The sequence below is a fragment of the Prunus avium genome, chromosome 5 (genome assembly GCF_965620075.1).
Source record: "Prunus avium chromosome 5, drPruAviu1.hap1.1, whole genome shotgun sequence".
Lineage (NCBI taxonomy): Eukaryota > Viridiplantae > Streptophyta > Magnoliopsida > Rosales > Rosaceae > Prunus > Prunus avium.
Window position 1 is genome coordinate 11,133,187 of NC_142288.1, and position 144,179 is coordinate 11,277,365.

General features: G+C 37.6%; 7 protein-coding genes and 2 pseudogenes across 11 annotated transcripts; 5 read left to right on the forward strand and 4 right to left on the reverse strand.

Annotated features, from left to right (window-relative positions):
* The first annotated feature begins 17,671 nt into the window (after positions 1-17,671).
* Positions 17,672-22,668, forward strand: LOC110752334 (plant viral-response family protein). The gene is made up of 2 exons (XM_021952957.2): positions 17,672-18,497; positions 21,903-22,668. Exons 1-2 carry the CDS (start codon positions 18,151-18,153, stop codon positions 22,369-22,371), a joined length of 816 nt encoding a protein of 271 aa, XP_021808649.2. The 5' UTR covers positions 17,672-18,150; the 3' UTR covers positions 22,372-22,668.
* Positions 22,669-25,014: 2,346 nt separating this feature from the next.
* On the reverse strand, positions 25,015-35,339 carry LOC110752335 (Mob1/phocein family protein). The gene is made up of 7 exons (XM_021952962.2): positions 35,168-35,339; positions 33,094-33,142; positions 30,911-31,019; positions 30,666-30,759; positions 29,697-29,830; positions 29,432-29,595; positions 25,015-25,473 (listed from the first exon to the last, which is right to left on the reverse strand). Exons 1-7 carry the CDS (start codon positions 35,188-35,190, stop codon positions 25,399-25,401), a joined length of 648 nt encoding a protein of 215 aa, XP_021808654.1. The 5' UTR covers positions 35,191-35,339; the 3' UTR covers positions 25,015-25,398.
* A 7,560-nt stretch (positions 35,340-42,899) lies between these two features.
* On the forward strand, positions 42,900-44,950 carry LOC110752332 (uncharacterized). The gene is made up of 2 exons (XM_088253683.1): positions 42,900-43,726; positions 44,446-44,950. Exons 1-2 carry the CDS (start codon positions 42,900-42,902, stop codon positions 44,948-44,950), a joined length of 1,332 nt encoding a protein of 443 aa, XP_088109809.1.
* Positions 44,951-45,036: 86 nt separating this feature from the next.
* Positions 45,037-45,661, reverse strand: LOC148294285 (uncharacterized). Its single transcript, XM_088253684.1, has 2 exons — positions 45,498-45,661; positions 45,037-45,373 (listed from the first exon to the last, which is right to left on the reverse strand). The coding sequence occupies exons 1-2, from the start codon at positions 45,659-45,661 to the stop codon at positions 45,037-45,039; spliced, it is 501 nt and encodes a 166-aa protein (XP_088109810.1).
* Positions 45,662-56,480: 10,819 nt separating this feature from the next.
* On the forward strand, positions 56,481-76,846 carry SAR1 (SUPPRESSOR OF AUXIN RESISTANCE1). Its single transcript, XM_021952954.2, has 27 exons — positions 56,481-56,862; positions 56,957-57,089; positions 57,171-57,432; positions 57,658-57,718; positions 58,703-58,860; positions 60,758-60,843; positions 62,328-62,432; positions 62,524-62,618; positions 63,945-64,065; positions 65,382-65,564; positions 65,672-65,864; positions 65,996-66,570; positions 66,957-67,119; positions 67,206-67,480; positions 67,594-67,781; positions 68,664-68,740; positions 68,837-69,183; positions 69,849-69,917; positions 70,013-70,331; positions 70,688-70,816; positions 71,054-71,162; positions 71,243-71,317; positions 71,437-71,563; positions 74,636-74,743; positions 75,123-75,263; positions 76,138-76,311; positions 76,412-76,846. Exons 1-27 carry the CDS (start codon positions 56,654-56,656, stop codon positions 76,451-76,453), a joined length of 4,524 nt encoding a protein of 1,507 aa, XP_021808646.2. The 5' UTR covers positions 56,481-56,653; the 3' UTR covers positions 76,454-76,846.
* A 3,882-nt stretch (positions 76,847-80,728) lies between these two features.
* Positions 80,729-82,494, forward strand: LOC148294286 (25S ribosomal RNA; annotated as a pseudogene).
* Positions 82,495-111,775: 29,281 nt separating this feature from the next.
* BRX (DZC (Disease resistance/zinc finger/chromosome condensation-like region) domain containing protein) lies at positions 111,776-117,732 on the reverse strand. 4 transcript variants are annotated; one of them, XM_021952966.2, is made up of 7 exons: positions 117,377-117,732; positions 116,905-117,104; positions 115,805-115,952; positions 113,619-114,013; positions 113,236-113,365; positions 112,613-113,001; positions 111,776-112,261 (listed from the first exon to the last, which is right to left on the reverse strand). In XM_021952966.2, the coding sequence occupies exons 3-7, from the start codon at positions 115,916-115,918 to the stop codon at positions 112,183-112,185; spliced, it is 1,107 nt and encodes a 368-aa protein (XP_021808658.2). In that variant the 5' UTR covers positions 115,919-115,952; positions 116,905-117,104; positions 117,377-117,732; the 3' UTR covers positions 111,776-112,182. The 4 variants fall into 4 exon arrangements, with proteins under 4 accessions (XP_021808658.2, XP_021808655.2, XP_021808656.2 ...); XM_021952963.2 differs by having other exon boundaries at positions 112,613-113,004; XM_021952964.2 differs by lacking the exon at positions 116,905-117,104 and having other exon boundaries at positions 112,613-113,004.
* Positions 117,733-124,140: 6,408 nt separating this feature from the next.
* On the forward strand, positions 124,141-126,294 carry LOC110752333 (F-box protein At4g09920-like; annotated as a pseudogene). The gene is made up of 5 exons (XR_015836067.1): positions 124,141-124,312; positions 124,516-125,246; positions 125,365-125,499; positions 125,719-125,791; positions 125,891-126,294. The product of XR_015836067.1 is annotated as an F-box protein At4g09920-like (transcript).
* A 175-nt stretch (positions 126,295-126,469) lies between these two features.
* On the reverse strand, positions 126,470-127,675 carry PAM68 (PAM68-like protein (DUF3464)). Its single transcript, XM_021952969.2, has 2 exons — positions 127,416-127,675; positions 126,470-127,141 (listed from the first exon to the last, which is right to left on the reverse strand). The coding sequence occupies exons 1-2, from the start codon at positions 127,497-127,499 to the stop codon at positions 126,563-126,565; spliced, it is 663 nt and encodes a 220-aa protein (XP_021808661.1). The 5' UTR covers positions 127,500-127,675; the 3' UTR covers positions 126,470-126,562.
* Between the last annotated feature and the right edge of the window lie 16,504 nt (positions 127,676-144,179).

Consider the following 144,179-nt stretch of genomic DNA (forward strand, 5'->3'; position numbering starts at 1 on the left):
TCTCAAGGAGTTTACCAATTAAGTTCCCCTGGTGGTTAACAATGACACAAAAGTTCAAAACTCTTTTGTGCAAATTCCATTCACCATCTAGAAAGTGTGTCGGGATCACTATGTAATTTATATTTTGAACACTTGTCCAAGGGTCAGTTGTGAGGCACACTCTATGAAATGCTAATTCTTCTTTTAACCTTTGTTTCATCTCATCATATATAATCATAAAATGTCTTACAAGTGTCCTACGAGATGGCACTCGGAAATGAGGGTTCAATGACTCACAAAATCATCTAAACCTTTTACCTTCAACCATGCTAAAAGCCAACTCATCCATCACTACCATTTCAACACAAGACCTTAACCAATCTTCTTTAGCCAAAACAAAAACAAAAACTAAACCGGTGAGTTGCAAAATCAACATCTCAACCGAAAAATAACTAGAAAATTTAACTAAGAATCTAATCCATAAAGCACATACCTCACTAAGGGTGGGCGCGGTGCTGTTTCCACTTGGAACCTGGACCAAAATAGAAATTTTTTACCGGTGCGGTGCAGTGCGGTTTTGGCCAAAATGGCTAGAGAAATCACCGATGTGGTTCCTGTTGTGTAGATACAGCTGCACCAAAATGGATTCAGCTGCATCCTCAACTTGTGATACTCGCAAGTGCACGAACCGTTGGTAGTTTAGCGTATGTAAGTGCGAGGTCGATTCCACAGGGATTGGTGATTGAATGATCCAATTCAGTTTTCCTACACAAAACAGAAACAAAAACAAAGAACATGAAAGAAGGAAGAAAATAAGAAAGTAACTCAAGCAAATAAGTTCCCAAGTTCAATTTAGATTAATGGATTGATTCTAGCTAAAGTATGATTAAACCATGGTGTGTGGTCATAACCTTGTGTTCCTAATTCCCTAATTTGATCATTTGTTGTCTAACCTAAAATTAAGCATTAGGAACCCATTAAGCATAGAAGAATATTTTAAACAACCAAGTATGTATCTAATCCCTGTTGTCGAATGTCCATACATACTCTTCCTATTCATAGTTCAATTCGAATTAAAGCATGGTGTATACTCTTAATTCAAACCAAGATAGCTAACATGCAAGCCTAAATGGTGATCAATCATTCAAACTAGCATATTAACTTATAAGCATAATGAATAAGAACAAAAACCATAATTGAAACTTGGAAACTAATTCAACTTGAAAACTTAAGAAAAGAATTTACATAATGAAAAGTAAAGTGGAACTAAGAAAAACTTAAGGAGAATTTCAGCACAAATATTTCATTACAACAATTGAAAACTAGAAAATGAAACTAAGAGAATTTGAGGGAGAGAAGGGAAGGGAGCTCTAGAGAAGTGTTTGAGAGCTCCCCCCCTTGGGGTGTGTTTACAAGCTTAGAGAACTTCCCTATTTATAGGCCTAGGGGAAGTGAAAATTTGAATTATACAATTGAATTTTCTAAACACACTAACTTCACCTAACATACAACACTTAATTCACCAACTTAACCTAACACACAATTGCATTTGAAAACAATTCTTCTTGTCATTAAGCTTAGTGTTGCATTATCCACTTCAACTTCAATTAATTCATTTGGCTGCTGCAAAATTCCACTCAAAAATAGGTATTGAATATGCTTCACCAAACTTTCCCACAATCAACAACACTTCATCATGCATATGTCATGCATGACAATGCATTGCAGCCAGCTTGTGGGCTCGTTTTGGGCTTGTGGCTCCAATCTGAAAAATCTGGACAAATATGGATCTTGAAGCTCTTTGAATTATCTTTCCAAGCATATGCAGCCCAACTCAAGGAAAAATCGGGAAGGCCTTCAAATGTGATATTTGGCCCAGTAACGCAGATGCTGCCGAATTTGACCTTAAGTTGCCAAAACATGTATAACTTTCTCTAGAAGACTCGGAATCATGAACCGTAAAATTATACAGAAACTAGACTTCCGTATCTTTCCAATGATATATGGCTCATCATCTGGTTCTTCTTGAGCAAGTACAGTCCAATCCGTGAAGTTGACTGATCTGCAGACACCGTTTTGAGCTAACTTGTCTCCAAAATGCAATTAGTGAGTCCTTAAGTTTATTACACTGAAACAAACACAAAACTTATTAAAAGCACAAGTTTAACTCAAAAACATAACCAAATCATAAATTAGAAGGGTACAAAATGATATGTAAATATGCACCGATCAGTTCCGTTACAACATTGGTACGCTTTCACCAAGTTCTGGGTTTGAACCGATTTATTTTTATTTTTTTTTCAAGTTTCAACCTTCGGACATGGAGATTCAAATCAATATACCCTTGGGTTCTACATCAATCTCCAAGCCATTGGTCTGAACCATATGGGATCCCTTGTGAGCTTTTAAAGCAAAAGAAGCTCGAAGAGCTGCGGTGGTTTCTTTGCCAAATAAAGAGGTCTCAGATTCACAAGCGAGAGATGTAGTTTCCTTGAGGCCATTGAAAGAACTCTTAAGAGGGTTTTGAGAGTTGAACCGCAAAGCACAAGGCTTTGAGCCTTGGACTGTTGAAGAAGAAGAAGAAAGAAGAAAGAAAGAAGAAAAAAAATATATATAAAAAAAGAGGGAGAAAAAGAAAAGAAAAATTGGGAGAGAAAAGCATCATAAAAAGGGCCTAAAAAACTAGGCTTTATATTTGGGATATTGATAAGGCTTGGGATTGGGATATTAAGCTTTTTAAAGCAAATTAGAGCATGAAATATTTAAAAAAATTATAAATAAATTAAGTTGGTCCTGTTCAATGACACATTTTGAGTAGTAGATTAATGTATTTCGTTTTGGAAAAGTTTGAGCACATTTTGCTTGAGTATTGATTCAAGGGATTTCTTATAGTTATGAATTTTGTTGATGCCAAATGTAAATTGAGCCCACCCAAAAGAGCCCGAGGAGTCAAGGCCCTGACTACTTGAGGAAGTGACTGGACCTGGTCAACATGTCCAAAACCAACTTTTTCCAAGACCGCCCTGACCTAAATAAAACGAGGAAAATGTCACAACCCGATTCGAAAACAAAGAATATTCTCGAATCATGGTGTAAGTCATACCATAGTCATAAGAGTAAAATCCTACAACCATGATATGATGAGAAAAAGAGCCACAATTACTACAAATTTACTTAACATTACAAAATCAGAGTCGCAGTAGCTTGTAGTTTTCTACACACTAGGTGCTTTAACAAACGGTTGACTACTTACAAATATTAATTACACAAATCAACAACAAAAACCTAGCAGCTTAGTTGAAACCCGCTTCCTCAAACTTCGTCTTGAATCCTTTGAATCCTGCACAATCTATTAGGGTATGAGCATTCTAATGCCCAGTAGAGTACCGTCAAACCCCTCAAAGTCAGCTATCACAGTTAATCAAAGTGTCATGCATCAAACAACACAAGATATACCAATTATGCAATCAAACTAGATAAATAAATTTGCATATGCGGTGATGTCATGAACTCACTCCCTTTTAATCCCACTAATTCATATCCTAGGGCAACAAACCTGCATGTCCCATACCATGCGTTTTACCACTGTGGCTCCGAATACCCTAAAATATGAACTAGCGCCCATCCGTCCCTTAACCCATTTTTCTTTTGTTTACGAATTTCTCAACTTTCACTTATCATTAGAGGGCATGCTCCCATCACCTGAATATATTCTACATTTTATTCAGATATATCTAAAGCCTTCTCCCACCCCTTAGATATATCTCAAACGACACACACACACACTCCAAACACCACTGTCTTTATGATGCATATGTAATGCAGCGCAAACATCATTTATCTCTGCAGAATAATAATATAGATAATAACAAATAATATTCCAGGCTTGATCACATGCATAATAATATTCACTCAACGTCAAATAATATCCACGGATAAACATCAACAATAATATTCACATAACATCAAATAGTATTCACCGAGCAACGCAACAATAATATTCATATTTATAGTACTATATATAAGCACCAAGATTAAAAGTGATATAGCCCAATCATCGGGAAATCAGGAAACCCTACCTCAAGTCCAGCTAGCTAAAATACCAAATTTACCCTTCGGAAGTTCTCAGAGTTGTCGAATCTACACTTTTGATCCAATTCCTGAACAAATTCAAATCCAAATTAATATTGAGAAATCTTCACGCTATTTCACCTAAGACCAAACTCAACCTTGTGCAATTCAAAGATTATGCGCGAAAATGACGAAAATGGCCCTAGGACCAACCCAGGCTCCAAAGCGGCCAAATCTCGTCCAAAATAATCTAAAACTTTGTCCTATGCCCTGTCAACACCGAAACAAGGCCAACGACAGCCGTTAACCAAAAGTTACTATTTGGATCCCATGGGCCCCACGACAACCGATACTTTGCACCACCTCGGATTGACTCAAGACATATACCATCGGACTCGGATCGAAAAAATCAAGTCGAATGGACTAAAAATATGGCGTCGGAGGCTGCCGGAACAGCCGCCACTCGCCGCCACTTGCCGGAGCTGCGAGTGGGCTTGCTCCGGTTACTGTTCATCGTCTTCAAAAAATCCTGCAACTTCCCTTGTTTTTTTAGTTTTAAATCCCAGATTTTGTGAGCCATTTTGACCAACCAAACGTCAGTGAAAATGGCCAAAATTATAGTGGTTTTGAAGGCTATTCTCTCTAGTTTCCAACCCAACAAACCACACTTAAAACGGAGCTAAAACGAAGGAGAAAACCAGCTCCAAAGTTGGGCTCGTGGCTGGTTTTTTTTTCAAAAAATAGAATTTTTTCCAAACATTGCACAAGTGTTCAACCTATCAAAACTCAACCATATTCGACGAAACCAATTGTGTTTTGTTCCTTGATAAGTCTAGTTTAAAACCCAACAAATGGATTCCTCAAACACTCAAAGGATTAGGAGAAACATAGAGCCAAAGTGAGGCTCGCGGACTGCAAATTTCCAGAAAATGACATTTTCCAGATTTTGTTCAAAGTTGTTTTCAACCATTCTAACACCCCAAGTGGTTCCTAAGGCTTCTAAAACTTTTCTAAAATTCATACCTATCCTTAGAACTCATCAAACACTCAAAATGAAACCAAAATCAACAACACCCTCACTTGAAAAATTACTCTATCCACCCAACCCGAAAATAGAGATTCAAAATCTTCCAATTCAATCTTCCCAACACTCATATGACTCAAATCATTCTTTAAGAGATTAAAATCATACAACCACAAGGTTAAAACCAAAATTCTCGAAATTGACTCACCTTAGAAACTCTCTTATTTTCTTCCTCCTATTTTCTCCTTTCTTCCTCACCCAAATTCCATTTCTTTCCTCCCAAAACTTATCTTAGCTTATGCAATTAATTTTCTTAGCCTAGACTAGGTGAGTCATCCATTCTAGATCTACAACTCATCCAAATTGAGATCAAAATCAGATTTTGAAGAGAAAGAAAGAGGGAATGGGGGAAGAATGAAGGAAAGGATGAATGTTTGGCTTCCACGTTGCTTTTTTTTTTTTTTTTTGGTGTGGTTATTTTCTACAAGGGTATTTTGGTAATCTTTCACACATAGGGGTATTTTTTTGGTCATTTTTGTCCAACTTCAAATTAAACATACTTAATTTAATAATCTCAATCCAAAATCTTTTGATAAAATACCCATAATCTTCTCTACCATTATATTATTTTCACTAAAATATGAAAATACACCTTAAATTTTTCGGGGTATTACAGAAAAGCTGAAAAGAAAGCTTGTCCAGGCCCAAATTAGGTACCATAGGCGGTGACCTAGCGCGCCACACCAAGCATAAGAGATCCAAAAGCGCCAGAAGTAGGGCACACATCATATCGTAAACACGCACAATGTTCCCAAGAGAGAGAGATTATGTGCCAGACTCCCACCATCCATCCAATCCAAAATGCCATGTCATTAGTGACCCAAGAGTCCTACATCAAAAAAGGACAGAAAGAAGGCCCATTTTCCCCAACATAAAAAAGGTACTTTCTACCCGAAAGAGGTAACTAAGATCCCTTGTAGACTTGTACAACACTTTTTCAATCATACTTTCAGAGAAATAGCTGACTTAGGTGTTAGAGGGTGTTTGTTGAACTCCACCACCACCTCTTCAGTGACTACCTTTTGCCTTCCTTTCATGTGGTTCGATTAACCATTTGATAAACAATTTTTTGGTATATTTTGGTAACCCAAATTTGAAGCTATTTTTTTTCCTCGGTTTAAACCGAGAATGGCACAAAAGAGCAGTGAGTTAATGTCTTTCATTTTTCCAAATTTCTACTTTGTATACAGATATGTGCTTCAAAATATAAGCAGTGCAAGGACAGCTTCCATTCATTTTTTAAAAACCACCATGAAATACAATGAAAGTCATAATCTAAATACTACCACCATGCATCCGTAAATACAGTCACCTTTAACCCCTAAATATGTCCCCAAAATGCTAAACCAACTTACCCCAACTTACAATTCATAACCTCAAAATACAATTATCCATTCTACACATTTTCTTCCATAAAAAACAAATTTGCAAATTGTGATGAACAAAAACCTATGTTAGAACCAACACAATCCACAACGTTTTTGATACAATTGCATGTATTTGTTATTCTGTCTATATCTTATGTAATATGCATGTATTGATGATGAGATATTACTAGTGTAAGCTTAGAAGGGTATCAATTCGTGACGATTGCGTATGATATTTTTACTTGACCCTCTTAATTAAGTAAAATTCCTAGGGACAATACATGAACTTTAAGATTGATATGCTCTGTTACCTTTGGTTGTATTCCATTTTTATTGGCATTGCTCAAGAATTGCAATTGACTAATGCAATTGGGTTTAAGGTATGCAATTACTCAATCACTGTATTTTTGCAAGTACAATTATTGCATAAGGCATCTAGTCAGTTGACAGAGCATAGAAAGAAGGATGCCATTGAGCATTAATGCTCCAATTATGCATATAAAATGCTAAGGTTGTTCCTTAAATTGGCAATTGCATATTGGGATTCTAAACGCAACCTCACTATTCGGTAATTGCATACAAAAAGTAGTGAGCATGATATATGTCTAACTTATCATCTATCAAATCCATGTATGCAACAATATGGTGTATTCAAGTCCTCAAGATTTGTCCATATCATCTTGTCTTAATTTAAGGGTTTATGTCCTTTCGAGATTGTAGAATTTTCCATAATTATTGAAAATTGACACATGACTTAAATAATAAAAATCCTTTGTACATTTGAATTCCATATCTAAGCTTCCCCTTTAGTGCCCGCTAAGACTTATTTCCTTCAATTTTATTTTACTATGTGAATAGAAATCTCCTTTCCTAATATCTAATATAAAAAGTGGACGCTATTTTTCCGTAATGCATAAAGTTTTGCAATTTCTCACACTAGCTACAAGTGTGGACACAACCCTAATAATCATATTTCTGCTAATTTTTGCATATTTAGTGCATTTCTCTAATGTATCATCCATCAAAATCCTCATGTATTCAGCGATATGGTGTATACAAGTGAAAATCATTAGTACATTCTTTCATTATTGAAAAGTAACACATGACTTAACACAAAAAAAGTTTTAAGAAGAAAAAAAAAGCTTAACATGTGTAAAATATAATGCTTTGTAACTTTATTTATGTTAATCCATTATAGCTTGTAATTGCGTGATTGGAATGTAAATGGGACTGCTTTGTTTGTCAATTGCAAGACTAGGATGCAAATGACATTACATGTTTATCACATTGAAAAAAAAAAACAAATTTGTAAAAAAAATAAAATTTTGTGCTTTTAACCATTCTAATCACACAAAACATAAGGGAAATATTATTAAAAACATATATAAATATTAACATGTCAATTAACTTCTACTTTCATTGCAAGTGTTAATAACTTAGTCACAAGTAAATAACAAACATTGATGGACACGAGGTAATTGAAATGCAATTGGATTTACAAGGAACAACAAATAAAATGATTTTACTTCGGGTGCTATGCGCAAATAAAAAAGGTAGTTTGCATTATAAAATGACATATCTCCATAACAAAAATTTTGATTAGATATTTAATATCATGAAAGAAATTGAAATTAGTGATGAATTTGCCAATGCAAATTGAAATTAGTAAAATCAAATTAATAAATTGCAATCATGATTTGGTGGCATGGTTAAGTAGTTCGATCATGTTGAACTGGATTATGAGCAATATCGATAGCTGACTTGTTATCACAATGTAACTTCATTGGCTTCTCTGGTTTAAAACTCAATTCTATCAAGAGTCCTCTGATCCATAATAATTCACATATTCCTTGAGTCATTCCTCTATACTTTGCTTCTGCACTAGATCGGGAAACCGCATTTTATTTTTTACTCTGCCAAGTGACTAGGTTACCTCCAACGAATGTAAAGTAACCCAATGTAGAGCGTCTATCTGTAATGGAACCACCTCAATCAGCATATGTATATCCAACAACATCAAGATTTCCAGTCTTTGAGAACATTAATCCCTTTCCAGGGGCTAACTTTAAGATTTGTATTTGAGGAATTTGATTTAGGATTTGGGTTTCAATTTGAGGGTAAGATTTGAGGGTTTAGAGACAACCTAGGATCGATTGCTCTAATATCATGCTTAAATATGAATATGGTTTGAATACATTAGGTTAATTGTATTCTTCTCCACAATGAGATATATAGGAGTTTACAAGAGTGTTTTGCAAGGAAATATATACAGTAATCAATTAGGAGAATATTTCCTAATTATACAAGGATATGTCAACTATATAAAATAATGAAGGATATGTCAACTATATAAAATTGGACCAATCTTCCATGTACATATATATATGATTCATGAACACAATGAGTTCTGAAAGAAGGATGGTCGGGTGCTAGATTTTTAGTGCAAAGTAAGAAAACGATGTGCATTTGTGTTGCATGTGACATGTAGGAAGAAAGTTGCCCAATTTCAACTAGAAATCAATGGAGTTAAATAAGATGTAAGTTAATGTTATGCTAGTTTTGTTCAATTTATAGAAACGACTCATTCTGAGCAAACAGTCAGAATTTAAAGGGCACTTGAAAGAACCAATTTAAAGAGCAAACAGTCAGAATGCTTGTTTGTCACTAGGCTCCTTTAACCATGTGAAATGCTTGCTTGATTGTCAAATGCAAAAAAGAATCAGAGATTAGAAAAGCATGGGAGAAGCATAAAAATATAAATATTTTCATGTGCAAAGCAACGATTGCCCGAAGCAGGTTTTTTGTGAACTGGGGTGAGTACTGCCTGGGGCAATATTAAGTTCCAAGTATAACTATATCACTCTTTTCCCTTCTAATACTTTAGCTATAAATGTAACTATTTTGTTGAAATATAATTGTCTTAATTTAGGGTTTCTTCATTTGGATTTGTATGGTCTTAATAAATATGCCCATTTGCCAATCTGCCAAACAATTCAGACTGGCAAATTACCAAATTTGCTAACTCACCAAATTTGACGAGGCTATTTAATAGGATTCAGTAAAAGATGCACTGGCAATTTGGTAGTGCGTGAAATCTTGCTTCAACTCTACCTTAACTTTGTAAGGTGGATCTTTTCTATTGTATGTATTTGTAATTAAACATGGATGCAATTATATATTCCTCATTTTTGTGGTCGAATTATATTTTCCTCGTGAACGTGGTCATATCATACTCACTACTTTTTCGAACAGTGAGACAATGTTTGGAATCCTAATATGTAATTGCCAATTTACGGAACAACTTTTGCATTGTTAGTATGCGAATACCAAAATTCATAATCAATCAATAATATCAAATCATTCAAACTTAATTATATTTTTAGACATGTTTGTAAATGCAATTAATATGTTAATCAATAACATACACACGAGTTTTACAAATCCATGCTTTATATTGTTGTTATCATGACACAAAAATAAAAAATAATAATCCATGCTTTATATTGACAAATATTTGAATGAAAATACGGATTGACATAAATAAAGATACAAAACATTATATTTTCGAGTTTTTATCAAAATTTTGCCTATAAATTGATAAATGTCAGTTTAAAAAACTTTCAAATATAACCAAAAATTGACTTAAATTGACCCAAATGCCCTCTATATTAAAACTCAGTTATACCAAAAATCCAAAATAGCACGAGCACCAATTTTGGCTTCGTCAACTCAATGATGCTTATATTTTCACATGTTAAGTATTATGCAATTGTGAAATTCATAAGCATGCCATCGTAAGTCACTTCAAGTTGCCTATTTTGCTTTCACTCAACCACGTCAAGTTAACGATCAACAAATAGGCACCATGTCATTGCCATTCCAATTTGTGAAAATAGACTGCCTGATTGGTAATTGCTAAACCACCTATGCCAAAGGAAACTACAGAGATCATTTGGTAGTTGTCAATCAGTCGGTCAGTTTTTGCAAAATGGAATGGCAATTACATATGGTTTGTTTGGCGATTACACTTCTTCTCAAGAGGTGGATGTGCAGTAGCAAATTAAGGAAATTTGTATGAGATTGCAAGTTGGCATGATGGATTGCAATTGCCTATTTTGCTTTCGCTCAGCCCCGTCAAGTGGTAATCTACAAACAAACAACACATAATTGCCATTCCAATTTGTGAAAACCGATTGCTTGATTGGCAATTTCAAGATTAGGGATAAACTTTACAAGGTTTGGGAATGTTTATGTCCCAACCGATGTAACATGGGTCTGTAATGTTGTAAACTCTTGTTTTTACAAGAATAAGGATCAATTTTACTTGTTCAAGGTCCAACAATTCCATAATATTGTAATTGAGATCATTTTTATTGTAAATCAGGATATTACAATATTATCAATCAAAGTAAACATATGTTGTAAAGTGGATGCATATCTTTGTGAAAAATAAATTTACAACATTATACGTTGTAAAGTGGATGCATATCTTTGTAAAAAAATAAATTTACAACATTATATATTCGGTGAACCAAAACGTTGTAATTCAGGCACAAAAACTTATAAAACGATACCAAATTCTTGTAAATTACAATTGTATGGATCCTATTTACGACGGTATGGTACCATAATATATAAAACCTTGTAACCTCCATCATTAATCTTGTGAACTCTTTGTTTACAAGAATAAGGACCTTATTTTACATTCCCAAGGTCAACACTTACCAATTCTTTGTAATGTAGATCCATATCCATGTAATAAGGTGATTTGCAACATTATGGATTGAGTGAACCCTAAGGTTATAATCCGAGTCCAAAAACATGTAAATCGTTATCTTAACCTTGTAACTTACGTGTTTATGAACCCTCTTTACAACGTTGTGGCACCCTCATATCCAAGACATTGTAATATCGGTCCTTAATCTTCTAAAACTCATGTTTACTGGAATAAGGACCCCATTTTACATCCTCAAGGTCAACACTTACCAATTCCTTGTAATATTGATACATATCCTTCTAATAAGGTGATTTGCAATATTATGGATTAGGTGAACCCTAAGGTTGTAATCCTGGTCCAAAAACATGTAACGCGTTACCTTAACTGTGTAACTTACGTTTTTTTGGATCCTCTTTACAACATTGTGGCACCCTTATATTTAAAACATTGTAATATCGGTCTTTAATATTGTAAACATCATGTTTATTAGAATAAGGACATCATTTTACATCCTCAAGGTCAACACTTACCAATTTATTGTAATGTTGATACATATCCTTGTAATAAGGTAATTTGCAACATTACGGATTGGGTGAACCATAAGGTTGTAATCCTGGTCCAAAAACATGTAAATCGTTACCTTAATCGTGTAACTTATGTTTTTATGGATCCTCTTTACAACGTTGTGGTACCATCGTATCCAAAATATTGTAATATGGGTCCTGTATCTTGTAAACCTCATGTTTACTAGAAGAAGGACCCCATTTTACATCGTCAAGGTCAACACTTACCAATTTCTTGTAATGTGGATTCATATTCTTGTAATAAGGTGATTTGCAACATTATGAATTAGGTGAACCCTAAGGTTGTAATCCCGGTCCAAAAACGTGTAAATTGTTACCTTAACCAGGGGCGGACGCACGTTGGGACAAGAGGGGTCGGACGACCCCTTGGAAGGCTGGAAATTTGGCTAGGGACTCCATGGACGACCCCTTGTATGCACACCAAGTGCTCGACGAAAGTCCTAGGTAATCTGCTGCGCTGCCTTCTTTTTTTAAAAAACTAGCCTTGCCAAATGACATTGTTTGGTCCAAGGCTCAGTCAATTTTTTTTTAATTGACCTGGCCTCAAAACGACATCATTTTGAGCCAGGTTTTTGAGGGAAAAAAAAAAAAAAAAAAAAAGCTCCAGCACTTACCCACCCGACTCTGCACAGCAGCTCTCCAAACCATTTTCCTTCCCAATTTCACTTCTTCTCTTCCCAGCCTCTCAAACCCTAACCTCCCAACCTCCATCACAACTCTTCGTCGGTGACTTAGTGCCGACACCACCACCTTGCCGCCGTCCACTGCCCTTATTTTCAACAACAAGTAAGCAAAATTTATATTAATAAATTTATAATGATAATATATATTGTTGATATATATTTTTTTTTAATGTAATGAAATTTATGGATATGAATATGATAATGTAGATTGATTGAGTTTATGCTTGATTGATAATGTAGATTGATTGAGTATATATTGAATATTGATTGATATTTGATATGATAATTTGGTATATGGAATATAGATTGATATGGGTTTAGGGGTATATTGAATATTGATAGAAATTAATGATTGATTGAATTAATTGGTTTGGGTTTAGGGTATATTGAATTTGTATAAAAATCAATGATTGATTGAATTAATTGATTTGTAGATTTATGGAACGATTCTTTAAAAGAAAATTATCTACCGATAGTCCTTCTCCGTCTAATCCGGGTAGTTCAAATGCAAAACCAATTGAAGTAGATGAGATATTGGCTAATCTTCAGGCAGACCCTGGACTAAGAACTCGAATGATGGATTATAGTCCTAGTATTTGGGTTGAGATCCAAAGAGCATATCTACAAAAGGGACCTTGTCAACCTAAAAGTTATAAATTCCCACAAACTAATCAGTTGGGAATTAATAGACGCTTCATTGCTCAATGATTTAATGAGTATGATTGGTTGGAATATAATATAGCTAAAGATGTTGCGTTTTGTCTTCATTGTTATCTCTTCAAGCCTAATTTTGATCAAGTGGTGGTGATGCATTCACTGGGATAGGCTTTCATAATTGAAAGAAGGGGAAAGAAATATTTAACCTTCATGTTGGACCGGTTGGTAGTGTTCACAACCAAGCTAGAGAAGTTGCTTACAATTTGATGCATCAAACTACACACATTGAAACAATTGTGATCAAGCAAACAAACCAAGCTCGCACGGCTTATCGTTCTTGCTTGAATGCATCACTCAAGTGCACTAGGTATTTGTTGCGACACGGTCTTTCTTTTCATGGTCATGATGAAAGTGCACAATCAAGTAATAAGGGGAATTATTTAGAGCTTTTGCAATTTCTTGCGGATTATGATGAAAAAGTTAAGGCCGTTGTGTTGGAACATAATATTATTAAAAATCCACTTCGCAACAAAATGAGAGATCAATGGTTGAATGATAGCTTGATTGTTTACATTGAGAGAGATGTTTTTGCTTGTATTGATAACGAAACTATAATGCAACGTTTTCAAAATATGAAAACTCATTGTGGACAATTGTAACTTGTATTATTGGTTTTGTTATGAATTATGAATGGAAGTACTATCTTTCTATCTTTTTAGTATTATTTCCTTTGTAAAAAAATTTCGGAACTTTTACACTATGACCCCTTGGCCACATAATCCTGGATCCGCCACTAACCTTAACCTTATAACTTGCGTGTTTATGGATCCTTTTTACAAAGTTGTGGTACTCTTATATTTAAACTAGAATAAAGACGTCATTTTACATCCTCAAGGTCAACACTTACCAATTCCTTATAATGTTGATACATATCCTTGTGATTTGCAACATTATAGATTGGGTGAACCATAAGGTTGTAATCTTGGTCCAAAAACATGTAAATTATTACCTTAATCGTGTAACTTACGTTTTTATGGATTCTCTTTACAACGTTGTGGTACCATCGTATCCAAAACATTGTAATATGGGTCCTTAATCTTGTAAACCTCATGTTTACTAGAAGAAGGACCCTATTTTACATCCTCAAGGTCAAAACTTACCAATTTCTTGTAATGTGGATCCATATCCTTGTAATAAGGTGATTTGCAACATTATGAATTAGGTGAACCCTAAGGTTGTAATCCCAGTCCAAAAACGTGTAAATTGTTATCTTAACCTTATAACTTGCGTGTTTATGGATCCTTTTTACAACGCTGTGGCCCTTTGTATCCAAAACATTGTAATATTGATCCTTAATCTTGGTATCCTCGTGTTTATAAGAATAAGGATTCCATTTTACATCCTCAAGGTTTACACTTACCAATTCCTTGTAATGTGGATCCATATCATTATAAAATGTGTATTTACAACATTGTGGATTGGGTGAACCATAACATTGTAATCATGATGCAAAACCTTGTAAATTGCTACCTAATTATTGGAATTTACAAGTTTATTTACCTTACGAAGTTATGTTACCCTATGGCATCCAAAACATTGTAATACTAGGCCTTAATATTGTAAACCTTCATGTTTACTAGCATAAGGACCCTTTTTTACACCCCCAATGTCCACCCTTATCAATGTAAATAGGGGATTATAACATTATGGATGGGGACCTTAACGTTGTAATCTGATAGACCTTAACGTTGTAATTCGAGGAAAAAGAGTTGTAAATTGCTACCCTAATAAGATTCACAATTTCCAATCCATGGTAATAGTGTAGACACCAACTAAGAGACGCAATAGAGGAGTTTGATTTGTTTTAGGACCTGTATTGCTCAAATCAGACTATGTCAAAGCTTACATTCAAGAGCATAATGTCACATCCCGGATAGACTCCGCCGTAGCACGATATTGTCCGCTTTGGGCCCCCCCTCTCTGGCCCTCACGGTTTTGTTTTTGGGAGCTCACGACTAACTTCCCAGTGGGTCACCCATCCTGGGATTGCTCTGGCCCCCAACTCGCTTAACTTCGGAGTTCCTACGACTCCGAAGCCAGTGAGCTCCCAAAAGGCCTCGTGCTAGAAAGAGAAGTGCCCACACATTTAAGCACTTCACATTTCCCTCCCCGAGCGATGTGGGATTGCTCACCGTTCTTGTTTCCCCAAGACACGGGTCTTACACATAGAATGTACATGGGAAGCAAAGAGATTGGTAACTCAATTACTTTCTTCCCCTTCATTACCTCATTTAGTATTTTTTAATGTTACATACTTATATAAAATTTCAAATATTTTAGTTGAAATTATATATATTATATGTAAATACCATAAATGTGTATTATATAGTGATTATAAAGTGCAATATCTATTATCGGATATTCTTATTTAACAATTTTGTATTGATGTGAACATGAACAAGGATATTTGTATTTATTGGATATTCTTCTTGTTAGTACCATATCTGATCCTCCACTCATCCATTGACACGTGGATCACTTAAACTCCCCAAGTGCCCAAGGCTCCGAACAATCAGCATCGCCAACAGATGATATTGTCTCAAAGCAGCAAAAGGTCGCTACAGGCCTAACACAGTCTACAATCGGTATCCCCTATCGATTCTGCAGAATCAACCTCGAAGCACCCGCCCGAAATATCCAGGGACTCGTGTCAACCTCATAGGGCCCTCTCACGAGTCCCACATCGAAATTAAGTACCAAGAGCATACAAAATGCCCTCTATAAATAGGCCCTTTCACTACAATATAGGGGTAAGACTTTTCAGCTTGACTTTTATACTAATATATTGTCAACAGCAAAAGCTCTCAGAAAACAAACTTACTTCGGCATCGGAGGGTCTTAGGCTGGTTCCACACCGTTTCCATAGACCTTACGAATCCTGTCTTCCTTCTATTCAGGATCAGCATCCAAGGACAGGAAGAATCGGCGTCTAGTACTCAATCGATCTCTAAGATCGTCCGTATCACTTGTAAGTTGCACTTATCTCTATCTGTTCAGTTTTAGTGCCAACACTTCTTTTAAACCAATTATATAGACAAAACTCGAGGTGAAGAAATTTGATGGATAAAGACTTCCAAGCTCTCAAATAAATATTAATGTGCATTCACCAATTCTATGAAACACAAGAAACAAAAATTAAAACTATCAGCCTCAATTGATTTTTAAAAACTAAACATAAAATACAGAGGAATTAACCACAACTAGACATTAGAATTTATATAAATAAAGCCACCAACTATCATAATGAAATTGAGTAAAGCTACAATGAGGTGAAGGATTGAAATTAGGAAGAAAAAAAAGAGAGTCTAAAACGGTTCTCATAAAAAAAGATAGTCTAAAACGGTAACTTTAGATTTATAAAAGTAAACAAATGTCATTGCGAAATTCATAAGCATGCCATCATGAGTCAAATAGAATAAATTCAATTGAAAAATAACATGTCAAAGCATATGTCAATTGCCAAATAGGGAGGTCGTAATTGCATGACCCTTATGCAATTGCATTTGCATTAAATATTAACCAAAGGTGGAAACTTGATAACTTGTATAATTAGTACCCATGATTTTAAAAAAAACTGGGTGTATCGGTACACCTGGTGCACTATAGACATTGCCCTAAATCATGGGTTAGATCTAAAGAGACGAATTTGGACAAAAATGACCCTTGAAAATGGCATGTGACCACTTGTTACTATTTTTAACGATATGTTGGATAATAGCTAGGTGACGACAAGGACCATTTTTTATGTGCAAAATTTGACATTAAAAACCATCAATATCACAAAAAAATGTTAAGAACGCAAAGTAACAATTTCGCGAAGCTCATTGATGCTTCGTGATTAAAATCCCTTCTATGAATTTACTATTTAGGCTTGACACAGGTGATGAAACGGGAAAATTACTGTAAGAAGAAAATGACCCGACGGTGTAGGTCTAGGATGGGCCCACCACGTTATGGGAGATGTCGAAGAAGGCGCACGAAGGACACACGTGAAAACAATTCCCCTTTTAACAATCTCCGTCTCTTTCACCATCATCATCACATTCACAAGAGACACAGCCAGCCAGCCCCCCTTTACACTTCCGTCTCTCTTTCTCTCTCTCTCTCTCTCTCTCCTCTCAGTCTTGGTGGCTTTTTGGGTCTGAAAAAAAGAAGACAAGGCTTTGATCAATCATACGCTTATTAGTATTGCAAGTACGTCGATTTGAATTATTATTTTTCTTTTTCTATTTAATATCAATGATGATTGCTCTTTACACGCTAATCAATTACTTTGTAATCTTCAAATAATTCCACTCACTAATAATCATAATAAATATATTTCTATGTTTCTCTCTCTACCACTTTCTTTGGGAAAAGAAAGAAGCTGGTTTTGTGAATTGTGATGCAGTTTTATATGTGTTAAAGCTGGGTTCTTGTTTCTAGGCTGTCTTGAGCTTTTGGGTAAATTTCTACTCTTTTTTCACAACCTTTTTTCTTCAAACAATCTTGTTTAATTGGGCTTTTTTTTTTATCAGCTGTTCAACTTTGACTTTCTGGTGAGACTTTTTTATTTCTTCTGTTTTTGGTCTAACTTTCAAATACCAACAAAGAGCTTGACTTTCAAGAATGGTTCCTCTTCTTCTTTTCATCAAAATGAGACTTTAGAAACTCAAAACTATCTGTATTTGGTTTTTTCATGAAAGGTAATTGACAAATACTCGCATAAATTTTCTAATCGAAGTCTTTTTTCTAGAAGAACCAAATTCATTCAAAGCAAGAGACCCAAAAGGCAGCCACAACTTTCAACTGAAACAAAGAAAAAGAAATTCAAAGTACGACCCTCAAAGTGTCTCCCCTTTAAAGGGAATGAACTGGTTTTGTTGAAGAAGGCGAAGGAGTTGCAGATTGAGATCTCAAAAACACAGGGACTGTGACTGGTGCACGTATATATAATATATCAGGCAAGATGGGTTCTTTCCCAGGTCATGCTCTGCCAGGGACGTTGTTTTTTGTAGTTGGGGTATGGCACGTATGGAGCTCGTTGGTGAGATATGTATCCAACCCCAAGTCTTTCCGAGTTCGGGTATGGAGTCCTGTGCCGGGTTTTGATGGGAGGCTCAAGTATTTGGAGCTTTATATTATAGCTATTGGTACTTTCATTGATTTGTGTATCGAGCTTTTGTATTCGACCCATCTCAAGTTCTTTGTCAATGGAGTCTTAAACCCTTCTCACATGAATGATTTTGAGCACTCTGGAATGCTTCTTATGTTCTTTATCTTTGGCGTTGTCAGTCTGCTCTCAGAGAAGACAAGGTATGCTTGTAGTCAATTGATTCATCATGTTAATTTCCTTTTTCATTATCTTTTATGTCGTGCTGTGTAACAATCTGTTTAATTCTTGGGAAAGTTATAGGATACAGAAAGAGATAAAATTATGGACTGTTAGATCTTTAGTACTTGAGACCAGTGTTTTAAAACGTTTAGGCGTAAAAGGAGGCGTTTGATCGAGAGCCTTGCGTTGAAAGGCGCCCCTATTAAATCACTGCTTGAGACTGATGAAGTAAATGTTTCAGTCAATTGAGAGCATTACATTTTTTATTTACTCAAGTGGATGTTTTCACTGCACCAAAAACAAATTAACAAAAATGACACACATCCAAAAGCTTTTTTTTTTTGTTTCAGGTTGGAGGCATTTGTATCTGTGTTTCTTCTGTTTCTTTGGTGTTGTAAAGATTTTAATTGATGGTAATTATAGAAACTTACTAAGCAAAACTGTTGAAATAATAGTACTTGCACATGTAGATTGCTGTGGCACCTGGTGTATATTAGGTGGGAAGAATAATTTGCAATTAGATATTCCAGAATCCAGTGCAAGTGAATAGGGCATGGGGTGGTTTACATTGAGTACGGCCTAAGCTTCCTTCAGGCATCCTCCATCTGTGTCATCTGTTCTTTTGTCTCTAGGTTGTTTTCATTTAGTGGTTTTATTATCGTGTTGATATTGGTTTGACATTATTTATCATGATTATTACTGGTTTTCTAGTGAATCTGTATACTGAAACTAAGAAGATAACAAATTAATAATTTCCCCATTTAGGACATCAGTAAAACTTGGGCTTTCGCTCTGTTCTGGGCAACTCAACAGTTTGGCTTGTTGTGCAGAGTGTTTGTGATGTAGTACAGCCCGTAGGTGTTAAATTAATCACTTAATAATCGAACTGAGAAGAATATAAGAGATCGAGGAGAAGAAATATAGATCGAAAAGACGAGACAAAGGGCAGAAACAGTATAACAAAGAAGAATATCGGAGGTCGAGGGGAAGAAAATATAGACCGAAGGGACGAAATCAGAGAGTTCTAGGAAAAGGTTTACTCAACATTCAAATCTGAATTTTAAAAAACTACATGGGGGTATTTATAGCAAACTAAAACCTGGACATAATACGATAAAAATCCCTTGCTTAAACAGAAATCCTAACCCAAATAAAATAGGAAGCTTAAAACTAGAAATCTGGAAATCTGGAAAAGTAGAAATCCTACTAGAATTTGGAAAACTAGAGAATCTAGGAAACTAACAAATACATTAGGAAACTAATAAATTTAGGTCCTACGCATCCTGCATCAGTTTGGTATTAGTCAACCCAGTTTTTAAGAGTCAATGAAATTGCAATTTGTTATTTTATTTCTGTTCTGTGATAGCCTTAAATATTGTATATCCGGAAGCAAATGGATGTCAGCAAGACCCTCCTTTCAAACAGCACACCCTCTCCCCATCACCACTTCCCTTCCTCCCCTAAAACCTTTGAACCCCGCAGTAGATTTCCCTTCTTTATCCTGGTCCCCCCTCCCCAGGAAAAGAGGCACAGCTTCTTGACTTGAGAAATACTAGTCTTAGAGGTAACAAAACCTTTTATTCCTCTAAGCTTGTTAATGGGGTACAAATTTGAGGGGTTATCCTCAACCATGGTGGTGTCCCTTCATCCAATGAGGTCCAAGAGATCTCAAGTCTGCAGCCTCCTTATTCTGTGGATTCTAATAATTCCTTAGCCCAAGAAATATCTGGTAGGGCCCCTACATTTACGGAACCTAGGCACTAAACAAGTCAGCTAAGAGGTATACATTTATGGCCTACTCAAGTCAGCTCTAGTCATGGAGGAGCAAACTTCCAACCAGCTCCATTGTTTGACCATGGAGGAAGAGTAGATAATTGTTTGAACTTTTATCAGCTCTCAAGATGACAGATTGACTCCTTTGCAGCCCATACAACCTGGTACTACCCATTTTGTACATGTGCATGCTGACGTTGGAGGGGCTTCTTCTACTTCCAATTTTGAGCCAGGCCTGCTGACTTGTGACAGACCCCCCTGATGCCTTCCCTTTTGCTGAAACACAGTAGCTTCTAGATGCTACACATCAACCAAAAACCATTCTTTTTTATTTTGTGTTGCTACAGAAAAGAAGTCAATTTTCCTTTGGAGGAGTCTTCAATGACAATGCATTTGAACCTCCACCTCCCCTCTAGAGGTCAGAAAGTGGTGACACAACCTCAGCAAGTGGTGGAAGAAGGCAGCATGGTCCCAAACTTCAGGGGACTAGCTCTTATGCTCAGAATTTTGAGCCATTTTCTTAACCATCTGAAATTTATGGTCTGGTCCTTCTAACTTTGCCTTTGCTACTGTTTAAGTTCCTCCCTTTGATAGGTGAGGTAAGGGCTCTTACTCCTGTTTTTCCTACCCAAGTTGACATTCATGTCACCAGTACCTGTCAAGCCCTTGCGTGTTGAAGATGAAATAACAATGATTCTGACCATTTGAATAATCTACTTGTCCTAGTAAACTCAAAATAAAAGCATTGATGGGATGTCAATGATCTAGTCTGCTAGTTCATCTAGCAAAAAGAGCAAATAGAAGTAGAATAGGGTTGCGGGTTAGGGCATCAAAATGTTAGTGCTTGTGCAACTTCTGTCTTTCTTTCCATGATCCAATTTTCTTGTGGGAACATTATACGAAGTTCCAGTCTTGGAATACTAAGGCTTAAGGCACCTCCAATTCTGAGTTTCTATAAGCTCATGCCTATTGAGCAGGACCTGAAGAAGCCCAATAGAACCGAAGTCCATGATAATTCGCAGCAGCCTGCAGAATGCAGATTAAATCCATTTCTGCAAAAATATCTCAGAATTACTTGTGAAACTAATTAAATCCAAGTACTTATGAAAACTGATTAAATTTTTATTGGGGTTTTCTTGAGTTCTGACTAGTTAGTATGCAGACCTGAAAATTAAATTATGAGATGGCGGCAGCAACTTCATCAATCTTCTCCTCTGACTCAGTTCATTTATTGCTGCACAGTATATAGGGTTCATGTAGTTTAAACACCTCATTAGATGGTTCAGGATGTTCTCATTGCCACATAGGCCTTAAGCCTTTTGTTGTTGGATTCCCTTTTCTTATTTGATTTGTAGTTGGAATTTTAACATTAGAGACTACAGTTAAACATGGATAGGTGGTGAAAGCTATTTTCGCATTGTTATGGGTGCTTCAACAATATTGCAGTACTCATCCGATCATAACCCCCAATTGTTAATTAAGTGCTAATTTATTCATCCATCACTTCATCTGAGCAATAGCCTCTGTTTTTTTTTTTTTTTTTGGCCTGTTGTGTATGTGATAACCTTGTAAGTATGTCTAATTCTTTTTTTCTTTTAATTTCTTGCATTTAGATTTCTTCCGTTGCCTGAAGGAGCTCTTTGTCTGATTGCTGCCACAGCATTCTGTGCAGAGTATCTTCTGTTCTACTTTCACTCAACAACTCATAAAGGCCTCGAGGGTTATTACCACATCCTCCTTGTCCTTCTAATTGGGCTCTGCATATTATCGACTGTTGCTGGAGCCCTCTTACCAACCAGCTTTCCAATTGATTTATGTAGCGGTATTGCCATGACTCTACAAGGCCTCTGGTTTTATCAGACTGCATTCACTCTCTATGGCCCCATGATGCCAGATGGTTGTCTTCTTAAGGATGATATGATCTCATGTCATCCTGTGGACAATGAGGTCCGGGGTGAGTTGCTTGCAAACTTCCAGTTCTTTGTCATGGTTCTTGGTGTACTTATTGCAGTAGTGGGAGGATATGGTTTTGTTGCTTCAAGATTTGGGCATTCTGATCTAAAGAGCTTGCGTGCGGTATAGGATGTATTGGTTGAAGATCGAAATAGGTGTACGCTAGCTTATCCTTGTTGTATATATTTTTGTTGCAATGTTGGCAGTGGAATAAGTTGAAATAACCCAAAAACAAAAAGGGTTGAAAAGCATTCCTGGGGTAGCAAGATTTCTCTTTTGATGAAACCTGCTTTTTTTCTTTGGGGGGTAAATAAAATGTCACTGTTCTAGCATGATGATGTTTTCTCTTTGGAGAAAGTTTAAGAAAGATTGGAACTCAAGGGAAAACCATCAAGAAACGTTTGAATTAATTTTTAGGTAAAACTATCCCTGTTTGTCTTCAAATCTGCATGCAACCAGTGCTGACAAAATTACTTATGTGATTTTACAGGTTTCTAATGCATATCTGCCAAAAAAAAAAAAAAACTAATGCTTACGGGAGGAAAAAGCTCAAATATGGATTTAGAGTTTGAGGGTCATCAAATATGTGGATTTAGAGTTTGGCATTCATAACATCAAAGATACAAATATAAATTTTTGTCAAATAATGTAGATGCCTTTGCTCAAAGTCATGTTTCTCTCAGTTTGGGCCAAAATTGACTTGGGCAAATTCGATAGCTTTAAAAAGAGATAAATTGAGATTGGGGCACAGAAAATCAAGGAGGAAGCAAGACGTACAATCTCTCTCAAACAGATTTGATCAACTTGATTTCAAGTTTCTCAATAACCTTCTTGCTTTCACTTCTTCATTTCCAGTCGACAACTTCTAAGAAATTTTTTGTTCGTTTGCTCTGCTTCTTCTTTGGGTTGGTATTATTTCCAGTTGACATTCAATTCAAACTGTGATTATCTAAAGTTCCGTTGCATTTTTAGTTTAGGTAGTCCGATTCGAGCTTGGCTCAGTCCTTTTGCTTCTCTTTTACTTGAGATTTTTGCTTCTCTTTTACTTGTATTTCAATCTCACCGGATTTGTTTCACTTATTATCTTAGTTTGTAACGTCCATTTGAACCCAATTTGACTACCATTGAAAGAAGTTCATTCATGCTGATTATAGTTCTAGCACTTTGTTTCGTTGAGCTTTCCGTCACACAAGTGGAATATTGAAGTCCTTAATTGGGGTGAACAACCATATTACAAATTTGCCGAAAAAACAAAGTTATATTTATAATTTGCCACCTTAATTAAAACTTTTCTTCTTCCTTTTTTTTTTTTTTTTTTTTTTGAGAGGAATTAAAACATTTCTTATAATCAGGGTTTTTAACTCAAATAGTCCCCAACTAAATTATTTGTTTAAATGGTCCACACACTCTTTATTATTTGGCGAATTGGTCCCACCGTTACATTTTCTGAGTTTTAGTCATGTGAACGGCAAGTATGTGTATAGGAAGGGTATATGCCTCTTTTTCATAGCTCAAGGGGCTTTGACAGCAACATGAGAGGTTCGAATGCAACATTAGAGATTTTGGGTTAGGGTTCGTATTTGGGGATTTGGGAGATTTTCGAGATTTCGATAATTTTGGCTGCTCATGACTGATGGAGTTCAAGTTCCGCTCGGGTGGAGAGAGTCCTAAATAAAGTAAGGGATTCTCTGTCTGCATTTTATTGTTTTCTGTATATTTGCTTCTTTGCATTTGCATTATTATGGTGCAACCCAAAAGAAGCAATCAGTGTCTCCACCATGCTGAACAAGTATTCGACTGGGAAAGATAACAAAATCCCCTTTGGTACTTGGTTTCATTAGCTGCTCAGCACTTAAAATACTTCTTCCAATTAACTTCATTCTCTTAAAAGAATCCAATTAATAAAGGGATGGAGAATGAAAATCCTGCCAGGATGAATCTGAAGCAGAGAACAAAAAGCAAACTGACCATAGACCACACACTTGCAAACAAAACTGAAGCAACCAGTTGTCCTTAGCTTAATACTTCTAATAAGCAACCAAACTGAAGCAAAGAACCGTGAGACATTGCAGCCTTTATCCATTTTGTGTAGTTCTGCATATGGAGTTTCAAATTTGGGGAAGATGAGAAAGAAAGTGGAGAAAAAATGGCACCTTGCTCGTTTAAGAGCAGACTTGTAGACAGTTTTATCCCTACATTTGACGGCAACATTAACAGAATGTAACGATGGGACCAACTCGCTGAATAATAAAGAGTATATGACCATTTTAATAAATAATTTAATTACGAGACCAAAATGCAAATCGTGCATAAATTTAGGACCATTTGAGTTAAAAACCCAATAATCTATCACCTTTCACTAACTTAGTTCATTTTAGCGTTCAAAAAGTTGCTTGTGCTTCGCACGATACCCTTTCAATGCATGTGTATCAATATTTCAAACGTTAAAATATCCTCCAACAGAGTCACATGCAAATCACACAGCCTTTTTTGAACGAAACAAATATACAGTTTTATAGATGGCACGTTATAACAAAATCTTAATTGAAGTAGCAAATTTACTCAAATATTTTGTTTCCGTTCATATGGGAAATTGCAACAAAGCATATAAATTTTCCAAGTCCTGCCTAGGTGACTCATAACTTGCGAATTTCAATTACCCTAAAACTGCATAAAATACTACAATTCCGAAGGCTACTCTAGGTGATTCATTTTTTCGTAGCCTACACAGACTGCTTATGATAGTCAAACAAAACTGATTAAAACAGCATATCGCTTCAAACAATCTAGAATTTAGATTTTATTTCCAAACCAGTTTCACACTTGAGAGAATGAGCTACTACTATTTTACATAAAACCAACAAAATCAAATGCAGCACCCACATTGCATTTCCATATGATAAACCAGCTGGGTAAAGTTTCGGCTGACTGACTTCAGCCAAATTAGCTTACAGCCGCTCATGCAAAGAACAAGGGCTGCCCAATTGCTTTACACAGTATTTCAAATCCCAAATAAATTAGTAGAGAGCAAATATTTAATCTAAGGCACACATCATATGCACAAAAAGTATTTATAGCACGCAACATTGGATACTGTGAAGATGAGTACAATTTATTTAATTTAAATATGCATTCCATGGGATATGCAAACCCTGTTTAGTAAGGAACAATGATGGATTCTATAAGCTCTTGAAGTGGAGCTAGCTCCTTCTTGTCAATTAGCCCAAATTCCTGCAAAAACAAACACAGTATAGTGGGATCAGCAACCGACTTTACCATTCAAGCAAGAACTTTGTACATCAAGTAAGATTTCATGCTGATAAATTAATGTTTAAACACTTCATGCATTTTTTTTTTGTTGTATATTTTCAAACATCACTGAGCTTTTCTTTCATGCACTTGACCGCATATTGCTTTGGTTAGGGGGTTTAAAAGCAAAAAGTTCAATGACGTACTTCGTACTACATATTTGCATCTAGACACTTCACCCAACACTCATGAACTACCCTTCTTATTTGCAGAAATATCATGATTCTAATAATTAGCAATATCTTCTCTCATGATTGTTCATGTTCCTATTCATGGAATCTAGTTATAATCTGATAATAATAGGGCCATGCCATGTGTTTGGACAACTAACAATCTGTACTGCTTTACCGGGAATTGACTTCAATGTTTGAGTACTTCATATTTTCATCAACCAGACAAAGAAGAATAGAAGTAACTCTGTGCTTTCTCGCACTAGCATCAAATATGGCAAATACAATCACACTACTCATAGTCCAATAGAAATGACTTCCTATCAGCCGATACACCGATAGATCGCTATTTTCAGGTGTCGACAATGATAGAGGGGGTAAGTCTATTTCTTCCCTCCTTAGGCGATATATCTCCGATACTTGGGATATCTTCAATATTTTCCAATTTTTGCCGATATTTCCCTGATACTTGCGCATTGTCAAGGCATACGCGAATGCGTGATTTCACGCTAAATCAAAAGAGGCTTACGCCTCTGGAGCCATTTTTTGAATGGTTTTGAACTAAATCTGGCAATTTTGAACTCAAGTCCGGTGGTTTTGGAATGAAAAAAGAAGACAGGAAAACAGAGGAGTGACGAAGAAGATGATGCCTCGGAAACTCTTTAATATATTAAGATACTAACTTTAACGTTGGGCCAAGCCCAAACAAACTCCTTTTTTTGAAGGAAAGCCCAAACAAACTCTTAATATCCTTGTGCCTAAAACTACTTAGAAAATCAGCAAAAATAAGCCCAGAAATCAATTAATTAATTTAAAATTTTACATCTATTTTTGTATATTTCATATGTTTCTATATTTTATGTATAATAATTAAAATAATAGGCCTTTGGTGTGTTAATGGGTTGTACTTAACATCCATGAAAGCTTTACTCTAAACTTCTGTGTTTTAATGCCAATATCTATCTTTTTTGTCAATTTTTCGCTATACTTAAACGATATCAATATATCCCCCGAAATATCCGTAAATTGGAGGCCCAATATTATATGCACGGCCGCTATTTTCATCCTTGCTTCCTACTATGTTTTTGGGGAATTACATAGTACCAAAGTTTCATAAAAGTAGGCATTTCAAACTGTATGAAACTTTCCACATGCTTTTTGGAAACAGCAGAAGCATAAGAACGTACAAAGAGTGTCCCAAGATATGGCTACTAAATCAGATATATTTAATGAAGCACAAAAAGAAGATTAGTTATACTGATACACTGAATTTCAAGAGCAGTAAATTTCTTTTGCAGCTTGTGGCAGTTATGGTATTCCGTCGGCTGTTTTAGTAACCTTAATGTTGTCAGAGATGGCAGGTTGTGGCTGGTGGAATTAAGAGGACTCGAGCTACAGATGATTTCCTTATGTGTATTCAACCTGCTGAGTTGGAGACTTGAGGTACACAGGGCTGCATTTTTAAGTTTCCAAATCCTTCTGGTGATTTCATAATTCCCTGGAATTCAACTTTGGTGAAGGTAGGGCAGATGCCCAGAGCTAGGATGGGTCCCTTTAAGTTCTTTAGTTTCGTGGAATATAGGGATGATTTCTTACCTACTGTTTCTCAATGCTGGACCTCTCAGGCTGCTGGTAAGTTGCAATTTCAAGTGTGTCACAGGCTTAGGCTAATAAAACTGAACTCAGAAGAGGAGTGAGGTCCATGTTGGGAATGTCTCAGTTACGTCTAGGGAAGCTAAAGGAACCCTTGCGGTTTGTCAACATGAGCTGCACTTGGACCCCTTGAATAGAAATCTCAGAGCTCATGTTTACTTTAGATGCATTAATTAGAGGAATTGTTCTAGGATCACGTCCATTGGAATATCTGTTGCCAACATTATGGAAGAGTATGAGGATATCAAGAGTGAAACTTTATCTCTCTATAAAAGCTACAAGTGCAACGAAGAACACCTCATTTCAAATAGGCTTTCCCCTATCAGAAACTTTATTAAAAATTTCGATTTCAGATAGTCAAGCTAATGCTATGTGTATTGAGGTGGCTCTTGACGAGATTCAAGTTCGTATTTCTTTGAATCCCAACAAGGCTCTGGATCCAGATGGTTTAAATGGTCATTTCCTTAGGAAAGCATGATGTATCATTGGTGCAGATGTTACTCAACTGTTACGGAGTTCTTTTTGTATGAGTCAGCTTGTCAAGGAAATAAACTTCACCAACGTGCCCTTGTTCCTAAACTCCCCAACCTTTCCAAGGTGAGTGAATCTAGGCCTATCTCCTCCAGCAACACCCTACATAAAATTATTTCCAAACTCATCGCTAATAGAATCAAGGCTGTTCTTCCGGATATCATTAGAGTCATGACTCATCCCAATCTACGTCTGTTGCTGGCTATAATTGCTGGCTATAATTCCTAACAGTCATGATGCAATGGATCCAAGCCTGCATTACCTATGAGTCCTCTCTTAAAGTCAATGGTGAGTTAGCGGGATTTTTTTTTTCCTAGCAAGAGGTGGCTGTCTCACTTATTCTTCAAAAGAATCTCCACACTAAACCCCTCTTTCAAATTCCAGAGGAAGTGTAGTAAGCTTAGACTCGCACATATTTGTTTTTCTGATGATCTCATCATCTGTCATGGGGACCTTTACCCTGCTTCTGTTTCAATGAGTTCTCTTGATGATTTCCAATCTCTCTCGACCCTAACAGATAATATTAGTAAAAGGCAACACCTAAGGCTCCTATTCTTCAATTCTTTTGCTATTCTCCGCGACACACTCCTATCCAGTACCATGGGAGTCCTGTTATTATTTCCAAGATAAGTTTTCAAGATTGCTCTAACATCATTGACAGGATAGAAGTGGAAATGAAGTCTTGGGTTCAGAATGTTAGAATTTGAGTATCCAACACAAAACCAGTTGGCAATTGGTGGAGAGACCCAAGATCATTTAAACTACTCTCAATGCTTCCATTTCCCATGTGGGACATAAAAGGTGTGCTTCATTGCGAGGTCCAAGGGTTATGGAAATGGTGATGTTTGATTGAGAGTGGAAGACAAGTCCTCAAACACTCTTTGTGAAAGTTGTCTTTTGGGGGTGGAAGACAAGAATTTTGTGGAATTGTAGCTGTTTTTTGGGTAATTTGGTGGGAGAGAAATAGAAGAAATTTTTAGAATCATAGTGGCAATGAAGAGGAGAGCTCTTGTGTAAAATTCAGGGCATCCTTGTAGACTTCACTGTCTCCAGATTTTAGGGATCTTTCACTTTCTGTAATTTTATAAGATTGGGGAGCTTCTGTAGGGGAGTTTATAGAGTTTTGATTATGAAGTCAGAGTATATTTGTTTTGCTTTTTATGAGTTGTATTAAAATGTTGGTGGACCTCTTGTTCATCAAATCTTTGTGCCATGTTTTATGATTATTACTAATAACATTTTGTTTAACCTCAAAGAAGAATACAATAACAGAGCTTTATTTCTCCTTTATTAGGAGATCCTTCGCTCATCACTACCTTCCCACAAACAATCCCTTATTAATTTGTCAATCGTCCTAACACCCTAATAGGCAATCCAATAAAAGGCATGATCCCAAAAATTTACGGCACGCAAATTACCCCATAAGGGGAGGTCCATACAATTCAAAATCAGAAAACACAAGAAAATCTATTTCAAGATATTTTTTTAAAAACGAAGGAAAAAGCAAAGTTATTGGGGGTACTTACACAGGTAAACAGTATGAAATGCTTGAAGCAAGTGTTTAAATGGGCCTCCTCCTTAAGGCTCACAATTTTCTGGAAATGAGAGTGATATATGTGGGCATATACACGGAAAAGTCTTTTGAATATTGTCTTCACAACCTCCCTGAAATTGGGGGGAAATGGTGCGCCTGAAAAACAAGCGAAGGGAACACATATTGGGTCAATGAATTATAATAATCAGATGAAAGGCACAACATGATGAAAAAGAAAATATAATAATAAACATTACCTAGCTTTTGGGGAAATATGGATTCATCATCAAGTTGAGATTCAATCCAGTCCATCAGATATTCAACATATTTTGGAGCCGAGACCTCTATAGGTTTCTTAATTAGTACACCATCTGCCCATCTATACTCATACCTGTAGATTGTTTACAAACAAAAGCCAAAAAAATAATTATTAACAAAAGAAGCTGGGTTAGACAAAAGGTTGTACTAGGCATATAGGGATTCGGTTAATCAATAAAGCTTTCCAATCCATCAGGTAAAAAGAGAAATTGTGTGGTGTTTTGCTGAAAAATTCTCAAAATGATTTTATATAACAGAGACTGAAAATTAACTCTAAAACTGTAGGCACAGTTGGTTACTGGAGAATCCACATCTCGAATAGCCAGAATGGAATTCTTATCTGTAATGGTGTAGGAAGCAAGTACAGGGGTTTGTAGGGCTGAGAAAGGAGGAAAATCCTGAAAAGGGGAAGTTGAAGCATAAGAAGTTCCACATACTGTTTAAAGGAGTAGGTTGGTTGTCCATGGGAGCGAGGAAGTCGGGCATGGTGGGGCAGGGTGGTGAAAGGTGTAGATATATGAGAAGCTTCATTTCATTCTATCTTATCTACAAATATATTGAATATTTACTCTTTTAGTAGTATTAATTAATTGTAAGAAAAAACATGTCAGTACCAGAGACTCAAAGTAATAGTTGAATTAATAGTCTGTCCTTACGCGAACAGCTTGCAGCAAACTGAATCCATTACTATTAACTATTTAACATCTTGTACATTAAATATCCGAATTCATTAATATTGATATGCTTTAAGAAAGGCACTGAAGAACACAAAGGTACAAAAGCTCAAACAATGAAATGTCAAACAATAACGTTTCCATAAACTAATCATTTAAGAAAAAAAGAACAATAAAGTAACAAATATACTGACATACATAATTTAAATAAATAAAAAAGATATAATCCCATACTTGGGGCCTGCAGTCATCGTAGGACAATTCTCTGGAGTACAGAACTCTGTGAGAGTACCATATAACAAGTTGACCTGATTGAAGAAATCCACAGCTGAAATTAAAAGAGCAACAACCAAATTTCAGATATAGATCACCATAGAAGAGATTACATTAAATAAGAAATTGAAAGGAGACATTTTGTGATGTGAGTGTGTGTGTGTGTGTGTGAGAGAGAGAGAGAGAGAGAGAGAGAGAGAGAGAACTGTTGACAGCAAGCCATTCATTCAAATCTTCTCCTGTTGGAAGTTTTACTGCTTCTCTTAGGTTCCCGCTACCTAGTGTAGCATCAATGTGCTTTCTAAGCTGAGCCCCCTGCATCGCACAAGAACAAAAATTAATGAAGAAACTCAGTTCTACCTATATATTTGTAGTATAAAATCCAAAAACCTCTTTCCATTCTTTACATTTTTGGATTTTCGTCCCGGTAAATTGCACTTCTCATCCTTAAATCATAACTTTATGGATTCTCCTTTTCTGATGCAAATTCAGTTTTTTACACATCTTACCAAGTTTTATTTTTCTCATCCCAAAATTGTCTCCAAAAGCATTTAACAGAGTTAAATCCCAAATCTACAGGATTCAAACCGTACAAATCTCACTATTTTAAATCCACAAATTATGATAGTTTAAAACACTTGGAGAAAATACCAATAGGTATCTAAACAAAAATTTATCCACGACTGCATCTCAATAAGGAAGTCAGATTGACAAAAGAAGAAAATTTGATTTACGAAATATACCCATATAATATGGGTACAAATGAAAACAACGAAACTCAACAAAACTTATGTATGTTGGAAGAAAATGCACCCACATAAGGAAGGGTACGCTTAAAAGACCCATAGATACATACACAAAATTAAGGGAGAAAATAATCATGGGTTCATAAAGAGAGGGAAAAAATTTATCCATGGCAGGGAATTAGAGGGATAGAAAAAGAGAATTTGATTGACAAATGTATCCATAAATATGGGTAAAAACCACAACAAGAAAATTCAATGAAACTTATATATGTTGAGAAATGCACGCATATATGTATGGGTACATATAAAACACATGGTACATACATAAGCACACTGACTAGTGACGACTTAATCCAAGCCGTCCAGACCCCACCACCTATATCAAAATCATTTCTGACAACCAATCCAGCATATGCCATCTGTCCAAACGAGCACTTCCATCTCCCAAGTCCCAACCCCCATTGTCAAAGCCTACACATACATACTTCACCCAATCTCTTCTCTCTATCTCTAGTCTGCCACAAACCCTCCTTTCCTCTTCAAATCGTAGATCTCAAACATCTAACAAAACCGCTCCAGAACAAATAAAATCCAAACTTTCACTCATATAAAGAGTGAAAAGGAAGTAAAAACCCACAAGGATTCACATCACAGCAAGCTTTTTACTGCGGCAAACCCTCAGAGGATAAGCTTAAAGCCTACTTCAGAAAATACACCCGAGTTATGCAAAAACAAAGGTTTTGGGTTTGTGGTCCTTGTCGATCCTATTGTTCTTCCTGTTCCTTGTGTTTATTTCCTGCATCCCACATTGAGAAATGATTGTTGTTGCGGCAAGGAGAAGGTGGAGATGTTGTTAGGTGGCTAAAGATAACAAAAGAAAAAAAAAAAAAAAAAAAAAAAAAGCCCCATGGGTTTTTTTGCGCCTGATCAAATCCCCAAAAGTTCGCCCAAACGGACTCAGCCTATCAAATCTCAAGTCAAAGCACTAAGGTTAATCTAGGAATTGAACAAACAAGTTTTTTTTAACTGAAGATAAAAAGGTGTTGGCGTGTCATTTGGTTAGTGCTAAATTACTGACGTGGAGAAAAGTCAAAGGACAAGAATCATAACCGAAAAAGAAACCAAATTCTAATTCAAAGATTAAGCTCGCCAAGATTAGGAACCTAATAATGCTTTGTTTGTCTTTCAAAAAGCTTAGTTAGAGCCCCACATACATGTGCAGTGATGATATATAGAATAAAATAAATAACTCAATAAGTCATTAGCTGGAAGCTGAAACAAGAGAACAAGAAAAAGTGCACTGAGACAGCAGCTCCCCAATCTTCAGCAAATCTAATGTAAAATTACATCAGCAGCATAAGCATTCTCAAAGCTGAGCCACAGAAGCAGGATTATCCTCTAAAGTAGGGTGCTTTAACTATTGCAGTCAATATAACATTAAAATAAAAATGAACACTAAATTTCAAATTTCACTACTAAGAACTGGATATTGCATTTCTAACTTGAACAGAAAACATGGCATGAAAACGCACACAAGCGCATCACCACTGAAAAGTTCAAGCCCAATATATACAACTCTTTGCATGCTCAAACTATCACAAATAAAGATTACCAAAATTACAAGTTAATTAAAGGGAAACAACCTTGCTCCCTGAGGGTGCGCTCTTTTTTGGGCGGAATGTCCTCTGGTTTCTGCATCAATAGTAAACTTAAGTTCTACAAAATTGATAATGACTAAACAATAAATACTAATTTCTAAAGAAGCAAATAAATATGACCTTGCATACATCAACACGCACACACAGGAAAATGAGGCGCAGAGAGAGGGGTTAGAAAGTTGGTGACATATTGAAATTATGGGGTGTTGGTTCTGAGAGCTCATTAAAATTTTAACATCCTCACCCTTTAAGCTTTTCAGTATATAAATAGGTTCCAATTTAATAATTCATTTATCTACAAAGTAATAACTATCAGGAGATTAAATAAACGATAACATGACCATTTGCCTTAAATCTAGCCTCTTCTCACAGCTTTGTACTCTTCTGTTAACTCTACTTAGTCTCAATAAACTAACCAACATTGTGATTTTTTTTTTTTTTTGAGATATATTAATCTAAAACCAGTATAATCCCATATTACAGTAGACAATGAGTCCACTGAATCAAATCTAAATGCGATAAAAATACAAAAAATTGCATTATGGTTACAGAAACTACCACCTAAAAAAACAGCACCGCCTCCAATCTGAAAATATATTGTAGAAAAAGGAGCATCCTTAGACCGAAGCCCACAAGGAAGACCCAAATCGAACATGGTCATGCAAAACCTCTACACCCTTCGCTCCATAATTGTCAAAAATCCTTCTGTTTATTTACAAGCAACACATCCCAAAACACAGACAAAACATCACATGTCCAGAAAACTTCACCCTTTTTACATCCCCTCAAAAACCTTAACCTTTCAAATAATATTGCAGTACAGGAGATCCCTCTCCAGAACAAACCTAAACAACCATTTCCCGAGTAGCCCCTTATTTTTCATCAACAAATTACCCACCCCTAAACAAGACTTTGCTTTCCTTCTAGATATTACATCTCAACCAAACCAATGCTCCTTATTCCTTTCTCCTTTCCTCAGTACCTTCCCACAAGAAATTCTCATTAACTTTTCTAACTTCTTTGCCACTTTGCAAGAACTCTAAATACGGAAAGATATCAACTGGCAAACTACTCAAAAGAGAATGAAGTAAGAGTAAGCCATACTCCCTGCCCTTCCAAATGAAACCTCCACAGCAATTTCCCAAGTAGCGCCTCAAATTAGCCACCCCAAAACCATCCTTTTCTTCATTCTATATATTACATCCCAACTAATCAAGTGCTCATTGCTTCCTTTCTCAATACCTTCATACAAGGATTTCCTCATTACCTCTTTGAACCTTTCTTACACTTTAATTGGAATTATAAAAGGGAAAGATAATAATTTGGAAAACTTTTCAAACGTATTAAAAGTAGAGTAAGCCTTCCTCCCCTCGGCAAAAACAGCTTCCTTCCATCTGCCACAGCATTCTTTGCATTCTACACATTCATCCCATTTCAATACCAGAGAACAGCAACATATTGAGTAAATAGTTATTATCCGTCAGGTTCCAGACACCAAATCATCATTATGAAAAAGGATGCAAAGAAAAAATAATCACTTCCAAGCAACTGAATGACCCATGTCATGCAAAAACTACCATATTGCTATCCATCTATAATGTTATCCACCGCCAACAATCTTGCCGTTATTATTTTCATGAACTACCAAACCTGGAAAAGAGCTTTTGATTATCAATAGGCATCATTTATCACTATTACTAAAATTTAATAACTAACAAAGAGCGAGACAATTATCAATGGTCATTCGATTTAGTTTCTTTCTTTACACTAATCCTCGCCTACCAAATTCTGCATTTGCATAACACTTACAGTATCATTGTGTTTGAATAACAAAAGATAAAACTGTGGGAGGGGAGAAAAACCCATTAATCAACACAAATAGAGCAAAACAAACCTATCAAAAGTCACCAATTTCATAGATCAAGTGAAAGCGCTCCCAGTATAACATATCAGGCATCAACTGATCAGGAAGGAAAGAAAATGGAAACTTCCAAGCATAGAAGAAAGTTCAATTCTTAAAGATAATAAAGAAATATACACATCAAAAGTTTATACTTGCCTGCCCAGACCGAAGAGACTCATGGCTCGCGAGAGAGAAGGAAGAGGTTTGTGTGTTGTCAATCCTTCGTCTTTCTTTAGCTGCGATCGAGCTGAAAAAGAAAAGGCCCGTACTTTTTGTTGTAAACCAAAACAAAAAACACAGGAAACTGTTTTTTTTTTTTTTTTGGGAAAAACTCCTCTTTGGTCAGTAGGTTTTATAGGAAAATTCAATTTGATCACTTTTATAAAAAAAAATTACCCTTTTTTTTTTACCAAAGTTAGAAAGGGGACGAGTTTTTCTTATACATGTTGTAAGTTAAGTCATAGTGTCATTGGGATTAAAACCTACACTACTGTTTGCAAGTTAAGTCATACTTGGCTAGACCAAAAATTTAGCCGATTTGGTCATCTATATATATCAAGCAAAAGGCAGAGAATGGTAAAACATTCAAAATACCAAAAATTGCCCTTGGTTAATGCAAAAATATTAAGAATTGAAATTAGGGAGTTTTACTAAAATACCCAAAATGGGGGCTGAAATTATAAAAATACCCAACACCCAAAACACTTTATAAACATACCCAAAACTCATCATTACACACACTCAAAACCCATTTATAAACATACCCAAAATCCATCATTACACACATACCCAAAACCCATTTTGGGTATGTTTCTATGTTTAAATAGTGCTTGGGTATTTTTATAAATACATGTCTAGGATTGGGTATTTTTATAAATATCTATTGAAGATATTAATTAAATGAGGATAATATGGTAAATTCACACTTTTTCATATTAAAAAAAATTAAAATTAAAATTTAAAAAAAATCAAATAATGGATCCTATTTTTATGGAACACAACTACCCATTATCTTTTTTAATTCTAAAATAAATTTTAATTTTAAAAAAAAAAAAAAAAACCTCTCACAGGCCCGAAAACACGTGCGGAGAGGCTAGTTGTCATTTACAAAGTTTGCAATTTATAAACATTCTATCTAAGTGCAGTTAAAAATAAATAAATGTAATTTAAAATTCATAAAAGATATCTATATATATAAAGCAAAAGGCAGAGAATGGTAAAACATTCAAAATACCAGAAAATGCCCTGAGTTAATGCAAATATTAAGAATTGAAATTATTAATTAAATGAGGATAATATGGTAAATTCACACTTTTTCATATTAAAAAAAATTAAAATTAAAAGAAAAATCAGATAATGGATTCTATTTTCATGGAACACAACTACCCATTATCTTTTTTAATTCTAAAATAAATTTTTAAATTTTTAAAAATAGCCTCTCACATGCGCGAAGGATATTTAGTTAAAAATAAATAAATGTAATTTAAAATTCATAAAAGATAAATAATTATATAGAAAAGGTTCATCTTCACTTATTTATGAAGGATACAAGAATACAATATTTAAACAGGGATGTCTAATGTAACAGTCCTATACTAATTACAGAGTAAATTACAAATTAATCTCATAATTGAAAGCTGTTACAAATTATATTGAATTGACTCATTGGTTTGGTGGTAACTGATGTAACTCCCTAACACTCCCCCACAAACTTGACTTTGGGGAGGTGACAAGTTTGGAAACAAGACGATTGAACCAAAACGTGGGTAAACATTTGGTGAAAACTTCAGCCAGTTAGTGTGTTGAGGGAATAAATTGAACTTGGTGACTTCCCATGGCAATGCATTCGCAAACAAAATGATAATCGAGACCAATATGTTTTGTGCGAGAATGAAAGACCAGATTAGTGGCCATGTAAGCAGTAGAAAGATTGTCACAATTAAGAATAACCGGATGAGGGAGAGGATACCGAAGTTCACGTAAATGGCCTTGAATCCAAATAGTATCAGAACATGCATAAGCTAGAGCACGGTATTCGGCTTCAGCATCGAGAGACTATACGTGGTTTCTTGGCACTCCATGAAATGAGATTGGGTCCCAAAAAGATACATACCCTGTAGTCGATCGACGAGTGTCTGGACACCCTGCCCAATCGGCATCCGAGTATGCAATAAGAAGAGAAGAATCATGGGAACGACAAAGGGATAAACCATGCCCAAGAGTTCCTTTAAGGTAACGAAGTATACGTTTCACAGCCTCCAAATGTGTATCACTGGGAGAACTCATGAATTGAGAAACATGTTGAACTGCGTAGGCTATATTGGGGCGAGTTATGGTGAGATACTGAAGAGCACCCATGAGGTGGCGATATGGAGTTAGATCAGCAAGGGGAGACCCATCAGTACGAGAAGTAAAGGTTTGGGAAGCCATGGGGACTGAGACTGGTTTACAGTCTAGAAGATTACTTTTTCGGAGAAGATCGAGTGTATATTTATTTTGTGTAAGGTGAACAAAATCTTTGATATGTGAGACTTCGATGCCAAGAAAGTAATTAAGCCTACCAAGATCTTTAACCTCAAATTCAATACGAAGAGCATGAATAAAAGTGGAGAGTTGAGAGGGATTACTGCCCGTAAACACAATATCATCAACGTAGAGGAGCAAAATCAGGACATGTGAGCCATCACGATACACAAAGGATGAATTAGATCGACTTTGGATGAAACCAACCCGAAGTAGAAAAGCGCTAAACCTCTGAAACCAAGCGAGGGGGCTTGCTTGAGACCATATATTGTTTATGGAGTTTGCGAACATGAGTGGGCCGAAGAGGATCAGTGAAGCCAGCAGGCTGTTGCATAAACATCACCTCGGAGAGATAACTGTGCAGAAAAGCATTTTTAACGTCGAGTTGCCGTATTCCCCACCCACAAGAAATAGCAATGCTTAGAATGGTGCGAATAGTGATCGGATTGACCACTGGACTGAAAGTGTCAAAATAATCGATCTCGGACTGCTGATGAAACCCTTGGCGACAAGACATGCTTTATATGGTTCAATCGATCCATCATAGCGTCGTTTGATCTTGAATACCCATTTGCAACCAATTGTGTTTTGATGGGAAGAAGAGGGGACAAGTGACCATGTTCCTTGGTGAAGAAGAGCATTGAACTCGTCTAAAATGGCATGCTGCCAATAGGAAGACTTGGACGCTTGTGTGTAACAAGTGGGTTCAATCTCAGACTCAACTGCGGCCATGAGAGCCTGTGGAATTGGATAGTGAGAAGAGAAGTTGGACTGAAATTTCGGGTTGGGTTTGAAGATGCCAGAGCGAGAGAACTTATGTAAAATGCCTTTCTGTGCACAAAAATGCTTGAACATCAAATTATCAAATTCTTTGCCGCCATCACTTTGGAACTATTTAATAGATGATGAAAATTGAGTTTGCAAATAAGTCACAAAGTTAGAGAAATGAGGGAAAACTTTGAATTTCTAGCACATGGGAAAAAGCAATGTGTAACGAGTATCATCATTCGTAAAAAAAACATAATATCGGAAGCCAGAGACAGATATAGTATGGGAAATCCAACCATACTATAAAATTTTAGCACATCCCCAGAAAAATTCATGTAACCGCGAAATTGCAGTATCCACTCCCCAACTCTGACAAAAAAAAATCATCTCTACAATAACCACAATTATTTGAAAATAATTGCTTTTTACATACTAGTATCTGAACTGTTGAAATAAATAATCTAACGGATTAGAGCAAAATTAGGAACTAATTAGATTGGTGGAAATTGGAATTTTATAAAATTGAAAATTGATTCTCCTGAATCAGTAAAATAGATAATTACCATAAACATACTTATGCTAAATGGATGGTGGGTCGTTGGAAATCCTCTTCTTTTCTTTTTGTTGTTAAAAACGTTCATTCAGACCACCCCTAAACCCTTTGTCCTATAAATCCTAAAGCCCTAAACCCCACCCCCTCCAAAGAAAAAGACATACATGGCCAGCCCCCTCAATTTCCCCTAGATGTCGTATGCCCTTATCAATTTCCCCCTCCGATTACCCCTTCTATGACACACCCACTCTCTCCCGCTCACACTGCGGCATGCGGCTCCGATTACCCCTCCCACTCACGGCTCCTCTCTCTCTCTCCAGCTCACGGCTCCTCTCTCTCTCTCTCTCCCCTGAGCACTAACACCCCACCCCATCCCCCCAAAAAATACAGAGGTCCATGGCCGTGAAACTTACAGTGCGTTTGGATGAGGAAATTTAAATGTACAAAGGATTTCATAAATGACGGAAATTAATGTTCTAGAATTTGTAAAGTTTCTTCTTCGGGTGATGGCTTTAAAACACGGAATTTAACATTTATTTGTAAAGTTATCTGTTTTTAAAACTCAATCTCTCTTTGGATTTTAGAAATGACGACTTTGAGATAGAATTTAAAGTTGAGATTTATGATCTCCAAATTCCATGTTTTTTCCCACGCGGAATTTCTAAATTTCTATATTTTTTTTATCCAAACACGAGAATTGGTTCATGACAATTTAGAAATTCTGACTTTTGTCAAAATCCCAAGTTTATTTCCCTCATCCAAACGCACCATTAGGCTTCTGGACAGGCCAGGATTGGGTGAGTTAGGGAAGGCATGTTAAGTAAGAGCCGACCACTTCTTGGTGGAGATTGAGGAAAGACACCTCTATCTCTACGATGTAAGCATATTTATTATTATTATTTCCATTTTGTATTTTGTTTGGATAAGCTTTCCGTTTTTTCTCCATTATTAACTCAATTTTTTTTTATAAAATTTTTAGATTTGATATCTTGGCTTTTTTTGTGTGGATTTTTTCAAAAAATTATTATTGTTATCGTTTTGTCGTTGTGGGTGGTAATTTCATAAGGTGGCGTTAGGTGTCATTTACCCCTGAAGTGTATTTCGAAAAAGACCAACAGAGATGCGATTGAACACCTTTTTAATGAGTCACACCTTGGCCAGAAACGGCCAGCTTATGATGGTATGAGACGCATGTATACAGCAGGTCCACTGCCATTTGTATCTAAAGAGTTTATCAATTGGTTGTGGAAGACGATTCAAAGAGAGAGTTTAAGGTGGCTATCAAATTGGCCAACAAACCCTACCTTTTTCTAATACAAGGGTTCTTACGGAGCAAGCAAGATGACTTGTCTGAAGAGGTGATACACGTTCTTAACGTTGTTCTTAGGGGCAAACCATCCGACAGGTATTATTCTCTATTTGTTTGGAATAGTATAATTTATGTTATCTTTGTAAGTTTGAGTGTTGTATTTTCTATCATAGGTGCACTGTCATTGGGAGGTCTTTATTTTCACCTGAAGAGACAAGAGCACTTGGTAATGGTGTTGAATATTGGAGAGGATTTTACCAGAGTTTAAGGCCAACACAGTTCGGGCTTTCCCTCAATATAGGTTTTGTATTCCCCTAATTTCCTCTGTTTTGAGAATCCTACTAAGCCAAATAACGAAATGCCTTGCATGACATTTTAATTCATATGTTGCAGATGTATTAGCCAGACCTTTTTATAAACCCGTTCTGGCGAGTAAATTTGTTGATCAATATTTTGACTACTCGATTATGGATAGGGTTCTTGGTGATATTGGGTATTCGGAGGTATTCACGATTCTCTTTTAATCCATGGTATGTAGTTTTTACAAGCAAATTCACCAGAAGTGGATTAATATAAGTAAAAGACACCTCATTGCAATCTTTTTACTGTGACATTCTTCTACTTACAGGTGACAAAAGCCTTGAAGGGGCTCAAGGTTGCACTTACTTATAGGGATAATAAAGCTTATAGGATCACTGGATTGTCCACAAAATCACTGAGCCAACTAATGTGAGTCTTGAAGTAAGTTATGCTTATTCTAAATTTGTATGTGTATATTTAAATATGTGCTGCTTGATTCATAACTTATTATTCAAATTTGCAATTTAGGTTTACTTTAAAAGACAAAAAAACTAGAACTTCAGTAGTTCAATGTTATCATGAAAGGTACAATATTGTACTAAAAGATGTGGGTCTGCCTGCCTTACAAGTTGGGAGCAATTTGGAACCCATTTATTTACCTATGGAGGTACCTTTCTTGACCTTTTAAGCATTTATTTTTCAGTTTGATTCTCTTTTAAGCATGGTACTAGTATTTAGGAAATGATTTAATTTTTTTCCTTTTTGCAAGCTTTACAAAGGTACTCGAGGAACCTCAATGACAGACAAGTCATAGAGTTACTAAGAGCAACTTGTCAATGTCCTCAAGAGTGAGAGTTCAACATAATGCAAGTCTATATGTGCTTTTTATTTTGACAATGAATGTATTTCTTAATTCATAATTGAGTTTTTATCTTAGTTTTTGGAATCATGTTGCTGCATTTATGCATATGCTTAGGAAAAATAATTCAACTAGAGGTGGTTTCATGGATGATGTATTTGGAATGCAAGTGAGAGAAGAAATGGCTTTGGTTCATGCTCGAGTTTTGCCTCCTCCATTGGTAATCATTTGTCTCCATTTTTATTCAAGCACTACAATCATCATTGAACTTGTCTATGTACTGATGTTTGTATTGAGGGGCATAGCTAAAATACCATGGTTTGGTACAAAAATAAATTTTTTTTCGCTTGGTGTTGCACGTTGCTTGGCGTGTTTGTGCTCGAGCTTTCCCGTATTGCAGTGGGCTATAGCCGGGCTAAACTGTGCTTGACGGGACAGTAAGCATGGGTTCATAGAACTAGTACATTTTATAGACTTATTATGACCTCTCTGCATGGTGGGTTGCGTGTTTGCTTGGCGTGGCATGTAGACCATAACTTGCGCAAGAGCATACGACAAATTCTTGCATATCTAGGTCAAGCTTCTTTCCTGATTAAGTGTTGTGTTAGGCCATAAATATATTTGGGCCCAGCCTTGGATTTTTTGGGCCTCAACAATGTGTTAGTAAAGTTAAGTTAGTTGTTATATTATTTTCATTCAAATCAATTATTCAAAGGGAAATTCTATTGACACCCCATTTTTTGCTCTTTACACCCCATAATAATTTTAAACATGAATAATCTATTTTACCCTTGTACATAATTACCGTTAAGGACAAGAAAATTAAAAATTAAAAATAAAATTACTCACTACACCCCACATATGTTCATACAACCCTAGGTTGACTTTTTTCTCAAACCATCGTGTTCCTACAACTCTAATGAGATTTATACGTTTATATTGGTGAAAAAATATCTTGCATTTATTCATGAAGGGTGAGATTGAAGTTAGAGAGGCTTCGAATGAGGTATGAGTTTATTTTTTGACGTTTTGCAAGTTTAGAGTTTAGGGTTGGTAGCTGGTTGCGTTCAGCACATCAGTACCGAACGCGATAGTTAAATTCGGTTAGATGCCACCGAAACTTTGCACCTAATTCGGTCGTGTTTGATCGATCATCAACTTAATATTCGGTGGAGATCCACTATAATATGAAATGTTGTTCAGTGGTTTATTACCGAAATTTTACCTACGTTTCAGTGGCAACAAACCGAAATTGATTTATTTTTTCAGTAACTTATTGTCGACCACAAATTTAATGCAAGCTATTTTGATCTTACTCCTATTGAAGGAACAAAAACAAGGTGACGCCCCTACTGAAGGCAACAATATGGGAACAGAATGTGTAATGGACTATAGTGATTAATTCACAACTTATTCGGTAATTATGTTGAGTTTTTTTTTTTTTTGTTGAAATCATTTTTAGTATCATTAATGTGGCATTAATGTTTCAAATTTTCTCTTTAAATAACATGAGTTGTATGTGTAGATATTCAATGGTAGAGATGCATTACTTAGATGAGCTCGTGCACAAGGAAAAATGAATAATATTGTCATTGTAATTAAAAGGTCTGATTATGGAGGTGAGGGCAAGAGAAGACCTCGAGTAATACTTGCTTGTGAGAGGAGCGGTAACTATAAGTCTTGCAAGTCTAGTGAGACAACTGATATAAGGTCGGATGTAAATAGTGATATGAAAACATGTGCTAGGGACACTGGTGCCAAGAAATGTGGATGCCCATTCTTGTTAAAATGTGTCAATATTGGCGATAGGGATGATTGGAAGTTGGAAGTGGTTTGTGGAGTACACAACCATCCTATTTCAGAGTATCTTCAAGGTCATTCATTTGTGGGGCGACTTTCTCAAGAGGAGAATGCCTTGTTGGTGGACATGTCTAAGAGTTTAGTGAAACCTAGAGATATTTTGGTCACCCTAAAGGATAGAGATGCAATGAATGTTTCAACTATGAAAACAATATACAATGCTAGGATCCGAAATAGAACCAAAGAATTTGCTGGGAGAACCCAAATGCAACAATTGCTTACTAAGTTATCCGAACACAATTATATTCAGTGGCATAGGACATCTGGTGATATTGTAACTGACTTGTTTTGGACACACCCCATTAATATTGAGATTTTGCGTGCATTTCTACATGTACTTATCATGGATTGCACCTATAAGACTAATAGGTATCGTTTCCCACTATTGCAAATTGTGGGGGTGACATCTACTAATATGATATTCTCTGTTGCGTATGTTTATATGAATGCCGAGAAGGAAGACAATTACACATGGGCTTTGACTGCATTGAGGAGTTTGTTGGATGATAATTGTCTTCCTAGTGTTATTGTCACCGATCGAGAGTTAGCATTCATGAATTCTATTACGTCTATATTTCCGAAAGCACGACATTTATTATGTAGATGGCATATTAACAAAGGAGTGTTGGCAAACTGCAAGAAGTTATTTGGGACCCTCAAACAATGGAAGCAATTTAATGAGGATTAGAATACTTTGGTTGGTTCAGAAACGGAGGAGGAATATTGGCGTTGTTTGCGACAGATTGAGTCTAAGTTCAGTGAATTTCAAAAAGCTCTTGAATACATACATTACAATTGGTTAAATCCATTTAAAGATAGGTTTGTGGCTGCATGGACAGACACTTGTATGCATCTTGGCTCGACGACTTCAAATAGGTAAGTATTTTAGTCAACTTTTGATATGTTAATTTGAAAATTTATTTTGCTTCAGGTAAATTTATTATTGTTATCAACAGAGCAGAAAGTGCACATGCAAAGTTGAAGCGACAACTCCGCTCGAGCCAACTTAACTTTGAGAGATCATGGGTAACTATTCACTAATTGTTAGAGCTGGAGCACACAGAGATTAAGGCATCTTTTGAAAAGAGTCTATGTTTTATTCAACATAGGTTCAGGCATCCGGAGTTAAGAGAGTTAGTAGGTTTTGTTTCTATAAAGGCTTTGAGTGTAATTGTGTGCGAGTTAGAAAGGTAAATTCAATTTACTTATTGCATGTACATATATGGTTTACATAGTTAACATTGTAATTTTTTTGCAAACAGGTTAGAGATAGATGGGGTGGATACTTTATCATGTGGTTGTACTATTCGTCGAACCCACCAATTACCATATGCACATGAAATTGCGGAGTATAGAGATCGTGATGTACCAATCCCACTTGATGTTGTGCATTCACATTGGAGAAAATTAGATCTCATCAATATACGAAACAGTAGTCATGGCACAACTTCACCAGGAAGGTCACAATTACAAAGATTCAATATCTGGAATGAACAACAAGATGATGAAAAGAAGAGACAAGTTCACATGACATTAAAGGAGCTAATGAACCCTGGTTCTACTGCACTTACTGAACCAAAAGGGAGACCGCGAAAAGTCGACACTTCTACTTGTCGTTTGCCATCTGTATTTGAGATTGCTGAGGCCTCCACTGCTCTCCCTAAAAATAAACCAAAGCAAAGCCTCACTGCCTCACTAAAAATAAAACCGAAGAAGAGTACCACTACAGTGCCAAAGAAAAGAAACAGCTCCATAATGAAAAAGTGAAAGTCATAAAAAATTAACAATTTTACCTGATAATATCTGCTTTGCATTGAGGCAAATGGGTCAAATGCAGCTCCATAATTAGGATTCTAGATAAACGGATATCCCACGTTAATGTACCACTCCAAGTACCCATGCACAGTATCTGATGGTCTCCTCACTGGTACACTACAGTTCGCCTCTCCCAACATGTGGTTCTCCCGATTGTCCCACCCGAAGTAAGAATTATAGGAATTAGCACGACTACAAGTTCTGGTTGGGGCACTTATTCTGGGAGGAATCGTTTGCACTCGACCAAACTGCCTAAGAACTTGCTCAAGATGGTAAGGCTCAATAACATCACAACATCTGAGCATCCCTGAGTAGAATGCAACATTTGGAAAATGGGTGGTGTTCCCTTTCAAACTTGTAAGGTTCTCATATAACCTGAAATTTGATACATAATATAGCATGAACTACGAGGAAATACATTATTGAACCAAAACATATATATATATATATATATATATATATATATATATATATATATATATATATATATATAAAATACAAAACACAACACACCTTATTAGCATTCAAAGCGTCAAGCTGCTGTCTATACTTCTGCACGTCTACCGATGTTGTGCCATTGTCTCGACATGGAATCCAACGAAGTGCACGAGGCTGGACCTCTAAATAATCAAGGTCATGATCAGGGACAACAACACCATACATGTGCTAATACACCCAAGCCTCCAGTAAAGTCATGTACCCAGCAATTTGCTTCACCTTAGACCTCGAAGCTTGGCCTAATTGCCTATACAACCATGCTAAACACCCAGACTCCCATGAATAACCAGTAACACTATCAAGGTCTCTAAATAGTCTAAGGTACACAATTTAGACCATCGTGCCAGCCTTGTCAACAAACAAAGTACAGCCCAAGAGATATAGCAAATATGCTCTAGCTGAATACATGATGTACTCCTCTGAATCTGTGTCTGAAACATTGGAGAATCGCGCTCGTAACCATGGCAAACTCACATACTCATCACTGTATTGTTGCAATTGTTCAATAGCTTCTTCATCAGTCACTCCTAAGTAATTAACTAGCAACTCGAAATTTGTGTCATTATCATCTTCAAGCGGAGCAACCGCTGCACCAGACACAAGAATGCTTAAAATAGATGACACATCATCCAATGTGATGGTCATATTACCAAAAGGCATGTGAAAGGTGTTCGTTTCGGGATGCCACCTCTCAACGAATGTAGATACCACAATCTTATCTGCATTCCGATAAGAACACCTAATAAGTTGCTCTAATCCAGACCTCTGAATGTACCCTTTGAATATACCATTATTTGGATTACCCCACCAATTCCACTCACGAAGGGTAGATGTCTTCGACATGCACCTAAGGAGCTCACGTTCCTAGTTAAATACAAAAATAAAAAAAGTTAATTACCATGAACCAGACTTATATTCTACGTTCTATTGTCACAGTAAAACGACTTACTTGGTTATTGCAAATTGCAGCTGCTACGTGAGTTTTAAAACTCGTAAGTAAACATGGATCAATGGGACCTACTCGAGATGGCTCAGTAGGCTCAGCATGTACCTCAATATTACTATCATGAGTAGCAGATACATCTTCAACCTCTGTAGTATCCTCAAAGTGATCTTGGGGAGCCGCTCTCTGTCTCCTCGTTGAGGCTGTAGGACACTGTCTATCAGGTCGAGATGATGAAGCCTCAGTAGTACCTCTGCGAGTCCTCTTCATATCTAAAAAAACAGTATTAAGTACACACTCAGTAACAGATTCGGTATATGATCACTGAAAAGTGGAAACAAATTCAGTGGACTATCACTGAAAAAAGAAAACATATTCAGTGGAGTACTACTGAAAAATTGAATTACATTCGGTGGGTATCACCTGAACAATATAAATAAATTCGGTGGACTACCACCGAAAAAAGGTAACGAGTTCGGTGGCAACCCACCGAAAGTAAGATTAATTTTAGTGGTTCAAATTTGGTGGACTACCTCTGAAACAATGTAACCAATTCGGTGGTAATCCACCGAAACTAAAATCCCATTTCGTAAAACCAGGTTCGAACAAACCATACAATAAGAGTTCAAAATCAGACTTTGTGAAATCAAAATCAAACATAGGCTTCATCAACACTTAGAAACTTAAATATAGAAATCAAAATTGAAATCATACCTTTAATCTTCGAAGGATTTGTGGAAACTTGACAGAGTGGTTTGCAGAGATGCGATGGAGTGGTGGTTTGCAGAGATGCGATGGAGATCGGTGGTTTGCAGAGATTGGGTGCGATGGGTCTGTTTCAAAAAGAAGGGAATTTTCGATGGGGTGTGTCTGCAAGAAGAAGGAAGTTTCGATGGGGTGGGGCTTGATATGGGATGGGGTGGGGTTTGATATTAGATGGGGTGTATCTGAAGTGAAAGGGAATTTTCGGTGGGGGTGGTTTGATATGGGATGGGGTTTACAAAGAGAGTGAGGGAATGGGGTTCATGAGGGCATTTTAGGAAAAAAGAAAAAAAGAAAAAAGGGGGGTATAGTGAGTAATTCGAAATTTTTTAAAAATTTAGTGGGAGGGTGTATAAAAATTAAGGGGTGTAGAGAGCAAAAAATGGGGTTCATATAGAATTACCCTACAAAAACCCCATTTGTGTTTATGTGTGTAAGTTAAGTATTTAAATTCCATTTTATTTGCTTTTAAGTGTTTGTTAAGTTAAATTAGGTTTAGTTATTTCGAAGTTAAGAACTCAATCCTTGTAGGAATGACCTCGTGCGTACCTTGCTAAATTACAATTGACCTTGTGCACTTGCGAGTATAATTTGTGTTTAGATTAATCTCTGTTTTGCACATATCCAAAATTCACAACAATTATAATTATTAATAAGGCTAATTGTTAGTTAGATATAGGGTTTTATTTTTCGTAATATTTTTATTTGATGTCTCTCCTTCGCTAATAGGGAGAATTGTATAGAGGAATACAATTCACATTCGATTTAGAAGAAATCATTATTACCCACGGCCTCGCTAATTAGGACCTATAAGATCGCACATTGAAAAGGTATAAATCGAGAATTAAAAAGAGAATAAATGATTTTGTGGCTTTTTCAAAGTCAAAGTCAAAGTCAAAGTCAAAATCAAGGTCAAAGTCAAAGGTCAAAATGTTGACTCAAGACTTGACGTGGGCAACATAAGGTTGACTAGGACCAATGCTTGTTAGACAAGTTAGTGATTTAATTTGTTAAGTCATTCAATCAATTAAACTAATTAGATTAGCTTAATGAGTTAATTAATGTTATGGAACTTTAGTTATGGTCCTACATGACTTAAACATTTATAGAAATGGACCATATAGACTTAGGTAAAATGTGACACATTATGAGATTATTGTTGTAGACCAAAGTAGCCCAAATAGAGGCCAAGACTAAGGGGTGCGGCACATGTGGTGTGGGTCACATAAGTGTGACAAAATGTGGTTATATAAAAAGAATGCCATAGCTCTACACCTCCTTAGGGTTTCAAGTGGGACATTTTGGAAGAGAAGGGAAATCAAACCTCTCTCTAAGCTCTCTCTTGGCCGGCTACTTGGGAAGAAGAGGCTAGCACCATTTTCTCTCCAAGCTTTCTTATTCTCTTATTCTCCTCCATCCTTGGTAAAGATTCTTTGGGGAGGTACAACTCTATTGTGTCTATTTGGAGAGTAAAGTGGAGAATCAACATCAAAGGGACCAAACCCTTTACTTGAACACCATCCTTGGTTTCAAGATTCGCTCCAAGGGTATGTCTTCTTTCTACCATCTCGTTAATATTTGATTTTCGTGTCAATGGTGCAAGTTTTCATAAGCCTAGAAAGATTGGGATCTAAAATGAGACTTGTATGAATCTCTAACTTTTATTCTTGCTTCCGCTTCATTTGATTTCATATTAGATATGTTTATGCTAAATGATTTGTTTTCTTATAGCTTCATGGGATTTTAGAAATCTCTACACCAATAATTCCCTTCAATTCAATCTAGGACATTGATCGATTCTAGGATTAGATCAGAACAGTGGATCAAATCAAAAACTTCTGATTTGATATGGGCCTTCATATAGGTAGGTAGGAATGCATCTAGAACATCCATCTCAAACCTACTATGCACCTCCCCATATTTAACCGAAAACTAATCCGAGCATTTGAATTAAATATTTGAATTAATCCAAACCGTTCGAGTATTCTATAAATACCCCTCTCCTCCTTCATTTTCCTCACACCCAAACTCTCCAAAACCTTCAAACCTTTGTTCCTTTCTTTCTCCTCCACCATAACCACCCACATTTCCTGGAATCACTATTCATCTCGGATACTATTCACACCCCATTCTTATTTATATTTGATATTCTGCCCAATTTAAAATTGTTACATTCAGTTAATTCTATTTTCTTAATTAGGTAATTTTTCAAGTTATTCTTAAAACTGGACCCTTATGTCGTTAGTCTACCCGTTTGAATTCTAATCAAAATAATCTTATGGGCCTATATTCACCATTTTCCTTTGACCGTTATTACCGGACCCCATTATACCTATTTCCACTGGTTCAAATGTATGAACAACATAGAACTATTTGGACATAAATTTTACCGTATCGTGAAACTGACCGTTTTTGGACCAGGGATGGAACTTCAAGGGCTGTTTTTGGACTTTTCAGAACATACAAGGACCATATTGCAATTACATGAGACTTCAAGGACCTATTGACAATTATTGAACAATATGAGGACTAAATTATAATTTGAACAAAGTTGAATGACCAAAGTGCAATTCAAAATAAATATAAGGACCATAGTGCAAATAAACACAAGTATAAGGACTTAAATGATAATAATGGATTTTAAGTAACATTTTTGGATGTTGGACTAGGACTCAGTTTCCTAAGCAAGGCAAGTTTGAACTCGAAGGCGCAGAAGGCAAGTCACGCTTGAGCTTTGGATTCTAGGTTGGGGACTCACTTCTGAACTTGTATTTTTGTGTTTGTATGACATAATAAATATTGTTGTGTGCAAAAGCTGTAGTGTCTTTGGATGCCATATGTGTTTGGTTTTATGGATGCTTGGCCTTAGATTTTTTAAATTTTGAAGGGTACTTGTTTGCGGGCAGTAACCTCAATAACCTAAGGATGAAGGGAGCATAGAGTCTTACCTAGGTTTCGATCCCCTAAACCTTTGGAGGGGCTACACAGACAAACTTTTCCAATACCTTATGTGTGAGGTCTAGTCGAGGTGGTGTAGCCGGTAAATGGACACTCTTGATACCGTGCTAGGTAAGTTTCTAGTCGTGGTAAGGGGTAGTTGGCCTATAAGGATCGATCATCAAACAACAAATACAGGTGCATCAAAAAATGTTTGCAAAAGTTTTGGATCTAATATATGTATAAATGGTTTGTGTTGTGCATATTCTTTTACCGTTTTCTTAAACATTATTCTATCATTCTATTATTTTTGCTATCTATTTATAATACACGATATTGTCTGCTTTGGGCCTCCTGCCCTCACGGTTTTGTTTCTGGGAACTCACGAGCAATTTCTCAGTGGGTCATCCATCCTGGGATTGCTCTAGCCCAAACTCGCTTAACTTCGGAGTTCCCATGAAATCCGAAGCCAGTGAGCTCCCAAAAGGCCTCGTGCTAGATAGAGGTGGGCATGTACATATAAGGCACATCAACCCCTCTCCGTTGGTCGATGTGGGATGTTACATACAAACTTGGTCGGGACCCCCTGCTAGGCAGATGAGCATATGTGATGCTCACCCCTATTTTTTCATGTAGATCTAAACCTTTGAGCATCACCTTGGTGTTGTTTTCAAACCTGTCAACAACTTGTTTATGTTCAATATCACCCTTGACAAGTCGTGAGTTCTTTCCCTTGGAACTGAGTGTGCCATTGATCTTTTCCTTCCTCTGTTTTAAAATAAGTTATGAATGGGTTTGTGTGCAATTTTTATTTTTTTGATTTGTAAAAGTTACTTTTGAGGTTTTTGGCACTAGTTTCTATATTAAATAAAAAATTTCATAATGTTTTATTCATTTCCTGCTACTATCAAAAACTCATATCCAACCCATTTTAATTGAATAAAAGGGCTTAACGTATTTTGGGAATCTTGAGGATATAACACCTGGGATTTAGGTGTTATATTTTCGAGATCGTCAAGGTACTTGTCGCTATCACGTGTCTTGAATTTTGGGGCGTGACAGAAAATTGTATCAAAGCAAAACTTTGTTTTGAAAAGATTTTGAACAATTTTTTATATGAAAAATTAATGATATTTTTTAGAAAGCACCACCCTCCGTTTCTTTAAGTTCTTGGACTTCTTCCAAAGAATTTCAACTTCTTCGTTTCTTAGAATCTTGAATATTCTTCTTATTCATCGTTGAGCTTGTCTTTTCTCATGCAGTTCTTATTCCTTTTGACAAGTTGCTGATAAAACTCTATGCACAACACCAAACTTGAAATGTGGATCCTGAGACCTTGGTAGTCGTCGTACAAGCTGTTATGCAAGGCCTTTAACAAAACAATCCAAATGTCTAGAATGCAAACATGAATGAGGTGGAGCGCAAATAAGAGCAAGAGCTAAAGTTTTTCGAGCAGTTTCTAAAATTGAAAACTATGAAGTTCAATAGGGCAACCGAAGCTGAGAAAGACAAAGACTGGCTAAAACATATTAAGAAGAAATTAGACTCCATGCACACGCTAGCAAAGTATCGTGTAAGGTTTGCGGACACTATATGCTCCATCAATGGATACTATACGCCAGCAAAGTATCGTCGTAATGTTAGAAAACAAAGAAAGCAGCTAGTAGGATACTATATACTCCATCAATGGGGTGAATATGCGGACACAATTACTTGGGACTAGTTTGAGGACTACTTCCTCAGCCGATATGTTCTAACCGCTCTCAAACAAACCAAGATTCATGAATTCTTCGCCCTTGAACTATTTCTCCTTTAGATTAAAACTATGTTACTTTCAAAAGTAAACTCACTACAATCCTTTAGTTTGCACATAATGGCTTCATTTTCTAATAACCCCAAACGTTCTAAGTGGATCTTACAGATATAGTTATGTCAAACTTCTAGATGTGCTATTCGGAGCTTCACAAGCATCCGTATGAAACAAGCAAACTCTTGTACTCGGTAGGTATGAACAACATCTACTACTACAGTTCCTAGTCCCCCCTACCCTAAAGCCCGCATCTTTCGTTGTGTGCAAGTGAAAATCTCCAAACATAAATATAAATTACATTTAAAAAAAAAACAAACAAATGAGGTTAAATTAATTGTCAAATAATTAGTAAACTTTTGGTCTTAATTTTATGACTGGATTGGATGTGAAATTATTTGAGAGCTTATATATAAATGAATTGTCATATTTAAGGAAGAATAAAGGGAGATAATTTCAAAACTTTTTCTAGGATATTAAGCTACAAACAATATCATCAACATAATCAAAGAAGTGGAAGCAATATAAAAGATCACACTTTTGAGCTGAAAACAATCCTTTTGCCAAGTATCTTTAAAGCCTAATCTTGTTTATGCCCAAAACCAAAACTTTCAAGAAGAAGGATAAGAATTTTACCCTTGATGTCCATTCTTGGATGGCATGTTCACACCTTGTTGGAAGGCCTTCTTCCTTTTGGCTTCAATAGATCTTTACATTGACACAAATGAAATGTCCTCACCATACCAAATATAATTGAACAGGTGAAGAAGATGGCAAAGGGAAGAGAAAGTGCTAGCTCTCTCCTTTGGTGGCTGATTCTAGCATAATGGAGTGGTGAGTTTCTCTCATCCCAACACAACTCCAAGATGGAGGCTTCAAACCCTAAAGAGAAAATGGCTAAGGTTTCTCTTTTATATGCAAAAAACATGTGCAGAAAATCCTCACACATGTGGTGGATGCCTATAGGGTCTTTTGGGCTCCTCTTGGGTTCCCTTGACTTGTGTTGTCGCACAAAACTTGTTCCTAGGCATAATGGGCCCTCGAGCTATTTTTCCATTTGGCCCAAAATGCTTTTAAAGCCCAAACTAAGTCCAATCGTCAAACTAATTTCATGATTAATATCTTAATCATGATTTATGACTTAGCTCTTAAGTCCTAACCATAGTTTGTATAGTTTGACTTGGTCAACCGTTTTGGTCAACTTAGTTGACTTTCAACCTCTTATCTTCTTCATTTGTTTCTCTTATTATATTTATCGGTGTGCAAACCATAGATTCTTGTTAGTAAGGTAGTGGGTAGTTTCAATTCCTCTAAATTGATGGTAAATTAAATTCCACTATTTAATTGTCCTTATTAGTGAATGTTAATTACAATTAAGCCTTGCAGGGCTTCCACAAAAACCTAAGTGACACCTAGCAATATGTCATGACTACCTAAGTTAAGTAGAAAGTTGAAGAACCTGTTCAAGTTGGAATGACCATGCAGTTCAGTTATCCTCTAACACAATGCTCCTAATTCATATTATTAGGGTATGAATGCTTTTGTCAAAACCCTAATATGAATTTTCTATTTATATGATTACATTAGTTATGTTTAGAAACTTCCTTTCTAATCATATCCACTACTTTGCAATGATTTCTTCAATTCTTTATGGAGCATTCTCTCTCATTTACCAAGACTATACATTCCTTGTTATACATTCACTTGCCTCTATTAATCAGTTGAAGATTCCAACAATACTTCAAACATTTCTCAACATGACTATAAAGTATTGTCAAAGACCAAATGATGTCTCAAGTCTAAGGACTAGTTTATACCATTGCATACCTCTAGCTTTTTAGTTATATATATATATATATATGTGTGTGTGTGTGTGTGTGTGTATTTCTTATCTCTACAAAGTTGAAAGAGCTAGAATAGAGATCTCGTCTTCTCTAACCTATAGCAGGTGCACCTCTCTCTCAATCTCTCTCTTCTATGTAAAACTGCTACTAGCATATAGTGATTATGCTAAGGTAGCATTTGGGATTGTGGTGAGTAAAAAAAAGCGGCTTTAAAAAAAAGTTTTGCAAGTGAAAGTGTTTGGTAAACTTTGACAAGCTGCTTTTAAAAAAACAACCGGTCCTTTCAATGAAATTTTCGTTTTTCCCATAATGCCCTGACGACTTTTCCAAAATGACAACCCTTATCCTTCTCATTCTGCACTGTCTTCTTTTTCCTTCTTCTCACTGCAAATCAATTCTTCTTCTTCCTTTTTTTTTTTTGAATAGATCAAACTTTTAGGAGAAGAACCCAGATCATAAACTCTAGTCCACAAATAGTCTCATCACAGCACACTTCTGATTTAATAGAAAACACAAACGAGCTGCAAAAAAATTTGAATTTGATTGAAAAACCCTAGATTTGGGAACTGAGAAAACTTCAATTCTTCTCTCTTCTTCTTCCTCACTGCACAAATGCATGGAAGAAAACATGAACAAGGGTGGTGGTTGGGTTGGGTGGGGTTCGTCGTGTGGGGCTGGCGTGGAGGAAGGGGTTGGGTGTGGTGATATCGAGGTCGGGTGGGGTTCTTTTTCCTCTCTCTGTGTAGATCAATTCTTCTTCTTCCTCACTCTAACCACAAAAAATCCAATCCCCAGCTTCCCCATCTCGTCATCTCCAGCCAAGGAAAATCCAACCCCAACCTTCCCCAGCAAAACAAATCCAATCTTCCCGTTATTCACATACACAGAGCAAAGAGGGAGTTGTGGAACTCAAACCAGATCGTGTTGAATTTTTTTTTTTTTTTTTTTGAGAGAGAGTTGGGTTTTATTTATTTATTTAACTTATCTGACTTTTTTATTTGATTTAATCTGAACTTTTTGGCAAAAAAAGGATAAGTATATGTAGAGAAGTTGATTTCCTTTTTGGCAAAAAAAAAAAAGAAAGGGTCATTGTTTCTCTATCATGTTATTTTTGGTCATTATACATACTAAAAGCACTTTTGATAAAATTTTACCAAACACTTTGACTACTCACAACACTTTTTTAAATACAGTTTACTAAACGTCTAGCAACTTTTTTTCACAACTGATTATTCTTGCAGTATAGCAGAAACAACTTTTTTTTTAAAGCACAACAATGCCAAACTAGCCCAAAGATTACTCATGAGTAAAATCCCTTCTACGTAAACACTCCCAAATGAGCTCTAAGGGCTCGTTTGGGAGTGATTCTCAGAGGGCCAGAATCACTTTTGGGGAGAAGCACCTCCCATGTGATTATGCATCGCTTTAAGTGATTTTAAGCAATTCCATAAAATCACTTCAAAAGTGAAATTGAGAAGTGATTCTATATAGAAGTGATTATTGACCATCTAGGATCACTCCCAAAACGACCCCTAAGTGATATGTGATGCATTTAAAGGTCTCAGAGGGCTTTCTAAAATGCTACAAGCGCTTGTGACAATCAAAAGCACTTCTGTGTTTGACAGAGAAATGTAAAAGTGATTATGAATGCCAAATGGGTCTAGTCGAGTGAAACAAGACCTTGACTTGCAGGCAAGAGGTCTCAGTTTCGAACCCCATAACATCTTGGTTGTGTGTTTGAGAAACCCTTCCATGTTACTTTAGACTATTGCTTCTACTCAAAAACTAAAAGAAGTTACTATGAATAATAAAAGAGGCTTTAGGCCTAGTTTGGGATTGCTGTCACTTTTAAAAAAAGTTGCTTCTGCTGTGCTTTGAAAATAATTAGCTGTAAAGTAAAGCAGCTCCATGTTTGGTAAACAATATTTTTAAAGTGCTGTTAGTACAAAAAACAGTGTCAAAATCGTTTGGTAAATTTTAATATAAAATTGTTGTAACTGTGACTAATGACTAAAATAGACATGATGTTGAAAGTGTTATGTAATAATCATGTGGTGGTAGTGGTGGTGATGGAGTGGAGGTGGTGGTGGTGATGAAGGTGGAGTTGTTGGTTGTGGTAGTGGTGGTGGTGGTGGTGGTGGGGATGACGGTTGTGGAGGTGGTGGTGGTGGTGGCAATGACAGCATGGTGGTGATGGTGGTGTTGGTTGTGGAGGTGGTGGTGGTGGTGGTGGAGGCGGTGGTGGTTGTGGAGGTGGTGACGGAGGATGAGGAGGAGGAGGATGTGGTGGTGGTGGCGGTGGCGGTGGCGGTGGTTGTGGAGGTAGTGAATGTGGTGGTGCAAGTGGTGGAGTTGGATGTGGAAGTGGAGGTGGTGTCATTTTTTAAAATGAATGATGGTATTTTGGGAATTAAAAAAATTCATTAAAGGTTCATCTCTACTTCTTTTGAAAACAACTTTAAAAAGCAACCTAGAGTCAAAGCAGTTGCCTTTTAAAAAGCTGCTGTCAAAAGGCCACTGCTTTTAAAATAATTGAGATATTTTATTTTTACCAAACATCTTAAACTACATAACTTTAAAATGAAGCAGATTTTTGACAAAAAAAAGCAATCTCAAACGGGGCTTATAAGTTCCATTTTTAACAAAAGGTTTTCGCGCTCTTCTAAATGAAATGGCTCGTAACAAAAACTTTTGAGTCCTTTGCCCCGAAGTTTAGCTAGCGTTTTGGATTATTAAGCGCGTTTGCGTTTTAGCCCTTTTTTGTATACTGTGTTCTTGCTTGCAGGGTTTGGGTTTGGGTTTAGGGGTTTAGGGTGAATTAATTTTGGACTGGCCTAGGGTTTTAGCGTTATTCATACCAGAAGATGGGAAGTAGATCGATACTGGTAGGCATGGAGGTCCCAATCATTGGCAGCGATTCATTGAAATGGATTGACGTCCCTGTTTCTTCTTCTTCTTCTGGTCCTTCTGATGCCTCTGCCTTCGCCTCCACTGATGCTCCTTGCGTCCCTCCTGTCACCGACGATTGCGCCTCTTCCATCGCCATTGGAGAACCTCCTACATATCTCATATGGTTTTCTTTCTCTCCTTGCTTGTCCCTCTCAACGTATTTCAAATTCGTGCATTTTTCAATCTATGCTGTTAATTTGTTGTGGCTCGTGTAACAGGAAAATTCACAAGAATCTTCCTCATGCTCTCGAACTACTTGAGCTCAGTGCTTCTAAAGACTTCTCCAAAGTTGGGCTTCGAATCACTTTTCCAGATGCGCTCTCTCCCTTGCTTCTTCTTTGTAAAAATGAGGTATTCTTACTGTCTACTCTAAGCTAGCGTTTCTTTGTAAAAAGGAGCAAAATGAGTAATAAATTGTTATATACATTGCAGATTGATGTAGGTTCTAAGAGCCACCCCTACTTGCTTTATGCATTGACTGTCTCAGGGGTCGCTTACCTTTTGAGACTTGGACCCATCTCTACTTATGTATCCCGCTCTGGTTTCCGGCTGGATGAGCTTGTGGAGTTTAATGTCAACGCCTACGGACCAGTAACAAGTGCTGCAGCAACACCATCTGGGTGCCTTGTACTTGGGCGGGGTGACGGATCCCTTGCTTGTCTCCAACTGGGCTCACTTGACCCCTCTGCTCCTGGTATTATCAAATTCTCCTGCCCTCTGTTCTTGACTTGTGTGCCCTTGTTACCATTAATTTACTTTTAAGCATGGTTTCCTTCAGCTCCATCAGTCTAGTGGTTTTTCCTTTGACAATTTGACACTGTCGTGATGTATTAAAATTGTTCATATTCTGGACTTGTTATCAAGCATGCTGCTCTTTTGCACCACATTAATTCCCTATATTTTTCTCCCTTGCCCATAGGTTTTGTGAGGGAGCTGCGGGATGATTCGGGAATTGGTCGTTTGTGGGGTTTCATGTCAAGGTATGCTTGTTGACTACATTATCAGAATAATGTACACGAAAAAAATTTAGTTTGCTAATGTGTTTGTCTTTGTTATTATTTCTTAATAAGTTGTTTTGAATAATTAACCTAGTCTTGTGTGCTGATGATGCTTCTGGTCTATGAGAGTTGAATCTCAGGTGCTTGACAAAGTAGATTAAATTGAATTTTAAATGTTATCAGATAGTACAATAAATGTGAAATGGCTTACATATACCATTTTGGAATAGGATGAAATAGGAACCCTGACATCTACATATGGCCAGAATCAAGCCGTCCTCTTATGTATATGCATATTTAAACATTACAATATATTAGCCTGACTTTCTCACATTCTTTTGTAACTTAAGATTTTCTTAACTAACATTGAATCTAAGTATGTTTCCAAATTCCAATTGTGTCATGAACCCTAAGCTCTTCCTTGACTTGGCAATTGGATGCCAAGGGCTGCAGATTATGCAGGCAATTTATATATCTTTTTCATTTCTAATTCTTCCATCTTTAGACCCCCATTTGGGGCTACATGGGGTCCAGCCTCGAACTTCCCTATCCCATGTAGAAATCAATTTGAGTATTCATTGTTTGGTTATACTGTGAATTAAACATTCTTGAAATGCTAAAAATGTTATCATCTTTCTTTTTATCTGTTTAGTATTATTTTCATGTTTGGAATGTTGGAGGTTAAATGAAATATGAAGAGGTAATACTATGAGTTAACTAGGTCCTCTCCTCTTTAGATTGAACGTAGGATATTTTGTTACAATGTGTAAAATGCTAGATGTGTTGTGTATTCTAGCATTTTGTGATAAGTAACTAAAAGAGTTTGCTAAAAACCACAAGGGGCAGTTTAGTTTTCTTTCTTGAACTATATGATTTCTATTTCTATGTTGCAATACATATATATTTATTACTCTTCTATCCCCTGGAAATGTGATTCAATAAATGGTAGCTGAACATATAACGCAGGGGTAGGATGGTAGGGGCTGTGCAGGACTTGGTGATATCAGTCGTTCATGGAAAGCCACTTGTATTTGTGCTTCATTCTGATGGGATGTTACGAGTGTGGGATCTTTCATGCCATAGCAGGCTCTTTAGTAATAACATGAACAGTCCGACACTGGCAGGCAAGTACTATCACTTTTCCCCATTCTTTTTGTTATTGTTAATACTTACTTCTTTATGTTGTCCATCATTGAGTCGTCCCTTTTCATTACCGCATTATAATAGAAAAACGTCAACCAAAAATCTCTATTTAGAAGACATATTTCATAGATTTACTTTTTTGTACATGGATGAACTTCTTAAAAATTATTGTGACATATTTTTCCATTTGTATATAGAATTAGCTGTGCTCATACCATGTTCCTTTAAAATTGATGGAATACAATTTAACAGGGACGTTGGCTTGCACCACCCAATCAGGGTATGCAATACCTCACTGGACCAGTTACATATTAAAATGTGATGAGGGTTTTTGAGGTTGTCCCACCTTGGGCCTACGATCTGTGTATGATACAGTTGCTGATCACTTACTCATCTTAAGGCGTTGACTTGTAGAAGCGTTGTAAAGTCCTGCATTAGCTTCAATTAGTCACTTCTATTGATTTAATAAAATACAATGTGAGCAAGATATGCTGGGAAAGTGACTTCCTAATGTTTTATGCAAATTCTGGCATCCCCAAGAATCATAATTCTTGGAAATCTTGAGTAAGTGTTCATAAGCTTGTGGCAGAAATGCTTTATGGAAGCAAATGTCTGGGTAATTCCAAAGGATTGTCTCTCTTTCATAAAGTGAGAAGGATAAGTTTCTGGGGGTAGGAATGTGGGAAGAAAGCTAGTGTTATTTGGGTTGTTATTTGAGTTTTTTGGATGGAAATAAAAAGAGAATTTTTGAAGATTCAGTCTTCACTTTGAGCTTCTGTTTCAGGCGGATTTAGGCGTGTATATTTTCTGCTGTTTTATTAGGTTGGAAGGCAGTGGGCCGTCAGTTCTAGCTTTGATAGGAGTTTGGATAGTTAGGATGTTGTAGTGCGACAAGTGGACAACTTGTTCACATTGGATTGGAGAGGATAACACTAATCCAATGATGTTAATACTACACATGATTAAGGGACTGGATTAATTGAAATATGTTATTACATGGCCTAACAGGTTTAAGCATAATCCAATCCAACTTAATCCCAACCTTTTGGTGGGATTCATAATCTTACTACGTATGTAGGCCTAGTAAGATTTTATATAATCCAATCCAGGTTCTTTTCAGACTACCAAACATTTGACTAGGATCATGAATCCTATCCAACCATATTAACCAGCACACCAAATGGGTGCTAGATTTGGGGCTTCTAGGGGCTAAGTCAAGGGGATTCATTGTCACCTTTTTTGTTCACTCTGGTGTTGGATGCATTAGGAAGGTTCATCGATAAAGCCAAAGAACATCAGTTGGTTTCAGGGTTGGTTGTTGGCAGGTAGGAGGTAGAAGTTTCACATTTACAGTTTGCGGACAATGCTATATTTTTGTGTGGAAGGAGATCAACAGAAATGGGCCAACTTGTTATCAGTTCTGGATTGTTTTTACATGACATCTTTAAAATTCATAAAGGTAAATGTTCTCTGGTTACGATAAACACTGAGGAAGGCAAGTTAGAGAGATTGGCAGCGGAGTTGGGTTATGGCTGTTGAAATATTTAGGGCTCCCTTTAGGAGGCAATCCAAGGGCTATCAATTTCTGGAATCCAGTGACAGAGAGTTGAAAAAATACTGGAGGGATGGAAATTGGCTTTTCTTTCAAGGGGAGGTCGACTCACGTTGATACAAGCGGTTCTTAGCAGTCTACCAACGTATTACCAATCGTTGTTTAAAATAGAATATATAATTATTTATTGTTTATTAAAATTGCAAAAAATTGTTCGCACACAGTTCTGAGTTATGTTATTACGTTCTTGTCTGTGTATCCATTTTAAATAGCAAAGAATCTACTTATATAGTATTCAAATATTTTCTTTTATTGTTTACTTTCAGGTGCTACATTGGTAAGGTTATGGATTGGTCAAGTTGACAGTGATTCAAACATGATTCCTTTGGCAATCTTGTACAGGCATACTTCGGTACGTATATGTGAAATAAGTGCTAAGAATTAAATTTTTTTATTGGAGGGAAAGTTTCATTGTAACATGTCCTCCGTACCGCTCATTGTCTTTCTTATTTGTATGTGAAAATATTTCTATTTATTGTAGTTAATAGTTTTCTATATCACTCCCGGTTAAGGGTACACTTATTAAATAATAAATTATGAAAACTGGATAGAGATGTGAAGAACAGGGTATTCTGTTAAATAATTTGAACTTGACTGTTAAAAGTTGAGAGTTTTCCTTTCTCCTACTTTCCATGCTTATAAGTGGAGTTTGTCCAAAAAAGGAGGAAGGAAAGATTAGGGGACGTTGACTACTTTAGTTCCTAAAGACGCATTGAATAAACTTTCCAATCCCTCAACAAACTTTAGCCACACATCGATTGGCTCATTCAACCTCCCCACTTCCAACTTAAGTTTTCGGTTTCATTTACAGAATCTGAAACCTGACCATCTCCTTGCTTGTCGCTTCAATACATCCAGAAATCGAATGTAATTGACATAACAGTGAGTGACATTTGCCTTTATTTTACGAGATACATTCTATTAAACCAGCTTGTCAATAGATGGTAAGCAGTTACAATTAAGGAGTTTGACGCTTTTGGTTATTTTTGAAGGCATCTAGGTGATTATATAATGGGTCAAAACTGAAAAAAGAAGAAAAAACGGAGGTTCCTTTGAGCTAACCCGGCCATAGAATTTTTTTAAAGGTTCCTTCTAGATGTAATAGCATTGATTTCAGGTCTTATATTTGAGTGTTTATATTGCACCCTCTGGGTGCAGTTGTCCCAGAAAATTCTGGGTTTCCTGTACCCAGTTTTCACTTACAAAACTAATCTGTGTCACATATATGCCTTTTCTCAAATTATCCACCGTGATGATTTTGTCAGGATGACGTTTCCCAATTAAAGAGTATGTGGGACTTAAGACTTCCAAATGCCATTGGAAGGAAATTTTAATTACTGCCCACCTTTTCAAGTTTGATGAATAGATTTTAAAATAAAATTTTGCATCTTTTCTGGGAAACCACCTGGTCCAATCACTCTCCCATCTTCTTACCTTCACAGAATATGATGAGGCCAAAATTGTGACAACCAATTCCAACATGCAGTCCTGCACCAGCCTATTTAAAGTTGAACTGCATTGTAATCATCCATTCGACAGTGATATAGTCAGCAACAGCATCTCTTTTTGCAGTTTAAGAAGCAACTCTAGAAAATTAATTTTCAAAGAAGAAAATAACTAGTGTTTCCTATCCAAAAAAGAAAATAAAAAAGGAAAACTAGTGAGAGTTTATCATTGCCATATTAAACTGGTTCTTTTTTAAATTGCAGTTTTAAGTAAGTAATATTTTCTGTAGTATGACTTGATGGTTCTTGTATATGCAATTAGTGACCCACCTGTGACTATGCTTGCATTTTTTGCTGTTGTTCTGATTGATTCCTTGGTCCAATCATGAAGGATATCAGCTCAGAGACGATCTATGCATATAGCCTCCGTTGTAATTTTGGGGATAGATTCCTTTTAATGCTGGAACCTTCAGCGATAAATATTCCTTTGGAGGAGGTACCACAATTTTTTTGTCCATCCACTGCCTTTTATTTTTCATGTGAATATTCATTACACCAACAGTGATGTCAATGTGATTTTGTTATAGGTTGGATGGGTTGATGTCAAACTTACTTCCGACAAGATATGCATACTGAAAAATAATGGATTGGTACTTCACAACTTGTTGACGAATGTCAATACGTAAGTGAATTTGTCCCTGTTAATTTTTGTTGACTTTTTTTCAGTCCTTTTTTTACCTAGGGTTGCATTTTCCTTCTTTTCCTTTAATTGTTCTCTCTTGAATGGCAGCTATAGGATAATTCCTTTGTTATAGTTTCGTATGCGAAGTTTTTCTCTTCTCTTTTATGCTATATAAGAAGGAAGCTTTTCGTAAATTCTTTATTGCAATCAGTTGTACTTTTTTTTCATTGGTGTACTCCTTGTTGACTTTCTTGTACTCCTTTTTTTCTTAATAAATTGTTTCTTTAAAAAAAAAAAAGTTCTCTTGAATGCTTCTTGTGTGCTAGGGCACCCCTTTCTATTGTTTGTAAGCAATGATGAAAATATCAGCTGTGCATATAATTTCCGTACTCAAATATACGGATATATCGGGAGATAAATTGATATCTTTATTCTGTCGGTGAAAATCAACCAAAACAACAGATATTGGCTTAAAAACACGGAAATTTGAACTAAAACTTTAATGAGTGTTTAGTCCATTATTTATTTATTTATTTATTTGAATAGAAACGTTATATTCAAATTAGGGTAACAAAACACAAGATGTGGTTAAGGGATCCACATGAGAATGCACAAAACAAGAGAAAATGCTGCCTCGAGAACAAAACACCAAAGGAACAGCAAAAGGCAAAAGCAAGAAAACACCGCACAAACAAACATCAAATCACAGCCCCTAATAAGTCTCGCATAATAGACGAAACAGCCACATTTCTAAACACAGGAGTGATGGACGCCCACAAGGCCGCCCAGAACTTCACTCTCCAACAACTCACTCGCTCCTACACCATTATAATCATCAAATATTCTCCTGTTGCGCTCCATCCATAAATTCCAGATCATAATGTTCTCCTGTTTAGTCCATTATCAATGCATGTATTAAGCAACAAAATTTCATAATATACTATGTCAATGAGAGCTGATGAAAAGTATGAAATTAAATCTTGCATTATTACGGCTAATTTATGCATAACTTCATTGACAATTTCATTGTTGGGTACATTTTTAAAATTTTCATTATGTATATATATAAGAAATGTACATTAGCTTTGTTTTTTAGTGGAAAGAATAACTATAATAACTCATATTTCATTATGTAATAATTATTCTAGAATATCTTAGAACTACACCTTTTTATACTCATTATTATATAATTTGAAATGTATTCTTTAAATATAGTAATTGGGAGTACTAGCTATCTTTCAGAACGTGCTTTTCTTTTCAATGTATAACTTCGCCTCATTCTTTTCGTTTTTTTGTTGTTATTTTGCCTAAACCCTACACTTCCAGGGAAGATGCATGTTCTTACGCCTTGCAGGAGGACTTCGTTGCAGATCAATTGTTTCAAAGTTCTGAGCATTCTTCAGATGACCTTCTTTTGTTAACACATTCAGTATTCTCATCTTCAAAGGTATGATGACTATATCAGTTAAATATTTCTGTTTACAGCGTAGAATTTTTTTGTTCCCTTTTCCCTCAGGATTGTCAGGTTACTATCTGAAAACTTGATGTTACCAAGAGCTGGAAAATCTTCCACCTTTGCATAAAATGTAATTAGGTATGTCATGGCAATTTCATTGGGACGAATTCACTTGCAGATGGATGCTACCAGCATTTGTGCATTTGTATATGGATTTATTTACTTATAATGGATTCTCTTTTGTGGACGAAAGTGCGGACCAGCAATAGTAGCCACACACATTTAGAAGAACTAGTTGGACTGAATTTCCTTCATTCGCATTCCTTTCATTGTATATGCTTTTAATCCCAACCCGTGCTTTCTTTCTCTTGAGCCTTGATGCACTAAATCCCTCTGTTAGATCTCACTTGTCATTATCAAGATGAGAGAGTTACCTTAGAGAGAGAATGAAACCTTGAATAAGCTAACAGTTAGGAATTCACTTTTGAGCCTTTCTATCAATTAACAGATGGTGGGTTCAGTGGGTCAAGAATGGAAAACACTGGCTGGGATTTAAATTCAATCCCATCCGCAGCTACACACCAACTCCATAACTTAACACTCTGCAAAAGAGACGAGTGTAGTAAATATGTACGAGAGAGCTTCTAAAGTGGACATCTTCTTTCAAAGAAAGAAAGGACCAATTGTTGGGGCCTACCAGACAATATGGTCCAGTGATCCAAATCATATGATGACTATATCAGAAATTGTCTAGTCATTTGATTATCTTTATCATTTCAGTATTTATTGGAAACATTGTTTTCATCTGTTTTATTTGATCACAATTAGATAACTAAATAGCATACAAATAAAATAAGGATAAAAATAAAATGGGGATTCTCTTTTGAAGATATGGCTGAGTGGGTGCTAGCTTCGGTCTTGAAAGCTTCCAATTTGGCTACTTTTTTTTGTAGAGTTGATCCCTTGAATGGGGACCTAAATAATGGACGTTTTCAATCATTGAACTACATTACAAGATTATCTCCATATTCAGTCCTTTTCTTAAAAGGAGGAAGTCCACTTCAGAGGCTCCTTGTTTATCTACTGGCAGATTACAATTAGTTTGAAAAAGGATTCATGGAGATGTAGATAACACCTGATAGTTGGGATTAAGGGTTAGCCTTGTAAATGTGCTTAGTATTAATGCATATAAAAAAAATATTTTTAAAAAGTACAAATTTATGTAAGATGTTCATTGTTGCCAGGCTGGATGCTATTATATGTTAATATGTTTTTTATGATGTTTTGCTTTATGTAACTTTCTGCAGGATCATATTGTACAAGTTGTATCTTCGACTTTCTTACGCAGGCTGCTTCTTCCTGGGGTTTATCATAGCATTGCCTTGCGCTCAACTTTGCTGGATTATAATAGGCACTGGAGTGATTCAGATTTCCAGTCCTTAACTGCTGATATGTTGAAGAAGGAAATCCTTTCCGTCATTGAACATGAGGTTTCTGTTGTAGTTTCAATTGATTCACACACACATGCACATGCGGACAAAGGAATCACCTGAAGTTGCTAGCAAACTGATAACTGTTGTATTGTATTTTGTTTTAGGGTGTCAATGATAATTCAACGTCAATATTTTGCTGCTGGAAGAATTTATGTTCTCGCTACTTTCAAAACTGGTGCAAGAGCAATGCACCATGCGGTTTGCTTGTTGATTCCTCCACGGGCACTTTTGGTTTGGTCAGAAAGAATTCGGTATCTTTTTTTCGTTGTTTGGAGGATATTGAGCGGCTTAATGATGGTATCTCAGTGACCCTTGTTTTATCCGAATGGAGATAAATCCTTTTTTTATTTTTTTCGCTTTCTGACAAATTATTTCCTGTTTTAACTGTGTGCCCCCTTTTTTGGAATTTTCGTATTCATGTTTGTTAGGCATTTGTGATGACCTTGGCGATCTTGTTGGCTTTGGGTTGGATTTATTTGATGATGCTCCTGAATTTGAGGTGCTCGTTGAAATGCTCAGATGTGTTGTTAATGTCAGCCAACAATTGGGCAAAACAGCTTCCGCTATATTTTATGAATCACTCCTCAGTGCACCACCAGTTATATCACCTGAGGAGATTACTCGTCGCCTATTGAAGATTTTAGAGACTGGATATAGTTCAACAGTATCAATGCTTCATATATCAGATCTTGGACCTGATGTTGCTTGGGAGAAAAGCCTGGCAGATCACAAAAATTTGAGGAAATTTTCGATCGACATGCTGTTATCTCTTCATGCTTTGCACAAGAAATCTGGCACATGGAGTCGAATCTTAAACGCGATTGAGAGTTATCTAAAATTTCTCATACCTCAGAAAATCGTTCAAAAATTTGATGCTGAAATATCATTGGATATCAGTGCTTCCATCGTGGTCCAGGCTACTTCTCAAGTTGCGAAGGTTATGTTTGAGTCTGCACTGGACATTCTTCTGTTTCTAAGCTATCTAGTGAGCATTAGTGGGCAGGTCAGTTTTTTATTTTTACTTTGATTTTGTTTTCTCACTTCTGGTCAAATAGCAAGACTTCTAATTGAGTGTTTTCAATGTATCAAAATTCGTTTTTTATGATAAATATTTTTAAAAGAAAAAAAGATTAAATTTTTTTTTGTTTACCGAAAAAAAGGATTTCAATTTTTTTTTGTCAGACAGATTTTCTATGCAATAAAACTTTATTAGTATATTTACTTTGGTTTTTTTAATATATATATATTTTTTCAAAGCATTTGCTTCTCCCATCTTTGAGAGTTTTTGTATGACTACTTATTCCACAATAAGGGTATTTGTTTTCCTTTTGAATTTGATCAATCCATAAACTTATAATGTGTCAAACATTTCTCTCGGTTTGCATGCAGATCCATATGCTGCATGATGATATATCCAAAATTCAACTTGACTTGATTCCAATGATTCAAGAATTCATTTCTGAGTGGCTTCTTATACATTTCTTTGCCACCACGCCGTCTGAACCAGCTGCTATTGAAGATTTCAGTTCCCAACTTTCATTATTACAAATTGGTAGGTTTATGCTTTGTCTGGGTCCTTAGTTGTTAATGTTGCTGATTTAGCATGGTTCTGATGATCATCCAATGTCCACAATTCAGATAGCAACATGGGCAAAAGATCATTGAATGAGAAGCTTGGGAAGTGCGAGTTCACTCTGGCTTTTATATTCCTACTAAATATTCGAAGTTCCTCCAGAGACCAAAACCGCCTCTCTTCAAGAAGCATACCAGACATGCATGACATTATTATTTCAATGCGGGACTTCGCTAGCTGGATCATTTGGGGCCATGCTGGGGATTGCTTTACCTTCCTCAGCCGTGCAACGGATCTTGCTTTGATCCTCCTAAGGCATGGGCAGTATGATGCGGTTGAGGTTATTTCTCTTCCTCCATTTTCTGACTAGCCTTTAAACTTTTCTTATTTGAGAATACGTTGCTTAACTATGTACTTACTATTATTATTGTTACTTTTCTATACTCTGTAAAGCACCTACTCACTATTGTGGAGGCACATTTACAAAAGGAGAAGACATCTCATAGTATCCAAGATACAGAGGGAGGATGGTGCATACTTCATCATCTTTTAGGATGCTGCTTCCTTTCTCAGGCACACCGTGGGTTGCATGGAGTACTGAAAGACAGGAAAATCAATGAAGCTGTTCGTTGTTTCTTCAGGTATTCTATGTGTTGTAATTCTTTCGCTCATCGCCTAACTCTTGAAGGGGCCTTGGATCTGACTTGTTAAAGAAATTAAATAAGATGTGAAACTTCTACTTCAAGTTATGCTTTTTTCCCCATCTTTTCCTGAAGATATTTATATTGTTCAAAATTATTCATATAAGGTGACTTTCTTCTTACCAAGATAATTGAAATAGTGAAAAGCTTGAACTAAGCTTTCTTGGAGACAGTGTTGTGTTGAATATTGTCTAATTGAGTTATTGCATGGTACACATGCTGGTAAAGGTACATAACAATGCAATTTTGTTCAATTTAAATAGAATTTCTTATAATTATTTTCAATCATGACTAATAAAAGTTAAATATGATAAGACTCATGCAAAAATAACCTTTTTATTTTCCCCAAAACTCAAATAGTCCAAACAAGTGCGCATGTTGATTTTTTGAACCACAAAATCAACCCAATAAATTCATTGATTTTGATGTAACGTACACAGCTGAAGAGAATCTGTGAGTTTTTAATATAATGTATACAGCTGCTTGTTTTGCAAAACATACTCCATTCTACTGCCCTGCACTTGAATGGCCCTGTATTAAATAAAAACTAGCATTCACCTTTACAGCTTTGCTATAATATTAGTGAACAATACATTTTACACTTCTGACACATGTTTTCACTTTGTCATGTCTGGATGCTTTGTAAGAATGAAAAAGCTTATTGTTAAATCAGAAAAAGAAGGGAAAATAATGTGCATTCGTATGAAATAGAAAAAGTTCCAACATAATAATATTCACGCATAATGCTATCATTTGCACTTAGGAATAGAATAGCTCATTGCATTCCATAACGAAGACTGATATTTTGATTTTTCTTTTCAGAGCTTCATCTGGAAAAGGGTCATCTGAGGCTTTACGGAGTTTGCCTCAGGAATTGGGGTTGCCAGATCTTGGTTTTAGTGGGTTATTTAACTTTTACATATTAGGCAGATGATTATGTTTTTCCTTTTTTTGTTTTTATTAACTCTTTCATTTTCCTTTTTATCTCTCTCTAGCTGGTAGCATATCAGCTGCAGCATGGAGGCTCCATTACTATCAGTGGGCTATGCAGATATTTGAGCAATATAATATTAGTGAAGGTGCATGTCAGTTTGCTCTTGCTGCGCTTGAGCAAGTTGAGGAAGCTTTTAATGAAAAAGATGAGTTCCATGGACAAGACTCAATCAATGAATCAGTATCTACCATCAAAGGACGACTTTGGGCAAATGTCTTCAAGTTTACTTTAGATCTTAATCTCTTTTATGATGCATATTGTGCAATAATTTCAAACCCAGATGAGGAGAGCAAGTACATCTGCTTGAGGCGTCTGATAATTGTTCTTTATGAACGTGGTGCCATAAAGGTTTTTATTCACATTTTCAATTAACCTGTCTTCGCTTTCAACATTCTTTTCCAGGTTTTGTCTTGACTAATTTGCAATATGTATTTATGTGGACATCTGGACGTGTGTATTTTCTACTACCCCTCCCTGCTTTCCTCCCTGTTTACAATAACGCGTGGACGTCTGGATGAGAGAATAACTGTGTATATATATATTTGTTGGGAGCTGTTATCGACACTCAATGTCATCGTATACTCCTTGAAGTGCAATTTCCATATTATGTTTTTGTAATGGACGAGGAGTGCATGATCACTTTGTTTGGAGTGCCAATAACAATTCCCATATTGTTTTGTACCATATCTTTCTTTGAGTCTGATGGTGACTTAGATAATTTTCTTTACATTTGACAGACCCCAGAGGGTAGAGTGCTGACTTTCTATATTCAAAATAACTTCACATTTTCGACTCAAATCAGCTATATTTCCTATTTCCAATGCACTGCGTTTCTCATTCCCTGCATGAAAAGTTATGCATTGTTATTTTTGTTTTAGAAAAATATTTGAATATTGTGCTTTCTGTAATGTGTTTGGTTATCCCTTTTTGAGCTTAAGCTTGTACTACTGACGCTAATTCTCCTATGAGGGTTTTTCTTATTACTAGATTTCTTCCATTGTTGTTTATTGCAGATTCTTTGTGGTGGTCAGCTACCGTTCATTGGCCTTACAGAGAAGGTAGAGCAAGAGCTTGCCAGGAAGGTATGGTCGAGTTGTAGAGCCTTGGATACAGTATTTCAATGTAGGTTCATGCATTTTTGTATCCTGGTGATTTTTTGTCTATCTTAAATCTGCAGGCAGATTGTTCAGATGTTTTGGCAAAGCCAAACTTATATAAGTTGCTTTATGCATTTGAAATGCATCGACATAACTGGAGAAGAGCAGCAAGCTACATGTACCTATATTCTGTTCGTTTGAGAACAGAGACAGCTCTGAAAGATTACCAGAACACGTCACTGGCACTAAAGGAGATCCTCAATGGGCTCTCTGCTGCTATCAATGCACTTCATCTTGTTCATCCTGCCTATGCTTGGATTGATCCTCTACCTGAGAGAAGTTATCTTCACAATGAGCAGTATCCGAGTAAAAAGGCTAAAATTACCATAGATGAACAAAGTAAATAATGCAACAATCAAACATTTGTTTAATTGTGTCTGCATCTTTAATTGTTCTCATGACTGACACACGTAACTGAAATTATATACTTTTTAGCTTCTACCTACCGATGAGCCACAAATTCTTGCCGGCCAACAAGTTGATCAAAATTCAATGGCTGATTTTGAAATCCTATTATTTAATTCGTTTCTGGATGGGTTTTTGTGCTCACCAGTAAGAGACCATGAATGTACATACATACAATTACATGCGTATATGTCTCATATAGAACTTTCTAATCTAATATTTTCTGTGTCCACATTTGCATTGTATACTGTTATGTTTTGACGTGGTGATAAGTGTAATTTTTATTGCAGCTGCCAGCAATGATGTTCACCCTCAAACAGGGAAATCTTATATTGATATTGAGAAAATTGAGAACGAGTTTGTGCTTACTTCAGCAGAATATTTGCTTTCATTGGCACATGTCAAGTTGACATCTAGTGGTAAAATTCTATTTTAGCTTAATTTCCCAGTATATCCAGGCTGTCCCATGTTACTTTTTATGAGCAGATTGATCTCTGCGTCTCATGGTTGGGTTGGAAGAGCATACAAAAGGAAGGCAAACACTTCCATCCCATGTTTGAAGTGTTTGCTTTTCTTTTCTTCTCTTCCCTTTTCTTATCTCTCTCTTTTCTTATCCATGTTTAGATAATTGTTGAAATACCCATGATTTCCTTCAGGAACCCAGAAAACACCACTGGAGGTTGTTGATCTCCTGATCCAGGCAAATTTATATGATATGGCATTTACAATTCTTTTAAGATTCTTAAAAGGTTCAGAGTTAAAGAGGTATAGGTCTCTATCATAATATTACAGCCATAATATATTTCCTTTGTAATGCATAAAACCTAGAGTTGTGTTTTGTTCAGGGGATTGGAAAGAGTTTTCTCTGACATGTCATTGAAATGCTGCTGTCCACATAGAGTTGATTCTTCATGGGTCGGGTAAGATAAATCTTACCCTTGTTATACAATCGGCTTAAAAACTTTGATAAGTGTACAGTCCAGATCTTGTAGTAATTTCTTTGTAACTGAATCGAAATGACGTAATTTATAACTTTCAGGGATGATCCCAGAGCACATGGTCTTCTGTTGACTTCATTAAAGGATGAAGTAGTTGTTCATGGTTCACCTGATACAAATCAACAATCTAAGGGAATCAGTCAATGGGGAACTCTTGAGCTTTATCTTGTAAGCATCTTCTGCATCTTCAATCTATTTGAGCTGCTTCTTAACCCTCAACTCTCTTTTTTCAAATATTACAACTATTCAATATGATTAATAGAAAAAGGAATAGTTTTCATGTTGACATTATTGAAAAAGAAAACAATAGTCTCAAGATTTGGGATTTTAAGGGGTTTATGACACTAGTACAATCCATATGTGATTTTAGATACGATAGACACCATCTCTTAAGAATCCATGATCGTGCTATATATAAAGATTTTAGTGATGTATTTCAAATTAGAAAGAGCAAGATAGAAACCTTTGATTATAAGTACAGCTGTGGTAGGGATAAAGAAGAGCACTGGAACAATCTCCTTCAGATTTTGGATTTATTCTGTTTCATGTCAGGAATGAAGATCAACAAATCGAAATGTTCTCTAGTTGGCATTAATGTTGAGGATGGGCTGTTGAATGAGCTGGCAGGAGCTTGGGGATGCGAAGTGGGGGCTTGGCCTATGTCGTATCTGGGTCTTCCCCTAGGTGGGAACCCCAGAGCAATCAAGTTTTGGGACCCCGTAGTGGAAAAGGTGGAGAATAGATTACAAAAATGGAAGAAAGCATGCTTATCAAAAGGGGGAAGACTCACAATGATTCAGGTAGTGTTGAGTAGTATTCCGATTTACTACATGTCCCTTTTTAGGATTCCCATTGGAGTAGCCAATAGAATTGAGAAACTTATGAGGGATTTCTTGTGGGAAGGCTTGGATGGGAAGAAAAACCACGCGGTGAGATGGGAGATTGTGGGTAAAGCAAAAATCTGTGGAGGACTAGGAGTGGGTTCGTTGAAAGCTAGGAGTGAGGCTTTGAGAGCCAAATGGCTGTGGCGGTTTCCTAATGAAACTCAGGCTCTATGGCATAAAGTGATCAGAAGTATTTATGGAATGGATACAAACAGGTGGGATGCTAAACCTGCGAGACAAGGATCTTGCCGCAGCCCTTGGAGAGATATTTCTAGTGGCTATAATTTATTCCGTCAAGGCTGTGTCTTTGTGGTTGGAGAGGGAGTTAGGGTCAGATTCTGGGAGGATGATTGGAGCCGGGGTGGTGTTTTGAAAGAGGTGTTTCCAAGACTTTTCAATCTGTCCAGGAAGCAAAACCACATAATTTCCTCCTTTACGGTATCGAATGGGTTCCCTCTCAGTTGGGATTTTGGTTTCAGGAGGAATCTTAACGAATTAGAGATTGCGGAGGTGGCTAGATTATTGGACTTATTAGAGGGAGTAAGATTGGTCACTTCTAGAGTGGATAAGAGAAGATGGAAGCTAGACCCCTCCGGGTTATTCTCCTGTCAGTCTCTATGTTCCCATATTCAGAGTAGAGGTGAAGGGGAGATTTTCTCTCCGTACACTCAAATTTGGAAGGCCAAGACTCCTCCAAAAGTTAAGATCTTTGTGTGGCAAGCGGTGTTGGGAAAACTTAATACAGGAGATAAACTACAGAGACACTGTCCCTATGTGTGCATTAGCCCGCACTGGTGTGCTTTATGTAATAAGGCAGGGGAGAGTGTGGACCACCTCCTCCTTCATTGCCCTTTCTCCCTAAAATTGTGGGAGATGTTACTAAAGGAAGTAAACACGGTGTGGGTAATACCGGAAGGATGCTTTGAACTTTTTTCAATCAGATTTGATGCTTTGGGAAGGGGAAAGAAGGCTAAAATTCTCTGGGGCAGTCTGATGCAAGCAGTGGTCTGGAACCTTTGGCTGGAACGTAATAGGAGAATATTCGAGGAGTATAAGGGAGTGGGGGTGGAAGAGTTATGGGAAAGAGTGAAGTTTTGGGCTGCTCTTTGGGCATCAACTTCACTTGCTTTTAAGAATATACCCTATCCTACAATTATGCGTAATCTGCTAGCTGTAGTATCGTAAGGGGTCTCTTATGTTTGGCTGTTTTATTTTCTGTGTTGAGTGGCATTGTGTCTGCTCTTCAGGATAGTGTTTCGTTCGTTTGGTCTAAATGTTCTTATTTTATCCTTCAATTTTGAATAAAAAGTGTTTCTATTAAAAAAAAAGTACAGCTGTGGTAGCATTTACCTACTATTTATTTATTATCTTCCTCAGAAGGTGTCACTAACTTCTATTTGATATTTTTGACATATATTTTACATTGTTGAGCTCAGAAGTACTTTGATTTGAATCACTTTTCATGTAATTTTTTAAAAAAGAAACACATTCTATTAAAAATAAATAACTGTACAAAGTGTGGGAATGGAACAGAGTCCACCTGAAAATATCTGCTAAACCAAAACCAAAACGGTACAAATTAATGATGCAGAATATCTTGACTGAAATTAAAACACGCCTTCCCTCCAATCTAAATAAATATCAGAGAAAGGTCCTTAAATTACTTTTCATGTAATTTGATTGATAGTTTACAAATCAAATATGCCTGGTGTTGGCTTATTTCCTTGTTTTGAAGTCAAAAGTTGGGAGTTGTTACTTTGGTAAGGCCAGTTACCTGATGTATTCTAAATCACGCTGATAATTGCATTTTTGAGTCTGGATCAGCTTGCCCAACCTGACAACAGAGAAAAATTTATTGGAACGAAAAAAATGGGTTAGGACCAGGCTAGGTCAAGGGTTCGATTCCATTCATTGTAACGAAAAAAAGTATATTGTAATTGGGATTCTAATATCTAAGAACATATGGTTCCTAGTTTATTTAATGATCTCGCTTCCTAAGTTAAGTGTTTTAGTAAGATTCTATTTAAATCCTTTAGGTTATGAATTATGATTAGTGTTTTACTCTATTTAACCCCTTTTAGGTTATCAGTTATGAACTTATGATTAATGCATCTTATTCTTTTCCTATTTTATCAACATAAATGTAACTGAGGCTGCCTTTTCTGGTGCTTCTACCTTTTTTGTTGTCAAATATGTCCATGTACATTTGTTAAAGGAAGTCAGGAGAATGCATACTCATACCATCCAACAAGCCACCATGAGTGTTGTTCATTCTTCACCTTTCCCCATCCTCTCTCTTTGCTTCTTGTAAGTATTTCATCTTATCTTTCTCTTTTGATATATTCAAAATATGCAGGAAAAATATAAAGTGTTCCATGCCCGTTTACCGCAAGTTGTTGCTGAAACTCTTCTTCGTACGGATCCTCAAATTGAATTGCCTCTTTGGCTGGTAAAGATGTTCAAGGTAACTCTCTAGGTGGTTCTGCAAATAAAAGAGGAAGCACGTTTTACAAACTTTATTTTCTTCTTTCATTGAACAATCATCTCTCTCTCTCTCTCTCTCTCTCTCTCTCTCTCTCTCTCTCTCTCTCTCTCCTTCCCTTCCTCTCTTTCTGCATCTTTAGTTTATCCTTCTTCGTTACTTCTTCGTTAACTATGCTTTCTTATATTCTATGTTATTAAGTTTATCCTTTTCAGTAACTATATTTTCTTAAATCCTAGATTATTTATTTTATCCTTCATTATTAACTATGATTTCTTATATCCCGTTTAATTTGATGGGTAACTTCAAACAATCCATTCTTGTGACATGATAGTCTTGTGACCCACTTGACTGTTGACAGGATGGTAGGCGGGAAAGGACTTGGGGCATGACTGGCCAAGAATCAAATCCAGCGTTATTGTTCCAACTATATGTTGATTATGGTCGATATAGAGAAGCTACAAATCTTTTGCTCGAGTACATAGGATCGTTTGCATCAATGGTAAATTGCAGCTTATTCTTTTCTATCTTAAGCTTCTGTATTACAGCTTGGGTAAAAAAAAAAATCCATGATGTCAACCTCGCATTTTTAAAAGTTAATGCTATTGCTTCATACAGAAAAGCAGCCGCCATAAAGGGGATAGAGAGAGAATTTATGCTCTTAAGTTTCATTCTAGACAGTTCATTGGCTGTATGGCTATAATATACCATTGGATTAATACTGTAAGGGTCCATGTAGAGTGAGTGATTAATCTAGGGATTTAGATGACATTATAAAGTTAAATGGTTTGTTTAGAGACTACTACAATTCATGTGTGCCAAGATTTGAATAAGAAAACAGAAGAAAACAAATAGATTTATTACTTTATTTTTGTCGGAAAAAACAAATGGATTTCAAATGACTTCATGCATAGTCATTCTGCAAGAAGTCATTAGAAATCCATTCCAAATGTACTACGTCTAGTTGAAATATATCCAATTTAATGTTATATAGTATCTCTTATAAAATTTAACCTTGATGTCAAATCCAAATCTTCTCTTTCAAATACCTCCATCCAGACGGAGCCTAATAGTTCTATCATATTATTTTGTATAACAATCCTCAATAGAAATACGAATGCCACTCAAGAATGATACCTGAGTTTTTTGCAAAGAGGAGGTCCATTAAATAGTCTGGATGCTGATACTGATAGATGAGAAATAGGACAAACAAAACTGAGACAAAAATAGTGTATGTTGATTTCATGTCGTTAGTATCACAGATACATCACGCAAAAATAGTTTTGTTGATTTCATCTCATTAGTGTTACAGAGAGACCATCTGGTTTCATGTTGATTTCTGCTGGTTGTTTAACTTAAGATGTTCTCTTCTACAGAGACCAGCTGACATAATCAATCGTAAAAGACCATGTGCAGTTTGGTTTCCATACACAGCAGTTCAGCGTCTGTGGTGCCAACTTGAGGAAATGATCAGTTTGGGCCACATGGTAGATCAATGTAACAAGCTGAAAAACTTATTACATGGAGCTTTGCTGAGCCATCTTGAACTCGTAAGTCATATTTTCAATCTACAGCTACTAATGGAATGAACTTTTTAACCTTGTTGCTATGTATGAAGTTCCCAACACCAATCCTGTCTGTTGTTTTCAGGTAAAGGTGGACTCAGAAGATGTACTCTCTGCTTTTAGTTGAGAGATTTCATTTAGCTAACAAGATGGACACACTTTGGATGCAACCCTGAAGTTGAGCATCAGTTGCTTTGTAGATACGCCTGAGTTCTTACTGGAAAATGCTAAGAAGGAAGTATTGGGAAGCACCATGTAGCTCTCAAGACAATTGGGAAGCTGGGGAGAGTTGCCGTGTGTTGCGTCGGTGACATCTTCTGCCCCTCCTCTCTCCCTTAATGTATATATGTAATACATGACGGAACTTTGAAAGCTGATGTTACTTTCATACATGATTTGCCAACTGAAGTGATTATAAATTCAGTTTAATATTTGTTTCAGAATCTTTTCTTCTGTAGGTAAATTGAAGGGTTCATATTTTAGGATACAAATATCAGTAAAGAATGTACGTGTTATACCACATGTGATTTGACATTGCAAAATCAATCAGTGTTATAAATTATAATCAGTCCATTCCACCAGCATGCAACAAACTAACTACCACGCAAATGCAGCATGCGTGAACGGCTTTCAATTGTCTCTCTAAATTAAAGGAGACTGATAATTTGAGAGCAAGTCTCTTGCTTGAGGTTTAGGCCTAATAGTGGGGCCAGAAATAGTAGAAAACCCGAAGTCCATTTTAATAAACAAGACAACATTCGTTTCAAAACAAAACAACATTCAAACACCTGTAAATTACAACATTGCCACTGACTGAAGCCCAGACCAAATTTCAATAAAAAAAATCAAAACTAAATTACGACTTTGCCACCGCCTTTTCAAAACAAAAACCCAAACTCAACGCATATCTTCTCTCTCCCCCACAAACTCAGTGAATGTTGTAAAACCTCCAAAAACTACCAGCCAGCTCCACAAAAATTCAAGAGGCCCCTCTAAAAGCAGCAACATCTCCAACACAACACTTCCTTTGTGACACATAAAAAATCTCAAAATTCATTCTTTGTTTATTTCATGTTACTCTTGCATTCCATCTACTGGCATGCAATAACAGTTAGGATTTTACTAATGGAACTACCAAATCTTCCAAACAAATTATCGTCTAAATTTCAACTTACACCTACACTTCCTTAAACTCATTCGCTTATTTATTACCGTAGCAATTTTTGTTTTTTGTTTTTAATGTATTGGGATCATTGTCATGCATTTTATTGCTGTTTTTAAACCATATTCACATCATTACAACCCAAATATATATATTATTTCTTTCCTTGTAACCCTACCGATTACTAGTGTTATCAATAGCTTTATTTTTTCCCTTATGAAGAACACTATATTCAAATATTTGTACACTAATAATAACTATACCAATCACTGAACTATCAGTGCAACCCTTGTGTATATAAAAATAGCAATAGAATAGCATTAAAACTGGTGGATAAACAACAATCAGTGACTAATAAAAATGATTATATATATATATATATATATATATCAACAATATATAAATACCAACGAAATTGAATTTATAATAAACTGTCAATTGAAATACAATAAACAATAAATAAATTAATTGACTTGGATTTGAGATAGAGGCTTGCATATTTGATGCAATATCCTAAAGACAGTAATTTCACCACTTCTCGGTGCTTGAAGTTCTATAGGTGACTGCCTCCTAGGATTCAACTATCTGTATTCTAAGCCCTAGCACAAGACTTAGAATCTGGTAAACTTTGATTGTTTTCCTCTCAAACAATATGAATGTGCTTGTAGAATGCTTTTTTTTATGTGTTTTACGAATTAGGCCTTGTTTGATTTAAATAAACTTCTAAAACCTTATTAGAAGAGTCACAATTGTTAAAAAAATAATTAATTAAACTAATCCGAATTAATAAAAAATTATTCATTATAAACTAAAAAAATTAATTTAAATATGAAGTGCCCAAGTGCCCCAAGGTCCAAGGCCAATCTTTTTTATAATTAAATATTAAATATTATTTATATAATATTCAATACCCAAATCGAATTTGAAGCCCAATTGGCTTCCACTTGGCCCAACTTCCATTTACTAAGTATGGGACTTCCACACTTATAAAGACCTCACCATTTCTTCTTTCTACCAATGTGGGACAAATGTCCTTGAATTTCATTCAAACTTCCAACAATACCCCACATTTGAATCGAAATTCTAGACCCCACACTTGAAATGTTATACTTAAAGTGCTAAATGAATGTAATGCATTTGAGAGGAAGCAGATGTTATATGCATCAGGAAAAGTGTCCTTTGGACTTGAACTTACCCTAGTGAAAACATATCGGATTTACTTGGTGACGCAATGAATATAATTGATCTTGAACTGTTCACCACTATAGTAAACCTAGACAATATGTCTCACACATATAACATCTTAACAAACGTTAGTTCATACGTTTTTGTTCATTTTGGTCCTGAACATGTCCCGAGTTTCATAAGAGCTTTAGAGAACTTAGCCTTTTTCGTTCTCATAAATGAGACCCCACATTTACTGCCATATAGGTACACCAATTAAGTGCTCAACCTCAATCCATAACTATTCACTCACCACCATACCACACAGGCTAGGAGTGGATGAATGGTGTGCTTCCCGGGGTTGGCATAGACAATCTTTTGCATGCGAGGGAATGTCTATGCCAACCCCGGAAAGCACACCATTCACCCACCGTGTGGGTGACAATGGGTTGGCTTCAGATGAACTTTAGCTTGGGGTTGTCCTCAATTATGCTTTTGTGTTGGGAGTACAGTCACCAAACCTTCTCAATGCTCAAGTATGTCGAGGATAGCTTTCGACGGAGTTGATGAAGAAGCTAGCCAATTGTTGCCACACGAACACGTGGTGATGATGGGTTGACTTCAGGTGAACTTTAGCTTAGGGTTGTCCTCGGTTATGCTTTTGTGTTGGGAGTACGACGACCAAACCTTTTCAATGCACAAGTATGTCGAAGATGGCTTTCGGTGGAGTTGATGAAGAAGCTAGCCAATTGTCAGCCACACAAACACGTGGGGGGTGGGTTGGCTTTGGAAGAAGCTAGCCAATTCTCTTCGTGGGCAGTTGACCTATGATTAGGATTGTCTAGGCATTGCTTGTGTGTGCACGGTGCGAGCCCAATGCACAAGTAAGTCGAGGATGACACTCTTAAAAGTAGCAATGATACCACAAAATATCGGTTGCCTTCAGAGTGGTGGGCGAGTGGTGAGTCGGAGTGTCATCAGTAAAGTTTAACCTTGGTGTGCACAGTTGTTTTTAGAAACTCAATCCAATACCAGGGACTTTGAAAGTAACACTCTTATGAGTTACGAACCCACAACATCTATGTTGCCTAGCTACTTAGATTTCATGGTATTCTTATCATGCCTAGCCGTGTGTGCTTGGCTCCACTCAGTGTAGCTACATTCTTCTTGGTTAGCCATTGTGCTTGTTGAGATGTGTGGTTCATTTGGTGGTGTTGAGCTTTGCTAAAGCAACGGCATGTGAGTGGTGAATGGGTTGTATGCACCAGCGGGCTCTTTGCTCTGGCATTGAACTGTTGTCTCATACACCTCGTCATTTATGTTTCAAGATTGACTTGTGCGGGTTAATGGGCTCCTGTTTTGGCTACCTATTGTTAAGGAATGGTGCCTCTCATTGTCCCTTTCCTCCTCTTGCCCTTCGCGGGCAGCAGGAGGATGTCGTAGTAGTGCTTGAGTCCCGATTAAGCCACGCCTCATCATGAGATTGTGAAGGTCCATAAGTTTTTGCTTGTGATCTCGGATGAGGAGCAATAAGTGGGCATGGGGTCTTTGGCGTCCGATCGTCCAATTTGAAGCGTTTTTGCTCGACACGTACGACTGTCGTGCCTACGGTGAGCTCTCGACCCATAAGGTCATTTATCTTGCACGGTGCCGACTTTGGAAAGGAACGCTACTTGGTTGATCCTGCTAGTAGTCATATGCTTGTCTCAAAGATTAAGCCATACATGTGTAAGTAAGAACTAACTGTGAAACTACGAATGGCTCATTAAATCTGTTATAGTTTGTTTGATGATATCTACTACTCGGATAACCATAGTAATTCTAGAGCTAATATGTGCAACAAACCCTGACTTGTGGAACGGATGCATTTACTAAATAAAAGGCTGATGAGGGCTCTACCCATTGCTCTGATGATTCATGATAACTCGACGGATCATGCTGGCGACGCATCATTCAAATATCTGCCCTACGCACGCTACGACAATCGGTGGTTGTGAAACCTCAATTGCCTATCGTGTGTGGTCGTTGCACATCGAGGGCTTGAAAAAATACTTGGCTCTGGCTTAGCTTTCAACGCAACCCCAGATTAGGTGGGGTTACCCGGGGAGGAAAAGAAACTTACTAGGATTTCCCTAGTAACGGCGAGCGAATTAGGAATAGCCTAGCTTGAGAATCGGCGCCCATGGCTTCCGAATTGTAGTTTGGCGAAGCGTCCTCAGTGGTGGATCGGGCCCAAGTCCACTGGAAGGTGGCGTTGGAGAGGGTGAGAGCCCCATTGTGTTCAGACCCTGTCGCACCACGAGGCGCTGTCGGTGAGTCGGGTTGTTGGGGATTGCAACCCGAGCGTACCCATTACTGCATCAGGTCTCCAAGGTGAACAACCTCTGGTCGATACAACAATGTAGGCAAGGGAAGTTGGCAAAAGGATTGGCTCTGAGGGTTGGGCACGGAGTCCCAGTCCCGAACCCGTCGGCTATGGGTGGACTGCACGAGCTGCTCCGACGGCTGGGGGACGAACTGGGAGCGTTCCTTCAAGGACTTTCCCTGGGTGTCGAACAACTGCCTCAGAACTTGTATGGACAAGGGGAATCCAACTATTTAATTCAAACAAAGCATTGCAATGGTCCCTTCAGATGCTAATGCAATGTGATTTCTGCCCAGTGCTCTGAATTTCAAAGTGAAGAAATTCAACTAAGCGCGGGTAAACGACGAGAGTAACTATGACTCTCTTAATGTAGCCAAATGCCTGGTCATCTAATTAGTGATGCGCATGAATGGATTAATGAGATCCTCACTGTCCCTGTCTACTATCTAGCAAAACCATAGCCAAGGGAATGGGCTTGGTAGAATCAGCGAGGAAAGAAGACCCTGTTAAGCTTGACTTTAGTCAGACTTTGTGAAATGACTTGAGATGTGTAGTATAAGTGGGAGCTTCGGCGAAACTGAAATACCACTACTTTTAAAGTTATTTTACTTTAACGGAGGCGAGTCATCGCCCCTCTTTTTGGACCTAAGGCCGACCTTGCGTCGGCCAATCAGGGTGGAAGACATTGTCAGGTGAGGAGTTTGGCTAGGGCGGCACATCTGTTAAAAGATAGCACATGTGCCCTAAGATGAGCTCAACGAGAACAAAAATCTCATGTGGAACAAAAGGGAAAAAGCTCGTTTGATTCTGATTTCCAGTACGAGTACGACCCATGAAAGCGTGGCCTAATGATCTTTTAGACCTTCAGAATTTGAAGCTAGAGGTATCAGAAAAGTTACCACATGGATAACTGGCTTGTGGCAGCCAAGCGTTCATAGCGACGTTGCTTTTATATCCTTCTATGTCGGCTCTTCCTATCATTGTGAAGCACAATTCACCAAGTGATGGATTGTTCACCCACCAATAGGGAACGTGAGCTGGGTTTAGACCATCGTGAGGCAGGTTAGTTTTACCCCACTGATAATAGTGTCACAATAGTAATTCAACCTAGTACGAGAGGAACCATTGATTCGCACAATTGGTCATCGCACTTCTTTGAAAAGCCAGTGGAGCGAAGCTACCGTGCGCTAGATTATGACTAAACGCCTCTAAGTTAGAATTTGGGCTAGAAGCGACGCATGCGCCCACCGCCTGTTTGCCAACCCTTAGTAGGGGCCCAAGGCCCCAAAAGGCACGTGTCGTTGGTGAAGCCCTTGCCGTGAGCGAGCTGCGAGGGCCGCCTTAAATTACAATTTCTACCGAGCGGTGGGTAAAATCCTTTGCAGATGACTTAAATACGCAAAGGGGTATTGTAAGTGGCAAAGTGGCCTTGCTGCCACAATCCACTGAGATTCAGCCTTGCGTCGCTTCGATTCATCCCTCCCCCTCCTTTTCCATTCAACTTTCCCCCAAAACATGGCGAGGCTACCGACTCGACACTTTGTATTTTTACGTACTAGTATCTTTGGTTTACCTCAACATCACCTTCTTTTGCCTTAAGATGGCGTGGCTCATCTTGCCTTGGCATGCCTTGCCCATGAAGTGCCCAAGATGTGCCCATGTGTGGCCTTCTTTGCATTGCATTGCCTTGCCTTGCCTCGCCTTGATTGGCCTGGCCTTGCCCTTTCTCCTGTCGAGCAGATGCGTGCAGCATGCAGGCAGCGTTCCCAACCCCCCCCCCCCCCCCCCTTTTTTATTATATTTTTAGAGAAAATTTGTATATATTATTTTTATATTTATGTCTTAAATTTAAGCCTATTTTGTTTTTCTAAACAATAGTCTAGCCCTTGACTTGTTTTTCCAACAAATAAAAAATCTAGTTAGTATATACATAATTGTTTAAAATATTAAAATGAGATTGTAAAAAATATTATAAGAAATGAAATACACAAATCAGACTTAGTGTGGGCCCATATAGACCATCACGAGTAGCCTAACATTGCAGTTCCAGCATATCATGGTTCGTTTTAGGAGCAATATACATGTTCTTGATGTTGTGTTTTGTTGTGTAGATACAGCTGCACCAAAATGGATTCAGTTGCATCCTCAACTTGTGATACTCGCAAGTGCACGAGCCGTTTGGTAGTATAGCATATGTAAGTGCGAGGTCGATCCCACGAGGATTGGTGATTGAATGATCCAATTCATTTTTCCTACACAAAACAGAAATGAAAAAGAAAGGAAATAAATAAAACAAGGAAGAAAGAAATAACTAACTCAAGCAGATAAGTTCCCAAGTTCAATTAGATTAATGGATTGATTCTAGCTAAAGTATGATTAAGCCATGGTGTTTGGTCATAACCTTGTGTTCCTAATTCCCTAATTTGATCATTTGTTGTCTAACCTAAAATTAAGCATTAGGAACCCATTAAGCATAGAAGAACAATTTAAACAACCAAACATGTATCTAATCCCTGTTGTCGAATGTCCATACATACTCTTCCTATTCATAGTTCAATTCGAATTAAAGCATGGTGTCTACTCTTAATTCAAACCAAGATAGCTAACATGCGAGCCTAAATGGTGATCAATCATTCAAACTAGCATATTAACTTATAAGCATAATGAATAAGAACAAAAACCATAATTGAAACTTGGAAACTAATCAAACTTGAAACTAAAGAAAAGAATGTACATTACAAGAAAAATAAATTACAACTAAGAAAACATTAAAGAAAGCTAGAATTGAGAACTAGAAAGCAAAACTAAGAGAATTTGAGGGAGAGAAGGGAAGGGAGCTCTAGAGAAGTGTTTGAGAGCTCCCCCCCTTGGGGTGTGTTTACAAGCTTGGGAAACTTCACTATATATAGGCCTAAGGAAGCTGAAAATCTGAATTAAGTATGGCTAATGCATACAACACTTGTTTTATAAAATCTGAAATGGTTGATGCACTTCACTAATGCATACAACACTTCCATTATAAAATCTGAAATGGTTGATGCACTTCACTAATAAATCCCACCAGCAGCCCTAGCTCATCTTCATGTCACCATGACCAAGCTTCCAACCAGAAATGATAGCTCATACCTAGCTCACCATGACCAAGCATCCAACCAGCACATGCTGAGGTCAGCATGACCAGCAACTTCAAGGGCTTACAACTTGGGCTTCTCTTAATCAAATTAGGACTTTAAGCACTCGAAATTGAAGTTCAGAATGTCTTCTTTCCAGCCATATATCATTTGGGCCAATCCAAGGTCGGAGGAGGAAGTTAAGGCCAAAACAAATTGCTAACTCATTTTGCGCGCTGATAAAATCCATCCTGAGCATGGCACTGTGTTTGCTAGGTAACAGACTCCATATTTATCCAATGGGGCTGAATTTTGGATATGTTATAGTACACACCCATTGGAACAACTTTCATGAAGAATGTTGCATCATCCGAGCTATGTAGGTTGCTGAAACAAAGCTTGCAATATGACCTACGAAACTGGACTGGCAGGGGGCTGTAGCCAAAATTGAGTTTGTCTTTAAGCTCTTCATCCATTCATCCAAATTAGGCCCTAACATGCATGGATTGCATCATTTACTATCCAAAGCCCTCATTATTACCTAAAGCTCAATGAACTGAAAGATAAACACAAAAAGGATTAAAAGCACAAGTTTAACTCAAAAACATAACCAAATCATAAGCTAGAAGGGTACAAAATGATATACAATTATGAACCGATCAAATACCCCCAAACCTAGATTTTGCTAGTCCTCGAGCAAAACAACACAAAACAAAGTTAAAAACAAAACAAGAAGTTAACTAGACCACTTTCGTAGGTAACTCGATTGCATTGAGCGAATGCAACAAGCCTTTAAACCTCTAGGCATCCCTAGTAGGAGGAGTTGTGTCTCCTGAGGGTTTAACAGTTACGATACCCACAAACGTTTTTCTAACTCTACAAAACAAAATGGTTAGAAAACTTATTAGATTTGTTAGTTCTTAAGCAAAACCAAAACCAAAAACAAACATAAAAATAAAAACAAAACACAAAACACAAAAAAAACAAAATCAAAATAAAAACTCAAAACAATCTTTCCGAACATTTTGTGAAGAGAAATGACTCATGCACATGACTTAAACGTTTTGACAATAAAAGCTCAATTTTAGACATTATTCACAAAGCGGCAAAGTTCAAAACATAATATGCTCAAAGTGTAGTAGTGTGATAGCCAAATGCAACAAATTCCCCAATCTTAGTTTCCACACAATTTCAAAAACCATACCAAGCACAAATGCAACTTCAAATCTCACCAAAGTTGTCCTCTCACAAATGAATCACTCAGAAGAGGGCTACAATGCAACACTCAGTTATAGACATGGGATTAGAGTTAAATCATAAGGTACTTAACTCAAAAATAGGAAGATGAAGAACTTGCATTAATATGATCTCAAGAAGGAGGCCAAACACTTAAAAGTAGAAAAATGAATGCAATTCAACCACATGACATTTAAGATCAATTTAGGTCTTTATTATAGGTTGTAATGGGGCCAAGGGTGTAAGGTGAGTGAGAAATGAAAGGTATGGATAATACAAAGTCCAAGGAACTCACAATGTAAGAGCATAAAAAAAATTGTTTAGAAGACTTCGAATCATCACGATTAGATTTTTTTTCTTTTACATGATCAAAACTCCTTATACCTTCATTTACAATGATTTAAACTCCTTTCCAAACACCAATGAAACCCAAAAACAAAATTTCATTCAACTACCATTTAATCATAACTTTTTTCTTTTCTTTTCTTTCACCAATTGTGTGATTTTCTTTTTTTTTCTTTTTTTTTTTTTCTTCTATGTAATATCCCTTCCCAAACTTAGCATGAAAAACACATCCGAATTAGAGCTCATGAGTTCCTTAGAAAGGTAAATATTTATTTTTCGGGCTAAGGCGAGGAAATATAATTGGTAAAATGAAATAAAAGGTTTACATGTAGGCTCAAAATGGTTAACAATGGAAAATCATGCTTAAGCATGCATAAGGTTAGCTTGAAAGGCACAAACGATCCAAAGAAGGCCTTAATATCATTTCTTTAAATGTCATGAAATCAAATTGCATAAGAATGAATGACTTTTAAGTGTTCAACCAAATCAATGAATAATGAGATCAAACAACAACTTTGATGACAAGAAAATAAGAGTATGTGTATAACACTCATGAAATGAAGCACAAGGCTCAAAAGCTCACATTATATGGTTATATAAGTCTAATTTATGCTTGATACAATTCTTTGGGTCATGCAAATCCTTTAATTGGAAAATTATGAAACAAATGGCAAGTGCAAAGAAGGTTTCGAACATATCATGCTAGAACGATGCCAAATTAATTAATTAATTAATTATTTTATTTTTTTTATTTTACAAGAAGAATTTACAAGGAACAAAAAAAAAAATAATAATAATAATAATAATAAATAAATAAAATTCAATTTTCATTTAAGTCATGCAAACATTTATCACAATCTCATCAAATGTGTTCGGAAAGTGACTCAAAACAAAACAAGACTCAAAATATAGAAAAAGAAAAAAAAAAAACAAGCAAGAAATATATATATTTTTTTAAATAAGAGAAACTAAATTTACTTGGTAAACTCCAATACCCCCAAACCTAGATATGAACATTGTCCTCAATGTTTAAAAATTAGGAACAAGCAATGTCATAACAAGAAATGAAAGGTACTAAAGTAAATATAAAATCACAAAACACACAAGAATTGAAATAAAATAATTACAAAATAAAAATTACAAACAAACAAAAAAAATAAAAATAAAAATAACGAAACAGTAAAACACTCGAAACAGAAAACAAACAGTCTTACACAAACCAAAACCCAAATGATTGAAAGCCCAACCCAAAAGAAGTTAACACACTTTGAAACCTAACAACGGTGAAAACCCGAAGCCCACAATGAAGTCCGAAGCCCACATGTTATTATTAATTTATTTTAATTTAATGAAACGTGAATTGGGAGTGCGAAGGCGGGTATTTACGAAACAGAAAAAGTGTGGTCCTTGATGCCTTGGTTCCTGGGAAGTCACGGGGAAAATAGGTGAGGGACGTGTCGGCGTGCAGAGGCCGCTTTTCACATCCCCCAAGCTAGAATTATTAGACTCGTAGGAAGGCGCAACGACTTTTTCACTTGAAGGTGGTGAAAGGTGAAAATGCAATTAAGGGGGTTGGGAAACGGGTGCGGCGACATATAGAGATAAGCCGTAAGGGCCGCACAGAACTCAGAACCGCAATGGCTAGGGTTAGCAAAAACTAAGTCTATAAAAGGTAAAAAAAAGAAAGGGTAAAAAATACAAACTCAGAAACACACAAAAGAGAAAAGAAAGAAAGAAGATAAGAAGTGAGAAATCAAATGGCCTCTTCCTACCCCTTTTCGTTGGATCTCAACCTAGCTCCACCGACTCAAACACGTGGCCAAGCAGCAGCACCAGTATGGATGCCCTACTTTGCCTCCTCACGGGGGCATGTGACTGTCAATGACTCAATACTCCTGGACAACGATGTTGCCATTGGAGTTGGCAGAAATTTAGTGACTCCCAAAGATATACATGTGTTCAGGACAAGGGATGACAACCAGGTCACGAGTGATGCCCTGGCACTGAGCGTGCAGAGTACAGCATGTGTCGCAAGTTTGGGTCATCGCCTACTTGCGAAGTCCCATGAGGTAGAGGTGCTTAAAGCTCAGTTGGCGGCGGAGCGAAGGATGGTTGAAGAGTGTCAGACTGCTATAAAAAGCTTGAAAAGGGAGAGGTCAAGGATAGTGGAGGTGAATCGACACCAGCTAGAAGTATTGCGGGACGAGAATAGAAACCTATCAAAGATGGTAGAGTTGTACTCTCGCGACATGCGAAAACAACTGGAAGACCTAGACCGACCGGGTAAACGCAAGCAAGCAGATCGTGAGAGTAGTTACGCTCAAGCTAAGATTGCGATCTTTGGGAGCTCAAGTGGTGAGCCCCAAGAGGCTGTGCATGAAGCCCAGGAAGAGGATAGCCAGAGGGCCAAACTCAAAGCTCCAATGGTCGAGACACCGAGCACTGTGAAGAAATGACTTCTACTGCATTATTGATGTTTTTATTTTAATTTATTTTAATTTTTTTGGTTGTTTTTGTCTTTATTTTGTTTTGGAAATAAAAGAGTAAATTTGCAGAAGGAAAAAGAAAACGGAAAAGAAAGCACACTTTCCAAACTTAAATTAAACGAAGACGACAAACGGAAATGGAAGCACAGTTCCCTAACTAAAATAAAATAAAGATGATAGCCGAAAGGGAAAGGCAAAAACACAAAGCTCTAGAAAATGAAAGTAACGGGCAAAACAATAAAACACCAGAAAACACGGAAAAAAGAAAAGTAAAGTGAAAGTAAAGGTGCTCCCCCTTGAAGCGATTAGGTCGAGCATGCCCGGGAAATCCGAAATGGTGTTGGCACCTTCATCAGCATATGTCTATTTAAAGCACGCCTCTACAAGCGGATGATACCCAGCATTTCTTCCTGCAAACTCAAGGAAAAACATCAAAAAATCCAGAAACAAAAAAATGGCATCCTCATGCACTCACCTTGATGATCTCGACCTTGAGCTGTCCCTTGCACCTCCGAATGCCCAGATAAGGGCTCCTCCAAACCGTGTCTTCCCAAACTCCATATATCATCACGGTACGGCCTCAAACTTTGCTGAGGCAATACCGAACTTTTCTGAGGCACTGCCGAACAGAGCAGTGCTGCTAGGAGGCATGATTAGCAGCAAGCTCACTCCGACAGATCATCTGCATGTGGCACAGAGGTCTGACAAGGCAGCGGTAGAGGAGTCCCACAATTTAACTGTGCTCCACGCGGTCTCCGCTACCAATTTGGGCATGCGCCTACTAGCGAGGACAAGGGAGTGTGCCGCGATGAGCGAGGAAATAGCTTCCTTGAAGGCTATGGTGGCGGACTTGCAGAAGCGGCTCTACTGTGCCAATCAGCACGTGGAAGCACTGCAAAGAAAAAATGAGGACCATGTGGAGCTGCTGCAGATTCTACAAGTGCGAGAAAATAGAGGCAAGCCATGATGATGAAGAAGATGAAGAATATTTCTTTTTTTTGTTTTGTTTTGTTTTTTTTTTTTTATTGTTTTTGTTTTTATTTTGTTTTTGTTGTTTTGTTGTTTTTTTTTTGTTGTTTTTTTTTTTATGCAATGTTTGAAATAAAAATGTGTTTTAACACTCAGAAATAAACTAACCAACCAAACCACGTAAATAAAAACATAAACTAACTTAACGAAACAAAAACAAAAACAAATCAAAAACAAAGACTCAACAGAAAAGAAAACAAAGAAAATAAAAATAAACTTAATTTAAAAACACACGAATATACAAGCAACTCACGGATGACCAGTTAAGGGCCTCAGAAAACACAGCCAGGGGATCCGGGAAGGTTGGAGGGGTCACAATGGTCCCGCTTAAAACCCAAACTTCTTAGACACCGAAGGTGTCGCCTATAGAACTCCTAGACACTGTATTGACGGAAGTGCTCACTGGAGTTACCATAAGTCAGCTCATATGAAAAATCTTTTTAAAATTTTTAAGATAAGAAACAAAAACAAATTAAGATAAAATGGAACAACAAACCATAAACGAAAATGAACTAAGTACTCTAAACAAATTCAAACAAACAACATAAATTGTTGTACTAAAAGAAACAAACCAATAAACCAAAGAAAAACACAAACAGCACTTTCTATCACCCGTTTATCACCATTTGGACAGATTCGTTTCTCTGTTTTTCAGCTTCGACCTGTGTTCAGTTTTTAGGCTATAACTTTCCAACCGTAAGTCCAAATTTCACGTTCTTTATATGGTTGGATTCAGCACAGAAAAACAAAGAACTCAACGCAGACCAAAAGGTAAAAACAATGACGTAAATAAACATAATTCAAAGAAGAGAAAGGATTGAAATGCTCCCCCTTGAAGCGATTAGGTCGAATGTGATGCACTTGGAGGTCGCGACTTCTCCCATTGCTCCACACTTCCCATTCTTATGATTGAGGTTGCCATCTCTCTCCATTTTTATTAAGCTATCATAAATTGCTAAAACAAACACACAAACTTGAAATGGAATTAAAAGGATTAGGAAATAAAAACTAAAATGAAAAGGAAAATTAACACACATCCAATTCCATGCTTCAAAGCAACAAGCACCAATGGTTTGTGTAAGCTGGGACTTAAACCCAGTTCTCTTGCTTGTTGGGCAATTGTCCTTTTCTGTTGGACTACAAACACAACTTGTCCATTAACGTCATTAACTTTAAAACTTGAAATTGTCTAGAAAAACATGAAAATGAAAAATAAAAATAAAACAAGTAGGGAAAAGAAATAGAACCAAACTATGTTGCCAATCCCCGGCAACGGCGCCAAAAACTTGTTGTGTAGATACAGCTGCACCAAAATGGATTCAGTTGCATCCTCAACTTGTGATACTCGCAAGTGCACGAGCCGTTTGGTAGTATAGCATATGTAAGTGCGAGGTCGATCCCACGAGGATTGGTGATTGAATGATCCAATTCATTTTTCCTACACAAAACAGAAATGAAAAAGAAAGGAAATAAATAAAACAAGGAAGAAAGAAATAACTAACTCAAGCAGATAAGTTCCCAAGTTCAATTAGATTAATGGATTGATTCTAGCTAAAGTATGATTAAGCCATGGTGTTTGGTCATAACCTTGTGTTCCTAATTCCCTAATTTGATCATTTGTTGTCTAACCTAAAATTAAGCATTAGGAACCCATTAAGCATAGAAGAACAATTTAAACAACCAAACATGTATCTAATCCCTGTTGTCGAATGTCCATACATACTCTTCCTATTCATAGTTCAATTCGAATTAAAGCATGGTGTCTACTCTTAATTCAAACCAAGATAGCTAACATGCGAGCCTAAATGGTGATCAATCATTCAAACTAGCATATTAACTTATAAGCATAATGAATAAGAACAAAAACCATAATTGAAACTTGGAAACTAATCAAACTTGAAACTAAAGAAAAGAATGTACATTACAAGAAAAATAAATTACAACTAAGAAAACATTAAAGAAAGCTAGAATTGAGAACTAGAAAGCAAAACTAAGAGAATTTGAGGGAGAGAAGGGAAGGGAGCTCTAGAGAAGTGTTTGAGAGCTCCCCCCCTTGGGGTGTGTTTACAAGCTTGGGAAACTTCACTATATATAGGCCTAAGGAAGCTGAAAATCTGAATTAAGTATGGCTAATGCATACAACACTTGTTTTATAAAATCTGAAATGGTTGATGCACTTCACTAATGCATACAACACTTCCATTATAAAATCTGAAATGGTTGATGCACTTCACTAATAAATCCCACCAGCAGCCCTAGCTCATCTTCATGTCACCATGACCAAGCTTCCAACCAGAAATGATAGCTCATACCTAGCTCACCATGACCAAGCATCCAACCAGCACATGCTGAGGTCAGCATGACCAGCAACTTCAAGGGCTTACAACTTGGGCTTCTCTTAATCAAATTAGGACTTTAAGCACTCGAAATTGAAGTTCAGAATGTCTTCTTTCCAGCCATATATCATTTGGGCCAATCCAAGGTCGGAGGAGGAAGTTAAGGCCAAAACAAATTGCTAACTCATTTTGCGCGCTGATAAAATCCATCCTGAGCATGGCACTGTGTTTGCTAGGTAACAGACTCCATATTTATCCAATGGGGCTGAATTTTGGATATGTTATAGTACACACCCATTGGAACAACTTTCATGAAGAATGTTGCATCATCCGAGCTATGTAGGTTGCTGAAACAAAGCTTGCAATATGACCTACGAAACTGGACTGGCAGGGGGCTGTAGCCAAAATTGAGTTTGTCTTTAAGCTCTTCATCCATTCATCCAAATTAGGCCCTAACATGCATGGATTGCATCATTTACTATCCAAAGCCCTCATTATTACCTAAAGCTCAATGAACTGAAAGATAAACACAAAAAGGATTAAAAGCACAAGTTTAACTCAAAAACATAACCAAATCATAAGCTAGAAGGGTACAAAATGATATACAATTATGAACCGATCATGTTTGTAGTTTCTTATACTATTTGTTGTAGTTTCTTGACAAACAACTTCTGGTGGATTAATAGCATCTTGGAAGTCATAGTTGAGATCACTGTGGCCAAAATCATCAGTATGTCGTCTGTTTTCTAGCCAATCACCCTTGTATTGCACACATTGCACCAGTTTTGTACACAAACTTGCCCTTACTTTTTTTTTTTTTTTTTTTTTTATCACTGCTTTGTTGCTAACACTAGATAGGGTTGGTAAATATGATGGTTGCTCATGATTTTCTTTCTTTTCTCTTTCAATACCTGCCTCCATCAAAATTTGTTTAATTTTTAGGCTCCTAGAGTTTATTGGGTTGTGGTTCAAGATATCCAACATGTTCACAACCATCCTACTTACTAAAATTTGTAGAAGTGTCAAACATATCAAACCAACTAAAGCACAACACTAGCTGGGCCAAATTAAGTAAGGCCCTAGATTGAATGGGCTCGATTAAAGTTGGGCCTCGCACGACCCAATCCATATCTTTGGCCGACCTGAGCGCTTTTATAGCTCATTTATTTTATTATATTTATTTTTAGAGAAAATAGTAAATAATATTATTATATTTATATCTTAAATTTAAGTCTATTTTGTTTTTCTAATAATAGATTTTACAAATAAATACTTTTTTTTATAAATAAAATAATAATTTTATTCTTCAAGTATCAATTTCTGAAACTTGAACAATAATCTAGCCTTTTACTTCCAACAAATAAGAATCAGTTTTTTTTTTTTGGACGAAATAAGAATCTGTTTAGTATATACATAATCGTTAAAATGATTAAAATGAACTTGTAAAAAAATTATAAGAAATGCAATACACAAATCGGGCTGTTCATGGGCCCATATAGGGCCGTTTAGTAGTCTGGCCTTGTGTGAGCTAGGGTCGCTGGCTCAGGCCAGACTTAATTACTTTCATAAATGGACGTGCTCATCTTGCTCGACACCTTTTCTCTAAATCACCAGCATCCATGTTCATGTGACATACTATTGTCTTATGTCTATACTTGAGCTGGAAGCACTTAAACTTCTTCACCAACCAAAATACAAATCGAATAGAATGAAATCTATTGACCAACAAAAGCACACACAAAAAAAAAAAACCAAATCTTGGTCTATAATGGTAGGTAATGAACAACTGGATTTAGATGGCTTTTAGGTATCACCAACCACACATCATATAGGTAAGTGATTGTCCACAATATGATAGTGAAACACATAGAGATTGACAAGAGCCACATAAATAAAGCATGCTTAAGTTGGCATCTGCTAGCAAGCTAAAGGATAACCAAGGTCTAAAATATCGATGATATTGGAAATATCGGTAGTTCAAAAACACGGAAATTTCGATGGAAATATCATGATATTATCAATATCGATAAAAATTGAATAAAAACCATGGAAATCATAAGAAAAACTTGGAAATTTTTATTAAAACTTTGGAGAATGTTTATTTAGTCAATTATCTATTAGTTTATTACAAAAAATTAGAAGGAAATACATTGCATGATGGAGTTAACTGATTTAAGTTGATTATATAGCGAGCTGACAAACACTGTGAGTAGAAAATATGTAGTAATTAATGAAAAAAGATTAAACACACCATAATCATTTATATATAATGATTTACTACAATATTTTACACTTTATAAATTGCATGGTAAGATAAATGAGTGACTTAGTATCACATAGAGTTCCTATGAGGTTCAAATTTTTCACTATCTTCATCATCTCTATGTGTAGAGTAAGTGTATTGTGAAGAGTAGTCATCAAATGATAAATCCCCAAAATAGTTTTGCATGTACTTGTTAACATGCCACCCATATGGATTCGAGATTGGTTGGTGTTGTCCATAAGCAAAATCATTTGAAGATTGAGTCTCGGATTCTTTCCATGAGCCGCTCGATTCCATCCCAAAAGGAAAGGTCAAAGATTCATTATCATGTGAAAATTTGATTCTTGCAAAAAGATTTCAAAACAAAACAATATAAATATATTTATTTTAGCATATTATTGCAAAAACATAAGTGATATGGTGGTTAAGGTGTTGGAGGAGTAAAATGGGAGGGGTTGAATCCCCTTTGTGTTTTTTTTTTCTCCCTTTTCCCCTTTTTTTCCTTTTTTTTTTCCATTACATCAATATTTTTGATATTATATCGATATTACAGCGATATTTTGACAAAATATTGCTGAAGTGTGAGCGAAATTATCGACATCGATATTTTCCGATATTATCGATATTTATACTATATGTGCATGGATATGTTCTGAAATATCCGTGATTTGAACAAAAAGATAATATCCTCGATAGATGGAGTTACACATCATGTATTGAAAGAAGACTTCTGATGACCATTGCCCATAGCCTAATACTACAGTTCCAGTATAACATGTTTCTTCTTGAGAGCAATATACATCTTCTCGAATTCGTGTGCATAGTTTCTTAAGAGATATATACTATTTGTTGTAGTTTCTTGCCAAACACCTCATGTTGGGTTAGTAACATCTTGGAAAGGATCATTGCGGCCACAACCATTAGCAAGTCGTCTGTGCTTTCTAGCCAATCACCCTTGTATTGCACGTATTGCATCATTTTTGTAAACCAACTTGCCTTTATTTTTATTTTTGTCACTGCTTTTTGGCTAACACTAGATGGGGTTGGTGAATGTGATGGTTACTCATGATTTTCTTTATTTTCTCTTTTGATACCCGTGTCCATCAAAGTTTATTGCATTTTTAGGCTCCTAGAGTCTATTGAGTTGTGCTTTAAGATATCTAACATGTTTACAACCATCCCATTTACGGAAATTGTTTCTCTTCACATAACAAGTAGAAGTGTCAAACAGACCAAGCCCGCCCGAGCGCAATACTAGCTTGGCCCGATTAAGTAAGGCCTCGCACTGAACGAGTACAATTAAAGTTCAGCCCGGAACAACCTGATCCATATCTTTGGCCAAGGCTGGGCCTATGCTTTCATAGCCCATTTATTATATTATATATTTTTTTTTTTTTAAATAATTTATAACATTATTAAATTCAGGTATCACCAACCACACATCATATAAGTAAGTGAATTGTCATTGATACGATTGTGAAACACAAACCGATTGATAAGAGCCACATGAATAAAGGATTCTTTAGATGGAATCTGCTAATAACTTGAAGGATAACAGTCAAACAAACAAAGAAAGAGATGGAGTTATAAATCATGTATTGGAAGAAGGATAAATTGAAGGAAATATAAAAGCCAAAACATTTAGTAAGGGTAAACTTGGAAAAGAAAAACTAATTTGTGTGATGCATTAATGACATTGTTTTAAGTGTAAAGAAAGTGACACTTGTCATGAGAAGAAGGGAGAAGGTCCAAAAAAGAAAGTTAGAGAGAAGGTTGCTAGCATTCCTCAAATAGCTTATGTTCGTCCATAATATGAACGTGTGATGCAACACAAGCAAATTGGTTTTCAAGTGAAAACCCTAAAGGACAATAATATGGAATCCACAAGGAAATTAAAGAGAAATTCTCTTTGAATTATTTGATAAAAGTCGAGATAAGTTCAACCAAGCATGACGGTTGACTAAATACAACGTTCTCACCCATTGGACTGCCTTGGGGAGTTATTGAAAACTTAACAAAAAATAAATGGAAAGTCTGTAAATTAAATACAATATTTAAATGAACTTTTGGAAGGCCAAATGTCCTCAAAAGCCCAAAATCCACCATATATCACAGAAAAGCAATGATTTGGACTCGTGGCGTCGTTTCCTTTTCGAGAAGGTATTATGCAACTCAATTGGAGCTTGGACGCCAAATCTGTAAATTCCCGTTGCGTCCTTTTTCCCTTCTTTGCTCCAATTCTTCTTCAATCCATTTAGCCATTTGTTCTACATCAGTCCCCTCCACCTCCGAAGAACTCGACCCCTAGTTATGTTCAGAATAAAGGGTTTCATCTTCACAAAACTCATACAAATCAGCAACATTAAAAGTATTGGAAATTCCCATGGAATCTGGTAATTCAATAACATAGGCATTGTCATTATCATTGATTCTTTTCAGCATCTTGTAAGGACCATATTTCTTAGGCTTCAGCTTGCTATATATACGAACAGGGAACCTCTTTTTCCTCATAAACACCATCACAGAATCACCTTCTTGAAACACCCTAACTCGCCTATGCTTGTCTACAACGGCTTTGTACTTAGCATTAATTTGCTCGAGTTTTTGCTTCACTTCATCACGAACAGCCACCACTTCTTCAGCCAAATTTCCCACTGCAACACTGGTTTTCTAGCCTCTAGGTAACTTCACCAAATCTACAACATGATTAGGCACAACATTATAAACAATGGAAAATAGTGACTTCCCGGTTGTACTATGAACTGCACTGTTATATGCAAACTCCACCTATGGCAGTGCATAATCCCATTGTTTCAACTTCTCTCCGAAAATGCTTCACACCATATTTCCCATTGTTCGATTGGTAACCTCAGTCTGGCCATCAGTTTGAGGATGGGCAGTGCTACTATGGTTTCAAAGTAGTCCCAAACATTCTCCACAAAGTGATCCAAAAATGGCTCAAAAATTTTGTATCACGGTTAGAAGTTATAGATGTAGGTACTCCGTGCAAGCGAACAACCTTCCTGAAAAACAGCTTGCCTATATTGGATGCATTAGCGGTTTTCTTGCAGGCTATGAAATGCGCCATTTTTGAGAACCGATCAACCACCACAAAATTTGAATCCACACCTCTTTGAGTTCAAGGCAAATGAAGGAAAAAATCCATAGCAAGATCCTACCAGATATCATTAGGAACTGGTAAAGGCATGTATAATCTAGTGTTTTGTACCTGTCCCTTCGAACCCTAACAAATGTAACATTTGTGCACAATTGTTCCAACATCACACTTCAACTGTGGCTAATAAAATCTCTCCTCCAATCCTGATATTGTTTTATCGCGGCCTAAGTGGCCACTCAACCCTCCTCCGTGCAAATCCCGAATGAGCTTCTCCCTTAAGAAGAAAACAGGAATGCATAATAGGTTGCCCTTGAACAAATACCCTTCATTGAGAAAAAAATCTGTCATTGGCTCATGATTAGCACATTTAGCCCATATTTCCTTGAAATCATCATCATCTTCATATAAATCCTTCAGACACTTGAACCCCACAATTTCTTGAGTAAGAGTAACTAACAAAGAAGCCCTTCTACTCAGTGCGTCAGCCACACGATTTGAGGTGCCATAAGTATGCTTGATAACGAATGAAAATTTCTGCAAAAAAGTCACCAATCTGGCCTGCATTTTATCAATATGTTTCTGGCTGTTAATATACTTCAAAGCTTGATGATTTGTAAACAAAACAAATTCCTTCTGAATAAGATAGTTCTCCTCTTGTTTCAAAGCCTGAACAACTGCATAAAAATCTTGGTTATAAGTACTCCACTTTTGACGGGCGTCACTTAAATTTTCAGAAAAGAAAGCAATTGGTCTCTTATCTTGAGATAGCACTGCTTCCACTCCCACACCACTGGCAACACATTCAACTTCGAACACCTTCTCAAAATTTGGAGGATCTAGAACCGGGGCAGTGCAAAGTTTTTCTTTTACAAGGGCATAACTTTTTTCTTGCTCATCTCCCCAATCGAACCTACCCTTCTTCAAACCTCCTGTAAAAAGTGGCCAAACCATGGAACCTTCAAACTTCAGAGACTGGTTTTGGAGTTGGCTAGTCAAGAACTGCTTTGATCTTCTCGTCATCCACCTAGATACCATTCTCACCAACCTTAAAACCCAAAAACAATCGCTTATTTGTGCAAAAAGTACAATCATTTTTATTTTTATTATTTTTTTTTTTTTTTAATTTTTTTCAGATTCACATATAGCTTATTTTCTGTAAATTAAAATATCATCAAAATAAACCACAACAACAGAGCCAATAAAAGGTTGAAGAACCTGATTCATAAGTATCATGAAGGTGCTAGGTGCATTTGACAATCCGTACGGCATCACCAGCCATTCGTATAACCCTTCCTAGCTCTTAAACGTTGTTTTCCACTCGTTGCCTCGTTTGATGCGAATCTGGTGGTATCCGCTGCGCAAATCTATTTTGGAAAACATCTTAGAGCCTTCAAGCACATCCAACATATCTTCCAATCGTGGGATGGGAAATCTGTATTTTATTGTAATCTTGTTGATTGCTTGACTATCAACACACATACACCAAGATTGATCTTTCTTTGGAACAAGAAGGACTGGAACCGCACAGGGACTCAAGCTCTCCCTGATAAAACCCTTCTGTAACAAATCTTCAATCTACTCTCTTAGCATGTCGTTCTCCTTTGGGCTGATGCGATAATGTGGCAGATTCGGTAGATTAGCCCCTGGTACCAAATCAATGTGGTGTTCTATATCTCTCAAAGGTGGCAGCTCATTTGGCAGCTTCTCAGAAATCAGTTCCTGAAATTTTGTCAAAATGTGTTGCACTTCAGGAGGAATTACATTTTCTTCTTTGTTGGCCTTCAATAGCCCTTTCAACACCATGGGACAAAAGTAATCTGCTTCTTTTACTGCCTCATTTAACTCTTTCTCGCTACTGATCAGAGTTAGAAAACTAGAACCCTTAGTTTTGGGCTCAACTGATTTTTTTGAGGACACTGTAGTAGCCATCGCAATCTTGTGGTTGTTCCAGGAAAACAAGATCACATTATCTCGACCCTTAAAGGTTGCATCCGCATCATATCGCCAAGGTCGCCTCAACAAGATATGACATGCATCCTGTTTCCTTCTTTTCAGCCGAGTAGGCCGATTGAAGGAGGTTTTGGTCCTTCATCTCTTGGATTGCGTAGGCGTGCCACCACCAAGCCACTGAATGGTTTGGATGGAAAAGGTTGGATGGATATATTGCGCTTCTAACTTCTGATCAAGTGATTGATCGGCCAAGCAAGGAACCTCTCTTCTTGGCCTAGGTTCTTTCACTTCCTCAGGCTCGAGGATGGTTAAGCGTCGTATGGATATTTTTGTGATTCTTATGGGTTCTAAGTGAAAATGATGCAATTAAATTAAAGACAATAATTAAAGTGCGATAAAATAGATTAAAGCAATAAACGAACGTAAATTAAATGAAGAACAAAAGACGATAAACTAAATTAAACTTAATAGAATTTCGATAACAATGAAAAGTAAAGCAATGGAAATAAACTTGAATTTAAAAGACAAGATAATGTAAATTGCAAGAAAGTAAGCTTACACTAAGAAAAGGAAAAACTTGCTACACCAAGTGCATGAAAAGTAAAATCCTAAGTCTAGGGAAAGAAAAGTGCGAGACGAAAAATAGGTTTGTGTGTCTAATGATGTGTGTCTTCTCCCTTCATTTGATGAGGTTTATATAGGGGCATCCGTCAGCCCATGGGTTGGCCATTAAATGGCCAAAGGTCAACTTCGTTCAAAATCTTTCCTTGTGAAGCCTTCAAATCTGTGGGATCACAATGATGGAAACCTTCTGATTGCTTGATTCTCTCTTCTTTTGGAATACTCCAGATTTTCGTCAATCTATTTGATTTCCTTCCTTATCAAGCCTCCGTCACGTGCATTCGATCCTCCAAAAATCTTGGGTTCTAATATGTGGCTTGGGCTTGGACCCCGTGACTTTTAGCTTGACATCTGGTGAGACATTGTAACTTCTGGAATTCTGATCTTGGTTGAAACACCCACTGATGTTGGTGACTTGGAATTGCTTGACCGAACTTAGAGTTGGGTTCCACCCCGACTTGGGGTTGCTCGACCGCAACTTGGAGTTGCTCGACCTCGACTTGGAGTTGGTTTGATTCGGCTGATTGAAGGCCTTGATCTTGGCTGATTAGAGGACTTGACCTTAGCTGATCGGGCACCTTGATCTTGGCTAATCAGAGGACTTGATCTTAGCTGATCGAAGACCTTGATATTGGCTGTTCAGAGGACTTGACCTTGGCTAATCAGAGACCTTGATCTTGGCTTATTAGAAGACTTGACCTTAGCTGATCAGAGACCTTGACCTTGGCTCATCGGGCACCTTGATCTTAGCTGATCAGAGGACTTGATCTTAGCTGATCGAAGACCTTGATCTTGGCTGATCAGACACCTTGATCTTGGCTGATCAGACACCTTGATCTTAGCTGATCGAAGACCTTGATCTTGGCTGATCAGAGGACTTGACCTTGGCTGATCAGAGACCTTGATCTTAGCTTATCAGAAGACTTGACCTTGGCTGATCAGAGAGACACCTTGATCTTGGCTGATCAGACACCTTGATCTTGGCTGATCAGAGGACTTGATCTTGGCTGATCGAAGACCTTGGTCTTGGCTGATCAGAAGACTTGACCTTGGCTGATCAGAGACCTTGATCTTGTCTGATCGGGCACCTTGATCTTGGCTGATTAGAGGACTTGATCTTAGCTGATCGAAGACCTTGATCTTGGCTAATCAAAGACCTTGATCTTGGCTGATCAGAGGACTTGACCTTGGCTAATTAGAGACCTTGATCTTGGCTGATCGAAGACCTTGATCTCGGCTGATCAGAAGACTTGACCTTAGCTGATCAGAGACCTTGATATTGGCTAACCAGAAGACTTGACCTTGGCTGATCAGAGACCACAATAAAACATCCACTTCAGAAGTTCTAGATGTTCCGACTTTGGAAGTCAAATGTTTTCAACCCGTTGTTGGAAGTTAGGTTTCGACTTCTAAGTTCTTGGTCTGAATTATGATGGAACATCGAGCATCTTAAGCTATGGACTTTATTTAAGATTAAACGACATAGGGTGCATGATGACCCCTAAATTCGGCCTTCTTGTTTCGATTTGGCCATTAAGCACCTTGAACCGCCAGTTTGCATTTTGGCCTATTGGTTTTCCAAGAAGCATGGTCAAACTTCGACCAGGCTCAAACATTGCGCCTCGATTCTTTTAGCCTAAAGTTTGGCTGAAGGGTAAGGGAATCGAAATTCTCTTGAGCTTTTAACTTTTTAGTCAATAAAAGTGATTAGTCAATAAAAGTGATTAGTCACTTCCTCACCATATCCCAAGCTGTTGGGTAATATTTTTCAAAACATCGTATTTTCATTTACAAGTCATGGACCAGACCATCTCAGTCACTCAATCTCTAAGCCTATTTTCCTAAGACTTTGCTACTAATAATCCATGACTGCTCTTCATGTGGGATCAAATGATCATAGATCTGGTAAATGGAGCTCCAACTCTTTGATCTCATTGGATCGAGTCAGGGTCTTGATGCAAAAATTCCACCAAGTTAGTGGAATTTTTGCACTAACACTTTTATAGCCCAATAACCATATAGCCTTCTCAAGACACTTTTTGTTCATATGGGTGCTATGTGCCCCCAAGTTGATAAACTTCTCCACTGACACTCTCGTAAGGCGGCCGCTCTTATATGACCCAGTGAAATAAAAAAAGGTCAAAGGTCATCCTCGTAAAATTTGGCCTCTACTGCTTTGGTTGAAGCTATGAAATGCCATGAGTCGGCCTGAACCAGTTCCACACTCCCAACCTTCGTGGATCCAATCTCCACCCAATAAAACACTATAATGAGCCGTTGTTTCCACCATGAAGAAGGATGTTATCTTGACCTTTTCCCTTACTCTGACTTGGAGGGGTATCTCCCACGAAGCCGTTGACCGTTGTCTCGGTTGGGATTAGATCATCTGAAATTTTCTTCGATTTCTTCATTACTGAGGCTGGGAGGATGTTCATCATGACTCTTGTATCAACTAGAACTTTTCTCACTAAAAACCCATCAAAATGAGCATTTACGTATAGAGGTTTAATATGGTATGCCATCCTCTTAGTGGGCATTTCATAACACACATTCTTTGGTGTTTTCTCCTCTAACCTTAGCACCACGATTTGAGGTTGAGCCACTTCCACCTTTGGAACTTCTCAAGTCACCTCAATTTCCTTCGGTTTGTCCTTTTGAATCATAGACTCGACTTCGTCGAAGACATTCTCGTCCATGGAGTTTTGTCGACCTAGCTGAGCTTCAAAAAATAGATGAAGTGTGACCACCATGGCATCGACCTTGTCAAAGTCCCCAAACTTCACCTTGGTCTTTCCCACATTCAACTCATTATCTAGCTTCGCCATCTCCTCCTTACGTTCCTTAGCTAGTTGCTCCACAACTTCTTCTGTAAGTTCTTCGAAATACTCGTCATCGCCATACTTTTCATCTTCCTGTTCGGTTCATTTTTATACATAATTTTTCATGTTATTCACCCACTATTTTGAGTTAGTTCTTGACATTTTATAGCTTTTTACTTCCTTTTTGTGTTTTCTTAGATTTTACCTTGGTTGGAATGAAAATGAGCTAAAAGTGCATTATTAGTTATAAATTCTGTTTTTGTTCATTTTCGTAGGTGAACTTCTTGGCCTGGGATCAACATGCTCTGGTGCTCGGATGAGGTCATGATCTTCATGAGATTTGTTCCAATGGATGTTAACTACAACATATCCAAATTTGAGCTCCATTGGACAAGTATTGCCTATCCAACCAATCCATCATGTTACCACAGCTCTGGAAATCCGGATTTGGCCAGCTTTTACCTCCTTTGTGTCATCTTAATTTCTTGTTACCATAACTCTTGGTAACAAGGAATTACCTTTGTAAAAGAGATATTTTCTGAAGTATTTGGCATCTTTGTGAGTCAATGCTTCATAATGGCAAGGGGACAATGGGCAAAAGCTTTAGAGAAAGAATGAGTTTTATATTAAAAGTGTGAGTAGGAAAAGATGGGAAAAGGAGCAAAAGCAATTGGCAATCAGATATGGAGGGAGCCTTTGAACGTGGAAAGCAATTCAATTCTGAATTCTACAGATTGAGAGCAGATTTTGGAGAGTTTGGAGCTTGGAGAAAGCCAAGGTGCAGCCAAGAAAAGTGGAGAAGAAGACTTCCACCATTGATGATCTTGAAGCTTTCATCATTTTCTGAAAATCTGTAAACTCTTTCTAATTTCATTTTGAGTTTGTATTTGAAATAAGTATGAGCAACTAAACTCTATAGCTAGGGCTTAGGTTGAAGCCCTAAACATGATTACCTTATTGTTTTGATACTTGAGTGTATGAATTTCTAGATATTGTTGATGAATTCCAATTCACCAAATTAATCTATCCTTGATGTGTGTTTTTCCTTGGTTGGCCATCTTTGAAAGCATGCTTCTTGAGATTGTTGGGATTATGTGTATCTTCATGTTATCCTAAGCAATAAATGGATGAAGTAAGAATCATCCATGTGAATTGGTTTCTTGAATACCTAATGTAAACACCATGCTATTAGGATTCTTGTGATGTTCATATTCTCTTTGAACTTAATGGGTTCTCCTTGTAATTGAATCAAAGTACGAACCATACCTAGGTTCGGTTATGGGGAGGGCACAAGTATTGTAGCACGAACCATGCACTTTACGTATATTAGAGAGAATCAATGCGTCTTGAGCCACGACCCATGGCCTTGATTGCGAACATTTTCATCAACACGTTTAGAGTTCATCACTTGAGTATTCATGAACTTGGGTAGAATTGTTTAGGGTGGATTCCGAAACCCTAGTGTTTGTTACTTTTTAATTCCACTCTTTGATATTTCATCTCTGCCTTTCTCATTTAAATTCAAAGTCCATTTACTTTCATGCAATAGAAATAGGTCACTTGAAACAAATCAAAACCCCCCCCCCCCCCCCCCCCAATGTGTGTGTGAGTTGTGTGTTTGATACGTGGTGTGTCTTTGATACTGAATTTTATTTGTTTCCGTAATTGTTTTGGACTTTTGGTCCGCGTTGTGTTCTTGCATTTTCTGTTCTGAATCCAACCGTATAAAGAACGTGAATTTTCGACGTACGGTTGGAAAGTTATAGGCAAAACACTGGACAGAGGTCGAAACTGAAAAACAGAGAAACGAATCTGCCCAAAAACGACCGGTAATTACTGTTCACGACCGGTCGCTCATCACACGTTTATTGAAATTTCGACTCTGCCGAAAAACGACCGGTTGTCACTGTTCACGAGACCGGTCGTCACTGTTCACTGTTCACGGCACTGTTCATGTCACTGTTCACGGCGCTGTTCACAGGTGATAAACATGTGATAAAATGGCGATAGAAAGTGCTGTTTGTGTTTTTCTCTAGTTTTCTTGTGTTGTTCCATTTCTTTTACACTTCTTTACTCATTTCTAGTTTCCCTTTTTCATTTGTGCATTTGTGGTGTGTTAAATAAGTGTTCTTTATGTACTCAAATTAGAACTTATAGGAAGCCGACAAGTTCTTCGTGGGATCGACCCCGTACTTACATAATCTATACTTCGATAGATTCGTGCACTTGCGGGTATTTTTAATTGGTTGTTTGCACATTAATTTGTGTCCTCTTAGGAATGCAACACTTCCCCACAAAGCTCTTCATCGTCAGCCAAAGTGCCTTTCTGGGTTTTCTGAAGCTTCTTTGGCCTCAACATCGGCCGTAGGCTCAGCCTTTTCTTTCGCCTCGGGTGTTTGAACATCGACCATAACTTGGTCCTCTTCTACCTTTGGCTTATCTTCTCTTGTCTGGGGCTTACCCTTAACATTTTTGACCATTTCATGGTTTGTTTGTTTTTTTTCTCGTCAACCTCAGATGGTGATACTACCTTAGTGGCTACTTGACCCTTGAGAACCAGAGGCTTGGCCTTCAATTGAACCTTCCTAGATTTCTCAACTTTTGATGGCCCATCATTCAACCCCTTCATTGGCCCACTGGATTCGGCCTTAGAATTGTTTGCTTCAAAAGCTCCACTCAAATGAGCCTCCAACTCCAAGATTGGCTCATCTAAGGCTATCACCACAACTTGGCAATTTGCCCATTGTCGGCGGATTTTCATTTCTTCTGCCGCTGCTGCCTCCAACGAAGCCACGGCATCGGCTTTGGCCAACTCCAACTCTTCCAACCGAAGTTTTTCTTGAAGCACAACTAATCGGTTAAGTTGGGCTTGCCTCTCGTCCGCCCATTCAAGCTCTGCATTACATGAGGCAGCATATTGCCTCTGAGCACTTCTTGTTTGAGTCTTACTTAAAGGTACCGGAGGAAACTTTGAGCCTCTACTCCTATACCACTGTCCTGCCTTGGTATTCGGCATCTTGAATGTTGGAACGCCACTACCATCTGCTGGGCGAGGTCTTGATACATAAGCCACATCTCGATTCTTTCCTTCTCCCACCGAAACCCACATGCTTCTATTTTGGTTTCGGCTTGGGTTCAGCAGATCAACATCCTTATACATTAGTGGCATTTGCTGACTTCTTCTCTTAGGCTGATATCGTGGCCTCTCGTACCTATCTTGGTATTCATGTAATGGTCGTTTGTTCGGCTGTGTCTCCATCACATCCCTTGGGCTATGTGGGCCGTAATTTTCGGCCGGACTTTTCATCATATTCTTCCAAGCACTTTTGGGCCCCAACTATGGGTGGCACCTTTAAGCCTTAACCACAACCCAGACTAATCCCCACTCACACCGGGTCGGCTCAGGGATCGAACCCCTGACCTCTCTTAAGGAATGAGAGTGCCGAACCACTCACACCAACCACCTTGGTTAAATTTTAAGGTCTTTCGATCAATGAGATCTTGCACAACATTTCGAAAAACAAGGCAATTATTAGTCGCATGAGACCATACAATTTGCAAAAAGTCTTATTTCTAAGTTCGCTAGCCGACGGAATATCATGACCATTAGGCAATTTTATCATCTCTTCTTTTAAAAGCTGGTCAAAGATTAGTTCGGCTTTCGAAATGTCAAAGGTAGAGGACTTCGTTCTGACTCCCTTTTGTGAGGTTCAGCTAAACTTAGAAATTTGGACCGTCGTCGGTCTATGATCCTTGGAGTCTTTGGACAAAGCATTGCACACATGTGGTCCGTTGACCACGATTTTAGCCAAGTTTACCCCAGCCAACTCTTCTTCTTCATCTAGGAAGACTTCCTCGTCTCTTTCCTCCGAGTCTATATCTTCAACATTCACTGCATGGACAGTTGTGGTTCTAGATGTGGAAGGTTTTGGCAGATCTCTATAAAAGGTTGGCCAAGATGTTGGCCGATTCTTTTGTTGTTGCTCCTTTAGAAGAGCTTCATATCAATCCACTCGAAGTAGGAGGTCATAAACATCGCGAAACTCAATACCCTCAAACTTCTTCCGGAGATTGAGCAATAATCCACCTTGGGCCAACTTTGCAAACTCATGTTCAGGCATGTTGACCGTACATCTAGCCCTTGCTTCGCTAAACTTCCCCAAGTATTCTTAGACTGACTCATTTGATCTTTGATGCATCTTGGCCAAGTCGCCCATCGAAACCTCTGGCTCTGGCCGATAAAATTGTTCGTGGAAGATTTGCTCCATGGTCTGCCAATTTGGAACGAAGTTTTGAGGAAGTTTGACATACCATGAAAAAGCAACCCCCATGAGGATACTCGGGAATAACCTTAATTTCAAGGCCTCACGTTGTCCGATTTCAGCACATTGAGCTGTGAATCAGCCAATGTGCTCCACGGTCGATTGAAGTCCATCTCCTGAAAACAATGCAAAGTCTGGGACTTTGAAACCTCATGGAAACTTCCTCTTGATCAAAATGCTCCGGATAAGGCCTCCGGTAAACTGGTCTACCAATCCTCCTAGCATGAGGTACCATATCTTGGATCATCTATTCGATCGCTCCTCGGTCGATCGCTTGGTTTCCCAGTATTGGATTATTCAAGTTCGCATTCCCACCAAGATTATTCCATCCACCGATTCCGGCGAATTGGTTGATATGAGGTCCAGCGAAGTTGACTCCTGCCCCCTGGTGGACTTGTGGGCGAAACTGGTTATATGGCGGGAATTCTTGGAATTGGTTGGCCGCCACATACAGATTATTACTTATCGACTGAGCATTGACCGCTGGGGTTGGGTTATCACCAGCTGGTGGATTTGGTTTAGGCGAATTCGCACCCAAGACGTTTGGTTGAACCTCCACTTGAGGCCCTGCCACTGGCACTCCATTTGGAGGCACCTGATTCCCATTTTGGCCATTTTGTTGGCCTAGCAATCGATCAAACCTCTCATTCATCTAAGCATTTTGGGTGGCTATGTTTGAGTCATGTTTTGCATCCGTTGCTGGTTGAGTTGGTTTGATGTCTCCATCGCTCGGATGAGCTGTTGGATCTCCAGCGAAGTGGCCGAATCCAGGTCCTCCAGCGACTTCCGTAACATCTTCGACCACCGCATGGTTGGGGTCGACGGCCGTAGCTCGGCCAATGCCATTTTGGCTTTGTTGTCCGTTCATAACATTTTGTGGCTGAGTGTTCATGGGAAGTGAACCAACCATGCTTGTCTCTGATTCCAAACGAAGTCTAGACTCTTGATCCTTTCTAGGATTCCTCCTAGTGTTCACGACCATATAAAGCCTAGTGAATCCCTTCAGTGGATTACTTGGGTGATGGACATGCCCCCAAGCCGTCTTTCGCCTACGAATCACAAACTTCAACTTCCGTGGCCGAAGTCGAGGCAACTTTCATCTTCCACCGACGAAACTCAATTTCTCTATGGGTGATGTTGACCTTAGCCACTAGACGAAGTACAATTTCTCATATGTGGAGGCCAACTTCATAAATAAATTTTTATTTATTTTTTAAAATTGTTAAATTTTTTTTAAAATTAAGTGGCCAATTTGTTCAAGAATGAACCATGACCTTTATTAGAATCTTAATGGCCTACCTTGTGGTGGCCAACCATGTTTTACTCCAAGCTTAGAGCCCTTCATATTCATGACACAGATCTTGCAGAGATGAAGTCGTATGTGATGTTATTGATATGGATGTGTTTGAGCCTAGTCGAAGTCCGACCATGCTTCTTGGAAAACCAATAGGCCAAAATGCAAACTGGTGGTTCAAGGTGCTTAATGGCCAAATCGAAACAAGAAGGCCGAATTTAGGGGTCATCATGCACCCTACGTCGTTTAATCTTCAATAAAATCTATAGCTTAAGATGCACGATGTTCCATCATAATTCAGACCAAGAACTTAGAAGTCGAAACCTAACTTCCAACAACGGGTTGAAAACATTTGACTTCGAAAGTCGGAACATCTAGAACTTCTGAAGTGGATGTTTTGTTGTGGTCTCTAATAAGCCAAGGTCAAGTCTTCTGGTCAGCCAAGATCAAGGTCTCTGATCAGCCAAGGTCAAGTCTTCTGATCAGCCAAGATCAAGGTCTTCGATCAGCTAAGATCAAGGTGTCTGATCAGCCAAGATCAAGGTGTCTGATCAGCCAAGGTCAAGTCCTCTGATCAGCCAAGATCAAGGTCTTCAATCAGCTAAGATCAAGGTGTCTGATCAGCCAAGATCAAGGTCTTCGATCAGCTAAGATCAAGTCCTCTGATCAGCCGAGATCAAGGTGCCCGATCAGCCAAGGTTAAGTCCTCTAATCAGCCAAGATCAAGGCCTTCGATCAGCCGAATCAAACCAACTCAAAGTCGAGGTCGAGCAACTCCAAGTTGCGGTTGAGCAACCCTAAGTCGGGGTGGAACCCAACTCTATGTCCGGTCAAGCAATTCCAAGTCACCAACATTAGTGGGTGTTTCAACCAAGATCAGAATTCCAGAAGTTACAATGTCTCACCAGATGTCAAGCTAAAAGTCTCGGTGTCCAAGCCTAAGCCACATATTAGAACCCAAGATTTTTGGAGGATCGCATGCATGTGACGGAGGCTTGATAATGAAGGAAATCAAGGAGATTGATGACAATCTGGAGTATTCCAAAAGAAGAGAGAATCAAGCAATCAAAAGGTTTCCATCATTGTGATCCCACAGATTTGAAGGCTTCAAAAGGAAAGATTTTGAACAAAGTTGACCTTTGGTCATTTAATGGCCAACCCATGGGCTGACGGATGCCCCTATATAAACCTCATCAAATGAAGGGAGAAGACACACATCATCTGACACACAAACCTATTTTTCGTCTCACACTTTTTTTTCCCTAGACTTAGAATTTTACTTTTCATGCACTTAGTGTAGCAAGTTTTTCCTTTTCTTAGTGTAAGTTTACTTTCTTGCAATTTACATTATCTTGTCTTTTAAATTCAAGTTTATTTCCATTGCTTTACTTTTCATTGTTATCGAAATTCTATTAAGTTTAATTTAGTTTATCGTCTTTTGTTCTTCGTTTATTGCTTTAATCTATTTTATCGCACTTTAATTATTGTCTTTAATTTAATTGCATCATTTTCACTTAGAACCCATAAGAATCACAAAAATATCCATACGAAGCTTAACCATCCTCGAGCCTGAGGAAGTGAAAGAACCTAGGCCAAGAAGAGGTTCTTTGCTTGGCCAATTAATCACTTGATCAGAAGTTAGAAGCGCAATATATCCATCCAACCTTTTCCATCCAAACCATTCAGTGGCTTGGCGGTGGCACGCCTACGCAATCCAAGAGAAGAAGGACCAAACCTCCTTCAATTGGCCAACCCGGCCGAAAAGAGGGAAACAGTGCCAAAATAACTCGCTGTAAAACCAAAGTAAGCCTTTCTATTCCCTCCTCAATTGCAAACTCAACCCATGCATAATCATCATCTACAACTTCATCATTTTCTTCATCATCACCAACATCTTCTATAAAATTAGCTTGCCTCCGCTCGGGACAAACGTTGGAACGATGCCCTGGTTTTTGGCATTGGTAACAAATATCCGTCATGGGCTTAGCATACGAGTTCTCCTTCTGGGGCTAGTTCCGAGTCTGCACTATATTGGAAATCTGGCTGCTGCCCTCATTGTCACTTTTACTTTGGAAGTTCGACAGTTTTGACGATCCTCCGAAGTTTTGCTGCTACATTTTTCCCTTGTCACTAGGAAAAGTAGCAACACTTTCTAAATGTTCCATCATGTTCCTGCGGTAATTAGTTTGGCATTTCTCCTTCTCCAACAACAAGCCTTTAACGCCATATTAATCTCCTCCTGTAAAGTCCACATATTCTGCAAACCAATTTTTTCTTGAATGGAAATTTTTCAGGCCATTAATATTGCAACCTTTTGGTTTTCAGTCTTGGTCAACTGACTATGCTCCACTAGACACATAAATTCTTCGGTATATTCAGAAACCGAACGATTAACTTGCACATAGTCGATGTACATGCGGTACAAAATTTGTTCATAATCAGTAGGTAGGAACCGATCCATCGTAAGTTGCTTCATCTTTCGCCACATACGAACCCGTTGCTTTCTTTTCCTCTATCGTGAATTCTGCAATTGATCCCACCATACAGCCGCTGTGATGTTCAGACCGAAAGCGACCATCTTCACCATTTTGTTCTCTGGAACCTCCATAATTTCAAAAACCTCTCCACTTCTACCAACCAATCCAAGAAATCTTCAATTTTCAGATTTCCCCAAGAATTAGGGATTTTGGCTTTTATCCAATAATCACCAAAATTGTTGTGATTACGATGTTGTGGATTGTTAACCGGTGGTGGTTCCTCAAGTTCTTCTTTAGACTCTGACTCGCTCTCTGGAACACGTTATCTCCTATTATTTCTTCCATCGTTATCTCTATCTTCTCTTCTGTTGTTATCTCTGTCTTCTCTTCTATTGTTGCCATCAATAGTTTGTAACAACAACTCACGCATTTCCCCAAGTTGATTGGCTAAATTGTCGATTCGTACGTTTTGAGCGTCCAAGTTTGCTCGGGTAATTGGGACAGCAGTTTCACGATCACCCATAATAAGCCAATAATACCGAGACGGGAGAGACCCGCTCTGATACCACTTAACGCAGCACAAGCAAATAGGTTTTCAAGCGAAAACCCTAAAGAACAATAATATGGAATCCAACAGGAAATTATAGAGAAATTCTCTTTGAATTATTTGATAAAAGTCGAGATAAGTTCAACCAAGAATGATGGTTGACTAAATACAACGTTCTCACCCATTGGACTGTCCTGGGGAGTTACTGAAAACTTAATAGAAAATAAACAGAAAGTCTGTAAGTTGAATACAAACTTTAAATGCGCTTGTGGAAGGCCAAATGTCCTCAGAATCCCAAAATCCACCATATGTCACAGCAAAACAGTGAGTTGGACTCGTGGCATCCTTCCATTTTTAAGAAGGTATTATGCGACCCAATTAGAGCTCGGATGCCAAATCTGTAAATTCCCGCTGCGTCCTTTTTCCCTTCTTCACTCCAATTCTTCTTCAATCCATTCAGCCATTTATTTTACATCAACGTGAATGTAGTGCGATACTAAAAGCTCCACGATGCACTTCCATCCATATTCATAAATATAGTTCGACATTCATGATGATTTTTACTGCATCTACCAAATTGTTTTGCAAGATTTGTTTATGGGGGCTTACATGTCTAACAACCAGTTCCTCCAATGGAGGGCTCTTCAACAAGTTTTCCTTTTTAAAAAAAAAACAAAGAGACAAAAAGAATATATATATATATATATAATAGGGGTAGGGGGAGGGTGGAAGCCGAATTACACTTCAAAGTACATATGGGGCAAATGCTTTGAGCATTTTGAGCAATACAAGGCATTCAGAGAGATAACCGCAAATAAATTAAATTCCATTTCTCAAACTATATGTGTTACAAAGAACAAACTCAAATGAGAGCCACGAATCCCATAATCCCAAAAACTAATAGTCATAAAGGGAAAAGAAGACTCAAAGACACCAATGAAGGCAAAACTTGACACATCTGGATATCCTCATGTAAATGAGCCCTGACAGGAAATGAACCACCACCCCATGAGCCATCATCACTATATATGATAGCTAAAAAAATGAAGTTATTTGAAGTGTTAGATCATATAATAGTGGTGGCAACACCAATTTCCTGTGGAGACTTCACTGAAATCTTTCATTTTTCAGCTTTTTAAGACATCCAGATGCACCTTGGAACTCTTTCATATCATCCATCAGAAATGTTGGTTGTGTTTGTAATGTTAAAATTTAAAGGTATTGAGCTTGTATTCTCTCTCTGTTTTCTTCCCACCACGTCTTTGCGTTCATCTCCCCGAACCTTTCGCGGCTGTGCAAATCAGAGAAATAAGGTCATGAGCTGCCTCTCAATTACCAAAACAAGAAATTGCTAATTGCCAAAATCGAAAACAAGATCCAGAACTGGCTGTACAAATTTGAAAACTTAAAAATATGATTTAGTTATATTTTTGGCATGAAGCTTATCGTATGATTATGGTGCAACAGAGAGAATTCAGGAAGATGGTAGTGGATCTATTAACAAATAATTAGTAGTGTCTGAAAAGAAGATCAAGAACTAGCTGTATGGAAGTAAATACAGAGCAGGTCATGGAATGGGTAGGTCACCATGTATATATGATGCAACAGAGAAGATGAATGAAAATGCTAGTGAATCTGTTACCTGAATCGGACACGGCGAAGTTCCCGAGTGCCATCAGCTAGCTGCCTTATGGTTATATATACCCCAGGCTCATCTTCCTCAACCCATTCTGACTCGACATCACTAGCATTGCTAATTGAGATTGAAGCTTCATCTCTAGAGGAGGTTGTTGTCCGTGAAGCATTGAAAGATGATGCCTCTCCCTTGTGCCCGCCTGCTCCATAAGCACTAGAACCACCAGCATTGTAGTGGTGACCACCACCACCATGATCAAAAGAATCGGATGGGAAATAGCCTCTACTTCCAGCTCCAGAGGGTTTATACTGGTTCCTTGGTGTCCAATCCTTGTTTGATGGAGCCATAGGGCTTTCCATAGCAGATCCCATCCTTGAATAAGAAGAATCTCTCTGCTGCTGAGTACAACAGTCTGTTAATAACTACCATTTTCAAGTACACATACATCATAGACATTAATTCAATGGACCTCTTTTCTAGCATCCATCAAAGCACACTTTTAGAAACTTTATCACAGTGATGTTAGCTATAAAATCAAATGAGGTTTCCAAGAAGCCATTTAAATGGTTCCATGTACAGTCAATGGTGTTCTTCATTTCATGCCTGAATGCCAAATTAAATTTAATTACCTCATCTTCAGACCTTGGAGGAGTGTGCAGAGCTTGCCGGTTGAATCTCTGAACATTGTAGAGCTCCATGATGCGGTCATAATTCTCACCCCACCATCGCTGAGCTTGCCATTTGTTAAACATCTCTCGGCTTCAAATTTGAAAGTCATGTTTGATCAGTTTGATGTACATTGATGTACATTGTACAGGGATAATCAAGTTACAAGTACTAGATTTTAAGACATTAGCAGAATCAAAGCCACATCTCAAGTTCCATACAATTTTTAACTAATGTCTATTTACCAACCCCATGTGTTCACAAGTCCTGTTCTTGGATTTTGACAAGGGTACAATTACTTTGTACAGGTACTAATTTCTTTTTCCTGCAATAGTCATTGCCATACCTGAAACGAATTCGTTTGAGATCATTTCCCCCATTAGGAAGAGATACGAAAGTGATGTGTACGCCGGGTTCCACCTGTGCCATCCACTCCTTAGGCTCATCCTCATCCAAAACTACATCACAAGACTGAGCATAGGATGCACCTCCCGGGGTCCGATCACCACCACCATATCCTCTGGTAAATCTTGAGTCTGATCTTGCACCCAATTGATGATTAGAGGTGAAGTCCCAAGCTGGTGTAGAACTTGAGCTTGCAGCATAGGGGTATGGAATCCCTTCTGAAGCAGTGTCAAAATCCGGGTAAGGTCTCGGTGTTCCTTTCTTATAATTACTCGACCCTGTGCATGGTTTGCATTGCTTGTAAGCACCAGAGAATTTCAGTGCCATATCTTTGATCTGCACAATGTTAGAAAAATGGGGTTGGCCAAATGCCCAAGAAAGCTATGCAAGAATTATATGGAACATTTATCATTATGCATTTTCCAAATCATTATGTTTTTTAACATTAAAGAGAATCATATAAATGGAAGAAAACAGTTTATATGAGATAATTCCATGTGAAGACACAAATTTTCAAAGTATTTCACTTTCTTTAAGTGTAGTTTATCTTGAATACCATGTCAAGAAAACAACCGGATACACCAGATTATTACTGATGGGGCAGATAGGTACCTAATCTTTGTTGCAAATTGTTGTAAGGTGAGTACAAACCATCATTAAGAATTTATTATGGGACCAAAAACAGCAGCGTTTGAATTACCATTTTAAAGGGCACCTACTTATTTGGTAACAAATGTTTGTAATTGTTCAGTGTTACATTATGTTATCCGCATTTATTTCAAAAGATCACTTACGTGTGTGGGCAACTGACCATAGCATTTGCCTTTAAAAAAAATTAATATAGTTTGCAATAGAGTGAGTTGTGCGCGTACACGATTGAACTTAGCATTCTTCGTTTATCATAGGACCGCGTGTACCAAATTATGATACATTTGATATCTAGATGTAACAAAGCATAGCTTTGGGACTCCCAATAACAATGCAGACATTCTTGTGTTGCAAAAGTGATTTCGGGCAGCAAGCCCTAAAGTGAAGGCAGATAATCAAACCCAAATCTTAAGCGATTTTCTACTTTTTTTCACTTACAAAAAATATTTCGGTTCTACGCTATAGCATGTATTTACTTTAGCAAAACAGTAATTAGACAAGAATTCAATGGTGGGTCACGCAAGGACATCAATTAGCAGTCTTTTTCTAAATATAGCGAATTCTCTTTTCTCAACACCCCACACCATTTCTCCCATTACTTGTTGCGGAAACTCTTTTAGGGTTTTCTAAGTGTACTGGCGGGAGATTATATTTTATTTGTGCATATTTTAAAAATGAGAAAAAATAATTAACATAGAATAAATTAATTCTATTTACAATAGATTACTACCAATGACATCATCAGCACATTATAGTTGAAGTAGACATGTCTAATACGTTCACACACAAAATTTTAATGACAAATATATATGTTCACTCACGTTACCATATGACCACAAGTTTTTCTTAATTAAGCGCATGTTTGCGAGTGTTTATGGAGGAGTTAAAAACACTTCCAGCATTTCTGACAGCGTTTTGTAAAAAATTTAAAATACTTTGTGTAGATTCCTATGTAAGCAATTCTAAAGTGTTGCGCTCGAGATTATGGGTTCGATTTGTCCATTTTTCAAGACAATATTGGATGATATGAGGGTGTAGATAGAATCTAGGGTGGGCTCAATCCCCGTGCTAATTCAGAGTTATAGCGTTGTAGGGTGGAAGTAGTAGGACCAGAAGGTGTCCTCAGTTCATAAATTCAAAGGTGAATTTTGAATATCTCAAAGCTAATTCTTCTGATGCTATTTATTATTCTTCATGGGTCGATTTAAAAGAGCACAAAGCATAAGTAGCTAGGAACAGAGAGTAGTGGGATGGAGGAGGGTGTGTTTATATATGCAATGCAGACTTGGAAAGATGCCAAAAAGTGGGCCCCGCAACACCAGGCCCCACTTAATGCTCTTGTGATTTTGTTTGCTTCGTTTTCATTTTTATGGAAAAAGAAGCTGAAAAAGCAAAAGCTTGTGTAGGTGAAGCAAGCAAAAGACACGCATACAGAGAGAGAGAGAGAGAGAGAGAGAGAGAGAGGGATTGATTAGGAACCTGCGCCGTCAGGCTTTTGACGGCTTCTTTTGTACTTGGGGTGCCACTGCCACGCGCACCTCCTTCCTCTCCACCATCGTCCGTCTGCTTCGTACATGCTATGCATGTAAACATCTTCTTCTCCCTTTCTTCTTTACCCTTTTTACCCCTGAAAAAACCATATAATTTCATTTCAGTACATAGCCTCAAATCAAACATACAAACAAACAAATTCATGAACAAATAAACCATCTCCCCCCAAACTACCTCTTTTTGTTTTCATGGACCTATAAGAAAGTTATATTTGTTTAAGAGGGGGTGTTGCTAATTACGAAAACGCCTAGGAGGGAGGAAATTTTTAAGGGGTAATTCGGACAATTCATTGGAAAATAGAACATTCCCTTGGATGGCAAAATGGAAGTTCACAAAACAAAACATCCTTGGATGAAGAAGGGGCCCCAATCCACAAAACAAAACACCCTTAAAAATAAAAATAAAAACACTGCCCGCCAAGTTGTTTGGTGGCAGAGAAAATGCAGAGAAAAAAATACCACCAATACAGCAAATGTGAAATGGAAGGATTGTGGGTTTTTCTTTTGATGATTTTCCCGGGAAACAAATGGGTCCAAAGTAAGAGAGGGGAAAGAAGAAAAAAAAAAGTGAAAAAGGAAAAAAAGAACTCGGGATCAGAGAAGACCAGGAAAATGCGTAAAATATAATGAGTCAATAATTGAAAGAACCCAAAAAGAAAATTGGGAAGTGGCATTTGAAACTTTGAAAGTGGTCTTATTAGGAGGCTAACTCGAGGATGTGCGTCGCTTTAATGTACGAACCCAATTCATAAATAAATAAATAAATAAGCAAATGCCAAAATTGCATTAGAGACAAAGTGGCACTCTGTTTCTTTCTCTTTTTTCTTTTAATTTTTTATTTTTTTTCAACCAAAAATAAATAATTTCTTTCTTGTTTTTTTTTTTTTTGGTGGGGAGGGGAGTGTTGGGGTATGAAAGCGGTGGTTGAGAAGACAGAGAGACAAAGAAAACAACTGAAAAGAAGAAGAATCAGATTAGATCAAATATTAAATTGAAATTTTGTATCATTATTATTCGAAAACGACTTACCCAAGCAAACCCTCAACTCTGCTTTTTTTTTTCTCTGCTCTTGTCGCTTTAAGCTGCCTCTCTCTCTCTCTCTCTCTCTCTCTCTTCCTAGTCGCTAGTCCCTTAGCTTAGCTGCCACTATTCCCAGTCTCGAACTCTCTCTCTCTTTCAACCGCTCTGCTTCAATGCCTTCATTCAATATAGGCCACTCTGTTTTCCCACTGTATCAATGGACCCAAAAACAAAACAAAACAAAACAAAACAGAAAAAAAAAACTATTAGAAACAGAGCATTCAAATTCCTCAATCTCACATATTATTGATGCAAAATGGAAACCAGACCAAACCCATTTCGAAAAAGTCTAGGGACAAACGAGAAGAGAAAATAAAACAATTCATGGGAGATGGATAAAGAGCAAAATGATGGATGCTCTGCTCTGTTTCGTTGCCGAGAAAATTAAGAAAAAAAACAGTAAAGAAATTGCAACTCTCACCTAGATCAACACCTCATCTTGAAGAACCGGCACGGGAAGAACCAAACATTTCAATCTCCAGAGAAAGGAACCGAATAAATTTGAAAAATGAAACTGGAACCTCTTCACTGAACTTTCCGTTGCACCAAACCGAGTGAACCCGAAATCTTGCGATAATCAAAATCGCTTCAATTTTGGCAGTGTGAAGTCAACCCAGATCACCAAATTTTCTCCCAATGCAGAAACAACAATCTTCGGACCGATATTCTTGGCCGGGAGACGAAATGCCGGGCGATATATTCGAAATTTACCGAAAAGGGAATGTTTCGGATACTACAGCCCCTGGTTTCACGTTACGACAATCCTAAAAATCGGAAAATTACAGACGAGAGAGAATGGGAACAAATTGGGATCTTGTATTTATATAGAGGAAGATGTTAACGGCGTCAGTTTCCTCCGTTATACGTAACGGAGGCATTTGGTCATTTGGACTGAGGACACAAGGGTCCACATGTCTAGGTGATGTAAAGCCGAGGGGCCTCTAGGACTCTAATATGTGTGGGGAGTAGGACACGTGTCGGCCTTTGATTGCGTGAGGGTATGAGAGGGGTGATGGAGGGAGATTTATTTTTTCAATTGACAGATCAGAACTCAAGGAACCATCTAATCAAGATTTTTTAGTTTTTATTTTTATTTTTAATTTAATTTTTATGTTTATTTTATTGTATTTATGTTTGAGGTAGGTGAATATTTTTATGAGGGGATAATTTTGGGGTCATTGATGCACATAGCCTTATGCTAGTTGGGTATGGTCAAATGCCATGGACTGAGCTATTTCATAGCACATTTTCTTCTGTTTTAGGCTTTAGCCACGAAAGTAGGTGAAAAATGTGACGAAATAAATTGCATAATATCGTGTAATTTGTTTTTTAATCACATGAGTGAGCATGCTTACTTAAAATATGTCTAATCTCACAAATCAGGTCAAGTAAGCTTGAGTTAATTTTATTTTTGCTACTATTAGTATTGCAAATTAATGAAATTGAATAGATTGTGCATCAAGAAATTTAGGCCCTGTTTGGTAATGTTTTCGGAGAATGTTTTATTAGAATATTTTCAAAGAATGAAAATAAGAAAACGAATTTTCATTTTCAGGAAATGAAAATGTGTCTGGTAAATTAATTAGACAACATCTTTAGAAAAAAAAAAAACAATGAAAACGTGTATGGTAATACAATTTGAAATAAATATGTGAGTTATTTTTATGAAAACGTTTCCCATGAGAATGAAAAACAACTTTTTTCTATTTTCTACAAGTACACATGAACTTGTTTTCATTTTATGAAAACATTCTCAATGTTTTCTGTTTTTGTGCCACTGAACGTGTTTTTGCCTCATTTTTGTTCTCTGAAAATGAAAACATCCCCCTTAAAACGTTACCGAACGATTATCTTCTAGTCAAGAAACTATGAATTCCATGGGAAGCTGACTTTATATAAAGTTATTTTCTATACGTAACAAACAATAAGGACTCCAATTATTTTTGAATCACCATCACCATCACCACCACCACTACTTGACACAGTGATTACCACCAACATTAATACATTTACCAACTCCACCATCACCATCTCTACTACCATCACTAACATCAAACATGATTTGCCCACAATTATTTTGAATTTATAGAAGTTTAATAAAATCTATCAAACTCTATCACAAGATTCCACCAAATTTCATCAAAATTATTATGAAATTCAATCAAAGTATATGTGGAGTTTATGAAAGTCAAACAAAATTCATAGAGTTCTAACTACTTTAAAATCCATTAAAATCTTAATTGAATACACCCCTAGAAGTGACATTAAAAATCTCTAACAAGATTAAAACAAGTGGAGTATGCAATCAATCAATTAGTTCGAAACACCAATACAATTTCAATAATACTATTTGTACCATTTTTATTGATCACTTTGTTGATCACCTCTCTAGTACAGGTGGGTCTCACCTCTTTAATAGAGGTGGGCCCCACTAATGTATATGAGACCCTTCTATATTAGAGAGGTGGTTGGGAATGTAGTCAATAAACGTGGTACAAATAGCAGTACTAATACAATTAATATCAATAGCATATCATGTTAGAAAATAATTAAAAACGCAAATTAATGGAAAATCATCCTAATTTACCATGCATAGTCTTTTTGCAAATTGATAATGCCCAAATCACCAATAATCTCCGAACTAGGAAAACTTGAGGAACAAAGTATAAATGAGAGTTGTTGACATGTGATTTTAGATTGTTGACTTTAATTGTGTGAAAGTTAGGGCTTCCACGAGGTCGGGTATGAAGTGTGTTGATGTTGGCTCATCTAAAGATGCGGAGGAATGAAGAAACTAGGTCTATAAGGTGCTGCAAAACCTATGTAGACTGACTGGCGAGCTCGAGAGGCAGTTCTCAAACTTAGGTGGAAAAGGAGCGCACTCGAGCTGCGGTCTTAGACTTGAGCGGACCTAGGTGTTAGAGCCGATAAGAGGCTTTCGAGTGTGACACACACAAATCAGCTTGTTTTTTTTTTTTTTTTAATAGACTGTTTTTGATTTCCTATTCCTTGTATGATTATATCTAAAAGCCCATTTGCATAAATAAGCTGTTTTTAGTGCTAGGGTTTTTTATGACAGAAAACAAGGGCATCAACTTGAGTTTGAGCAGGGTGTGAGAGAAATAAAGATCTAGGGTATGTAAGAGCGAAGGGGGTTTTACTTGTAACTGAAGGTGTTCTTATTACTAGTGATATTCCTCGAGGCGATCACCAAAGAGGATGTAGACACAAATCCGAACCTCTATAAATTCTTGTGTTATTTGTTGTCTGTTTTACTTTGGTGTGTGTGTGTGCTTCTACTTTACATAGAGTACGAAGACACAAATCCCAACCTCTATAAATTCGTGTGTTCTCTATTGTCTGTTTTACTTTAGAGTGTGTGTGTTCTTTTACTTTCCCTGGTTTGTGTGTGTGCACATTGCGTAGTCCATCAATGACAAGATCTTAGACTGTTTTCGCATGCATTTCCTTCTCTTCTCAGCAGACGTGTTCTGCACAAGATATAGAAATGGTCACCTCGATGACACAAGTGTAGTATTAGCTAAACCTTCACTGATGCCAAAGTAAGAATGAATTATATAAAGAATTAACAGAGTTTCGAAATGGTTGAGAGTTATAACCCTTGTCTAAATTTGGTTGATGAGTATTTATAGAAGGCATGAGGAAGCATATCTCCTTAACTGGGGGAATGAGGTGTTGAGAGTATTTGTCCCACATTGAAAAGTTAAGGGACCAAGCTTGGGTTTATAAGGAGTTGGGCTACTCCCCTCATTGCCAATTGGTTTGGGGATGGAACCTCAACTTTCTTTATCGTATCAGAGCAAGGCTTCACGTGTTAGGCCCAACGGCCACACGTGCTCCCACGTCACCCAATATGTGCGTTGTCCACGTGTTAGGTTTGAAAGTTTGCCACACGTGCGGGGGCGTGTTGAGAGTATTTGTCCCACATTGAAAAGTTAAGGGACCAAGCCTGGGTTTATAAGGAGTTGGGCTACTCCCCCCATTGCCAATTGGTTTTGGAATGGAACCTCAACTTTATTCATGAGGATGTCTAGGTCATGCCTTAATTATTAATGATCAATCGATTCAAGACAGATCTTGTGCCAACAAGAGTAAGTATAAAAAATTTATCTTGTTTAGTTCATATTCTCTCTATTGAAGTTCCATGAACTTCATTCATCTAATCATATGGCAAAAACATGCTCACGAATGAAACAAGAACGAGTCCATCAGATACTCTCTACAAAGTCCATAATATATGCATGTTGCTCGAAAAATATTTGTTTCCATGCAAAACTCCATCAGATAGGCCCCTCAAATGAGCCTGACTTGGATCGAACGGAGCTCACCAGCTGACAAAACCACCAGAAGACAATGGTGGGTTGAATATGAAAGCTAAGATAAGCCTAACCAAGTGATGTGTCACGTCACACACACTTTCCAAAATTAGCAAATGGTTGGTTTTGTGTTCTATTCCTCACCAAAGCCTCGAGCTCTAGGCCATATTTTAGAAACTTAAAACTTTTGTTCTCTTTTTGTTCTTTTTCTTTTGATGGGTGAAAACAAAACTTAAACTTTGGATATGAATTTTGTTAGGCAGAAGGGAAGGCAGGAATTATGACATGAGAAAGATGTAATGAAATGAAATGAAATGACCAAGCAAAGTGGAAAATTGTATGGTGCGTCCAATCAAAACGCACGAGTGAGGAGGGTTACTTGGATGCGCCGCTGGTGAGGGAATCATCATCACTATTAAAAATCCAAATTGGAATGTAGGAAGATCTTCAATCTTGTCAAACAAACCACAAAAAGATTCTTATAATTATATGTGTCAACCAAAAGCCAAGCCCCATTTGTTTTCTGAATTCTTCTGATACGTTTTTGTCTTCTTCTACACCTTACCTGAGTCTTTCCTGATCATACTCAGAGGTCCCCAAGGTCCTTTTCAAAGGTCGAATAAAACTCAATTGTAACGGGAATGATATTATTTTGCTATTTTCAACCAATAATAATGGAATTCATTGTATTATTTACCGGGATAACAAAGAGTGTTATTCCGTTTCATGAGAGTTTCTCTCCCAAAGGTCCTTCCCTGAGGTCCCCAAAGGTGGTCTCAAAGAAAAGGACCAAAACCCATTATGCAAAATTGATGCTGGGTTTTGAGTCAGAGGGCAAATAGTACGGGTAGGAGACAGTTAAACACTGCAAACCGGCTAGGACCGGTGACTAATCGGTTGAGAGGGTGTCTTCTTGGGCAGAGAGCAGAGAGAGGTTACTGGCTGTTGTCGGTTGTCAGCATTTGGTTTGGTTTCATGTTAATAATAATTTGCTATTATTTTGTTTTGTGCTTGTAATTGTTTGTATTTCGTTGCTTTGTCAATATGGGCAAGCCATGCGCTTTAACTTTAGCCAACTACTCTGTCTCTGCTCTTGTCCTTGCTTTATTCCTGGGGCTAACCTCCCTTTAAGCAAAGAATGCTTGGAACAGAGGGACAACAAACAAAACCAAACCCCATTTCTCCTCTCTCTCTCTCTCTCTCTCTCTCTCTCTCTCTCTCTCTCATATATGATATTATATATACAAATTCTCCAAAGGCTCCAAATGGGTTTTGTATTGCATTGCATGCCCACGTGTCGTCATTTAGAGAGTAAAGCTTTTTAGTTGCCCCCAAAGATCTTGTTGAGAAAGAAAAGCATAGTCAAGGTCCACAGCCTGAAGCCATTCCTCTCATTTCCACTGTGGCATTTGGCTTGGCTTCGCAACCAAATTCAAATTAAAATCTCGAACTTTAATTACCACTTTGTTATTTTTCTCACATCTCTTTGTCTACGATATCTCTCTCTATACGAACAAATTGTGTAAAAGAGAGAGCGAGAATTGCACACAAAATTCCATTTTGAGTTCAGTTGTGATGCACGATATGATTGAGAGTCTTTCATGTGATCAGATCACAAACAATAATATTCCATTTGTCGGTGATGTTTTCTTCTTGTATTGTTTTATGAATGCATGCAATTTAATTACCAAAATCATAAAAGAAAAGAGTCGAACATTTTTCTTTAAGTCTTCTTTGTTTAAGGAATTTTTCAAAATACTCTGCCTCTCTCTCTTTGTGTCTCAAAAAATGAAAAAACAGAAAAGAAAAGGAAAGACAAAATAAGTAGAAAAGTAAATGAAACATGAGAGGCATGGTGGTGGTGGTGGTGGTGGATTTAGACCACTTTTAACGTTAGGAATGTTCTGTTTTCAAGTTAATAACAGTTGTACTTGGAAAAGTGATTATAAAGCCATTCAGCGATCCTCCCCAAAGTAGATCTCTCTATCGCAATCCCAAGTCTTTTCCTATTTCCAATGTTTCAATGTTTGATTGCCATTGATTTATTGTACATGTCTTTTGAATTTCTGATTTTATATATATTTTTTTCAATTTTTAAAAACAACATTTCTTGCCTTGCCCCATGTTAAAAGAAGAGACATGGCAAATGGATTGTCTCATACTATGTATGATTATGTGGATGAATCCCTCTCCAAGATGCTTGGATCATCAAAAGCTAAGATTAGGATGACGAGGAGCTTCAAAACTTCAAAGTGTTAGGATTTAGCCATGACTCCTAACTTGAGTTCTCCCTATACTTTGTAGTCAATTTTCGCTCTAAAACGGGCACATGCTGAGAGTATATCTCCCTTATAAGAATTGAAAGTCTTGCATTAATAGTTCAAATTGATTTTGTATTATATACTATAATTCTAACAACATGAACAACTAGTCTCTTAGTGGGAATGTCTGTGGATCGTGCAAGTATCCATTGAGATTCATAATTCAGATATTTTCGCTCCGTAAGTTTCAAACATGAAAATTCCCTCATTGCTTGATATATACCACCGTAGATTTTATAGAAGGAATTTGTTGCCTTGTTTTAGACTTAACACGCTCATTATTGAGTGTAAAATCATGTTAATGCTTGATAGGTTCAATTAGAAAGAGACACTCATCTTGTGTTCTTAGAGTTCATAAGTATTCAAGCCCATATTTTGAACCTACATTATTGGATTACTAAAGCCCATAGTTTGACACCAAGAAAAGTATTATTAGGTAGGCCACTAACGACGTCGTCTTAAACTATTATTTTTTAATTCTTAAGACGTCGTCGTTTAATGACATTTTCGGTAGCTTTCACGCTCGCGCCGCTCCCGCTCCCACTCCCACTAGACACCATTTCGAGGAGAAAATGCAGGCGTAGAAGAGAAACCTGTTACTCAGTTTCCCTTCTTTTCCTGCCGTTTTCTCAGCAACCAAACACAGTAAACCAGTACGCTGAAGCTAGAGTTGGCTCCACCAATCCAGAACTATATCAGGTATTTTTACTCTTTCCGAAATATTTTCTTTGTTAATTCCTTATGTCTTCTGTTTGGATGCAAGAAAACCCAGAAAACTAAAAAGGAAGACAACATAGGGCCAAAACTTATAGTTTGTGCTGTTGAAGGAAATTTAGGTTTATTTTTTCTCCCTAGGAAACTCTCTTAGAAGTTAAATGTTTTTTCTTTGGGGGTTTTAACAGAAAGGGTTGGAAATTCGTATATGGGTTCGCATTCAAAGGGTCGATTTAAAGCATGCACTGAGGATAGGATCAGTGGATTACCAGATGAAATTCTTTACCACATTCTTTCCTTCCTTGAAACAGACGTGGCTGTAAAGACCAGCTTTTTATCACACGGGTGGAAAAATGTGTGGACTAAAGTTCCTACTATAACTCTATGGGATTTCGATTATCGAAATAGTTTTTACCGAGATCGCTTTGGGGAATTTGTGGATCATGTTCTGTTATCGCGTGGCTCGTCAGACATCCATACATTCCAACTTCATTGTTCTGAATTTGAGGATGATTCTCGGTTTGATGCTTGGATTTGCGCTGCCCTTGAGCGTAATGTTGTTGAACTGGAATTTTCTGTTCTGTGTTATCTTTGTGAGGAGTCCAGGATGGATTGGGAAGACTAGCTCTATGAGTTTCCAAGAAGCCTTTACATGTGCAAAACCTTGGTGATTTTGAAGCTGAGGCTGCTATCAGTTATTACCATCACTCCCACCTTAGATTGTTTCCCAAGTCTCAAGGTTCTCCATCTTACAATCTGTCATACTGATACTGACTCAATGGAGAAACTCATTTCTTGTTGCCCTGTACTTGAAGATTTGATTATAGTTGGATCACTTCAAGAATTTTCGTATTTAGAATTTAATATCTCCGCACTGAAACTAAAGAGCCTACTGATTTATTTGGAACCATTTGGTAGAGATTAAGTACGACATTTTTGTTAATATCAATGCTCCAAATCTTGAAAATTTTGAAATCGTGGATGAAGTTTCGGCAACCTATTATTTGAAGAATTAAAAATCCCTGAGCAAACCCAAGATTAATTTCGGATCGCTACATGGGTTTGAGGACCTTGACGATGACAATGTCCTTGATTCTGCTGTCTGTGTGCATAACCTGTTTGCCAAACTTCTCAAAGTTAAAGATCTTTCACTTTCAGCTAAATTTTTGGGGGTAAGTGTGCTCTAACTTGTCTCCTTAGTGGCTGATAGCATTTTTACATGCTGGAATTTTTCAATGGGAATGCTCGATCTATTATGCTGAGAAAATTTGATGTTGCTCTAGTCATTGATTGATCTGTAGTTTATCCTATGCGAAGGATCCAAACTTAATGCGTCAATATCATCTGCCTACATTTGCTAATTTGATACAGTTGGAGCTACTTCTTCATAGACGCTGCTCTTGGAGATTACTGACAAAGTTGCTCAAGAAATCCCCCCACCTAAAACATCTCGTCTTTCAAATTGTGAGTATAGGTTGTGATTTATACCTTCTTAAAGCTAAATGGTGTTGGTACCAATATGCAAATTTCGGAGGTTTAATTTAACTTGTTTATTTTAAAAATCTTTACAAGTTGTGAACTGTTGTTGCTTACTACGGGAAAGACTTCGTACTCCATGGTGTCTGCCAATGTGGGTACCTATTTGCTTGTCATCACGCCTCAAGACCATTTGCATACGGGGATTCAAGGGACGGCCGGATGAGATGGAAGAGGCAAAGTACTTGTTGAAGCATGGCGAAGTCTTGAATAACTTGATAAATTATACTCATGATTTCCCTGTAGAACACATGATGGAGTTACGCCAGGAGATTTCAATGTCCCTAGGGCTTCGAGGACTTGTCAAATTGAATTTCCAAAATAGTGGTATCTAGGTTTTTACGTGGATTCCATTTTCAAAGTTGTGAAGGGGTCCTGTCTTTGTTGATGGAAGTGCACTTGTGTTTTTAACTGTTCTTATCTTCTGCTTTTAGCTTCTTTCATTTTGGAGGAATGAGTTATGGAAACATATATGTATGGAAAGCATACATAACATAATCTGATCATTAATTAGTTTTCAGTTTAACTTGCTAAAGCTAGAGGTGCTACTCTACTACATTTGCTTTGGCTAGTAACATTGATGAAAAAAAAAACTAAAAAAAAAAGGACAGGAAAAAAAAAAAGTAAGCCTAAATAAAAAAAAGGTCCAAAATTTACTAGTATAGGAGGACAAATTGTTGAAAGAGTGTAAGTTGTTAATTAGTCCTTTTTAGATCCACCGCGAAGGGACTGCCAAAACACAGGCCAATTCTTCTGAGCCTCATTCCAACCCAAGAGAGAGCCTTCCCTCAAAGGATCCCAACTGGAGGACACAATCCCATAGCTGACCCCTAAAAGGGCCGTCCCAAAGAACACAAACGACACTATGAAGGGCACCCAAGTGGGCACATCTATTTTCAGGCCAACTTTCAAGTAGTAGAAGAATGGGAAGAACAAGAGCCCCAGAAACAATGGCATCCCAACTGTGAACCCCATCCTCCCAATCATCCTGTTCGTCACGATCTCCGGTATTACGCCTTCCTCCCGCTCGTCCTCTTCCTCGTCCTCATCGTCATCTTCATCTTCATTGCTGTCATTGTTTTGGTTTGTGTTCTTCTGGGTAATTTTCTTTTTCTTTGGGGAAGGGCCAAAGCCTCTTGGGCTCCTCAAGGTTGCATTTAAGTGTGTGGAGGGAGAAAAAAACTTCTGGTTTTGGTTTGTTGTGGAGATTGGGTAGTGGGTTTTTGTTATTTCTTTCAAACTGTTGGTGATGGAGAATGTCCAAGGCTTAATACTAATCTGCAGGATTTAAAAAAAAAATGCAAGCAAGAGGTGAGCAATTGCATAATTCAAATGCCATTGAAACAAGCTGCAATTTCCATCTATTGAAACACAAACACAATACTCTTGTTCTTTTTTTTATTCTTCTTTCACTAAGGGAAGCATCAAAATTCAAGTTCATACCACCATTTCAGCTCATTAGAAAAACAAACCAAGAACTACAGATGGTTGACAACAGAAACAAAAAAAAAAAAAAAAAAGTATAATCTGCAGTCGTTCTATTTAATGGTACCTTACTAGATGATGCTTGGTGTTGCGAGGGACTAATTGGAGAGGGCTTAGATGACCATGAAGATAGCCCTGCAATTGCAGCCATGGGCTTCTGTTCTGCTAGTGCTCTTGGAAATGGAAGCCTTGGTGTTCAGAAAGAGCAAGAACTTGGCATGGGGATTTCTGGTATTATTATTTCCTTAAAAAATAGACGGATTTGAAGGGCCATGAAGAAGAGAAGAGAACAGAGTGGGCTACAAGAAGGATAAGGTTAGAGATATTGCATTTGTGGGTCCCTGCTGTAGGATTGCGCACATAAAATCTGCAACGTTGATGAGTTTTAAAGACATTTACAAGAGTCTCTGTTTATTTATTTATTTATTATTATTATTTTTCACAGGACATGAAACTTTTTTAGCCATGTCGAAAAGAGCATCCCACTAGAAGCCGGGCCACAACCAAAACAAATAAAATCCTAAACCAAAGAAATTTTTGTATGTTCCGGATACACTTTCCATCCCATATTCGAATACGTACAATTCAGGATGGCAAAAGCTCCCCAATTTTTCATGAGGAAATAATTAGAACATACAAAGACCACCACCGGGCTTTCAACCACAAGAGAAGAAAAATAATTTGGAAGACATAATAGCACAACTCGCCACAAATACCAATCAAGTCAAAAGTAAGAAGGAAACAACCTTACAAAATCAAGCCGTTTCCATATGAAATTTAGAAGTTCAACTGGGTCAATTGGCTAATGCACACACAGTAAAAGAAAGAGGAGTTTTGCTAGCCAATCTGAGGTTAACCCAAAAAATCAAGGGCATGCAAAGGTAGTTACACTCCGAAACGGTAGGCCCATAAAAAATGTTGTAGACTTGGATGCGTAAAAGCAACATAAGTAGCTGAAAACTAAGGAAGGAGACATCTGCTCTCCATGACCCTGACTGATCATCTTCAAAAAGTATGGTCGAGGACTCTAAACCGAGTGCTTTTTAGGAGACAACCCAACAAGGTACATTTGTTCCTCTATTTTCGTTTTTATTTCTTTATTTTCCGCCCCTCTATGCTTTTACTACTTGTTACATGCATATACTTTAAACATTGAGGAACATATTTAGTTTAGGTTTGGGAGTGGGAAACTTTTGTTTTTGTTTTTGTTTTTGTTTCGAGTCTGTTCCACTACAAGTTTACTTTTGCAATAAACAAGACGAATCTAGAATCAATTTGAAGAGTTGGCCCATGATGCCTTCTTCAATTTTTCATGCTGAATCCAACAATATAAATAACATTCAAATTTGGTTTTTTGTTTGGAAAATAGAGTTGTTTTAATGCACAGAGGTCACAAGCCTATGTGTTCTGTACAAGGTCTATATTACAGACACATTTTTGAATTTTTTTGAGCTGATTTCGAATTCTGATTTGAATGAAAGTTTTGGGTTTTTATGTCTAGTTTCTAAGCATATAAGGCTTGTTAAAATTTGTTACGTAATTTTCAAGTTATGAACCGATAATTGAACATTTGTCAAAATTGAACAAAACTTACGTAATTTTCAAATTCTGGATTTTTTTGTTGAAGTATTACTTTCTCTTACTAATGATGATGTATATGTAATGCTTAATCATTATTATTTTACTAAAGATTTGCCATGAAGGTTTATGCATCATAATTTTAGAACATCACATTGTCATGCTTCAAGTATTTTGGTGGAGAAGGTCTATACTTGGATGATTGTGGAGAAATAGTGGAGACTACCCTTGTGAGATGCTTGAGTCAAATTGCCATTCCTTGAGATAGTATTTGGGATTATTCTTATTCACTATTTTCTTTCTTTCTTATTTAGATTAATCTCAATTAGGCTTTTGAATTGAATACTAAGAACCAATCTTTCCCATTTTCAGTCTTTTCTTGTCCACATACTGACACTCCTTTCACATTATGATCCGAACCCACCATCAGCTTCCCATCTTGTCAAATTACGTACAAAAAATCTTCAATGAGGTGTTTGACAATCTTAGGACCATTGGCGTCGTGTATATTTGTCCCTCTTCCCTGTGCTACTCTTCCAACAAGGTACCTTTGTTCCCTCTTTTCATTTTTATTTCTTTATTTTCCGTCCCTCTATGCCTTTTATATGGTTCATTTTATTTGGAGTGGCTTAACTTTAGTTTTGGAATTGTGATTAGCATTCATTGGTTATTATTAGTTTGTTGAAAGTATTGCTTTAATAAATTTGTTTTGCAAGGAGCGTTTGTGGCTATCGTGATTGGTAAACCCTCAGGAGACACAACTCCTCCTACTAGGGACACCTAGAGGTTTAAAATCTTGTGGCACATGCTCAATGCCATCGAGATTACCTGTGAAAGTAGTTTAGTTTAGTTTGTTTGTTTTCATTATTTTTTATTTTTAGTTTTGCTTGAGGACTAGCAAAAGATAGGTTTTGGGGTATTTGATAAGCTTATGTTTTATATACATTTTATACATCTTTTACCTATTTACTTGATGTTATCTTTAGATTAAATTGTTTGTGAAAATAGGAGAAATTGAGCTAAAAAGGGCAATAAGATGAAGATTGGGGATTTTAATTGGAAAGATGCCAAAAAGCACAAAAGGAAGATCCAAATAATTCCTTGTGTCACAAGGAATGCCGTCATTCCTAGTTCAAGATGGTTCAAAGTCTCATCAAGTCAAATAAGGAGAAATCAAGAAGGCCCTAGATTAGTAGGAATCCCATTTTTGTAATAATTATAGCTATACCTTAGATAGGTAGGATTTCTATGAGTACTATTGTAGAAAAAAACCCTAACACCATCCAATTCCTCCACACTTTTACCCATAGCCAACACATCCTAAGGAGAAGAAGAGGAGAGCTCATGTGACACCCCGACCCTATTTTTATTGTCCATTTAATTTATTTAATTTTGAAATTATAATTTTGCCCTCTAGAATAGGGTTATTTTGGTCACTTTTTAATATGGTAGCATTTTGGGAAATTGAATGGCATTATGACATAGATCACATCGATATGAGTTCGTAGACACGTAGTGGACTCAAATTGGAGTTCTAACGAAGAAGTTACGATCTATGGAAGTGCAGTGGCACAACCGTAAATATTTCAAAGTCTAGTTTTAAAAATATGATTTTTCTCTCTTTCTATCTCTCTCTCTCTCCCCCTCACGATCTCTTCCCTCTTGCATGAACAACCCCCCACAATTAACAGACTAGCCACATTATTTGTCACCACCACCTCCACCTCCTTTCTCCATCCGCCGTAATCTGCAACTCCAGCAGTCGGAATTTGCTCAAAATCGCCAGATTTTTATGTAAACTTTCTGGCGTTCGTTCTGGCGATTCAGGCTACCAAATTTGTCGATCTATGTATGCTTTCTCCTCCTTTCAACGTGTTCTAGTTGATGGTTGGGTTGGTTAGGACTGATTTTGAAGTTTTGAAACTCAATTTTCGAATCTAAGATTACGCCAATTTTTGGCTTGAAATTCCGGCAAGTTCCGGCCACTTTTTGGCCATGGTCCAAGAACAAAAGTTGCTCCACTTGTTGTCCTGATCACGTAGGTATAGGTATTTATGTGTGTTTCGAGAATTTTCCGGTTGCTAGAATTTCTCAAGACACCCATGTGCTGTTGGCGCATGTGGCGACACGTGGGCCTTATATGGGTAACGCATTTGGTCCTAAAATGATCCACATGTCGTTCCAAGCATGTCGGTATGCTCGGATTTGAATTTCGTTATCGTTTGACAGTCGATCGGATTTATGCATATTAGGCATTATCCGAGTTCGATATGTTTGGACCGTTGGATCGATTCCATTTTCGAATATGTTGATCTAGGCACCTCTAGGGTCGTGTAGGAATTCGCGGATCATGAATCGGAATCCCGAATGCTCCGATTCAATGACTTCAAGTTTGCATAAAACGGTAACCGTTCGATCATGCGATCGCGATCGATCCAACCGTTCGATTTCAGACCAAACTTGCCGGACATGTTTAATAAACCTTGTTAATCCCATAAGAATTTTTGGATCGAAAATTGGAGGTCGTGGGCCTGGGCGCCCGGTTGACCAAATTTGAAAAGTTTGGTCACTCGGTTGACCAAGCATCTTCCGAGGCCATTGCACCATTCAAGACATGTTGTTGGACCTTAGGAACTTCCCGTTTGTCATACACACACTTGAATCCCGGGAAATTAGGAATTTATTTTAAAGTTCTCATTTGAAGAGCTTTATTTTAATATAGTCCTTGTATTCTGAAATAGGTACTCCCGCTTAGCGTACCCAATAGGCGGGACCCTCTCAGGGTCAGGCATCGTTTGACTATCTATGAGTGGACTTTGTTTTCAAATAATAAACATTATTTTCATGACGGAAAGCTATGCAGAATGATTTATTTGTTTATTGAGTTTATTATATAATTTATTGTGGAAACATGATATTTCTATAAAGTATTTGAAATACATTTGGGTTTTGGTGTATTATGATTATCTTGAGTTGATATATATTATTTTCGAGAATTTCTATCTATGCTTGGTTATGTGTGGGGTACATGGGTTTGTTGGTAATGAAATTTTGGAATGAGAGTGGATTGTAGTTTGTGTCAGTTTGAAGTGCTATAGGCACTACCCTATGTACCTCACAAGATATGGAATACTGGAATTGGATACATGGACCCTTAAGGGGTTAGTTTGCGCGCGTAGGACTTGTCACAGGTGTACGAGTATTGAGGATTCTGCTGTATGTGCTGGTGAGCCTAGTCCTTGGTTGGATGGCTCGTTCCCTAGCCACATAGTCAATTGAGGATTCTTCCATGTGGACTAGTCAAACAATCCCCCGGTCAAGGTCTAAAATATCGGTGATATCGGGAAATATCGGTAGGCCAAAAATACGGAATTTTCGATGGAAATATCGGGATATTATCGATATCGATAAAAATTAAATAAAAACCACGGAAATTGTAAGAAAAACTTGAAAAGTTTTATTGAAACTTTGCAGGATGTTTATTTAGTCAATTATCTATTAGTTTATCATAAAAAATTGGAAGGAAATACATTGCATGATGGATTTAATTGATTTAAGTTGATTATATAGCGAGCTGGCAAACATTGTGAGTGTAGAAAATATGTAGTAATTAATGAAAAAAGATTAAATACACCATAATCATTTATATATAATGAATTAGTACAATATTTTACACTTTATACATTGCATGGTAAGATACATGAGTGACTTAGTATGAAGCTGAGTTGGATAAGGCACTGGACTGTTCTCATAGAGGCAGGGGTTCGAATCCCTCCATGCGCAACTTGACCTAGGAAAATAATAGTAATGATAGTAGAAGAAACCAACCTCTCTTTTCGTCCCAAAAAAAATAAAAACCAACCTCCCTTTAATTGTTTTAAATTGTTAAAATTTTAATTTGCCCCTAAGGCCATTTCCAGCAACCCCCTAGGGCTCGAGCTGGGGGGGGGGGGGGTAAAAGGCCAAAACTCATTTCCAGCAACAAAGGCTGGCCCGTGCAAGCAAGAGGTGGGGTCCACCAGCCTGGGCTGGCTCGAAGGCAGAAGCAGCCCGAGTGCTGGCCCGAAGGCGCTGCTGACGTCAGCAGGCGCAATTCAAATTTTTTAACGCGCAACGGTCCTTCCGATTGCTTTTGTCATCCAATCCAACGCCCAGGAAATTTTCAAGGCAAAAAATTATGAAAAAAATTCGAAAAAATTCCCAAAAATTACTGAAATTTTTTTTTTTCTGTAAATACCAATCAATCCTCTTCATTTTTAACAACAAATCCTCATACATTTTCTCCTCCTCCAACTATTATTCACTTTCTACTCCATATTTTTTTCATTTTCTACTCCATATTTTTTTCACTTTCAAGTTTAATTTATCTAAAATTTGAAATTGAAAATCTTCTCCGAATATTTTATCTGAAAATATTATCCAAATTAATTGTTTATGTAAACAAATTTGTGAAAAAAACAAAAAATTGAATAGTACTTGCCCTTTGCCCGGGCAACTGCTGGAAGTGCAACTTACTATTTGCAAGGGCAGACACTATTGAGGTGAATAGTGTCAGCCCTACCCCCCCTCCCCCCTTGCCATGGCAAGGGTTTGACTGCTGGAAATGCCCTAAGTACGGTCCCTTTCCCCAAAACGACGAGGGTGACTTGAAGTATTTACATAAAATAATTTTTTTTAAAAAGAAAAAAAAAAAAAAAAAAAGGTTTTCCAATGCGAATCTTTGTTTGTGAGGCTATCTCACCAAATGGTGATTCCATCAAACTCCTAAAAAAACCTAGAACAAAACTCCTCCTCTACTTCCGAGTCCCAAAACCCTCTCCCTCCCTCCATTATCGCTTTACGCTTGCGCTTACTCAACACACGCCTTCTCTGCAACTCTCCCATGGCTGCCACCACCACCAAGCCTTCCCCTCTCTCTTCCTCTCTCTCCAAACCCACACCCCGCCCTCTAACCCACAAAAACTCTCCTTCTTTCTCCCCCAAAAACCCCCCTAAACCCTCTTTCCCTCTCAAAACCTCCTCTCTCTCACATACCCACAAAGCTTCCTCCTTCACCCTCCGCTCCAAAAACCCAATTTCCGAGTTTTTCCCAGCAAACAAACAAAACCCAGATGGCGATTTTATTGATTACGATGATGACGATAAGTGATCGGTTCATAATTGTATATTATTTCTTACCCTTCTAGCTTATGATTTGGTTATGTTTTTGAGTTAAACTTGTGCTTTTAATCCTTTTTGTGTTTATCTTTCAGTTAATTGAGCTTTAGGTAACAATGATGGCTTTGGAGAACATAATTCATGCAATTCAAGCATGTTAAGGCCTAATTTGGATGAATTGATGAAGAGCTTAAAGACAAATTCATTATGGCTACAGCCCCCTGCCAGTCCAGTTCCGTAGGTCATATTGCAAGCTTTGTTTCAGCAACCTACATAGCTCGGATGAGGCCACATTCTTCATGAAAGTTGCTCCAATTGGTGTGTACTATAACATATCCAAAATTCAGCCCCATTGGATAAATCTGGAGTCCGTTACCTAGCAAACACGGAACCATGCTCAGGATGGATCTTATCAGCGCGGAAAATGAGTTAGCAATTTGTTTCGGCCTTAACTTCTTCCTCCGACCTTGGATTGGCCCAAATAACATATGGCTGGAAAGAAGACATTCTGAACTTCAATTTAGAGTGCTTAAAGTCCTAATTTGATTAAGAGAAGCCCAAGTTGTAAGCCCTTGAAGTTGCTGGTCATGCTGACCTCAGCATGTGCTGGTTGGATGCTTGGTCATGGTGAGCTAGGTATGAGCTATCATTTCTGGTTGGAAGCTTGGTCATGGTGACATGAAGATGAGCTAGGGCTGCTGGTGGGATTTAGTGGTGAAGTGCATCAACCAATTCAAGATTTTCTAATACAAGTGCATCACCCATTTCAGATTTTCTAATACAAGTGCATCAACCATTTCAGATTTTATAATTCAAGTGTTGTATGCATTAGTCTTATTAAATTCTGATTTTCACTTCCCCTAGGCCTATAAATAGGGAAGTTCTCTAAGCTTGTAATAACACCCCAAGGGGGGGGGAGCTCTCAAACACTTCTCTAGAGCTCCCTTCCCTTCTCTCCCTCAAATTCTCTTAGTTTCCCTTTGTAGTTCTCAATTGTTGTAATAAGATCATTCTATTAAATTTTCTTTGTACTAAATATCAAACACTTTTCCTTTCTCTTCTTCTAATTCTCTAAAGCTTTCAAACACATGTTCTTCCAAAATCCTCAAAGTTCTCAAACATCTCTCTACTTCCCTTCTCTTCCAAAAGTCTCCATGTCTCAAACACTTCACAAACACATTTCTCTTCCTTCCCTAAGTTCTCAAATTCTCCAAGTTCACAAACATCCTCCAAGTTCTCAACCACTCTCTTCCAAATTCTCAAAGTTCCTAAACACTCTCTTCCAAAATCCACAAAGCTCTCAAAACACCTCTCTACTTTCTTCTCCAAATCCTCCAAGTTCTCAAACACTCTCTTCCAAATTCCCCATGTCTTAAACACATTCCCTTCCAAAATCCTCAAAGCTCTCAAACACATGTTCTTCCAAAATTCTCTAAAGTTCCCAAACACTTTCTTCTCCCTCCTCAAAGTTCTCAAACACTTCCTTTCTTCCTCAAAGTTCTCTTAGTTTCCTTAATGTTTTCTTAGTTGTAATTTATTTTTCTTTGTTATGTAAATTCTTTTCTTAAGTTTTCAAGTTGAATTAGTTTCCAAGTTTCAATTATGGTTTTTGTTCTTATTCATTATGCTTATAAGTTAATATGCTAGTTTGAATGATTGATCACCATTTAGGCTTGCATGTTAGCTATCTTGGTTTGAATTAAGAGTATACACCATGCTTTAATTCGAATTGAACTATGAATAGGAAGAGTATGTATGGACATTCGACAACAGGGATTAGATACATACTTGGTTGTTTAAAATGTTCTTCTATGCTTAATGGGTTCCTAATGCTTAATTTTAGGTTAGACAACAAATGATCAAATTAGGGAATTAGGAACACAAGGTTATGACCACACACCATGGCTTAATCATACTTTAGCTAGAATCAATCCATTAATCTAAATTGAACTTGGGAACTTATTTGCTTGAGTTACTTATTTCTTTCTTCCTTGTTTTATGTTCTTTGTTTTTGTTTCTATTTTGTGTAGGGAAACTAAATTGGATCATTCAATCACCAATCCCTGTGGAATCGACCTCGCACTTACATATGTTATACTACCAACGGTTCGTGCACTTGCGAGTATCACAAGTTGAGGATGCAGCTTAATCCATTTTGGTGGAGCTAAATCTACGCAACAATAAGCCCCGGGAGGAGTGTGGGGTCGTGGGCATAATCTCGAGAGTATCGATATTATCGATAATCTCGATAATATCGAGATATTAAAACGGTTTGTGTGTTGACGTTGCTCAATAATATCGGGATCGACATATCGGTGATATTTTCGGCGACAATTTTGATATTTGGACGAAATATGCTTGGGTTGTTCCCAGAATATCGATGGGCAAAAAAAACGATATTATCGCCAATATTTCGGCGATAATATCAATTTTTTAGACACTGCCCCCGGTTGGATTGTTTCCCCAGTACAAGTTTGGTAGTGGTCATACTTATATATATATATATATATATATATATATATATATATATATACCTATCCTTTCATTCTTATTTGTCGGTGAGGATACTTCCTCACTCGCCGTGCCAACGGGCATGCGTTTCGAGAGAGTAGTTTGGGAAGGGTTTTGGAATAGGATTGGTGATAGTATACTATTACGAGATTACGGATTTCACTATGGTTTGGCTAAACTATTTATACATATATATAACTACATCGGTTTGAATGCATGTCATTTTCAGCATCGTTTTCTAAATGGTGGGGTTATCATATGTTGTTTTCAAAGATAACAAACTTTGTTTTTGTTCACTCACATGTTTTTTATTTTGCGCCCCACAGGCAGTAAATAGTCTTGAATCGAGCGGTCGTATCAAGTCGTGAACTCCGAACCTGAGCTTGTGTAGGGCAAACTTTCATCTATTTCTATTTATGTCGAACTTCATTTCATTGTGAACTAAATTCCGTTAGATATGCTCTGTTATCCCCCATGTTAGGGTTGATTGTAAGGCCGGAGGCCTATTATGTAAATTGCATGTTATTATCTTGTGCATGCTACTGGTTGCTGTTTTAAAATGTGTTTTAACATGTTGAAAATTTTGAGAAATGTCTGTTTTTCAGGGGAGACTTTGCCAAAATTTCGGCAGAAAGTCTCGTCTCTTTTAGTAAGTGGGCCTAGCTTCAGTATGATGTCAGAAATACCACAGGATTCGTCACAGATTCCGAGGAATTCAGGGCGGGTCATGTCAGCTCATGCAACCTTGGCATTCTAATTTGCACATGATTATTGATTTGCTATTCTGACAATAACATATACAAATCATATATATATTTGCTATTCAGACAAAAATATATATAGGGGGTCTGAACATTGTTTTCTCAATGTGTATTGTATTATTTATTATGTTGGTTTACCTTTCAAGATAATGTCTAGTTTGACAATTTTGATTAACTACAATGGAAAGTGGGTGTAGGGGCTTTTTCCTTCCGGCAGCAAGTGGGCTGGGCTGATGAAGTTATCCCCTCTGTTTGAGTTCAAAAATTAAGCCCCAAAATGCTTCGAAAGGGCAGCAGAGCCTTAGGAAGTATTTTGGTTATCTTCTCCAACAAAAATAACAAAAAGTTACAGATAATTTCTTCTCATTCACAGATGAACTTTTGGACTTGGCATGAGGGGCATGTGGCATGAGAGCAAAATTACCATGGGTTTAGCACTTTGGGAAAGGAAAAGTTTGTGGGTTCCTATGAAGGTCAGAGGTTCTAATGGAAGAGAGGAGAGGTTCTAATGGAGGAGAGTTTTGGGTGATTTTCGCAGCTTCCGGCAGCTCGACAGTGACTTTGTCAGAGCTGTAGCAATTTTGCCAAAGCAGGGGAAATGGGGGAAATGGGGTAGCAAAGCACGAAAATTGGCTGGGTTTGCAAGAGAGAGAAAGCTTGCTCTCTGAAGGTGGTGGGTTGTTGGGTAGGAGAGGCCCCATTTTATAGCTGCGGGAAACTATCCTTTCCCAAGAAACCCTAATGGTTTCTTTCCAATTTGGCCAAGCTTTTCCTTCCTTTCTCCTCTCCTCCCTTGACTTTCCTATCTCAGTGAAATTGGCTCTATCTATTTGCACGAAATTAGGGATTTTGGGAGCTCAAGGCCTCCCTTTCCCGCAGCAGCTTCAGTGGGAGACTCCCACTTTCAGCTATTTTTCTTCTTCTTTCATTCTTCCTTCCATGGCTAGATCTGATGAGGGAAAGGAAGTGGATATACATGCTGGTCCAAAGGGTGCTTCTGGCAGCTCGCAGGCTAATACTCCTTGGTTCCTTGAATGATTTTTGCTTGGAACTTGCTCCCAAGCCTCCCAGCAGCCCCTTCACGTGTGGACTTCCAACGTTCCTTTGTGGTTTTGTCTTCAAACTGAGTGCTAGGTCTGATGCTGCCTTTTTATTCTAATTTCATAGGCTTTTTAAGTCCACCACATGATTCATCCAATGGATGTGATATTTTGATCAAGTGTTGGGCCTTTTAGTTGGTTTATTCTAATTGGGGCAATGGGCTTATTTTGGTTGGGCTATTCTAGTTGGAGCCATGGGGCTATTTTGGTTGGGCTATTCTAGTTGAGGCAATGGTCCATCTCCTTTCTTGTGCTTATCCATGTTTGGGCCTAAGAAAATGGGCTTGAATCCCGAGGCCCCCAAGTGACCCGAGACTTCCATTTCTCAACCCATCGATGGGCCCCATGATAACTTGTTACCATCCATACCACAACCCACTCAAGCAAGCCCCCGGCATTTGAGTGGCTTGGGCCCACCTAAGCTTGTAGCGTGACGTGTTGCTTATTTGCTTGGTGTGGCATGTGTGCAAGCGCGTATGACGAACTTTCGCGTGCCCTAATCGGGCTTCTCCTCGGTAAGGTATTGCATTGGGCCGAGAATTTATTTGGGCCGAACCGTGGATTTTTTTGGGCCTCAACATTAGCCCCCTTGATTATTGGGGCCATGAATGTGTATTGAAATGGTCCAAATAATCAATTTCCAGCCCAAAATAAATTGCAGTCGCATGGCATGGCATGGGTTTAGGAACAACTTAAGGATGACTAGTTAAGTGTCTCTGAAATTACAGCTAGGTTTTTTCCGGGAAGGTTGGAGGGGTCACGATGGTCCCGCTTAAAATCCAATCCTTCTTAAACACCGAGGGTGTTGCCTTGAAGAACTTTCCTAGACACTGTAATTTTGGAGGTCACTCACTAGAATTACCAAGAGTTGACCAATTTTGTGGCATGACCTAGAAGAGAATGCTTGGTGGATTAGCTTAGCTTGCATGACTTGTTTGCTTGAGTGACTAGAGAGGCTTGATTTTGCATGATTGTGTGCTTGGATGCTTGGCATTGGCGTATACGCTTGATTTTAGCTTGTATGCTTGGATGCTTGGCATTGGCGTGTAGGCTTGATTTTGGCCTGTATGCTTGGATGCTTGGCTTTGGCTAAAGTAGCATGGTTTGATATGGCTTTTGGGACATTTAGCATGGTGGATGCCATTTGACAGTAGCCAGACGTGCTAGTGGACGGTGGGGATCCAATCTTGGCGTTGCGGATGCAATGAGTTTGGATTCACCATTGTGTTTGGGTTTACGGCACCGGCCTCCGAACACCTTGAATTTTAGCGGACAAAACTTCAGTGAAGGTGATAGCGTGCAACATGATGTCTAGATATTGGAAGAATACTTGAAATATGGCATGTGCTGGAATGATGTTTGAAATAAGGCAGGTGCTGGAAGAACACGACTTGGCTTGGCCCTCACGTGGGAAAAATTGTGTTGCCCCTTCCTCTTGAATTTTTTATTTGCAAGTGGCTACTATTTTTCCCTTTCACTTGGCATGGCGTGCTTCATTTTCTGATTTTCCCTCACTCTTATTTCTTCTTCTTCTTCTTCTTCTCCAAGACCCAAACCCGTGGGTATTGTGCATCAGTACGTAAGTCATATTTCGGAAGCTCGGATCAGAAAACTTCCTTGATACAAGTTGTTCATCTGCTCGAGTACTATAGCCTGTAAAATTTGTAGAATTTTTTGAATTTTTCTGATACCTCAAAAATGGTCTGTAACTTCTGCATTCATCCATGGCTGGTGAGTTTCTGTAAATTCTGCTTCTGCATATGTCTTTAACTTATGATGCTTGGATGATTGCGCTTCCTTCACAAAATTTGCTCGAAATTATGTTTTTTTTATAACATATCCAATATTGAGGATCATCCACCCATTCTAGTGCTCTCTGCCTCCATTTTTCTGAAGCATGTTCATGAGTTGATGTTGATGCCTTTGGTGCATGCTTGTGTTTCTATGCTTGAATGCTTGAGTTCCTCTGTATTTCCCAGCATTTGTGAACTATAAATCGAATTCTGAGGTTGAGCTTTTGATTTAGGATTCTAGCTTAGTGATAAACAAGAGTCATACAAGCTCACTTGGGTATGCATGCCAAGTGTTTGTCGAAATATCTCAAAGTAGTTTGCTGGCTGTTTTTTGAACTTTTGAAATGTTTCTTTTCGAATATGAGTTGGAGCTTTTGAGACATAAAAATGGACTTCTCAATGGCAGCTTAGAGCTTGGTCATGGATGGCGGTTTATTTTTTGGCTTTATAGGGATAGACATAAACATGTGTATGATGGGTCTGCTGGAATGATTGGTTGAGCATGGAATGGGAAATTTGCTTGTCATGAGCTCGAGTAATAGATTGCATGATGCTTCGAAAATATTTTTTGTTTATACATTTCGCTTGGCTTGAGATAGCTTGCTTTGCTTGGCCTGTAAAGTTCATAGGGCTTGCATGCTAGTGTGGTGATTGCTTGGCTTTAACACAGAGAACTAGCTTTATGTTTTGCCATTTTTCAGCATATTCTTTGTTGGCAATTCTTGCAGGGATTCATCGCTTGTCAAGACCTGCCATGGCATCCACTAACCCGTCATCAATTATTAGTGACCACCTTTATTCTCTGGATGATAAATTAGAGAGGGGAAGGCCCCCTCCATTACTTAAGAATGCTTGTGAAGATGTTGCAGTAGGCGAACAGCCAGTGCTGGAAACTGCTTCAGTGATTGATCCTACGTCTATATCGAGGTGCTGCATAAAGAAGGGTTTGTTTCCGGCAGCCCCCCATGTTCTTGGGACATCCGATGCAGGTGTACACAATGCCCTGCTCCTTCCAGCAGTGCTGCCTCCTACTCCTCCTCTTCTCGGAACATCCGACATAGCTGCCGGCATGCCTTGCACCTTCCAGCAGTGCTGCCTCCTACTCCTCTTCTTCTCGGAACATTCGACATAGCTGTTGGCACTGCCCTGCACCTTCCAGCGGTGCTGCCTCCTACTCCTCTTTTTCTCGGAACATCCGACATAGCTGCCGGCACTGCCCTGCACCTTCCAGCAGTGCTGCCTCCTACTCCTCTTCTTCTCGAAACATTCGACATAGCTGCTGGCACTGCCCTGCACCTTCCGGCAGTGCTGCCTCCTACTCCTCTTCTTCTCGGAACATCCGACATAGCTGCCGGCACTGCCCTGCACCTTCCAGCAGTGCTGCCTCCTACTCCTCTTCTTCTTGAAACATTCGACATAGCTGCTGGCACTGCCCTGCACCTTCCGGCAGTGCTGCCTCCTTTTATTTCACAGGTTGTTTTCTTTGGCTTGGGGTCAGTTGGCTCAGTGCACAGCTTCCATCTTTCTTGATACCATAGGATGTACAAATCTTCAACATGTGTAACTTTGTTTTTGCAATGGCCATGTACTTTTTAGATAGTCTAACGACTATGTCGTTATGACTTTGTAATGTACTATTGAACCGCTGGAACCTGCATTAATTTCTGAATGCTTTAGGCATGTTGTAATCCGTACATCTTATATATATATATATATATTGCTTGGTTGGGAGAATTTGCTCTTGTGAACTTCTTGAAATCTTTCTGACAGGTTGGCTAGCCTTAAGAACAAGGTATATGCTGTCGAAATTTTGATAGGATCTTTGAGCTAAATCTTCGATGCATTGCTCTTTAAAACTTTCGCAAGGCTTGTCTACTCATTTGGCCTAAAATGCACCCTCTTGCCGCACCTTAAAAGGGTCAGGCCATTGTATGCATGATTTTCACAAAGGCTCCTGTAAGAATTTCTGGATGTCGTGAAGTTTTGAATTGCTCATCGAAAGGGTACAATGGTTTCGTTGTTCCGGCACCTCAAGAATTGCATGCCCTTTTTGTAATAGCTTGGCTTTGCATGACTTGTGCTATTTTGCTTAGGCATGATGCTTGTTGACAGTTCGGGATCCCATCTAAGTGGCTTTGCTTGGTATAGTTACTGCTGAAAGGCTTAGTTTTGTAAAGAAAAGTTTGCTTGTCTATTTTTTTTTTTTTTTTTTTTTCAAAGAACATGTTTTGCAAAACAGAAGAAGGTAAAAGCAAGGAAGAATTCTAGAGGCTTTTCCCTTTTCCAAAATACTCCATTCTTATTGCAAATATCGTCTCACACCTTGGCATGCCATAATGGTGGTGCATCTTACAAAAGTTGTGAAAGCATAGGGTGAAAATATATAAGAAGTTCATTTTTGAAATAAATTTGAAAAGCCAAAAACAAAATGATAGGTGCAAAAGCAATTCAGCAATAATAAGACTTTGAGCCACTTTGCATTGATGAATACTCCAATCAAATCAAGCCCCCAAGTATGAAAAAGACCAAGAGGTGTGCATGACTTGCAATAACATGAAAGCTTGACATTGCTTCAAAAACTCTGATTGCTCGGTAAAAGAAACTTCATCTTGACAACATTTAGGTTCTTCCAGCAGTATCATAGCACTACCTTCGCAATATTTTCCTTCCATTTGCCATGAATCGAGATGTTTTCCTTCTTGAGTAAAGCATAGTGCTTGGATTTCTTGACTAAGGCTTGGGGCTTGATGATGCTTGATTATGGAACTGTGGCAATTGAGACATCCCGATAGCCTTTTGGTTTTGACTCCTAAACTTGGTCATTGGAATGGTCAAGGCTTAGAAAGTGATTGAGGTGCTGGAGCATATCAGTTATGGCAACTTTGGTATTGTTTGTTGCAGCTGTTGTGAACATGTTATAGGAACCAAAAGCTCGGGCTTGGCTATTGAAGCTTGAGCTTTGCATGTGGTCACTGCAGCAAATGTGTTGGGTTACGACAGCTTGAGTTCTTGGCAAGTGATGGCAAACTTGGAGGTCATAGTGACATAATTGGAATTTCAAGGAGATTTTTTGTCTGGGGATAGTGGTTTTGGTAATAATGGATTCTTAAGCTCATTAGGGTTTTGGAATTGCTGCTGTGGTGATTGCAATGAATTCCTTCCTCAGCCCCCAAGTGAACCATAATCATCAGAAAATGATTTGATGGGCATAAGCTACAAAAACTTTTGCAACTTGGCCTTCTTAGTATTTGTTTGGGTCATTGCATGGCATGATGAACTTGGGATATCCATTTGTTGCAATGGTGACAATTTGGCATGATTCTGTGGTAGCATGTGCTTCTGGTAGCGGCTCTTCCAGCAGTGGTGTTTGGATTTCAACGACTGGCTCTGTTCTTCTTCCAGCCACTCTTCCAGCGGCTTTTCCAGTGGTGCTTGAACTTCTATGGCTGGAAGTATAGAGAGAGATTTGTCTAAGGAATGGATGATAATGGTAGTGTGTTGAGATGTTGTGTAGGAAACATGAGAGCATTTGTTTTGTTTTTTGGAGGCTTGGGTCATTTGCACATGACCACTATAAAGCTGCATAACCAAAGCATATGGTGATTACAAAAATAATATAAGCATTGTAGCTTGCATACCACAACCCACTCAAGCAAGCCCCGGGCATTTGAGTGGCTTGGGCCCACCTAAGCTTGTAGCGTGACGTGTTGCTTATTTGCTTGGCGTGGCATGTGTGCAAGTGCGTATGACGAACTTTCGCGTGCCCTAATCGGGCTTCTCCTCGGTAAGGTATTGCATTGGGCCGAGAATTTATTTGGGCCGAACCGTGGATTTTTTGGGCCTCAACAGTGGGTTAACTCAACATACAAAGAATAAAGTCTTTGAATTGATTATTGGAAAAGGGAAAAGCAGGAATTATAGTAGCCATGGT

Excerpts from the sequence above, each read along its gene's own strand:
- LOC110752335 (XM_021952962.2), bottom strand. The coding sequence starts at position 35,190 with ATGAGTCTCTTCGGTCTGGGCAG. Across the intron at positions 29,831-30,665 it reads ACGATGACTGCAGGCCCCAA|GTATGAGTATAGATGGGCAG; the intron begins GTATGGGATTAT and ends AACAATCTACAG. Across the intron at positions 29,596-29,696 it reads CATATTTCCCCAAAAGCTAG|GCGCACCATTTCCCCCCAAT; the intron begins GTAATGTTTATT and ends CTTGTTTTTCAG.
- PAM68 (XM_021952969.2), bottom strand. The coding sequence starts at position 127,499 with ATGGCTGCAATTGCAGGGCTATCTTCATGGTCATCTAAGCCCTCTCCA. Across the intron at positions 127,142-127,415 it reads ACCAAGCATCATCTAGTAAG|ATTAGTATTAAGCCTTGGAC; the intron begins GTACCATTAAAT and ends TAAATCCTGCAG.
- LOC148294285 (XM_088253684.1), bottom strand. The coding sequence starts at position 45,661 with ATGTATGGTGTTGTTGTCCCTGATCATGACCTTGATTATTTAGAGGTC. Across the intron at positions 45,374-45,497 it reads AATAAGGTGTGTTGTGTTTT|GTTATATGAGAACCTTACAA; the intron begins GTATTTTATATA and ends ATCAAATTTCAG.
- LOC110752334 (XM_021952957.2), top strand. The coding sequence starts at position 18,151 with ATGGGTTCTTTCCCAGGTCATGCTCTGCCAGGGACGTTGTTTTTTGTA. Across the intron at positions 18,498-21,902 it reads CTGCTCTCAGAGAAGACAAG|ATTTCTTCCGTTGCCTGAAG; the intron begins GTATGCTTGTAG and ends TCTTGCATTTAG.
- LOC110752332 (XM_088253683.1), top strand. The coding sequence starts at position 42,900 with ATGAATAATATTGTCATTGTAATTAAAAGGTCTGATTATGGAGGTGAG. Across the intron at positions 43,727-44,445 it reads GTTATTGTCACCGATCGAGA|GTTAGAGATAGATGGGGTGG; the intron begins GTTAGCATTCAT and ends TTTTGCAAACAG.
- SAR1 (XM_021952954.2), top strand. The coding sequence starts at position 56,654 with ATGGGAAGTAGATCGATACTGGTAGGCATGGAGGTCCCAATCATTGGC. Across the intron at positions 58,861-60,757 it reads GAACAGTCCGACACTGGCAG|GTGCTACATTGGTAAGGTTA; the intron begins GCAAGTACTATC and ends GTTTACTTTCAG. Across the intron at positions 67,120-67,205 it reads ACTTTCATTATTACAAATTG|ATAGCAACATGGGCAAAAGA; the intron begins GTAGGTTTATGC and ends TCCACAATTCAG.
- BRX (XM_021952964.2), bottom strand. The coding sequence starts at position 115,918 with ATGTTTACATGCATAGCATGTACGAAGCAGACGGACGATGGTGGAGAG. Across the intron at positions 113,366-113,618 it reads CTCAAACGAATTCGTTTCAG|CCGAGAGATGTTTAACAAAT; the intron begins GTATGGCAATGA and ends TCAAATTTGAAG. Across the intron at positions 113,005-113,235 it reads CTCCAAGGTCTGAAGATGAG|CAGCAGAGAGATTCTTCTTA; the intron begins GTAATTAAATTT and ends TGTTGTACTCAG.